We start from the raw sequence: 144,179 nt of genomic DNA, 5'->3' as shown, positions 1-144,179 counted from the left end.
TTGCAATTACTAATTATAGTGATACTATAATTTTTATTTTTGTATTTATGGTTATTTATAATTATTATTTTTCCTATTTTTTGCATTTACAATTATATCGTTCATTAATATTAAATAAATTATTTTATACAAAATGTAAAAAATTTCTTTAAAATTGAAAACACATAACATTAATGATTTCAAATATACAAAGGAAATTTACATGAGCAAAAAGAAATTTGAAACGTGGGGGAGAGAGGTAGAATATTTTTTTAGGGAAGTTGATTTATTAGGAAAGAGAGAGAGTGGAGAAGAGAGAGAAAATTGTTGGGGAGGAGATTTATTAGGAGAAATAAAAGAGAAATTTTATGAATATTAATTTATTAGGAGAGAGAGATATATATAGCAGGTACATAAGAATGTTGGTGAAGAGAGAGAATAAAGAAAAAAATGTGGGACATTTGTTGTATTATATTAATATATACTTTATAATATAATTATTGAAAATCATAATAAAACTGATTTATTTTTGTTACTATTAGTATTACAACTAAATAGTTACAATTATAGTATTTAATTTATTTATTACCAGGAGATTATTATTTTCTTAAAAATACACTATACATGTATGATTCATGTATCAAACAGATAAATTGCTGCAATTAAACAATGAGTGTCACATAAAAAATGAAAATTCGTTTAATGCAAAGATAATGATGTAACATTCGCTCATCTTCATGAAATTTTGTATGGGTCCAAGTATGACAATTAATACATTTTATTAGGGTGTATTTTATCATATATGAGCATAACTTTATTGCACATATTGAAGTACAACTGATAAAAAATTAAAGTTATTTAATTTTTATATTAAATACTACACACTTCTAAGCAAAAGTAATACCTAACAACTCTAATATCCAATGAGCAGCCAAATGAAGGCTCATCTAGGTTATCTCTCAAAGTAGCCAAGGCTGCTGGATATATCTTTTTTGTTTCTTCCATGGTGTATAGTTGGGCTTCATCTATGGATTACTGGAAAAAAAAAGAAAAAAAAAAGAAGATAAATCATCAAATAATATACAATGAGTAATTATCCTATGAGACCCTCCCATACCCATATGTGTAGGACCTCAAAGGATCACTATTAAATTTGGTACAGATCTCTAAAAAAGTTATCACATAGTGTGGAACTTGACTTTTCTAGTTATCTGTGTCAAATTTAATGGTGATCCTTTGGGGTCCTACACACATGGGTGTGGGAGGATCTCACAACATACCTATGTAGAAATAAAAATATGATTGCCTTGTATAACTTCATTGAACATATAGAAGTATAACCGATAAACAATTAAAATTATTTAGTTATTATGTTAAACCAGTGGTTTAAAAAGAGGATCGGTGACCCTAATCGGGCATCTCAAAAACCCATCCGGATCAGTGAATCGATTTTTCGGATCGGGAATCGGCTGAATCGGTCGGATTAAACCTTAAAAAAAAATCCAAAAAAATTATTAAAATTCATTATAAATGTTGTTTTTTAGGAATTTAATAAGAAATGAGAGTACTCCATTAAGAATTTTCATTTCTTTGCAGGAATATGCGAATATTGATATGTTCTTTCTTTGCATGAACTACTATTTACCATTTAATTTACATCACACAAAAGGATAAACATAGAATTATCATGGATTAAGTATATCATTATACATGGACTACAATAAAGCATACAATTCGTAACATACGATCTAAAAGTAAAATGACAGACGATGTCGTTCTTCATCTTGGTCACGCTGGTGCCATTGATTGAATTCGCGTGACAATTCATTGACTCGTTCTAAAAACGAATCATCCAAATTTGTGGGCACCTAAATATACCCAAATCTCTGAGTGTTAGTATTTTGTTGTGGTCCTAATCCAAAATCCCCGAAGCTCGTTCATCCTTCATGCTCACCTACACTATCGTGCTCATCCTTACCCTCTTGTTGTTGGGACTCGATATGTGAATAATATGGCTGGGATTGGGTGGCCTCAGAATCATCATCTCTCTCATTTTTCCTTAGACCCCCTTCCCACTCTCCCTCATTAGGTGGAATATCACTGACATCTTTGACGAATTGTGGATATGTTGGCGGGTTGCTTCCTCTTTCATGCTGCTCATCACCTTTTTCAAGATCTTCCTCACCGATAGCCTCAAGTAACACTATTTTGTGCAATACTGGCTCCTCTTCTTATACTACCCATTGTTCTACTGTGTCTGTGACAAATATTGTATCCAAGTCTATCGGCCCATTATCTTCAAGCTTCCTTCTTATTTGTCGCTCACAGAGGTTTAAGTTGTAATGAATGTAAACTAGTTTATGAAGCTTCTTCGAAACGAGTCGATTCCTCCTAGTAGTGTGCAACCATTGAAACGTACTCCAGTTTCGTTCATAGTCAGTAACAAAACATGTCTGGGAGAGCACCTTGATTGCTATTCTCTTTAGATGAGGTGCATCACTACCAAATATCTCCCACCATTTCAGCTGGATTAAAATGTAAAAAGCATTGTAAGTGCAAGAACAATTCATAAGATTAATTATATGAACGAACAAAATATTAGTTAGGGAATAACCTGGATCCATCTTAGTTCGAGAATTCCTGGCAAGTCTAGTTCCGAAGGATCCTATAACATCCCTATACATGACAAGCTAAAACAAAATATTTCGTTTTAGTGCATTATTTCTCACAAATATAACAACTCAATCAAGTTCTTACCCAAATATTAAATAATACCTCTTGTATTGCTTCTACCTGGTTTTGATGGCTTCTCTCCAACATGGCAATAATTTATCTGACCCCTTCCATAATCTTGTGAGGATGTTATAGAAAAATTTTGGGTTGAAGTAGTAAGCTAGAAAATATATAGATAGAGAAATGTCATTTAAAATTTCATAAAAAAATAATTTAGAATGAAACATTCTAATGATATAAATATATATTTACCTGCATAATGAATTGGATATCCAAATTTGGTGTTCCACCTTCTTTCTATAATCTCGATCACTTTACTAGCAAAACTACACTTCTCCCTAATAACTGATTTGGCCTTTTCGATACCTTTATAAAGGATGCCCATGGTAGCTTTCTTATCAGCATCCACCATTCTTAACACGGAGACCAAAGGGGTAGTGGCCTCTACGATACTGGAACATCGAGACCAGAACCTCCTATTTGAGACTATGTCATCCACTTTTAGCCCGATACTGGACTTTGAGAGGCGATCATTGAACCACTTTTTACTGGTAAACAATCTTTTTATTGCACCTTCAGATTCCCTAATGGAGTCCACATCCAAGTAATCTACCGCAAAGCGGGTTGTGGTAGGCCTGATTATCTCTTTTTTCTTAAACTGTTCTCTGAACAAAAATAAAATTTTATAATGGTTATATATAAATCTTGACACCAACCTCGCTTCCTGTAGAGTCTCCTTCACAATTTTGATCTCACCGATCTCCTCTAATATAAGATCGATGCTGTATGCAGCACAGGGGATCCATATTAGATGCTTCCTCTTATCCATCAACTTGCTGCCCGTAGAAACATATGCACGCGCATTGTCCGTAATAAACTGGACTACATGCTTATCTTCCACCTCCTCCACGATCTAATCATATAGTCGTACGTAGAAGTTTGCATCTTTTTTTGTCCCTGATACGTCTTTGCTAAACAAAAAAGCTGTACATTTTGGGGAATAGGCCAAGAAGTTTACAAACTCCTTTTTGCTAACTTTATTCAACCAACCATCACTCATAAGAGTAATGCCTGTTCTTGGCCAACTCTGTTTATATTTTTCAATCCACTTTTTAACTTCCCCCACCTCTTCATCCAATATTGACCCACTGAGCTCATATGCCGTCGGGGGTTTTACCCTGGGCCTGGCTCTTTGGATTGCGTTGACCATAGGTGAAAAATATGGGCTATTGGCTGCATCAAAGGGGATTCCTTTATCGTAGAACCATTTACCAACATATTTGCCCAACATATTTCTCGTACCTTTCACCATGCCTTTGAGGGTCATCTGTTCTGACTTAGGCTTTGAGAGAAATAGGTCTATACGACCATGACCTGTAATACTGACACTCCTAGATAAGCTAGAAACAATTTCTTCAACGTCTGATTTCTCTTGATACATATTGCCACAAACCCCTCCATACATATTTGAGTTGGGCCCACCATACATGCTCGAGCTGGGCCCGTCATGCATGCCCATGTCATAACCACCAGGCATTCTAAACCCACGTTCCCTCTGGTATGTTTTCTGTAAACTCATTCTTGTGGCCATATCCAAGCCATTATTATATTGCTCTTCTGGATCATTCCGGCTTGATGGCGTATATAAAATAGCTGTCTCCTCGTTTATCCTCTGCTTTGCAATTTTTTTACTTTTAGTAGCCTTGAGAAATGCCGCCATCTGCTTTCTTACATTATTAGGGACACTATTGCAGAAACATCTCCCTTAATTCCTGCCATGTATTGCTTGAACCTATGCACCCCACTACTTATCACTCTTTTGCAGTAATTACAAATAATTTTGTCTTTTTTGTTGGGATCAAGTCTGACCCCATGTTGCCATGCAGGGTCTTCAGCAGATCTTGCCATGGTTCAACTTTAATATGTAAAAGGCTAAAAATTAACCTGACAGGTCAACATGAAAAATAATCACCATGTGTAGTGATAATATGTAGGGGTCGTTCATGAAGTTATATTTGTTGTTAATGCAAAATACTTCTATTGACAAAAATATTTTAATTCCTACTGGGAAAAATAATTTATTTATGCAACATTATAAATAAAAATAGCTTATATCAGCCACTACATATAGAACAAAAAACTAACATTGATATAGTATCAATAAAATATATATTTACAATGGTATAGTAATTCACAATGCCAATACATATAGACTTGTCACAAATCTTCATTTCGACAAACATGAATTAGTTCCTACTGAGTAAAAAGAAATATTTATGCAAGATTATAGATAAAAAAAAGTCTGTATAAGTCACACTTAGAATCAAGAAAAAAATTACATTAATATAGTCATCCGTAATGCCACTATACGCATATTTGACACAAAAAACATTTACAAAGATATAGTCATTCACAATGGCACAAATAAAATTTACAATGATATAATTGGCACAATCCCAACTCGATTGAAATGATCACAAATAGTCGTACATCTCAATTACAAATATGCAAGATAATATAATAAAAAATGCAAGCTCCAAATATGGCTATAACTCAATTATCAAGAACATATATTTTTTGCATTAAAAATTTAATAATAAAATTGAAAAATGCAAGATAATATAATTATCATACATGCCACGATTTTTTTACAAGGATTTTTACTTTAATTCCTCATGATAATACAGTTTAACAACATGAATTTTTTGCATTAAAAATTTAAAAAATTTAAAACACATTTTTAATGCAAAACTGCATTAAAAATATAATACAGTTTAACAACATGTATTTGTTAATGTATTTTTTTGCATTAACAACAGATTAAAAAATGCAGTTTTGCATTAAAAATGTAATAACATATATTTTTTTGCATAAATAATCTATCAACATGCAATTTTTTGAACTAAAAATTTAACAATAAAAATTAAAAATATTGTTTAATTCTTCATGATAATCAAAACCTGGTCACGATTTTCACAATTTTTTTGAAAATCATGATTTTTCAAAAAAATTAATCATGAATTTTTTTATAAAAAAAGGCAGTTCTTTAGAGACCCATCTAACATCAGTCATTCCAATTAAAAAATCCGCCTCAAATCGAATAAATTACATCAAATTGAATACATGCTTCGATAAACAACACTATAAGGAATCAAAGCCCTATAATATTAACACATTATTATTAAAAAATTAAATAAAATCTATTAAATTGAGGGGGAAAAAAAAAAAACGCAGTTCTTCACAGACATCAGTGATTCAATCTAAAAAATTAAGCCCAAATTGAATAAATCAGAACAAACTGAATACATGTGATGATAAATAAGACTATAAGGATTCAAAACCTTATAAATTTAACACACTCTTTGCAAAATATTGAGTAAAATTGATAGAATGGCAGAAAAAAAAAGAAAAACAACAGTCCATTTTTCTTCACAGATATTAGTCTTTTTTTCTAAAAAATCAAGCTCGAATTGAATAAATAAAATCAAATTGAATACATGTGATGATAAACAACACGATAACAAATCAAAACCCTATAAATTTAACACATTCTTTGTAAAATATTGAGTGAATTTGATAGAATGGCGGAAAAAAAAAAAAACATAATTCTTACCTGTTTTTCGTGCACCCGTGCCTTTAAATTCAAAATTGGTATGTAATCCTCCAAAATAATCACAAATTATGAACAAAAACTTCTGAACAACACTCTTACGATCAATCACCCTGAAATTTTACAAAAAAGGATGTCCTCTTTCGCTTGAAATCAGTGAAATGGTGGAAACCCTAAAACTCACTCTTCGATCCAAATTTTTTTGATCAAAATCGGTGATTTTTACTACCTTTTAATGACTGAAATGCTGAAAAATTTGATTAAAGCCTGTAAGATTCGATTATAAGGCTGAAAAAGATGAAAAATGATAAGAAAATGACAAAAAATGATGAAATTCATGAAGAACATTGTGCAGCTCGTGTTCTTGGGCGAGTCAATGGTGAGACTCGACGATTCACTATTGGGAATCACCCGATTCTCTCTTGACATGGGTGATTCCCGATATTGTGGTGGAATCGGCAAGGGGACTACCGATTCTCGAGTCGAATCGGACAAGTCCGGTTGGACTCGTCGAGTTTTCAAACCCTGTGTTAAACACTAGACACATTTCTAAGAAAAAAGTAATACCCAAGAACTCTAATATCTAATGAGCAGCCAAATGAAGACACATCTAGATTCTCTATCAAAGTAGCCAATGCTATTATATACATCTTTCTTGCTTCTTTCATGGCACGTGGATGGGCTTCATCTATGGGTTTCTGAAAAAAAAAACCAAAAATGAAGAAGAAGAGAAAACGAAAATCCAGACAATATATAATATCAAAAGAAAATGGAAATCAACGTACTTATGTAGAGAAAAAAAATATGATTATCTTAAAGAGAATTAGCATAATCACATTTGTTGTGTGTGAAGCACATATTAAAATTTGAGAGAGAGAGAGTTGTGGTGTGCATGTGTGTGAGAGAGAGTAATATGGGTAAGAGAATTGTGAGAGGTAGAGAAAAGTAGGAAGGAGAAAGATGAGAGAGAGATATGTGGGAGAGATAAATGTACGAATGGAAGAGAAATGTGGGAAGGAGTAAGAGTAAATCATGAAGAGAAATAAATTTATTTAAATTGGGGAGAGACAATAATTTACTTTCCTAGAAGATGAGGTGTCATCATACTAAAAGAAGAGTTACCTGTTTTTATGCCTTTGCATGCATGTAGGGGAGAGAGAGAATGAGAATGAAAATATAGAAACATGGGATAGAGGAAAGATGAGTAAATTAAATTTGCTTTAATTGGGAGAGAGAGAAGATGAGGTATTATAACCCAACTAAAGGAGTTACTTATTTATGTGTATTTTCATGTATGTATCATGGAGAGAGAGATAGGGGGAGAGAAAAGTTAGGAAGGAGAAGATGAGAGAGATAAATATGGAAAGAGGAGAAGTGTGAGAGGGTATGAGAGTAAATCTTGAAGAAAGAGATGAATTTATTTAAATTAGGGAGAGAAAAAAAGTTATTTAAATTGGGCAAAGATGGAAGATATGCGTTATCAAATTTAAAAAAAGAGCTATCTAGAAGATGAAGTGTCATCATACTTATGCCTTTGCATGCATCTAGGGAGAGAGAGAGAGAGAGAATGATAATGAAAATATAAAAACCTGGGAGGGAGGAAAAGATGAGTAAATTAAGTTTATTTTAATTGTGAGAGAGAGAAGATGAGGAGTCATCACACAACTAAGGAGTTACCTATTTTTGTTTTTTATAGAAATTCAGCAATATTATTAAAAAGTACCTAGAAGGATATTATAGAATTAGAGACATACATCTATATAAGAAAAGTGTCACCTTTCGCAAGGTTATCTGCCATCACATTGGCCTTCCAGTAAACATGTATGAAAAAAATACTAAAAGACCGTGTTAAGTCAAGAATCTGAAGTAGCACTAATCTCAACTCCCAAGGCACTTTCTTCTCCCCTTTACACCAATTGATGATATTCAAGGAATCACCTTCAACAACATAGAGAGATCTTAAATTCCTAGCCACGAAATTTTTTTTACCTTGAAGTAGAGCTAAGAATTCAGCATGGTTTGTTGTTTTCTCCCCCAGAGGATCATCATAAGTCAGCACAATATTTCCTTCCCAATCCATCACTACTCCTCTAAAAGCCGCAAGATCAGGATTCTCTAAAGAGCTACCATAAAAATTAAGCTTCAAACCTCCCCTCAAAGGCAGTGACTATCTTCCTTTAGGCCTACATCTCCTAAAACCCAACTGAAATAAGTTCAATAAATTTCTCTTAACATCAACTTCCAGGATATCTTTCCCAACTTTTATGATTGATAAATACAACCCTATGGAATGTAGGAATTTCTCCAGAATTATATCAAAAGGCAGACTTATCCCATCAAAAACCCGTCTATTTATTTCCTTCCACACTACCCACAATATCACTCCTATTGCAATTTGCCAAATCACTAATCCTGTTTGTGGTAACATTGATATCGATAAAGTTGTAATAATCCCCTTGACATTGGAGGTAAAACCAAGGGCACCCGAATCTGATAAAAAACCATCGCCAAATTCTAAAAGTAAAAGGACAATGAAGAAACAAATGAGCACCTATTTCACCATCTCCCTTGCAAAGCAGGCATATATTTGAGAGAATCTTCCCTCTCTTGATGAGATTGTCAGTAGTTAAAACCTTATCCTACACAGCCAACCACAAGAAGGCTCGCAGCTTAAGCGTTAGTGGCCATTTCCAAATAATAGCAATTTCAGGCATGGATCACCTCCACCGATCATGGAAAAACAAATGATACATTGATTTAATCGAATATACATCATCTTTATCAATGTCCCAAACCACCTCATCATCCGCATTTTGAGGGATATATACATCATTAAGAGAAGCCATCAACCATGTAAACCCTAATAAAAGGTCATTTGGAATCCTATTGTAAAGTAGAATAACTTTTCATTCCACCTGATTATCCCTCATCTCAAATAAATTAGTAATAAGCGCATTGGGATTATCCATCCTATTAAAGATAAGTGGGAAGACGTATTTCAAGGGAGAAATGCCAATCCATTTATGGTGTCAAAAGGAGATTTTGCTACTAGCACCAATAGTTGAACGGATGTCCCTATGGATCAAAAATTTGCACGGGTTAATAGATCTCCAGCAAGAAGACATCCCCAGAGTGCCATTTCAAATTTCAGCCCACATCTTGTATCTATCGTCTCCATACTTTGAGGCAATAATTTATACCAAAGCTAATCTTTAAAATATAAACTTCTCTACCACCATTTACAAAGTAAGACATGATTTACAAGTTTGATTTTCCTTATCTCCAAGCCACCTTCCCTCCTAGGTGTGCACACCTTACCCCATCTAAGAAGATGAAACTTTTTGGAAGCCCCAGATGAACCGTAGAGGAATTTTCTCATAAGCACTTCGATTATTTTGGCAATCAATGAAGGAATCTAAATGATAGACATTTGGCAAATAGGAAGATTAGATAAATACGCTTTTAACAAGTTAATCCTTTCCCCCAACGAAAGATATATATTTTCTCAAATCAAGTTTAACTTGTATCCTCATAATCACTTTATCCCACATAGCCAAAGGCAACCGACCATCTGAAATAAGCATTCCTAGATACGTAATTGGGAAATGATCCACCTTAGATCCCAACACCTACGCGATCTCAAGGATAACATAATCATCACAATTTATGCTAATCACTGTAGTTTTCTCAAAATTTACCTTCAGACCTAACGCCAATTACCTATTTGTATGTATTTTTATGTATGTATGATGGAGAGAGAGAGAGAGAGAGAGAGAGAGAGAGAGAGAAAAAGAGAGAGAGAGAACTGATATAGAAACATGAGAGAGATGGAGAGAATATGAGGTGTCATTACATAATCAAAGGAATTACCTATTTTTATGTATTTGCATGCATGTAGGATGGAGAGAGCGAAATAATAGAGAAACATATAAGAGTTGGAAAGTAAGAGTATGCGAAATAATGGAGAAACATATAAGAGTTGGAAAGCAAGAGAAAATTAATAAAAATAAAAGAGAGTGAGTGAGTGGAAATGTGGGAGGCAGAGAGGAATAATAATTGAATGAAAAAGACATGTGGCACGATAATAAGAGGGGTGTTGCTCGCACTTAGTATATAATAGATATATTCAATGTACGGATATTTTTTTGAAATTCCGTTGCCGTGTCTGATGTTGTAGATGTATATTAGACATGTTTTATGGTACTCTTGAATAGGTGTTATAGTATCATTAAATTTGTCAGCTTCTAATGCAAATATGAGTGTCAGGAATGTCAATTTTAAAAATTAGCTTTTAAAGTACTATATATACATTCACCAATGTTCGATTACAAGAACCGGCTCAGGACCCAGACATTTGCCAGTCCAAGAAACATAGAACTGGTTCTAGGTAACCCAAAAAAATCGTCTAGGCATGGGACCGGCCAAAACTTATTATAAAATAAAAATATAAAATAAATCCAAAAAACTATGAAAAATATATTTAGAGTAAATTTAAACAAAATAATCTAAATAAAGTTTAAAAAGTAGTTAAAAATGGATTTTGAAAAAGGCTACTTGTAAAGGGGGTATTTTTTAAATAATCTAGGTCTACTTTAGAAATAATCCAAAAAGAAGAAAAATGTAAAAATAAGTATTCATGACGCAAACACTTCCAATCTTTTCTGAATTGATAAAAAACATTAGAAAACATATCACAAATAAGTTTCTTATTTTTTTAGATTTTTGAATTTTTTTCAATATTGTAGAACTTGGCTACAAACACTGGCTAAAACTGGACCGGCCTTTGGCTCGTTCTGGGTAACCCGGGTTCGGGTTCAGCCCAAGTTGTCTAACCCTGGCATTCATCATTTAAAGAACACTAAAGATGGGATTTCAAATAACATTAAGCATTTTTTGTTTAGAAATTTCAAGAAGAAAATCTTGAACTTCGGCGGTAGTTCAAGACCGATGGGGAGATGGCTACCATTGGCTCATCGTTGTGTCAAATTGAACTTTGACAGTAGTTCTTTTAGTAATCCAGATGGCTACCATTGGCTCATGGTTGTGTCAAATTCAACTTTGATAGTAGTTCTTTTAGTAATCCAGGGTTGGCTGGTTTTGAAGGTGGGGTGAGGGATTCCTTTGGTGTAGAGGTATTCTCGTTTTTTGGTCCATACGGAATAACTACCGCAAACTGTGTTGAGTTTTTAGTAATTCTAAATGGCTTGACGTTGTCAAAAGAACGTTGTGCCACTCAGGGTTGGATTGTCGAATGTGATTCATTAAATGTTGTTAATCGGCTTCAAATGATTGCATTTCAACATGTTTGTAGGGAAGCGAAGATGGAGCCGATTCTTTGGCAAAACAAGGAGTCCAGGCAGATCAGTTTTGTGTTACATCGTTGTAATTGTAATTATGCTTTTAAGCATTAGCGATTAATAAAAGTAAATGATATTGTCAAAAAAAAAAAAAAAAATTCAAGAAGAAAAGTTGAAGGGAAAGGAAAAAGGTGTCTAAGTTTCAAACCTATTATCCATAGGTGTCATATCTTTAGGTGAGAAAAATCATTGACACGAGCCCAGGCAGTTTGGCCAAAGTTTGATTGTTTTTGGATGTTAATTTTCCATGCTCGCATTCCTTGCTTGAGTCAACATCTCTCTCCTAAGCACTGACGTTTTTTTTTTTTTTTTAAAATGTATCCAGGTCACATCATGCAAGTTACATCATGTAAGTAAATAAGGTCATATTCAATGGTCAAAATCTATTTTTATTTAAAATATTATATTTATCTTATCGGTGTCGATTTATTTTTATTTGGGGAACAAAATAACAACAATATTAATCAAATAATTTTAATAATAAATGACCAAAATACATTGGACGTTTTTTTTTAAAAAATATTTTTATTATCTTTATTTTGTTCCTTTTGTAAAAATTGATATCTACCCCAAATTGGATAAAATAAATTTTAAATAAAAATAAAAAATAAAGTATTTTATAGCCCTGAGATGAGGCCAGGTTCAATCTGAACCATTGACAAATGTTTGTGCATCCTTAAAGCGTCCACATACCACATTATTTAATCTCTCTCCATTTTAGAAATGAATTTGCTTCTATCGTGACGGTCCACCACACCAACACGCCCATATACAGCTTTTCAAACAGACCAACATGTGTATAGATATTTAGCCTCACTCGGCCAAAATTATATGCTCCCGCATAAGAATACCCTAGATTTAGTTTGAAACCATACCTAGGAGTAATTTTTAGGGAAAATGACCTCTATCTCGTTCCCAAAAATCTCTTGTACCCCCTCAAGTTAAAACTTGGAGGCCGTTAGCCTTCAATTATGATTTTTTTTTTTTTGGTTCTTTAGATTTTGAACTTTTTGTTTTACAAAATGCCAAACGTATATATTAGTCATCTATAGCTTTTTTTTTTGTGACTTGATAAACAAATTTTATTGATGATGATGACACCAATAACAACACCAATATATTAATTGTTAAATAACTAATAATAGCAATAAATATTTTGATTAATCATATTGCAAGTTCAAAAGATATTGATGCAAATGTAAAATAGAGTCATAATATTAAAGAAACATTCAATTTCTTTTCAAGTCTAAATTTGTAGAGTTGGGTCCACAGAGGTGAGATTGGTTTTAGCACCGGAAAAGAAAGGGAAAGGAGTTGGCAAATGGATGAGTTTGGCATTTTATAAAAGATCGAATTTATAAAAAGAACAAATAAAAACATGAATGGACGCTAATGGTCCCAAAATTTTAAATTTGAGAGGGTACAAAGAATTTTGGTGAACTCAAGTGTCTAATAGGGATAGAAATTTCAAAAAAGAGGGTAGAGATCATTTTTCCTAATTTTTCAACCCCAAAATTTCAAATGTACCTCCTCAAGCTAGAGACATCTCCCAAAACAAAAATACGGGCTTGAGTTGTTGCACTTTTTTTGTTTTTGTTTTGTTTTGATTTTTTTGTTTTTGTTTTCAAACATGAGCAAGGGCCATCTTCATTAAAATAAAACGTAATGTAGAAACATATCTGGCTGCTAAATAAAGAGCAGCTAGTTTACTAACTTATAATAGGTTAACAACAACGTTTGAAAACTTGGCCGAGTCACTCGGACTCAACCTTTGCTGAGCCAAGTAAAAAAATTTATACAAAGAAAAAAAAATTGCAATGTAAAACCAACGTATAAATATTTTGTGTGTGTGGTTTCTATACGGTTGCAACCTTAAAAAATCCAATTAAGACGCACCTCCAAAGTTTATCACAATATGTAATTTTGGTATAAAATATTTTTAGGATTATCTCAAAATCTATTTTCATATCTAATTATAAAATTTTAAAGTCCGAAAATAGTTACAACAAAATAGATCTATAAACATATGAAAATAGACTGTCTTGATAATGTGTTGCAAGATGCACTATTTCTAGGACGCAAAATCTTTTCTTTGTTCATATTCATACATCTTGATGTCGAGATGATCAATTAGAGGGTTTTTCAATATTAAAACAACTTTTTTGATGTATTTTTGAGGTGCATCTTTACTTTTACATTTTAAGGTTGCAACCTTATATAAATTTTTTCCATATTTTATATTTAATTTTTAATTTTGATGATGATTATGAGTTTTCTCATATATGCCATATTTTTATAATCTTTCCCCCTTTTCTAGATATTTCTGAAATATTTCCAGTTATAAATCAATCTTTTTAAGACCATCTTTTATATATTTTTCTATCTTATTTTGACCTTAAATGTAGCTTATAGTTTACTTTGATTTTTGATTTTTCTATTTTTAATTAGTTTTTACTTTAACTTTAGCCCTTTTTTTTGGGCCTGTACAATACTCGGGCTACTCCATTCGAACTTGCTTGAGTAGATCAGCTCGAGCAGCAGTCTTGAACCCGAGCTGAGTTTTCGGACGTTGGTCAACAATCAATTGAGTATTTGCACCACTTTGCTGAGCAAAACTCTTTGCTTCTTGGTTGTAATCATTTTATATATGAGAAAACTAGATGTTTTTTCATGTTGGGTTTATGTGGCCTTTAAAGGCCATATGAGTGCTTGTAAAATGAAATAATATAGTGAAATATGAACTCAGTGGGAGTGTGGTCCCTCATGGACCATACTATGCAAACGATATTTGTAGATACCGGACTATGTTGGATGATTTAGGCCAGTCGATTGGAAAAAACCCATATTACCTGGGCATAAAGAACAAACCGAGAAGGGTTCTAATGGGCCATCACTTGATGAGGTCGGAGCATATGCCCAGATGAGTGAGCCGAGGGACTGTGTGACCATTGCGTGTGATGGTGGCTTATAGAGACGGGAGCCAAAGCCTCATGCATATGTCATCACACGGCATGCATATTGATAGATCGTTTGGGCAAGCAAGTAAGCCACTGTCAAGGTGAAGCGTATGCATGTGCGAGAGATACCCATATGCACCATAGGAGCTGTGGTTGCATCAAGCCTAAGTAACCATTACTTATCTCTAGGGGAGGACTTGAAATACACAGACTGGGATTGCGACGTCTTAATTTATCAAACTTTGTTGACCCGCTAATGAGCCCCTGCTTGGATCGTGGGTCATGAGAAACATTGGATCGGTCTGATAAAGTAAGTGTGGCCTATAGTCCGCAGTTGAAGGTGGAGTGCCCCATGATTGTTGATTCATAAGCCATATGGATCATTTTCTCATCATATTAGTTTAATTACGTTTATTTTATGATAAATATTATTTTAGAAATATTATTTGAATTTTTATGAACCCCTGGATATTTTATTTATAATTTTTGGATTTATAAAATTAAAGATATTGATTTGAAAATAGTTTAAATATTCAAATAATATTATAAAATCTTTTTATTAATTTTAAATATATAAAAATATCATGGAGGCCCATTGTGCACATGACCCTACCATATTTCTAGAAGGTGGGCCCATGGGTCACACACGCCACCGTTTATTCTCTTTCTTATTTTTTGGTGATACGATATGTGGCCATATGGTTGGAATATATTGACTAAACATTGACTTGATATATCTTCGAAAGATTTTGTGGAAAGATTGAATAGGCTTGTGCTATTTTATGGTATGCACAATATTTTGATTGGATTTAATTTATTTAATTTCTATCGATGGAAAAATGGTTAAGAAAAATGGATAATGCTTCATGTATCTTCTATAATGTTGATGACCTATCTATGGAATGGATGACTCAAATCTCTCACCCCACAAGTCACTCAAGATCAATGGTTCATATTCAATTTCACAAGAAGAGGCAAGTCAAGGAAAACCCTAAGAAATCCTAATCTTGTTCAAAGCTTATAAAAAATGGATCGTCTCTACCCAAAATCTCTACACCTTATCTCTTGTACCTAATTCCATATTTCTATCTCATATCCTATAAAGGGATACACCCACTTAGAATTTCTCTCTCTCTTTCTTAAGAAAATATTTTCTCTCTCCTCAATATTTTCTCTCTCCTCATGGTTCTCCAAATGAGGGAGGCACCTCTTTCTTCTCTCTCCCGTATCTGTCCTATACCCAGGGCTTAAAAATAAATAGTGAAAGGGGAATTATTAGAGTAATATTTTGAAAGATTGAATCTAAGGGTCTTGTGAGACTGTAAAGGGTTCTTTGAAGGGCTTGGCCGAAATTAACTTTTTCGATTGAGATTGAAGATTGATCATTGATCCCATACCATCGGATGGTGGTGATTCGGTGTGGAGTGTAATAAACCCGGTTGAGTTCTCAAGCATAAGAAGTGACATCAAGATTTTTAAGATATTGGATTTGTTAGTTTTATTTTGTGTGAAGCAAGAATTATTGCAGTAAACCTATTTGTTGTGATCTTTATCAAAAGAAAAAGAAAAGAAAAGGGGTGAAAAGAAGAATATATATATGGGAAAAAGTTTATATAAGGTTGCACCCTTAAAATGTTGAATCATAGATACACCTCAAAAATCTATCGAAAATATTATTTTAATGTTGAATAACCCTCTAAGCGTCATCTCGACATTGAGATGTATGAATATAAAAAAAAAAAAGGTTTTTGAGTCCCAGACTAGTGCATCTTGCAACACATTATCTAGACTGTCCATTTTCAAGATTTTTCATATATTTATAGATCTACTTGATTTTAACCATTTTTGGAATATAAAAATTTCTAATTAGGTATGAAAATAGATTTTAAGATAATACTAAGAAGTTTTTATAACAAAATTACATGTTATGATAAAATTTTAAGGTGGGCCTTAATTGGATTGTTTGAGGTTGCATCCGTATAGATAACCGCACCCTATATATATATATATATATATATATATATATATATATATATATATATATATATATATATATATATATAGTAAAAGCCTTTCCAACTCCTATAAGCGAAAATGAATGGTGATTTCGCTTACCCTCATCATCGTCCAAAGTTCATCGCGCCGTCACGATTGTCCAGTAGTGCTTCATTTTTCATTTTTTTTACAAATCATAATGATTTAAAATTTGGAGCATATGTACGTCTTAGTGATGCGCACCTAATAAAAATATAAAAAAGATAATTTGTAAAAATAAAATTGACCAAAATACCCCTAAAATCTTTTGGGGGTATTTTGATCAATTTATTTCATATAAAATATTTTTTTGATATTTTTCATAGATTTACCTGTTTTTGATAAACACACGCTCCAAATTTATATCATTCTGATTTGTAGAAAAAAATGAAAATAACACACTACCAGACAATCGTGACCGTGCGATGAACTTTTGACGGTGATGAGGGTATGTGAAATTACTTTTCATTTCCGTCTATAAACGTTTTGTTGTATCTTCCTAATATATATATATATATATTATTCGGCAAGATCACATTAGTCTTTCTTTCACTTCCATTGCAAAAAATTTTAATTTTATGATTAAGGCTGTCTTGTTCTAGGGAACCCTTCGCTCCCCTTTACACCAATTGACCGTATTTAGTGAGTCCCCTTTAACAATAACACTTTGATGCTCCCCACCCAATACTTGCAAACCTTGCAGAACAAACTTAACTTCTGCCTCATCAGCAGCTGCATTTCTCATTAGCCAGAGAAATAATGTTCTAAGAATGAACACTGACATTCCAATTTTCAAACCATTAGATGTAGCTATTTAGGAGTGGAAAACCAATTTTACTTTTAACTAATATTTATCTAATGAGTTTAAAGGGGATTATGTTGGGAACTAAAATATTTGCTCGATTACCCCTTGTTGGGGTGAACTCCTGCTACAACAAAATCTAGTACCTCAAACCCAAATTGCTTATTAGCAACAAGTCAATTTCTCGAAACTACACCCAAGAACTGTATATAGTGTGATAGATGTGGGGAAAAAAATAGGAAATCAAGAAGTAAAAATATGAAAATTAAAAGCACAACAATATACTACAAACTACAATCCAAGCATCATCAACACCAATATATGTGGTTCACATCTAGTCGGGCTATGTCCTTAGGTAACCGACAATGATGAATTTGTCAGCAATGGAGGAAATTACAAGTTTTGATGGTTTATCGATATTACCTTAGCAAAGATAAGCTCAAATCAATTTGTCCTTGCTACAAAAATACCATCAACCAACTATTTTCTTTGCTACTGTCGACCAACTCTATCATTGCAAAGTACTGCCAAAAAATCTAGTAGCCATATACAATGGGCTTAACAAAGCTAAGACTTGCCAACCAAAGCTGTTAATCTCTCTTTCCCCAAACCTCTCTTCACTTTTCCTACAAGAGTTCCCCTCGCACACGATCTGCTTTTCTCTCTCTTCAATGACTTACATGACTCACATTAAATATTTTTTTTTGACCAACATACCCTTAAATAATGAGATAAATCTATTTAATTTAATTTTGTATCACCGACCTAATAATATCAACCTTGATACAAAGTCACACTCTTGCCTTACCAACCTTATTTGAGTATGCTTTTGTTGAAAAACCTAGAGAACTTACCCCATGCAGCAACCTCCCTACCCAATTAATCTTCAAGCTCGTGCCTTGCTCATCTTCGTTCATCTTGGGGTTCTCATGCAAACTTCAACTTCTTCAACGCTCTTATCCTTGAGTTATTGAGGGGATCTCACATTCAACATGTTCTAGGTATAATATTTCATGCACACTTGTAAGCACAATTGGTGGTTGATCACTTGTTACCAATATCCCATACATAAGTCCTTCCCACGAAGCCTTGTATATGCTCGAAACTTGGGCAATACGTGCCTATACTTCTTAAAATTCTAAAGTACCAATTTCACTGTTCAAAATTTTCATTCCTTGGCTAATCACAAGCCACTCAACAAAATAACTAGTACGTGAAATGATAAATTTCAACTTTCTAGTCGCATCGGTCATTCATTTACCAAATTTTGGACATTGGCTTGAGAAAATTTATGCATGTTTTTGGCTTCGCATCCTCTTATGAAACTCTTGAAGCCTCACTTTCTCTACCTTACTATCTCTAAGATATTATTTTGTACCATCAAGATCTTCCATTGCCAAGTTATGTACCCCTTATCGAGCTTCTTGTTCCTGTACAACCAAATTTATCATTTTATTTACAATTGTGCTCCTTAAAATTTATATAAGTTCCCTTCTTGGACTCCTTCCATTATTACTAGAGCCCCTTTTGAAACTGAGTACTCCACTTTGCTCGATAAATTTGTAACCTTCCATAACTAGAGAAAAAGTGAAATCAACTCCATCCCGCACATGCCTTGTATTTTCAAGTGTCCAAACCATCCCTCAATACATTTTTATACGAATCGAGCAAATTTCAATTGTTTTACTCATTGAATTATTTCTTATTAGTTTCAAACCACCTTCAGATGGCTCATATGCATCAAACCACAATTTATGTGGGCACATATAATGTGCGCTCTACTAACAAGAATCTAACTTTAATAGTATGTAGTATTGCTTCCCACCATCAACACTTGCTCTTCAATATAACCAGGTGTTGATTCTTGAACTTGATGAGCTTGATTCTTGGCCTCGCCTTACTATTTCATTCCCAAATTGGACCTTTTAAAGTATTTTACCTTTCTTTTTCCAACTATTTTCTTTCGAAAATGTATACAATGAGACCATTTACTTTTGATACAAAGAAGTCGCAATTATCATTTACTGTTAAATTTAAAATTAGGTAGCTGAGGATGTATCATTGTCTAGGCTCCAAGTCTAAAACAAAATTTCTCGAATGTGACAAGCTTTTATCCATTGGATTTTACATCCAATGTTAAAAGTGATTGTGACCTCCTTGTATAAAAATACAGACCATGTGATAATACCATATCTTTTTGCTGCACATATATATAAAATCTAAAAACAAAAAGGAAACTAGGATTTGTAATTTGCTACTTTAGTGGTTACGGTTCATGGCATGAAAATAACATACTAAAACATCCAATCAAATGCCATATTACCTTTTTTGGGCTAAAAAAACAATGGATCATGACAACTAATCTTACACAATATGTGCGTGAAGAATAGGGAGAAAAAATAAAGATAGCAAGAAAAAACTCACTAAATTCTACATAATAGAAAAAAAAAAATGAGGCAAAAAGAAATCGAGAAGAAAAAGAAAGAAAGAAAGTCTTTCATGGAGCCATGTTTTGGATTGAAAATTGGGAAGTTCAGAGAAATATAGGCAAATTTAAAAATAATGCGTAATAGGACATAGAATAAAAGTAGAAACTAGGGAGGGTTTGAGTGTTACGAATTTTTGTTGCTAAAAACTAGGAATTATATTATAAGGAAAATTGATACAATGAGACCATTTACTTTTGATACAAGGAGGTCACACTCATCATTGGTCATTACATTTGAAAGGATGTGTCTTTATTTAGGCACAAAGTCTAAAATAAAATTTTTCGGATATTGTAACATATTTTTATCGATCGAATTTAACATCCAATGATTAAAAGTGATTGGGACCTTGTTTAGCAAAAATTAATACTCTCATAGTATACACTCACTATTATAAGTGTATAGGGTGCTAAGAGAAAAGAAGTAACAAAATGATTGTAACATCAAGCCAAAACTTCAAGAGTGCAATTCAAAGTTTGACTAGTTGGACAGACTTATCCGGTCCAATCTTGATATCACTTCTCATTATCCTATTGTCCCATTCAAAACTTGTCAATATAGATGTGCTGTAGATTTAAATGATATGCATAATTAACTCTAGAGATGATTATTATTTTCCTTCATTTATAACTTCCTTCAAATTCATATGTTCATCTCTTATAAGTTTATGATTTTTCTCATTTTGCTTATTGATGTATCAATTGTTGTAGTGTTCTAGAAAATACTATCCATTATTTCAAAAAAAAAATCCTCTTTTATTCCATGTTGTTTTGAAAGTGCAATATATTGGAAAGTCTTATGTAGATAGAAGCAGTGGGTTAATTATCCCACACGAAAGATGTGGTAAGATACCTTAAATATGTACATATCTTTTTCACTTATGTTCTAAAAACCAAATGGAGAGAAAGCTTATGTAGAGTATATGTATGCACACGTACATGTACGTGTATATGTGCGTGTGCTTGTGTGAGGGTGAAGGCACTTGATTGTGCACTTTACACTTTGCAAACTCGCATCGACACACGAGGCACTCGCATATATGCGGTCTAGAGAATTGCAGCTCACTGATAAAGACATGGGAGTCCAACGGATTGGTGCACTTCAGTACTTGTGTTCCATTGGTGAAGATATGTACATAACGAGTGAGCCATTTTTATAGAACCGAAAGAGACATTATGTGACTCTTGGATCATGCGTGAAAATGTTAGCCCTCGAAACCAGAAAATTACCCAATGACTATTGGATGACATTTTGAGAGACACATTTCTTGATGTGGGACTCCAACGCATTGGTGTAGTATGGTACATGTGTTCCATTGGTGAAGACATGCACGTAAGAAGTGGCAGTCATTTCTATACAAGCAGAAGAGACACCATGTGACTTTTGGATCACTCATAAAAAATGTGAGCCCTTGAAACCTAAAAAGTTACTGCAAGACAATTAGATGAGATTATAAGTATAGATACCCCATTTTAAATTTGGCAAATTCTGTGGTTTCTTAAACCTTTAGGATCATACTTAACTTAAGAAACCCAAATCCATAGCTCAAACAACCTATTTTGTGACCCGGAACTAGTCTGCCTACCCAGAACTTTGCAGAAACCCTATTTTGACCCAGATTTTTGTAAACGCCCTATTTTACCAAAAAAACATTAAAAATAACAAAAACATTAAAAATAACAAAAACATTAAAAATAACAAAAACATTCGTTTTGATCCAAAGTTTTTTGGGTAGCTTCACAAGAGGATGTGGAACACACCTGAAAAGAAAAATTTCAATTTGGAGCATTTTTGGTTTGTGCAACATGGGGCGTGCCGCTCAAGCGACACGACCCGTGCCGCTCAAGCGACATGACCCGTGCCGCTCAAATTCGCCTCCCCAAAATAGTATCTTTAACTAGGGGGAGTTGTTTGTTGCGGGAGGATATCCTTCTCAATGGATTTTGACCCTTTTCGTGGCATTTTTAGGGGGAGAGAGATTAAAACCTGCAGAGAGCGACAAAAACTCAGAGGGAGCTGAGAAGAGAAAATCCGAGAGAAAAACTCAGAGAGAAAAACCTAGCCTAAGCTAAGCTTGAGAACCCTAGTTCTAACCCATTTCCAGGGCACAACCACCCTACTCAATTAAGACTTGCTGGCCGACATCCGAATCAGAGAGGCAAAAGAAGATTGGTTCTGACACGGGTGAGCCCCAGAAGGCTCGGGAGTCCGGCCCGGTTCGGTATCATTTCCTTCATTTTACTTGTTCTACTTTATCATTTTTATTTCATTATGATTTGTTCATTTTTAAAATTGTATTTTATAATATCTTGGATCATGTTGGTGCTGCCATAGATATGAGAGTAGATCTGCTTATTTCTAGGCAAATATGGCCTCATATCTGAATTCTGTTTGTCCCACTTTCTTGAACATTTTATTTCCATTTCATTTCATTAGTTTAAGGTGTCAGATCCGACATATCTTAATTTCCAGATCTATCAGATTTTGTATCATAAACAGTTTGGCGCCCACTGTGGGGCGTTTCGAGCTTGATCCAAGCACCAAAGTATAGTTTTATTTCACTATTTTTCACTGTGATCAGTGACAAAAAGTCTTAGGAATCTATGAGGATCAGGATCCAGGGTTTCGGTGCTCCGAAACCCTGTTAGATTTGGGCGACACCCAAACTTCGAAAGTTTCAGAATTTGCTGAAACTTTGTAAATCTATTCTAGACCCTTTTTTGTGACTTTTCACAAAATTTCAGAGAGAAATAAAATTTTGAAAAATACCAAAAAAAGATTTTACTTGATATAGATCTGTATGCTTTTGTCTGTTTACTCTGTTTTAATTTATTTCATAAAAAATATATTTTTTCATACTTCTTCCAAGTTTAAAGTAGTTGTATTTCATCAAGATCAACAAGATAAAAAAATATATAGATAAAAAAATTGTTTTTGAGCGACCCTGTTTGCCTTGTGCGACACGAGGCGTGCTGCCCAGGTAACATGGGCAGTGCCGCCCAGGTATAGGGCGACACGCCCTCTGGTGCCCCCCGTCACCCATGTCAATTTTTTTTGAAATTTTGCAGGCATGGTCCTGGGACTCTCTTGCGACCGTCGAAAAACGTTTGGAGCAAAATAAAATTTTTAAAAATACCAAAAAAATATTTTGCTTGATACAGGTCTATTCTATCTGTTGTCATTTTGTTTCACTTTGTTTTAATTTTATTTCATCAAAAAGTTTGATTTTTTTGCTTCTGTAAGTTTCTGTACCCTTATTTCTTCGAGATTGAAAAAAAAAAATAAAATAAAAAAATAAAATAAAAAAAAATAAAATAAAAAATAAAATAATAATAATAATAATAATAATAAAATAATAATAATAATAATAATAATAATAATAATAATAATAGTAATAATAATAATAATAATAATAATAATAATAATAATAATAATAATAATAATAATAATAATAATAATAATAATAATAATAATAACAACTTTTTTTGGGCGACACAACCCGTGCCACCCTATCACAGAGGTCCCGAAAAATTCTTGGGACCCCTCAGGCCTATTCTAGAGCCTTTTGGCTTCTTGTCCACCAAAGTTTGGCTTAAAATAATTTTTTTAAAATATAAAAAAAGTATCTTGTTTCAGATAAGTTTGTCCTGCTCCTGACTTTTTCCTTTTTATTTTAGTTTGTTGATTTTGACTGAAACCATGTTTTCTCTGCTTTCACCATGCTTAGTTTAATTGTGTTTCATGAAAGTTAAAAAAAAAAAACATCAAGGGCTGCTCACGTCCTCCCTGAATCGTGTCCCGTTCGAGTCACCCTCGACCTGGGTCGTGCTCGACTTAGCCGGACTGTGCCTGATCTCATTGTTCTTACTTTACCTTCTTAGGGGTTGCTTACCCTTCCATCTATACTGTGCTTCGAGCGAGTTTCGCTTCGAAGCGCGCATCGCTAAGCATGATCAGTGCCGAGTGCTCACCTATTTCCTTTCTTGTTTTGTGTGCATTGTGTGCTTGATTTTATTTTAATTGTGTGCTTCTTTACGCACCCTAGCACACACCGAACCAGGAGTGCCCGAGAAACCAACAAACAAATATTTCGAAAACCCCCAAAATCCACGTTCACGGCGTGAGGGGAACGTAGCTTTGAGAGTCGAGGCGGTTGAGATTTGCGTAACTTTAACTGTGAGTGCCCCTCTGTAATCCTTTGCCTCAAAGTAACTCCGCGTATAGTAGGACCTGATGAACATCCTGTAACAGGAAGCCAGGACCTATATGGGGAACTATATCAGCCTAGCCACATTTTAATAGTTAGGAACCCACTCTCAAGCCAAGCCTACCTATAATAATAGGTCAAAAGGTTTTGTGTGCTTGCTTGCTTATTTCTGGTTGGTTAATCTTAGATCTCAGTATGCTTTTAGTCCAAGCTAAACTCTCTGGGTCCAAGTTCAGGCTTATACCCAGCTTAGCCTAGGTTCGAACTAGGATCACACCCAGGTCCGAATCTAGGCCCCCTCTTGGTCTGAGCCGAAAGCTCGTTCCTAGTACATCATTGATTCAGTCCGGGTCCACATCTGGTTTGATTATCACAACCCTCTTGGTCGAAGCCCTGGCTTGCACCCAACTCAGTCTAGGTCCGAACCAGGCTCACACCAGGTCCAAACCTAAACCCACTCTTAGTCCAAGTCGAGACTCATACCCATCTAGTCTAGGTCTTAGTCTAGGTTATAGCATAGATCTGAGCTTAGAGTTGCCTCTAGAGCATGACTAGGTTTACCCTAGTTTAGGGTTCAAACCAAAACCCATTGAGTCTAACAGGTGTCATCCAGTCTAGTCCTTGCCTAGATCTTAGTTAGGGTTTTTCCCTTAGAGACATAGTAGGTCTACCATGAGGCGCCGAGTCTAGATCTCACCAAGTCTAGGAATTATGTCTCAGGATCAAGGCAGAGCAAAGTACAACCTTATTGCCCCAGCTCAGTCTAGATCAAGAGAACCTAGTCAGTCCAAGAGGCACCATCACAGTGCTCCCTCACAAATCATCAATAACACTCCTGTTAGTGAGCCGACTCTCTACCTGCATAGAACTGAACCTAGCCGTCCGAGCCGCCTTCAAGGCCACCCTTTAGAAGTCACGAGCCAACAAGTTGGTAAGGTCTGTAATACCCTGAATAGTCAAGGGGTCAGGCCAGGGGCAATCCTCAAAGACATAGGCCTCAAATCCAGTTGGCACAACAAGAATAAGGCCCCAGCCCAAATCTCTGAGTCAGCCGATCTCAGCCGAGTGAACCCCGATAGTCAGTTAGCAGACCAACATTCCAATCTTGGTAGTCAGCTAGTTAATGGGTGAGTGGGTTCATACACAACTAAGGAAAGCCTACTTGAGCAACCCATCACCAGTAAAGATCAAGGTTTTGACCTAACTCGATATAAAGACAATCCTAAAGTGCATGCTTACTTTCAAGACCTCCTCAATAGATGATACACCATCCAACATACTCAATCCAGAAAGTCAGGTTAGAAGCTCAAGCCATAGGCCAAGTCCAACATTTTGGCTCAAACCAGAATGATCCTAGGGCTGTTAGCCTGCCAATCCAGCCCACTACGGGCCAAGGGTCTAGTTCTAATCATCACTCGAGCCCAAGACTACCTAGAGGACAGACTCTTTCTAACAGTAGTCATGAAATTCCTTCACTCTTTCAATCCAGTGTTGGGGCATGATAATACCCCAACCATAGGGATAGATCATCCAACCAAGGTCAGGGTCAGGTAGACCTAGCCACCCAAGGTCAGAGGTCTAGTTGTCATAGCAGCTTGAGTCGTCCATCCCCGTTAAGTGGTGATCCTATCCTGCAGGCCTCCTTACATGGCCAAGTTGTGCAATCTATGAGTAATGGGTATGCTCTTACCCAATTCAACTCAAGTGAGTCTACAAGCCGACAACCGACACGTCAAGTTCAACACATTCTTCAAGTTCAGTCCTTGGGGCAACCCGCTACATGGGCCCAACAACCAGTTTATACGAGCCACATACCACAAAATCAGGTTCAACAGACCATACAATTGAGCCAGCTCATAGCTACAACGACGACTCAATTCGCTAGTATGAAATACCTCCAAAACTCTTTAGAGAAAATGGCAATATGAGATTTTTCAACTCCTAAAGCTTATGTACAAGAAATTCTAGGAAATCTAGAAGATCTACCAGTGGGGTTTGTGATGCCACAGTTCATAAACATATTTTCAGGGAAAGAGGATCCTGAGGCATACATCAATGCCTATTGATGGTCCACACATTGCAAGATCGATCCAATCAACTTAAGGTCATGTTCTTGCATAGCTTATAAAAAAAACCCTTGATGTGGTACCGAAGATTCATGAAGGATGACCCTCAAGCAACTCCTGACGAAATGTTCAGGCAATTTTCCTCCCGTTATAGTCGAGGAAGACCAAGACCTGTCACCCTTGGTGACTTAACCTCCACTAAACAGAAGTCGAGTTAGTCTCCTTCCATGTTTATAACCAGATTCAGAGAGACCTCTAAGTGAGTCACTGAAACTCTACTCCCTGAAGCCAGCGAAGGTAAGCATGGCATTCGAGAACATGACTCCAGAATATGTCACGTTCTTTAGTATAGGGGCAGTCCCTTATTCATTTGATGCTATGCTTGAAAGAATATCGCGATATGAGCGAGTCAAGGGAGATGAGACCATAGTCTTTGATGACTTGACTAGTTGAGAGTCCTCTCATGAAGGAGAGGTGAACATGATCAATAAAATTACCCTTCTACAAACCATTCACAAGAAAAGACTAAAATTTATTCTATTACATAGAGAATGCAGACTTCAACACCGAGGAAATTCACTCCCATTGATGAGCCTATGACTGATGTCCTTAAGAAGTTGCTTAACGCAAGGCTCATAGAATTACCTGCAATAGCCAGGATTCCTCCCTTCCATGGAGGCGATACATCTTGATGGTGTGAGTGGCATCAAAACGATGCCCATAACACTGAGGAATGTCGAGCTTTCAGACATAGAGTTCAACATCTCATCGATAACGGCATGATAAGTGTTGAAAAGGAAGATGTTGATGGCAAAGAAGAATAAGATAAATGTCTTAATAAAGAATACTGATGTCAATATGATTAACTCAGAAGAATCACAAGTTGTGCCCACACCCAAAGAATATCCACAAGGGACTTGGAGTACAAGAAGAAATCAACTGAAAAGTCTAGTAGATGAAGAACAAACGAGCATAACTTTACCCAGGAGTTAATGACTAAGGATACTCAAGATCAAAGCAGTGAGGATGATCTTAGCTCCAAGCCCATAATTGAAGAAAGGGGAAAATAAAAGGGTATCACATATGGAATTCCACTCCAAGATACACTCCCAAAAGTGGCACCAGAAATCTCCATCATCAAGAGTCACACTAGGGCATATGAACCCTTCAACTCATATTTTCAAGTTAATACAATAAATGGTTCATGTGTGTGGTAACGAATCAAACTCACAAGAGCAATATGAACTCGAGCATAAGCTCAACCAATGTTTTAAAGCTACGGATTCCCAAGCCCATGACAACAAGAAAAACCTTAATTCTTGGACAACAACTCGTGATGGGCCAAATGAGCAAGTGCTAAAAGGAAGCCCTTCACTTCAAAACCTTGATGACGCACCTAAGTGGGATCAATATGATGAGGACGACATTTCAGAAATTGATGTGATCCAGATCAACGAGAAGGGATCATCTTCTAAACATGGGGTCAACACCTCAAAATCTCCCATTACGCTTCCAAACAAGGGGCCAACACCTCAAATATCAAAAGAAGTCGAACCTTTGGAAATTTTAAGGGGCCCACCAGGGCCACCTTCACTAGACTTTTTCGCCAACCCACCTACATGGGATGAGGAGCCAAGCTCAAAAGATTTAATCAAGTCACATCTCGAGGTGAACCTAGTTATAAATGATGGAAAAGTAAAGAGCCCAGATTTGACTATTCCCAAAGATTTGACATCTTCAATAGAGTTGATAGAGCTTGAACCTTTGAAAATTTTAAGGGGCCCACCTAGGCCACCTTCACACGATTTCTTGAATGATCCACCAATCTGGGATCAAGAATTGGATATTAAAAATCCGACTATGTTACCTCCTTAAGAGACAGGCTCTCTAAAAGTCATTAACGACATGAGCATAACTCCGATAACCGGAGCACCACCACATCAAGAGAATTCATCATGTGAAGAACAAGTTCCTAACAAAACAGAAAGCCCTACAAGGGCAACCCCATCAAAATATTCAATAGGAGCAAACTCCTCTCATGAAAAAGATACAATAGGGACAACTAATGAGATTAAACCCTTGTTTGTTGATTCCCAATACGTCATAAGGCCTTTTAATACAACGGCGACAACTAATGAGATTGAACCTTTCTTTGTTGACTCTCAACATGTCGTAAGACCACCTAGTACCAACTCAACCACTCATCTTGTGCGATACTCTCACCAAAGCTCTAGCATCGAAAAGGAGTTTACTACGAAGTTAACCCCCGAACAGCAATACAAAATTTGTTATGAAAAAGATTGCCAAAAAGGAGTTGGTTGATCACTCACCCCTTGCAAATAAACAAATGAGGCATTCATACCTCACACTTCAAGTACTCTATTAATGTGAAAACCCAGATGAGCCTATCCATCCATACAAAAGATTGAGGGATTAGGAAACTGAAAGTGATTTTCAGTCCCAAAATCAAGGTCCAAGTGGATCAGTTTAAAAGAAAAGTTCAACGAAAATTCAACAACCATTATCAAAGAGATTTTGGATGGCAACCTAAGTAAAGGGAAATTAGAGGAAGACCGATATTAGAGCCACCTTGCTACTTGAAGGAGGGAAAGATGATCGAATTCTTACATGATCTTAAGGCAAATTGCTAAAAAAAAAAAAAGGGGCACCTTCGACTCTTCTTCCTCCTCCTCCTTTTCCTTTGTCATTGTTCTCTTCTTTTTCTTAAAAAAAAAAAAAAATAAATCCGTTGGGCTGAAAATCTGAAAGGAACCCCAAGTGTTGGAAAAAAAGGTTACTGGGCTGAAAACTCAAAAGGGACCTCAGAGCGATGAAAAAAAAAAAAAAAAAAAAAAAAAAAAAAAAAAAAAAATATATATATATATATATATATATATATATATATATATATATTTATATATATAAATTCGCTGGGTTGAAAATCTGAAAAGAACCCCAAGAATTGGAAGAAAGGCTATTGAGTTGAACACCTGAAAGGGACCCCAGAGCGATAAAAAAAAGAAGAAGTTCTCTCCTTCCTTCTAACCTCCGAAGTCTTTTCTCTCTAAACATCTTGTTTTCCTCCCCTGATCCAAAGTAGTGTTAAAAGAGAAATCAATAAGCATTAGCCTGGCAGAACGTTATTAAGGACCTAGATCATTTGAAACTTCAAAAGGTGGGTGGTGGAGGAACAAAATCGGAAATCCAAAGAGATTCTGAACATCCAGGGACAATATTATGTATTTTCAAGACTTTGTTTCGCTTGAAACTCCAGAGAACTCTCATTTAATTGTAATATAAGAAATGAGGTTGGAAGGTAAAGAAATACTTGATGATTCCTCGTCCCGAAGATTCAAGTAAGAACCCGATATGCTCACATAGGGTCACGAATGATTAAACTGTAAGACCTACACTAAAAGAAAACCACCCCCTAACAGCGACATCAAAAAAAAAATATAAATAAAAATAATAAAAACTCCACGGTTGTATGAGTATAACTGCCGACTACACCGTCCATCGCTGCATGACGTTAAACTGCTTCGAGGGCTCCATGGTTGCAGGAGCTAAAACTATTAACCAACATTGTTCATCTTTTCAAAATTTTCACTATATATTTGTGTTTTCAAAAAATTTAATTTCCTTGTTAAAATTGTAGCTTGTCCCTGCTCCGGGTTCTATTTCAAACCTCCCCCTACTTTCAAAATTTCTAAAACGACTTTTAAAAATCGAAGGAGCTTAGACACTCGTATATGATGATTACCGCATTGCCGCGATTATCGTGTTCCTGCCTCGTCTCTCTCTTCGGATTCGGTCAGATAAGTCTCTTCCTATAGAAAGCTTTAGGAAAGTCTGAGGAAATCCAGGAAAATGCAGGTTTGCAAATTTAAAACTGAAGTTAAATGGTATGACCAGAAAATCCAACTCTAGTTTTAAGCTTGTGTAACTCACCAACATCTCACGCCGAAAAATCTTAGGAGGAAAAATGCCCTAGGTGGGTGAGCTCCATGAGCGCAATGACTTAGAGCGATAGTTGGTGTGCTCTCTGACCACGTGACATCCGGAACAAATTTTCAATGTCTACATTATCCTCTCTTTTCTTAAACCTATAGACAGCTTTAGGAAACCCTAAGGACATCAAAGAAGAGGTCAGGGCTAAAAAATTTTTAACTGCCTGAAGATAAGTGGCATGACCAGAAAATCCAACTCGAGTTTCAAGCTTGTGTAACTCATCGACATCTCACACTGAAAACCCTAGGAGGAAAAATGCCCTAGGTGGGTGAGCTCAATGAATGCAATGACTTGGAGGGATAATTGGTGTGCCCTCTAACCACGTGAATTTAGCAAGAAATCTTCAACGTTCACCTGCCCCTCGAAGGATAGGGAACACCAGACTGTCTACTTCTTTGCCACTCACCTATCCCCCAAAGGACAGGGAGTGCCAAAGATGGACAACTGTAGACACCCCATTTTAAATCTAACAAATTATGTAGTTTCTTGAACCTTTAGGGTCATACTTAACTTAGAAAACCCAAATCCATAGTTCACACAACCTATCTTGTGACCCGAAACCAGTCTGCCTGCCCAGAACCCTGCAGAAAACCCTGTTTTGACCCAGATTTATGTAAACACCCTGTTTTACCAAAAAAATCATTAAAAATAGCAAAAAAAAAAATTCGTTTTGACCCAAATGTTTTCTAGTAGGTTCACAAGAGGCTAAGGAACACACCTGAAAAGAAAATTTTCAATTTGGAGAATTTTTGGTTTGCACGTGCAGGCGATACGACCCGTGCTGCTCAGCCTTGGCGGACACAGGGCATGCCGCCCAGGCAACACAACCCGTGCCACTCAAATCTGCCTCCCCAAAATGGTATTTTTGACTGGGAGGATTTGTTTATTGCAGGAGGATATCCTTCCCAACGGATTTTGATCCCTATAAACCCTCTTTTCGTGGCATTTTGAGGGGAAGAGAGATTAAAACCTGAGGAGAGCGAGAAAAACCCTTAATAGAGCTGCAGAAGAGAAAATCCGAGAGAAAAACTCAAAGAGAAAATTCATTTGCTTAAAATTGTGTTTTATAATGTCTTGGATCATGTTGGCACTGCCACAGTGCTGAGAGTAGATCTGCTCGTTTTCTGGTATATCTGGCCTCAGATCTGAATTTGGTTTGTCCCACTTTCTTTACCATTTTATTTCCATGTCATTTTCCTTCGTTTAAGGTGTTAGATCCGATAGATCTTCATTCCCAGTCTGTCAGATTTAGCATCATAAACAATGAGAGACAATTCTTGACTTTGTAGTCACGCGGAGTAGTGAAAAAGCACTTCATATCTATATAGCTAGGACCTTGTTTCCTCTAGTTTTGTATACAACTTTAACAACAAAGTTTTATTTTTTTCAAACTATTTTGCGAGAATTTTCTCTTTATAGAAGGATGCCACTTTGCAGCTCTTGATCTTGCAATACTTATGTACTTGTATTGGTGAGAAATTTTCCTCAATCCTCTACTCCCATGTATCCTGAAGACAAATTTTCCTCATAGCAACTTAGATGCATACTGATTCATATCAGTAAGGGAAAAAATTGTTTTGAGAGGCTGATATATCGCTCTTGGAATAAGAGAGATTGTAACATCCTTTGTTTCTTATTTCTCCCCTTTTCGTACCCTCTCATTTCTAGCAATTCAAGACAATATCTCAAGTGAAACATGACATCTTTCAAAGTTGTGAATACCGACTGCTTTGATAGGTTAAACTTTCAGAGGTGGCAACGAAAGATCTTATTAACTTATGCTTACTAAGACTATATTGCAAGTCGAAGGAGAGACAACGAAACAAGAACAACAATGAGAGAAATCCAAACTTCTTCAAAAGTAGACGGAAGGATAACTTCATATATGTCCTCAATGCCCTCATAGACCCCATCTTCGACATGTATGCGTATTTATCCATAACAAAAGAAGTACGTAAGGAGTTAGAGATCAAATATAAGCACGAAGAATCAAGTTACTAAAGATTCTTTATTTTCAATTACATTGACTTTAAATTTACTAAAAATAGGTCTATACTAAATATATAAGTTACAGGTTATCAATGAGTGACGCTTTCCAAGTGACCCCTATCATGGAGAATACCGAAGGCAAATGAAACACAAGAAAGTTAATGTTGAGCTTGCTCAACTTCAACACTATCTTTGTATTGAGGAAGAGAATAGGCTTTGGAAAATAAAAGAAGTAGCCATAAAAATTAGTTGGTAAGGGACTTTCAATCCAAGACAAGCCTTGTAAAGCACAAGTCCGAGGACAAGGATCCTAACGAGATGCTTTTCTTTTCCAAGCAGCAAAACAACATCTCTAAAGACAAAAAGTCTAAAAAGAAAGGGGTCAGTTACCTATGTGTAAAACCAAGGCACTACATTAAGGAGTGCTAACATTAGAAGAGGGTTGTAAAGACCTTAAACCAAGCGAACTCAAGCACCAAAAAAGTAAGATTTGTGGCTATGATCACTCAGTCAATTTAATTGAGAATAATTTTGATTGGTGCGTAGACACTAGTGCTATCATCCATATTCATAACAACTGGGAATATTTTAAGAATCTACGAGCCTGTGGAGGATGGGAACTCAGTCAAATTGGAAACCCAAGCCTTGGCAAGGATGTTTAGTAAATACACATTGGACTTGAAATTCAGTTCAGGTAAGATTCTCACTTTGGGGAACAAGTTTTGTGTGTCAAAAATGAGGGGGAACCTGGTGTTAGGTTATTTGCTTATTAAGTATAGTTTTCATATGGTCATTGGATCTGATAAGATCATTTTAACCAAGTGAAGTGTTTTTGTTGGCAAAGAGTACACGTTTAATGGGTTGTTCGAACTCTGAGTAATGAAATGAAGAACTCTTATGCTTATATTATGAGTATTTCAAATTTATGACATGCTAGATTAGGTCACTTGAAGTTTGCTTAAATCAAAACCATGGTTAAGTCAGGCTAAATCCTTGAATACGATGATGTATCTGATGATAAATGTGTAATAATAAAGCATTTCCCTTCAATGGAGAGGAATACTGAATTATTAGGGCTTGTACAAAAGTGATATACGTGACCTAAATAATGTCCTAACTAGAGGGTCACATTCATTGATGACTTCTCTCAATATACATATGTTTAGTTGTTAAGGAACAAAGACGAGGCATTTGATAAATTTAAAGTTTACAAAGTCAAAATTTAAAATCAGCTTGAGAGGAAAATTAAATTTTGAGAAATTGGTGGGGAGATGGGGGGTGGGAATATTTACAAAAGAAGTTTTCAAATGTTTGTCAAAACAACATTATTATCCACTAAGTCACTGCTTCATGCACCCCTTGACATAATGGTTTAGCTGAGAAAAAGAACTGGACATTGGTTGAAATGGTAGATATTGTAGTCATCAATTCTAGTCTGCCTTGTGAATGCAGAATAAAATTTACCGGTGAATACCACCCGCAAAAATTAATTGCGTTTAAGAGAGACATAAAAGTCGTGAAGAAATCAGAAAAAAAAAAAAAAAAAACGTGCAGATGTGAGTATTCCGGCAGGAACCAAACTCAAGAGAAGAAGCAACACCCACAAAGGACCTCTCTCTCTCCAAAGAAAACTTTCTTTATTTCATAAAATTCAAAATCTCCTCGTACATGGGGCGTGTCTCTTTCTTTTATACATTTAAATCACCAAGACTCTCAAAAGATAACCCCCAATATTATTGGCTGAGTGTGGCCATTAAAGGCCTTATGAGTACTTGTAATAAATATTTTGATATAATGAAACATGAACTCAATGGGAATGTGGTCCCTCGTGGACCATACTAAGCAAAATAACATTTGTACGGTCACGATTGTCCGGTAGTGTTTCAAATTTCATTGTTTTTTTTTATAAATTAGAATGATATGAAATTTGGGGCGTGTATGCATCTTCGCGAGGCGCACCTAATGAAAATATGAAAAATATATTTCAATCAAAAAATAAATTGATCAAAATACCCCCGTTAATTTTTAGGGGTATTTTGGTCAATTTATATTTTGTGAATTATTTTTTTTATATTTTTATTAGATTCTCATATTTTTTATGAATATGCACTCCAAATTTTAGATCATTCTGATTTATAAAAAGAAAAATTAAAATTAAAACACTACCGGACAACTGTGATCGTGCGAAGAACTTCGGACGGTGATGAGCATAGGAAAAATCACTGTTCATTTTCACCGATAGGAGTTGCGTAGTCTTTTCTATATATATATATATATATACAGTGATTTCTCTTATGCTCATCACCGTCCAAAGTTCATCGCACAATCACAGTTGTTCGGTAGTGTTTTATTTTTCATTGTATTTTCTATAAATCGGAATGATCTAAAATTTGGAGCATGTGTACATCTTAGTGAGGCGCACCTAATAAAAATATTAATAAAATATTTCACAAAATATAAATTGATCAAAATACCCCCATAAATTTTTAGGGGTATTTTGGTTAATTTATATTTTACGATTTTTTTTATTTTATTTTATATTTTTATTAGATTATCTTATTTTTGATGAACACACTCATATTCTCCTATATATATATATATATATATATATATATATATATATATCTTGGAAAATACTACGCCTATAGGTGAAAATGAATAGTGATTTCATCGATGCTCATCACCATCCAAAGTTCATAACACGATTACGATTGTCCGGTAGTGTTTCATTTTTAATTTTTTTATATAAATCGGAATGATCTGAAATTTGAAGAGTATGTGCATCTTAGTGAGGTGCATCTAATAAAAATATAAAAAAAATATTTCGAAAAATATAAATCGATCAAAATACCCCCATAAATTGTCAAGGGTATTTTGATCGATTTATATTTTTTGAATTATTTTTTTATATTTTTATTAGATTCTCCTATTTTTGATGAACATATCATCTAAATTTTAGATTATTTCGATTTATAGAAAAAAGAATTAAAAAATAAAGCACTACTGGACAACTATGACCATGCAATGAACTTTGGACGGTGATGAGCACAGGTGAAATCACTGTTCATTTTCACCTATAGGCATTACGTAGTGTTTTCGTATATATATATATATATATATATATATATATATATATATATATATATATATATATATATATATATATATATTGACAGATCTAGCCATATTGAAGCACGTATAGCTCCATCTAACTATTGACAAAAGATGGAGTGGTAAGTTTAGAATTTGTAAGGTCAAAAGAAAATTTAGCCAATCCCTTGACAAAAGGACTTGCATGGAAAGACATCAATCAGATCTCAAATAGAATGAGACTAAAGTCCATTGAGCAACCATCAATAGTGGAAACCCAATCTATATCTTTTATCACACCAATAGATGGAGATTTAATGTGGTAAAAACAAGTTGTTCATATAGTTAGTTTGATCACTAGATATGAATAATTTATTTGTAAGCACCCATTCCATATAGATCCATACAATGGATAAGCTAGTGATGACTTGCATAAAAGTAGGTTGAGCTATGCTCTTAATGACGTCTATATGCTGGTATCAATAGAGGTGTTTTATGTACAGGGACACCCGTTGATAAATTCACCTATACCAATGTAGAAGTGATACTTTTTCTAATTGGACTTGTACCTAGAGCGTTTATGAAAATTGGGATATAAGCTCAAGGCCCATAATAAGTTGGCACTATAAAGAGTCACGGAGTAGTGTATGTCATTTGTGTGTGTTGCTACCTATATGTTGGATAAGCTTTGGTTCAAAGCTATATACTACTTTGGAGCTTGATGTACTTTGTAGTGCATATACTAAGTGGAGGTTAATAAACACTTGAAAATCTATTTGCAACCTTGTATAAACAAATTTTATAGTAAATGGTAGTAGATTAATAAACATTTGAAAATCTTGAAGATAGTCAATCCATATAACTTCATACAAGTGCATTATTTTTTGGACTTAGAATTCTTTTTTTTCTCTTCATGTCCATACATCTCGAGGTCGAGGTGATCAACTGTAGGGTTCTTTAATGTCGGAACACTCCCTTCTATAGGATTTTTGAGGTGCACCTTATTTACAACCATGTGTAAACTTTTCCTATAAACGGATCATTGCTTGGTGTGACAGTAAAAGGCTTAGGTAGCTAGTGCAAGAGCGAGGTTTCGAATCCTATAAGTGGTCACTTTGTGCATAAAAGCCCAAAGGTTAGGACCATTTCCAGCTCACCCCTCTCTGGACCCTGCGTAGGTAGGACCAGCACCAGGTTACAGCCCTTTTTTATAAATTTTTCCTATAAAAAAAAGGAATTTTAAATACTTTATGCACATACAGTATTTAAAAAAGACAGAGGTGAGATTTCAAATGGCAATAAGCATTTTTTTTTTATGAGATTTCAAGAAGAAAAGTTTTTTTTTTTTTTAAAAAATGGTGTCCAAGTTTCAAAACTATTATGCATGGTGTCACATCTAAAGCGTGACAACAAGAGAGAAAAATCATTGACAGGGTTGCTCATGCAGTTTGGCCGACTTTTGGTTGTTATTTGGCTTGTTCTCTATGTGATGGATGTTAATTTTTGTTTTATTTCTTGCGAAGAAAGACAATTAAAATCCATTGTACAATCAAGACTCGATTTTCAACTTTTTATTCCATAACTTTGTATCTTCTCGCATTCTTTGCTTGTGTTCACCGCTCTCTCTTAAGCACTGACGTTTATATGCATTCATATTTTATATTCCCTCCATACTTAGAGAATTTTGCTCCCGTTATGACACTTCTCCAACGCACAAACACACAAACGATAGATGCGCATATAAATTTAGGGCTGCCAATGGGTTGGGCCTAGGCCGAGTCAACCTTGGCCCTAATCCCTATAGGACTGGCCTTAGCTTGGCCCAGCTTTGAAGGGGCCAAAAAGGCCAGGCTTAGGCCCAGCCCTGACCCTATTTGGGCTGGGCGGGACGGGGCCCAATACACTCAAAAAACATATAGGAAAAAAACTGGGCTAGACATGGCCGACCCTGTTGTGGCCATGGCCCTGGCCGGCCCGGCTCGGTCCTTGCGTCACGATAGTTGGCCTTCGCCTGGCCCACAGGCCACATTTGTAATCTAGGCCCTTTTTTTTTTAAGATCGGGCTGGGCCTGGTTGCCTGGCCTAATGCCAGACCCTATACACAATCTCCCTGAAGATGCACATACGTAGAGATATTTAATATCACTTAGCCATTCTTGTGGGAGTATGCCATGGATATTCTTTCTCAGGTGAAATCTGATTTAGCAGTATTTTTTGGAGTGAAATCTGATTTAGCAGTATTTTTTGGAACCTAAAATTACATAACTCTTCAACCTAGAGATTAAATATCCAAGAAAAAAAAAAAAAGGGCTTGAGAAGTAACCTTTTCTTTAAAAATAAGAAAAAAAATATTCTCAAGGTTTTCAATAAGAAAACTTATAGTACAAAGATCTCTAGCTACTATATAAATATCAACTAGTTTATCAACTTAAAATATCCTAACAATAGCGTTTGAAAACTTAGCCGAGTCCTAAGACTTGGCCGAGTTACTTGGACTTGTCCCTTGCTAAGCTAAGTAAAAGAATTGGTACAAACTTGAGAAAAGAAAAAAGACAAATTTATCAAATTACACATAAGAGATGAGCAATTTAACAACTTACCTATATTATTTAAATTTCAATGCTAAGAAAAAGACTGATCTTGAGTTGGAATACTACTAAATGTGTAGACTGTTATGTATTTCATCTCTTACGGGTAATGTGTAGAGATGAACAATTTTCCACCCATTTATTATCAAATGAGTACATTTTCTGCAAAAATTACTGTGACCCCTCCCTCCCCTTGCCCTTCAGCGGCCCTTTTTTTTCCACAGCTGCCGGCCTGTTCGGCAATTACAGCACCGGGCAGGAGGGAAATACACATGTTTTCAAATATTTTTTATATATTGCATATAGTGTGCTTATGTGGTCACGTTGTGCATCTATTTCCCATGTAAAAATAGCTAACTACATTTATATTTTTAGTCTAAAATTTTGTGAACCATGAAGCAATCACTAGATGATTAGTTTTAGATGAAAAAAATTGAATGTTGAATTCTTTGGTGCTTAGCTCTAGCCATTAAAAAATTGGACGGTCTCTATTTAATCTTGAGGCATTATTTTTTAAGCACATTAGAGAGGCATTATTTTTTTTAGTACATAGAGATTTTATTCCTAAAATTGTTTCTGTGTAAATTATTTTATAGGTTGTAGAGTTTATATCCCCAAAATTTGAGATCTAAAAAGTATCCTTAGCATAGATTTTCGTCGAGAGAGAAAATACATAATATACTCCCACAGGAGTAAATAGTTATAAAAAAACATTCGAAAACATATGTATTTCCCCCATCCGGTGTTGTAATTGCAGGACAGTTGTGTAAAAAGAAAAAGGCGGTGAAAAGAGGGACGGTCATAGTAATTGACCTAGAAAATGTATTCATTAAGCACTGTCCCCATACGTAATTTTCTCTATATTCAAGATGCTTGTTCTCAATTCGAAGTGTTGTAAGAAAAAATGACTCCAAGTATTCCATTCCAACTTTATTTCTCCTGAAAACTTACCCTAAGCAATGACACTTACATTTATAGATTCCCTTCACATATAAGATAGATGTTCGGATGAGTGACTTGACATGATTACTATTGTAATTTGTGAACAAGTGTGACACTTCATGAGCCATAAAAACCACTCCAAGCCTTATAGTCAAGTAAGGAGACTTGACCTTCGAATGTTGAAACAAAGAAGAAAAGATGAAAGACAAAACACGGGAGCATCAAAAATAGAATTAATTTGCAAATGAATATATCGAAGTTTTTTATTTCATTGAAAATAGATTCATGAATTTTTTTATTTACTTGAGAGGGTGGAAACGGTCCAGGCCAACCTTTGCTCAGCCCTGACCCTTGCCCCATAGGAGCAACCTAGGCACGGGCCAAAGACAAGAGAAAAAAATAAAAGAGAACATGACAAAAAGAGGGCAGGGCCGACGCTAGCCCTAACCCGGCCCTCGGGCCGCAGTTTGTAGCCAAGGACCTACTTTTTTAGCGCCCGGGCCCATCACGCCAGGCCAGGCCGAGCTGGGCACTGCCAGCCCTAGAGTAGATCATGGAAAATTAAGGTGCTATCTATACTAGACTTTAATTGTGGCTAATTATAAGGAAACTATTTGGTGGCAGTTAGTGATGAATTAATTTGATTCCACTCTCCTCCCTTCCATAATAAATACACATTGTTGGCCTATGTAAGTTAGAATAGTCAACTACTCTATCCATAATTTGGACCCGCAAAAGAAGATGCCATGGCTAAGAAATAGAGGTTCCACCTAACATAGGATGAGAGAGAGCGATTAAATTGAATTGATGGATAATAATGGAGCTTAGAGAGTGATTAAATTGAATTGAAATGGTTAGACACGCGTGCTTATCCACGTCATGGGAGGGATGCATAAACACGAAGAAGAATAAGCAACTCAATACTAAACTGAACAACAAATTTAGACAACCTTAAAAATGATTCATGATAGGTCTCTCTCTCTTCAAAACATGATTTCTCATTGCTCTCTCTCTCTCTCTCTCTCTCTCTTTCTCCAAAGAAAGATATCTCATAGGCAGGGTGGCAATGGGTCGAGTCAGTCTGGGTCGATCGGCACGCGAACCTGACCCGATTAGTTCCACATGGACCTAGGCTCGGGTCGGGTCCAAGTGAGTTGGACCCGGACCTAAGTCGGGTCCAAGTCATTTGGACCTAGATCCGACCCGACTTGGAACTAGACCTAAGTTCAGAAAATAAAAAAATAAACAAAATATTTTTTATAATGTATTAATATATATTTTATAATTTTATACTACGCTAGGTCGGGTCGGTCAAGTCTACCTCAATCAGACTTAGAGCCAACCCGATAGGGTCCAACCCAGTCCTGGAACCAGACCTAATCTTAGTTGGGTCCACATGACTTGAAAAGGGACCAAACCTGTAGGGTCCACAACATGGACCCAGACCCAGACCAGGACCTATTCTAGTCGACCCGACCGAATTGCGAGCCCTGCTTATTGCGCACTCTCTCTACATGAAGACTTCTCATTGCTCCCTCTCTATAATGAAATGAATGGTGTTACATATGCATCTCCTTGACGTAGGGTAAGGCAATCGAGAGTTTAAAAAGGTGGCCCCCACAATTGAATAAATCAAGTCATGGCTGAATTAACAAATCTTGTTTGTCATGCCTCAAAAGAATCGCAATTCAACTATGCCTTTTATTTTTTTATTTTCTTTTTCCTTTGAGTTGAGCGTCAAAGTTCGGTCACTTCCTGGGGAGGACGGAACTGGGGTTGCATGCTTCTTCCAAGATTTTGACTTCCTCTCTCTCTCTCTCGTATTAGGATCTAGGGCTGGCAATGGGCCGGGCATCTTAGCCCGGGATGCCCCGCCCAATCCGCATAAAAATCGTATAGTCTGGGCTATAAACTGTTGCCTGAAAGTTGACCTGTCAAGATTTGGTAACTTTCGGGGGAGGTCGGAACTGGGGTTCATGCTTCTTCGAAGATTTTGACTTCTTCTCTCTCTCTCGTTTGTACCACGATCACCAAGAGAGAGAGAGAGAGTTTTGTAGACCAGTTTTAGGGCCGAGAATGGGCCGGGCATCCTAACCTAGTCCGATCGGCATTAAAAAAGTAGAGTTTGGGCTATAAACCATAGCCTGAGAGCCTGCTCGTTTTGGCTGGATCCGGCCCTCTTTCTTTTTTTCTTTTTTTTTTTTTAATTTATTTTTAACCTAGTATGATTCTAAAAGGGTTGAGGCTGGGCCTGAGCCAAATCTAAAGGACAAAGGCCAGGCCAAGGTCAAGGCTAACCGGGCCCAGCCTATTGGCACCCTTACTTACGCCCTAAAAGAGTTATTTTAACTCGAAAGGGAGCAAACGGATCCAATAACTTTTTTTTTAATGCTGGATCCACTCGTGTGCATATGAGAGAGAGAAAAGAAAGAGGGTTTTTTTTTTTTTATGTAATTTTATTAGCCAACTTTCGAAAGTAACAAATGGGTCCAATAACTCAGTCCTTATTTTAAATTAATGTACCGATCCAATTGTGTGAATCTTCAACGCTCCCCCCTCTCAACTCTCAAGTAAGCGTCATGCGCACATGAAGCCAAACCCCCCACTCTGCTAGAGTTCCAAGAGAGACCAAGTCATCCATTCATACCACATTTTAAAGTGAGGATGGAGTAAGCTTTTTAGCCATGGTGACATTGTGATTCATGATCATCCATCGATCAAGAAGGTGAAGATAGAGAGAAAGGAGAAGAAGCTTCACCAGAAGGGACATGATCTCAAACACCACCACCACCACCACCCCATCTTACTTTGCACCACCACCACAACACAACCGTGGTGGTGGTGGTGTTAATAATGGAGGAGGTGGCAATCAAAATTGTGCGGGTGCTCCCATGTCTATGGTGGAAGGAGCACCATCTTCCTCTCATATAGGCCTATGTACAGGTTTACCAAGGAGCATTCAGGACCATGGAACTTCATCAGGATTACGGAGGGAACACCAATACCACCACCCTGAGACCCTTCTATTCAACTTAGGCATCTTAAAGGAGAAGGTTCACCAGGTCCAGGCCTTAGTCGACCTCATCTTTTCGCCAGGTGATCAGGAGGCGGCTCCAGTCGTTGCAGTCGGCATGAGCACTGCCATACAGGAACTCATGGCCACCGCATCATCGATGATGTTCGCTTGCCAACAATTTGCCTTGAACACCAACACCATCTTCCAAGTTCCTGCTAATGGTGAATTACAACCCCCTATGTCTAATATGAACCAGGTAGATATGCACATGAACCCAACTCATGGTCCTCCCCCTAGAGAATTCCCTAACCATAATGGAATTATTGGTGAAGAGCTTGATAATAGTGTCAATAGTGGTAAGATAAGTAATTCTAGTAGAAATTATGACAGTGGTGTTTATGGTAGCAATGGTGCAGTTAGTAACAATAAGAACAAGATTAGAGGGTTCAGATCTGAGGGCGATGGAGGGGGTAGATTAGGAGAGATTAGAGATATGTTGTCCTCCTATGCCATTATAGAGTTAGATGCAGATGATTTATTGGCAGAGTACACACACTATTGTCACATATGTGGCAAGGGATTCAAGAGAGATGCCAATTTGAGGATGCATATGAGGGCTCATGGGGATGAATACAAGTCTAATGCTGCCTTAACCAAGCCCTCATCCATGGGGGAGCAAAGGGACCCCTCCCCTTCTCTCATGAACATTCCTAGGAAGTTCTCTTGCCCACAAGAAGGTTGTAGGTGGAACAAGAAGCATGTTAAATTCCAGCCTTTGAAGTCCATGATTTGTGTGAAAAATCACTACAAGAGGAGCCACTGCCCTAAAATGTATGTTTGCAATAGATGTAACAGAAAGAAGTTCTCGGTTCTATCTGATCTGAGGACGCACGAGAAGCATTGTGGTGATCTGAAGTGGCAGTGCTCATGTGGCACCACCTTCTCGAGAAAGGATAAGCTCTTGGGACATGTCGCCCTCTTTGTCGGACATAGCCCCATTACACGGTACTCAACCGAGATCCAAACAAGTGACCAGTAGACGGGGACGACAAATTAAAGAGGTAACTTGTATGGAGGCATCGTCTAGGTTGTAAAAATTCGTCTAGGACATTCAATTGTGAGCTAAAATCTTATCAGTTGATGCATTGCACATGTTGCTAATATGTATTAAAACTCCCTCTGTTGATATTGCTTATGGGAGGAGCAATAAAAGGATAATAACATGTCTCATGAGAATGTTTTTCTGTATATCAGTAAAACAGCACTGGAGATTTCTTTACAACTCACTTCATTAAACTTTGAACTTTTTGAACATTGTGCAGAGGTTAGAGTAGGGATAAACATGTAGTACTTGAAAATATGGTAATGTACTAGGGCCTTCATTTCTGTCATTGAAAATAAAAATTATATCCTTTTATCTTTTTTTCTTGTTTTGCACGACACCCTTAAGTTTTTCCTATGGCTTAGTAGCATGAGGCTTTGAATCTCTGTCTCAGCCCCATAGTTGCTACTGCCCTAATCCTAAAACTACCAAAAAAGGGAAAAGAAAAGGAATGTCTCTTATCAAAAGCACCATCTAAATGATAGATTAGCCATTCTTGTCAATCTTACTCTCTATGACCACTGAGGGCATCCTCCAAGATAAACTTATTTTCTGTTAAAAAAGAACAAATAAATGAAATTGATTCAACAAAATAGATTAGATGGATAAAATCTCTTTTTGCCATTAAAGCCAAGGGTCAGTATACAATACTTCATGTGAAATTGTTAGAAGTACTCAAACTGGCCATACACCGCCTGTACTTATCAAAACTAATGGTAGAAGCTGCTTTACCACTTTTTGGCCCATAAGGACATTGATATGTGTAAATGGTGGATAGACGGTCTAAGTACTCAAAACAACAAACATATACTGTATACTATATAGATTGCAAAGAAAATTACATTTCTAAAAGGGAATACCAAACTTATATTGATTGTGATTGGTTGAAATGGTACTTCAAACCAACTCAAAACTGTTTTAGGGAGTCTTAAGAACTAATTGTGATGGAATGGACTCAAGGATAGGTGATCAGGGTGGTGGGGTACCACAACAAGATATCTTGAGTTGTATTCCATTCCTACTACATATAGGGGACCCCTTGCCTATTGAACTACCCAAAAAAAAAATCTAATTGTGAAGCTCCATTGATTTCTTATGTTTGATCAAACATAAACTTAACCGGAGCCTACCCTATTTTTATGAGTGAATTTGGGACTATTTCAAATTAATTTTAATTTGAAATCTCTGACCGAAATTTATAAGCCGTAGTTAAAAGTCAAACCGCCCTTCACTATTTTCGGACTGCAATTAAATAGAGGAGTCCAAGTTTTTTGAAATTATGCCCTATCAATCTCACTTGCTTTCTTGTTTCAACAATAGATTGATTTTTAAATTCTTGCTTATGAAAACCCCATTTCAGATTGAAAAGTGGATGTCGAAGATCGTAAAGGCAAAACTTTGTGTCTTTTGACCTTAGTATCTAAAAATCACCATGTTCTCATTGTTTTCTCAGCTGTTTGGTCTCAAACTTGTATTGTGAGCGCCACTTGGTAATCCTCGGCCTCAAAGCACCTCACGCATAGTAGGACTTAGTTGATTTTTTTAACGGTCTAAAAATACATTACAAGATGGACTATTTTCAAGACTGGGAATCCGTTTTTTCTCATGTCCATACATCTTGAGGTCAAGATGATCGATTTGAGGATTTTTGGGCATCGAAATAACCTTTTCTATTGGATTTTTGAGGTGCACGTCAAGTTAATTGTTATGGGCATCGCCCTGAAATAAACATTTTCCTTTATGGGTTTTAAGGGATGTGGTTTTTATAAGGCTGAAGCCCTAGACAATCAAAGTAAGGCGCACGATCAAATGGTGTCAAAAGACCTTGTTTCAACACTACAAATCTCTGTGATGGTCTGAAATTTTATTTCTATATCTAATTATAAAATTTAAAGTTTGAAAAATAATTTAGATTGAGCATATTTATGAATACTTGAAAATTAACGGTCTAGAAAATGCCTTACATGACGCACTATTTTCGAGACAAGAAATCCAGTTTTCTCATGTTTATATATCTTGAGGTCGACATGATCGATTTGAGGATTTTTTAGCATCGAAACAACCTTTTCTAGTGAATTTTTGAGTTGTGTCGTAATTTGATTGTTTAGGACCACCCTTATATATATATATATATATATATATATATATATATATATATATATATATATATATTCCTTATTTAAGTATTACAATAAAAGTATGTACTGTTTGTACAGTATGGTCACAATCACCCCTAGCCCATTAAATGCAAATTGGGTGACTAGGAGGCATACTTTTAACTACCCTCAAAGTCAAAGAAAAAATTTCTTTAACATTACGGCTTGCCTACCGATTTCTTATCTAACTGCTAGGAATGATGATAGTATCCTTATATCAAAGGCAGTCGGTCTTTCATACAAACAACATGTGTCAATCATTTTATTAGGTTTATTTTATCAATACAATTGATGGTATCTTCATTCGGGGTTCAATTTCTATTAGTATGCGGCCAAAGTGTGATCATTGTGTTGAAGTTGTCCTACCTTTTTTTTTTGGCTAAATAAATAGGTCAATACATTTTCTTTTTTCTTGGATAGCTCAGCGGTAGGTATCAAGTTTGTGTAATATTATGTAATCTCCTTCAATTACTAGTTCATTGAAAAAGTATTGCTTCAGGTGCTTAAAACTTTTCTCTGAAACCCAATTATGCTTATAATATTTTTTTGCCTCTTATTTTATGTGACAATATAAAAAAACAATACATGTAAATTTTAAACTCCTTTTACAATTATTTTTGGAATTTTTTACCCAAATTACATTTTTTTAGTAAAAATCTTGACACTAATCGGCCGATTTAGTAGGAATCGATCTGACTAATGGGATCAGACCAGGACCGACTAGTCGGCCTGATTCGCTCTTTCGAACATTGGTTCTAATAGTGTGTAACATGGGAGGACATGTTGGGACAACTATCCAGGCGTCAAGGATGCAATTGGACCACTATGGCATATGACTGTTGGAAATTCATCAAAAGACATCCCAAATATCAATTATATGGGGACCTCATCCATGCATCATCGATGTCACTTAACTCAATACCACTCATATAACCTTTCGCCATATGGGGTCTTGATATTGTCAGAATGATCACTCCAAAAAACTCAAATGACCATCGATACATTTTGATAGCCATAAGTACTTCACAAAATCTATAGAAGCCATATCATTTACCAAGATCAAAGGACAATATGTTGCCCGTTTCATAAAGAACAAAATCATATTTAGATTCAGAGTCCTAAAGTTAGTCATTACTGATAGTGAGACCAACTTCAAAAATAAAAAAGTAGCAAGGATGTGCAAAATTTTTGGGATAACTCATAAATTTCTTGGAGTGCTCGCTCATAGAGAAATAATATAAAGGAGAAAGCAAAAGCACGTCGCCTTAAACACTCTCGATGAAAGATGACCATGAGCTACACAAAACATTTTAGCCTACAACTGTAGGATTGTGAGAGTATATCAAAGGAAGGTCATTCCCTAACAGTTTAGAGTTGGGGACTCAGTACTTAAGAAAATCTTTCACTATGTTACAAATCTGCACCCATTAGGAAAATTCAAGCCTAATTAGGAAGGGTATTTATAGTGACTCAAGCGCAAGCAAGTAATTCCTATAAAATCATCCTCAATGCAATGTACCTCTAAAGATATTACCCATAATAAGACCTATATATATAAGATGTCGAATGTGGTGAGAAGTTAAATGATCACCACAAGTTAGAAAGGAGATAACATACTGGTAAAACACTATGGGGCGAAGAATTCATCAAAAATAAAGGCCATAATGGAAACAACCAAGTACAGGAATTATGACCCAAAATCCCAAGGGAAAATCTGGAAAAGAAACGGACACGTGAGGAACATAACGATAAATGTACATGCAGCCTTTAGAAAGTGCATAACACCTTAACAATCATAGACTGAGACAAGAGACCCCCTAAAATTCTCAAAGATTTCTAACTAAACTATCACAGACAGGGACAAGAGACCTCTCAAAATCCTCAAAGATTCCTAACTAAACCATCCTCAGGAAAGATCAAAGGAAACATCATTTGGAAAATCTGAGGAAATTTCCTCGAGCCTAGGGGCAATGTCAGATGCTCTCCAATACGAAACCCGTTGGAATCCAGAGAACTCCTCTAGAACTTTGTGATAACAAGGCATACTTTCAGCTTCCCTCGCGAACTCGCAGGTAAGCCCAATTCATAATCACTAAAACAAGGACAAAACAGATAATAATTAAAATCACCACCAAATATGCAACATGTGGTAAAAATATTTTTGAAATTCTACTAGAATGAAAAAATTACTTTACAAAAGAATTTTTCAAATGACTATTTTTAAAATAGAAAGGGATTCCCTCCACTACTACAATAGGTAAAGTTATTAGTCCGTCTAGCTTTGATTTCCAAAGCCAACCTCCAAAGCCTATCAAGAGGGCGTGAAACTGGTCAGGCACTCCATAGTTGTATTAGTATAATTGTCAACTACCATGCATTGGAGATGGATAAGCCTCACCAATTATGACATTGACTAGTGTGGGAGCTTTCTTTTGCTTGCCTAGATACCTTGAGGCAAAAATGAGGCAAACATGTTTCATTCAAATGCACGCACAAAAATAACTAGACTGTTGCACATCACCCACTCACAATGTGGAAAGAAGAAGTTGTGATCAAGCATAAGTTGAAATGTGGGATGAAACAAAAAGTGAAAAAAAAATGTAGTACCGCAAAAAGACATGATAAAGATGTATACATAAATGTTCACAAGCACAACTTTCATATATGTAAAAGAAAAATAAAAACAAAAGATAAAATATGAAAAAGAAAAAAGAAAAAAGACAATAATAGAGGGTCACATCTGTCGTAACCCTAAATCCTCATGGGCCTCAGAAGCAGCTAAAACATGGCTGCTCAAGTCTCTATGCTCCTCCATCCTCTGACAAATCCTCATGGGCCTCAGAAGCTGCTAAAACACGCCTGTTCAACTCTCTATACTTCTCTACCCTCTGACAAATTCATCTGGAGTCCTCTTCACTCTAACATTTGTGATGGAGCCAAAGTTGGGCATGGCTGCCGCATTCGAGGAATTGCTAACGCATAGGTAGGATCACCTCATGCCTCCTCCAGATAGCCACTAAGAAGGGTCAATCTATGCTCGATATCTGCTATTCTCTCCAGAGCGTCATAGAGTTGCTTCTTATGCAAGTCCTATGGAAAGAATAAGACAACCTAGGAAACGTCCATGTTAGCAAAAGCAGTAAAAAGAAAGTAAGAAGTAAGAAATGAAGTAGAAAGAGCAATTTCCTACTCTTAATGAATGCGGGCAATAGTCTCTCGAAGTCTCTGCAGCTCTCTCTCAGAATCCCCTGCAACAGTTGGTGCTAGCCTAGGAAAACTCGAAATGACTGACAGAGGAACTAGTGTTGATCCTACTTTGTCTAGTTCAGCTCTCATAACATCGCACTCTGACTCTGCCGCGGCTCTCACATTGTGCTTTGTTAGGGGTATCCCCTCTTCAACTGTTAACACCTCCCTCGCCTTTGTGACCTCCTCATATGCCCAGTGCAGGCTCTCAAGCTCTGCTATCATTGTCGCTCTCATCCGTGATGCCTCCTTACACTCGACCTCTGTGAATGTCCTTAGAATGAATCCCCTCCTTGTGGCAAGCTCGGAAAAGAATGACAGTCTTGTGAAATTGTTGATCTTCTCTCTACCTTGATCTAGTAATCCCTAGCTGGCGAGCCACGTCCTCTCCATGAATAGTCAGGGGAGCGATATCCCTCGAGGCAATCTTGCACCTCTCCTCATACTTGGACAGGGGTATCCCCTCTTCATTCTCATCTCCAACAACTTTGGCATCCCTACATTTTCATTGATCTAAGAGTGCATATTAGTCAGGTGAGATGCCCGATCAGTCATGCAAATCCTTGGTGGCTACTAAGTATGCGTAAACTCTAAGATAGACTTGAAGAAGCCAAACTAATGACAAACTCTCCTCCATATGATAGGCCTATACAGTATCCATGTATATCAAATGGGTAGTCATACAGAAGTTCCTCGAAGACTTTGAATAAATTGGGGGAGCATAGTCGACTCTCATGAGAATCCAGTCAATATGAAGAAGGAAGAAGAACAAATAAAAATAGTTAAAAAGACTCTTACCTAGTAGATGACTCGAAGAGAAAGAACATCTCACAAGTCTACAACTCACCTCCCATATGTATAGTGTGCCCTGAAAGAGGGAGTAGAAAGATATTGAATGCACCTTATCAATCTCCCATATACCAAAGGTCCAATTGTATATGGAGGCAAACTATGACTCTAGTCATCCCAGAGTCGGGTGGGGAATTGCAATGTGCTCTCATGCCCATACCTAGAATGAAATGAGAAATAAGTTCCAGGAACAAAGTGAGAACTTGACCTGTCAAAATAAGATGAAAAGGAAAATATGGAACTTAAGCAGAGCGGGTAAGTCCCTAAAGCAGTATCTAACACCCTCCTAGGAAATACGTCTTCTCTAAGGAGACCTAATGAAGGTAGCATTATAGCCATGCAAGGATCATTGGAGCCCATGCTACTCCTACTCTAGATACCCCCGATCCCTTGTTGCCCATAATACCATTGATCGTGCCCATCCTCTCTAGCAGTTTGGGAATAGAAATTGTCCAAACATGTTGCCCAAGATGTCTAATAGACTATGCTCCTCTGTCAATGAAAGGTCCCCAAAATCAGTGGCTAGACCTATCTCCTCCCTGAATATCTTAGGCTCCTCCTCAATCATGGCTTGCTCCCTTAGCATCTCGAGCCCTCTCCATCTTCGTTGCAGCTCTTTCCTCTCGGTTGACCATGTCAACTGCTTCATCATCGTTTGATGTGGTCATCTTTGACTTGTCGATCACCTCCTCCTCTACTAGTACTCTACTGCAGTCTCTGCTGCCTCCGATCCCCTCGAGTCTATGAATACAAGCTCTAATGCCTCTCAACCTCTAGACTCCAAAGCAGACTCCGACAACTCTGATTCCCTAGACTTGGAAACCACTAGCTCAGATGCCTCTGACTCTCTCGACTCAGCTCTACTGCGTGTCCTTGCTCTCCAACAGGTGCATCCTCCTCACCTCTGCTAGCTTTATGAGCCGCTATGGTCATAGGCCGACTAGGCTCTTCATCTCCTTGGCCACTACTCTCTCTCTCAACCCCTTAGGTCGACGTGAAGGTCCAACGACCTTGATTGATCGACCAACGCGGTAATCGACCACTCTCACTTTGCTATACTCTCTACTTTGGAAGTTTCTCTCCACCTCCATGCTTATTTCTAATGTCCTTAGATGAATCATGTCCTTACCCTAATCCCGAATCACAAAGAAGGGCATGTCTACGAGTGTCAGGTAATCGCGTTCATAAGCACCAGAAGGGGCTCACCCCTCACATCCTCTAGGTAGGGAGTGACCTCATCACATGGCAAAGGAATAGAGTTAATCACTAATATGAACCAAAGACATAACTCAGTGATCAAGGCCAAATCTAGACTAATAGGCATGATCTTACATGCGCACCACACATTTCTATCCTAGCTAGAACCAGTCTCGGCCTTGGGAACAACATCGCCCAATGGTGAATAGCAAATAAGTGACATTTAGACTCTATAAAAATCCTTACAAAGAGGAAAAGAGAGACAAAAAACCAAGAAGAAGGGTTCCAAATTGGTCTTAATGATCCCCCTGATGTTTATGGAAACTTTCTTATACCAAAAATGGCAATTTTAATAGTAAATAATTCATATATGCCCTTTAAGAGGCTTGTTTTTCACTGTTCTTGGAAAAATTTTCAAAATTTATCTTGTTTCCTGTCAAAGTTTTGAAATTCATATGCTTTTCTTTGTTGTCATAGTTTTTTGTCGTTTTTCAAAAACTCTGATTCGCTATATAAAATCGTAACCTGGCACTGGCATGTAGTTTGTATGTTTTGAAATTCTCCATGAGTTCAAATTATTTATTCAAAATGATTTTCTAAAATGATGGAGTCGGATTAGCATCTGTCATGATGACTGAATCATGCCAAAGACTAACCGACTCTAGGGGGACGCCTAAGGCTGCAAATCAACCACAAACTCAGACAATCAGCCTAGAGCTTCATACCATCTCGAAATCGATTTTGAACACCACATCCAACTATGTAAGTCCAAACTCTAAACCTTATAGACTCAACCTTAGGTAGAAGGGGATTGATATCCAGTTAGCCAGAAATTCTTTCCCTTCTTTCTTAGATCATTTTCAAACTCTTTTTTGCACTAAACTTTGTTACTTTGAAAACTGACACCATGATCAAAGGTGCATCAACCATGGAACTCTCAACGATCAACCCAAAGCCTGGGCTAAGTTGAAGTCTTCCAGGTCCCAAAGATGGGCCTCTCTGACCGGGCTCCTCTAACCAATTGTTGTTAATCGTTCGAGTGATTACTCTAATTCAAAACTATTTTCAAACTCACTTTTCTTTAAATCTGTACCTCATATTTCTACTTCTTTGCTACCTACCTCACCCCAAATTATACAGCACAAGTAACAAAGAGGGCAATTGTAGACACTTTTTTTAACAATAAGAATTCTAGGAAACTAGAATCCCTAAAAAGTATAACCCGACTAGAACCCCTCTCAGAACAATCCCAGACCAAAACCCCACTTTTGCCTCACCAAAAGCCACATTCCTAGCCCAAATCACTCTAGGGATTGCACCACACTAGGGCACCCAAGTCCACTCCATATTCCCAACCATACTCCATAATTAATCTAAATCTATTTAATTAAACTCAACTAAACACCTAAACCCACTTAGTTAAAGCCTAAACTCCCTTAGGAGCCTTACAAATTCCCTACCCATTAAACCTACCTAAAAGAGTTAAAACCTACTTAATTAGATTAGAGACCTGCCTAATCAGCCCATGCTTACCCATAACACTTTGTCAATTGGACTTAAGCCTAAATTAGGGACCCTAAGCCTGGATTTGGAACTAATCACCCTTAACCAACCTTATTTAGGCCTAGACCTCAAAATGGACCCATTTTATTAAGATAGTAACTAAAAACTCTAGTGAGCGGTCCATTTAACAATAAAAACTACTATAAAAGCCCCTCCAACAGTCTAGAAATTTTTCAACAAGCAAGTGGGGACAAGTGATAGGAAACCGCCGTCTCGAGCCCACCTCTCTACATGAGCCTACCTAGGCTGTGGGCGAGCCACTTAGTCTCACATGTGGCCGAAGCATCCATGCGCAAAGATGGACGGTCCAGATTTGGCCGTCACCTCAATGGAGACCTTATTGACCATTTTTGCCTATAATCAACCCATGTGCTTCATGTTTTAGAGGTTTTTTTTTAATATTTTTGGCAAAACACTATCTCTTTGAATACTCGACTGATGGGCCTTATCTACCTCTAAACCCTAACCCTAATTCCTACTCTCGCAGGCCTTAGATCACCCCAAGGGTCCATTAGGCCTGACCCAAGCTTCAACCCTAAACTAATACATATTGAAATAGCGAATCATGTTTAACCGGAGGTGCCCTAGATTATCACGTCTAACTGTAGACCCTCACCTCCTTTGGCAAAATATAACTCAAAACTATGTCCAATTCAACTGAGTCTCAGCTAGTGGATTCCCAAAGAATAGTGGAAGTCAATGCATTAGTCCAAGATCTAACTAGGTCTTGACTCCGGGTACTAAACTTGTGGACCCGGCTTCCTAAGTAGGCCACTATAAGTTTTTCTTTGGGAAAATTGTTGAAAACCCCTTAAAATATACTTTCTAGACACTCTACCCCCGCCCTAAACTTTCCTCACTTCTTTTTCTCAAAAACCATATTTTCTAACTAATACCCCCCCAACTCAAAAAGTGATATCTTTTTTAATGAAAATACCCCTTCCCGTACCTTCATCGTACAAACAAATCATTTCAACGGACCCCAATAATACTTTCACCAGACCGTGGTTGTTATTTGCCAGACTTACGACATATGCCATATTGCATTTCTACAATACCGGACTGCTTATTTAGACAGTGATACACCGGACCGTAGACTACTAACACTGGACCGCCCTACTCATGTATCTAAAATACCGGACCGAGACCATGAAATGCCAGACTTATATCTCCAATAGTAAAATCACCAGAGCGAAGTTTTGTAACACCAGACTGCGAGTAAGATATTACCAGATTGCATCATCCTAGTGCCGGATAGATCGACCATAACGCCGGAGTGAAGCTATGAAACGTCGGACTTAACATCATTCCGAAAACACATGCCGAACCGCACATTGCAAACGCCGGACTGACCCCATTCCAGTAAGTTGCCAGAGCACTACTTCAAATCGCCAAACTGCCCACATTACAGTAAACATATTGCCGGACCTCACACATACATTGTCGGACAACTGTATCAAAACATCAAAGTGATTTTATTACAGTACGTAAAACACCAAACCGCGCCCATAAAATGCCGGATTGCCTACGCAAACGCCAGATCGACGGTCACAAAATGTCGGACTGCTACTGGACTGCCTACGCAAATGCCCTTTTTAACATAAAAGTTAAAAAGAGGGGGCAATTTTGTCTTTATTTATATTTTTTTTAGGTTGGAGGGTATTAGTTAGAAAATATAGTTTTTGAGAAAAAGAAGTGACGAAAGTTTAGGGTGGGGATAGAGTGTCTAGAAAGTATATTTTAGGGGGTTTTCAGCAATTTTCTCTCTTTTTTTACTTCTTTTTTTTTTATTTTGCACTCTTAGCTAAATATAGTTTGGATTTTTTTCCCAAAACCTTTTGCAAATCTCTCCCCATCTTGCTCGAAATCGATTTTCCAGTGCGCTTTCGTCCGTATTTTCAGTTCTAATGGACCGCGAGCTAGCGAGGCCAGTAGTCCATAAAAGAGGGGCCATTTTACAATCAACCCTCTTACAGACTATAATTCAATAGGAACCATCTCTATTTCTAATCGACGTAGCTTAGGAGCAAAGCCAGGCAAAGTGGTCGACCAGCCATTCGCCCAAATTTTGCAGCATAAACACTTTTAATCAATATGCAGGACGATGGGTGATGCCCATGGAGCTGTTGGCATTCATGCAATAGAAAATTGCGTTCATAGTCCTCATCTGCCAGCAGAAACAGTCATACTTGGAAATGGTTTAAAAGGTGCTTAATCTCTTAGCATGCTAAGAAATTGGTGGAGTGCCGTTGTAAGGTTTTCGAAATATGTTGCGAAATGGGTGTAGCTTGAAGAAATCACAAGAAAGAACTCGAAGAGGCCACATATCCAAAGTCAAGATCCAAAGCTCAAAGCTGAGTTTGGATTCACTGAGCAGGTGTATAGCATTAAATGCTACTCAAGGAAAAAGAAACAATTTTCGTTGAGGCTAAATGAATTTATCATCTGAAGAGTAAAGGGGTGGGGTTTAAATAAAGACATTCGAATTGCATAATAGTTCCTGCAACAGTGTCTTACAAAACTAGCATTAATTGCGGGGATTGTATGCAAAGAAACCATTTATCTTTAGGACATGGAGGTCACAATCATTCATACTCATTTCATATCAAATTGGATGGCTTGGAGTGGGTCACGAAGTCTGAGAAATTTTTTTTTTTTTTTAGAACTTTGTATCTATTCAATGAGGGGAAAGTTTATATAGAGCTGAGGCTCTAAACAATCAAATTCGAACCTACCTCAATAATTTCACTAGAAGAGATTGTTTTGATGCCCAAATATCTTCAAATTTATCATCTCGACATCAAGATGCATGGACATGAGAAAAAAAATGGATTTCAAGTTTTGAAAATAGTGTATTTTGTAACACACTTTTGGACCATCAATTTTCAAGATTTTCAAGTTTTCATAGATCTCTCGATCTACACTATTTTTTAAATTTTAAACTTTATAAATAAAGATGGAAATATATTTTAAGGCTATCAAAAAGATTTCCAGTATTGAAGCCATATTTCTCGATACTATTTGAAGGTACGCTCTAATTTGATTGTTTAGAGCCTAGGCTCTATACAAACCGCACCCTTCAATGACATTCTTACAACCATCCATTTTGAATTTTAAGAGACAAAAATGATTGTGACATCCATTTACAAAAGATAAATGGCCTATTTGTAGACAATCCCTTAATTGTATTTATTGGTTAAACCAAAAAGAGCTGTAAAGAGAGTCACCGTTGGCACATACTTGTGCAAATCCTGCGTGGAAATTATATGCATGGGAGAATGGTGGAAGATAGATAAAATTGGTCAATTGCTATTCCTACTAGGTGAGGGGGGTAGTAGGCTTGAGAATTTCTTGGATTGGATTGGATCAGATCTGGATCCATCCAAATCTGGATTGGATATAGAATATTCAGAACTAGATCGGGATTTAAAACTATGGGATCCATATTTGAATCCAGATCTGGATTAGTTTCAATTTTGTTTATTATAAAGTTAAAATAATTATATATACATATGTGTGTGTGTGTGTGTTTATAGATATAATAATATATATTATTTTAAAAACTAGGTAGGATCCAAATCGGATCCACCTATACCCAAATCCGACCCGAATACTACTCATATCTACATTTTAGATCTAGATCTGAATTTTGGATCCATAACAGAATCCAGATAGGATCTAAATTTCGGGCTTTGGATCCTGATCAGGTAAATTATCAGGTGTTGGGACCTTTATTTTTCCTTTTATGCCCTTTTAGCTTGTTTTGTCCACACTCTTGTTTGAGTTTATTGTAAATTATAGTACTACATAGTATAGTGAGGTATCGGACCAGCTCACCTTCTGTAGTTAGCAATGGACGGTCGGCATTACCAGTTCTGCTGACGAACAAGGCAGGCTTAAAAGTCGGGAACATGGCTCAACTCAGCTATCGCCGATAAGTAACAATGGTGGATGAGGGATTTCAGTACCTAACACAATATTCTCCTTTCATTTATTTACACGGATCTTAGATCCATACTCAAGTAGTCTTCACTCAGTACGTGGGCATTATTAGCAGCACAAACGGCTGGGCCAACACAGAACTTGGCCCACCTGTTAAGCCAATGGGCCTTAAAATCCGGCCCCAACTGACCTATGAAGTGGCCTGAACTTGTCCCCTGTCAGACGGAACCTTCTAGGTCAGTTGGGCCGGCCCAGCCCCATGTGCACCATGGCAAACTATAATTCGCATAACGGCCCATTAGGCCTCATTGCCAAGGCCCATGCCTGGCCCATTAATGCAAAGGGTCTTAATTAAGGCCATCCCAGCATGACGGGCACGAACCCGGCCCATGTTGGGCAAAAGGCCAGCACAGCCCATTTGAACCCCTCGTTATTACTAGCTTGTCCTAAAATTAACAAATCTTGCATCCGCTAAGGAACATTGGAAAGCTTGAAAGTTCTTCCTAAGTGACCCAAAGGTGCTTTTGCAGGTAGGTGCAGGATGATCAACGAGATATTTAACTCCATGGATTGTGGAAGGTCCAAATTACATTTTTCCAAATTGGTCACCCATAAGTAGTAGAAGAGAAATGGATCATAAACTTTCCTCACGTGATAACTCACTGGTTTGGTCCATCTTAACAAAATTGTAAAGGACTCTCAAAAAAACAAAAGCTGGGTTTCCGTTTTAGGATTATCGGCTCTGAGACAATAAATTTTTTTTTTTTGGGGCAATTCAGTGGGGTACACAGGCCCTACTCATTTTTTAAAATAATTTAAAAATTAGTTTTTTTTAAGCTATTAGTTAAGTAGTGTCAGTGGGAATGTAAACTACAACATGATGATTAAGGTATGTGGGTGCTTCTACCACGACCCTAGCCCCTTTCCCAAAACAATAATTATTAGACCATGTAAGTTTGTCAAGTTATTTAAACTTGAAGATTTTAAAATTGTTGAGTCTTTAAATCGAGTTTCTATTTTTTCTTCTTCCTTTTAACATATAAGAATGGATACGTCAAGTAGAACTTAAATTTTGGAGAATAGACACTAGTTTTTCAACAAAGTTGCCACCACGTCTTGAGACGACATCTCCATTGGAACCCCGGCAATATATATGCAACTAAGCTGTAGCATTGCTATTAAATATGGCAATTACTGGTATGACACTTACAATGACACACAATAAAGAATCATGCTGAACGGGAATCATCACAGAATCATTCACAACTATAACTAATTTCAAGTGAGATTGCATTTATCTCAAAAGTTGTCTAAATCAGAAGCCACTATAAGGCAAATCATTTCCCTGCTATTTCAATCCATACACCTCAGATATGACCAAATTCAAATTCAATCCAAAATAAAGAATACTACACGGAATTTTTGGAGACAATTAACACTAACATTAGAAAGTTACATTTGCTAAGAACCCAACTGCATGGCCTCTCGCAACAAACAGTACATGTACTTCTCACTCAAGTGAAACCAACCCACCCTGGACCAAAATTGCCTATCCGATGGTCCCTGCCTAAACAGGAATTCCTCTTTGGTCAAGTCATAAGCTCCCACTTGCTTTTAACCTGCTCAACTCAAATTTTCCAGCCTTCTAAAGAAGGCCAAACATCGGTATCTCATTTGAAAAATGGCAGTAATTTGAGATTAAAGGTGTTTGATCAGACCCAGCATTTAGGAGGAACTTCCAAACTTGAACAGGGTGAAGGAATTTCGAAAATGACAACTACAAAGATAAAAATGAAAGGCCATGCAGCCCAAACATTAAATCATCACCTCTCAGAGACAGATGCAACCCTCTGTTGGATCATAGCCTCAGCAGTATGGATCGCTTCTGATGAACCTGTGATAGTAACTTTCCTGTGACAAATAGAATTGGGCATGAGGAGAAAGCAGTGTGTGTGTATGTGTGCGTGTGTGTGTGTGTGTGTGTGTGTGTGTGAGAGAGAGAGAGAGAGAGAGAGAGAGAGAGAGACAGTTAAATTTCAGACCTGTCTGATGTACCAGAAATGAAATCACCCCGATCTGATATCTTTATTCTAGCACCACTCACCTAGAAAGGGGCGCAAGCCTGATTAGCCAAGATGGCGTAACATGGACAAATTTTAAGCTAGCAAAAATATAGCAATGAATATAAACCTGCATGATCTCCATGACGCTCCTTCCACCTCGACCCACAACTGCACCGATATGCTCATCCCCGACACCAAGGGTGATAGAGTTCGGAACTGAATTGCTTGGCCCATCTTGAGGCCCACTTGACTGCCTCAGAGCCATAACTGGGGGTATCAGTCCCTACAGAAATGAGATTGGACAAACTAAGCATCCTTGATGCACAGTAGAACCACGATTAAAAGGCAATGAAAGATAACAAATATGACACTTCAAGGTGTACTTTGAATATCACTAAAAAAGTGATTACTAAATGCATGTTTGGTTCTCTTTTTTACCAGAAATTTACTTTTTGTTTGGTTCGAAAATGAATAAACCTATCAGATTATTACACCTACAAGTAAAAGTCCCTCCCATCCTAGATGCAGCTGGGGCTAGACCACACACTTCTCATGATAAGATTTAAGGGTCATTAACCAAGAAGAAATAGCTTTCCTTTTAGATGAATATCTATCTGTCTGTGTTTATATATATATATATATATATATATATATATATATATATATATATATATATATATGTATTGATATTTATTTACAAGTAGGGGTTTGTGTGACTACCCACCCATCGTATAGGATTGCATAACAATTTATGATACGTGAGATCGCCTTGTGTGAAACAATATTTATTACTTACAAAGATCCGCATTACAAGTGTCTCTCAATCTTTCTACATGCATTAAGACCTCACTACGTGTGCTCTATCTCACTCGATGTCAATTGGGAATTGTATTTCCCAACTTTCATATATTACTCTCTTTCATTTCAGGTACTATTTTGTTTTCTGGGACACCATTCTAGATTTTCCATATCATCTCCCTTAATTCCCCTAAACCTTCCATCTGTTTGTGTTAATGATTGAAAATGTACAGTTTTCCATGTATAAATAATAAAGCATTTATGGTTTATCTATTTGTATAGAACATATGGGAACAGAACTTTGCTCCTCCAGGAAGGTAGTAATGAGTGATCAAGGGATTGGAACTCGAGACGCCCACATTGGCCTCCCTCCACAAGTGTGTGGATGAGCAACTATCAAAAATCTGATCGAACTTATCGTCCAGTCTCCAAGGACAAGAAGCGTTCCCTCTTCAGCTCAGTTGATAACATTTTGGATGTTGCCTTTAATTAATAAGGCTAAACTCAACTACAATCAAACATTTGGAATCTGACAAGATATGCTAGGGCCACCATAAGTATTGCGTCTGCTATGCCCGCTGGACCGGAGTAAGTAGAGTCTCGCCCAGTGGTTTCTGAAAAGGCCTCTGATGCAGGCACGGCCCGGATTTCCAATAGTAATGCTGCCAAAATTTAGCTTAATTACTCTTTTTTCTGGAGGTATCCTATGGGAATATCTTCAGATTGTGTGTGATGTTTATCATATGATGTGCTTCCACTGATTATCGAGGTCCATGGATGAGTACGCCACAAGCTCTTTGCGGGCTGGTGCCCAAAGATTACAGTCGCTTAGATGACAAGTGCCAAAGTAATAATACCAAGGCTAAGTAGGGAGGTCGAGAACTAAGATCAGAACAAGTGTTCGACTCATGCCACATGGATCCATGGTCAATCCACCAAGTATGAAGCACAAGACTCGGGAGTGCACCTTGCAATGGACAAATAAATGGTCGATGGTCTCCTCTTCTTCTTTACACATGCTACATCTGTTCAATAGCGGGTTACCTTTCTGAATATGGTCTAAAGCCTTGTTGGAGACTGCTAACTAGTTGAAGGCCTGAACTTTGGGGAGTGCAGGGGTCAGCCATGCCCTTTTAGTGATTGCAGGGTTTTCATTTGATAGAGTGAGGGCTTTATAGAATACCCAAACAGTTTATCCGCTGACCACTTCGATTGACTGAGATAGTAACTTCCTGATCTGAAGCAATGAGAAAAAGACTTGGGAATGCATGTTCCAAAGTATTTAGACCCATCCATAGATCCCTCCAGAATCTAATGCGATCCCAAGCTTTCAATATAATGAAAGTGCATCATCTGACAACCCATGCGCTTAAATCAAGTACTTGTTATGACTTTCTTCAGTTGAATGAAATTCTTTATTTCCTTTCAATGAAAACGTCGGTTTCTCACCCCTAGAGAAGAATTCAACGTTTGACTGTCCAAGTTTGTACCAAGCAACTCACAATTCAAGTACTGGAGTTGAATGACATTCTTTATTTCCTTTCAATGAACACTGTGGTTTCCTGACCCCAAGAGAAGAATTTAGCGTTTGGCTGTCCAAGTTAATAGTACCAAGCAACTCACAATTCAAATTATTTCAGTATCACTCTTCCCATTCAGTTGATTTTGGTTGCAATCAAATATACATTAATGGATTCCAAACTATATACATTTATTAGCATTTAGCATGAATGCATTGTATATGTAACAAATGCATGTCTGTTGCATGATAAAAGTTTAGAGAACGAAATCTCATGCCTTTGTGCCTCAATGACAGCCACAGTTTGTCCTTTTTTGAACTACTAATCATAGTTAGCAAGTTGGGGATCGGTTCACCATAAAATCGGAAACAAATCATTTTTATTTTAAAAAGTCGGATGAAAAAATTGGGTCAAAAATACAGATTGGCAAAAATACTTCATGTAAAGATATCATCAATATATCGGACTAGGCGCAAAAAATCGGAGTCAAAAAATTAGATAAGTTTAAAATAGTAGAAACTTTAAGAAACATTACACCTACTTGGTACATACCAAAAAAATATATACCATATAAATTTAGTCATTAAATACTTTAAGAAACATGACACCTACTTAGTACATACCAAAAACAAATATACCATAAAAATTTACTCATTAAATACTTTAACAAACATCACACCTACTTAGTAGGTACCAAAAAAAAATACACGATTTTGTTTTTCTCATTAAAATGCTTTAACTATGGAATGGTGACTATGGTCACTCTATAACTATGGTTAAAGTTTTTATACATTTCTTTGATTGAAAACAGGGCTGGTTAAATACACCATTTGGGTTCGAGTTCTCTGTTCATGGAGAGAAAAAAGAAAGAGAATCATCCATTTGGGTTCACAGTTCTTTGTTTCTAGAGAGATAAAAGGATGAGCGTCGTCAATTTGGGTTCACAGTTCTTTGTTTCTAGAGAGATAAAAGGAAGAGGGTCATCGATTTGGGTTCACAGTTCTCTGTTTCTAGAGAGATAAAATGATGAGGGTCATCCATTTGGGTTCACAATTCTCTGTTTCTAGAGAGAGAAAACGAAGAGGGTCATTCGGGTTCTCTGTTAGAGGCATGATTTGGGTGCTCTGTTTTTAGAGAGAGAAAAGGAAGATTTGGGAAGATTTGAATGCTCTGATTTTAGAGAGGCACGATTTGGGGCTTGGGCAAGATTTGGGATGCTGATTTTTTGCTTGGGGATGCTGATTTTTAGAGAGAGAAAAGGAAGATGGTTTTTCATTTTCTTGGGGAAACAGCAGAAAAGCAGTGCTGAAGGATTACGTTGGGGGACTAATCCTATATGTACAATAGCTTGCTCCAGTAAGTTTACAATTTACACAGTTTACAGTATCATGTTACCTCTGTTATCACATAATCAAAAACATAATATTGATCACTTGGTCATGTAGTCACACTCTCTGCTTCTCATTCATCAGTAAAAGAGTATGTTTTGAGCTCTAATTTGTCCCATAAACAATATTTTCATAAAACCAGTTATCACAAATAATCACATATTTCATCATAAACCCTACGTTAATAACCTTAACAATACATAAATACATTGAGGATAAAAATTTCTATTTTAGGTTTTTTTTTTTGGAAATAATATTTTTTTTAGAAAGTATGAAAATAGCAATGGCTGCAATACACAAAACAGGAAAAAAAAAAATCTTTCAAAATAAAAATTTACAGGTACAGGTAAAAAAAGGGTACAATTTTTTGAACTGGTTTAGATTGTTTTATGAAAAAATCGTGTTTTAAACGTTTTTATGAAAAATACGCGATTTTTTGCCGAACTTTTCAAAAAGTCGTAGCTTTAAACAGATTCCATAGAGGCACCGATTTTTTAAAAAAATCGTCGTTTAATCGGTGATTTGCTAACACTATGGTACTAATGCAGCCCTCCAACCCAGTAAAAGGACCAATCTCAAACGCAAGAAGCAGAACTTAGACAATCGAATACCTTATTGATCCATTCTTTAATGTTAGCATTCAGCCCATAGTTGTTGGAGACAGGAGCAGAATTGGTTCGGGAATCGCCGAACTGCTCTATTGCGGAAAGTCCCTAGGTTTGGGATCGGAGTCCGTACAATGAACGAGAGGGAACGAGATCCTTAGGTTTATGGGAGCAAGATCCCATATCGATGGGTTCAAGGTTTTGGCTGGTCAGAATCTAAGCTCCATTACACATTAAACGAGGTTGCCAAGTAGAGCTAGTATGGGTTCCCTTGGTTAAAAGATCGTGGTTTCCGTTTGTCATATAACGGCGTTCCTCTTGTTCTAATATCGAGATTCTTCAAGTATAGGAATCAAGGTCCTCAGTTGAATGGCCCCAAGGTCTGCAACTACCATTAGTTAAGGGAACGAGTCCAATATGTACACTATCCTCTAGTTAAATAAATCTATAGTGCCCCATTTCTATACATCACATGCTTGCATGCTACTTGATAAATGCTAAATACTACTGAACACTTTACTGTATATGTCTATAGTCCATGCTTCAAAATCCAATATGTACATATGATTGTATGACAACCTCTAATTAAATAAATCCATAGTGCCCTATTTCTAGGCATAGATGCTACTTGATGAAATATTAAACACTTTTAGGCACATTACTATATAGTATAAGGTCCATAGTCCAAAATGTAATACGTATGACATCCTATGTTTAAATAAGTCCATCAAACCATATTTTTATGCAACACATGCCTATATGCTTGATAAATCTAAAGAGTATGGATTATTTTGCTTCTTAGTCCATGGTCCTTAGTCCAAAAACTAATGTGTATGACATACCCTATTTAATTAAATGCACAAAACTAAAATTTGATACATCCGGTGCCTATATACTACTTGATAAATGCTAAATGTATAGATCACTCTATTAGATAGTCCAAAGTATACTACTTGATAAATGCTAAATGTATAGATCACTCTATTAGATAGTCCAAAGTATACTACTTGATAAATGCTAAATGTATAGATCACTCTATTAGATAGTCCAAAGTATACTTATGTATTCCATTTTTCTTATATATTCTCCAAATCCCATTAGAGGTATAACTTTAATAACATAGTCCCTCGGACCACCAAGATATTCCTTACACATAAATCCAAAAAATAATCTACAAGTATACAAATTGGATTTTTTCTATTATTTTAATCAACTAAATACTTAGATCACCAACACGTACCCCCACCTTCCCTCTTCCCCGCCCAATTCCCCCTCCCTCTATATTAACCCTTGGACCCAAAACCAGCCCACACAGCTCCTTCGCCATTAGCTTGTGGTGATCATTCTAGTGAATCGGGTCGCTCCTCCCAACTCTCCCACGCTACAGGTATGTGCGCTTGTGCTCTTTCCCTGTGTATTTCTATGACTCTTGTGCATGTATAAGAGAGAGAGAGAGAGAGAGAGAGAGAGAGAGTTGAGTGTGTATGTGTGTGCAGTAGAGAGAGAGGTGTGTGTGTGCGCAATAGCGAGAGAGGTGCATGTGTGTGCAGTAGAGAGAGGTGTTTGTGTGCGCAGTAGAGAGAGAGTTGTGTGCAGTAGAGAGAGGTGTGCGCAGGGAGGAGTGAGTGAGGGAGAGAGTGCGAGTGGAGAGATTGTGACGAGATGTATGCTTTTTTTGTTGCTTTACGTATACATTTTGTGATTTATGCCATAATCAGGTATTTGGATTGAAACACGAATGTTACATGGGTTTCGATGCATTGAATTTCTAAGATTTATGTGATAAATCAGGATTTAGGATCAGAATATGAATGTTGTGTTGGTTACTTTGTCTTGATTGGACATTTTATTGGATAATCTAGTATTTGATCAGAGCATGAATACTGAATTTGTTGCTCTATTATAAAACTTGCCATTTGCATGAATACTGAATTTGTTGCTCGGTTATAAAACTTTCCACTAATATAAAAGGGGGAGAGAGAGAGAGAGGTGTAGGACTTATGTGGAACTGGATTCATCTGGTTTTGAAAGTAGATTCCACATATATGGAACCCATGATGATAATGTACCAAACCTTGGACCATGTTTGATGTGAGCGGGAATCTATTTCTAAATAGTACTGGAATCCACTAATGCTTGGAACGTGATCCACTTTATTTGGGAGCGACATCCCAAAATTTTGGAAGCGAGATCCCAAACTTGAAAAACCGAGGTCCCTACGAGATCCCTAGGAGGAACCATGGAATCGAGGTTCCAGAGCGGGAACGCCACCCTACCCCCACGGTTCCCTTAACTATGATTCGGACAGATTTTGTTGATAGAGACAACAGAAAGAAGAAATTTAAAAGCAGGTGCTTTATCAACTGAGGTGAACTTATTAGAAAATAGCATGTCAAGCAGGACAAAGGTTCAACAAAAGATTGCCATTACACGATTTTGTAATATTTTGAGTTTAAATCAAACCAGAAAATACTCATTAATATGCTTTTTCTTTTTGGCCACATTTTACTCATACATATGCTGAAGTTTACTTCCTTTAGAAATAAAAATAACATTATATCAATAAGGTCTCTTCTACAGCCAGTCATCTAAATAAATACTCATGCAACTCATAATAATATAGTAGCAGTGTCTTGGATTCTTGTTTTTCAACCCAAATCTCAAGTCTCTCTCCTCTCTTTTATAAATCATCTGAGATTTCATTTTCCAAAAACTCGAAATTCTATTCTCTAGTCTCCTTTTGTTGGAACCCTTAAAGAAACACCTAAAGTAATATTTCTTTTAGGTTTTCTAATAGAAACCTCATGTAGGGCCAACTTACAAAACTGTTCTTTTGACATTACTTTATATCTCTAAGAAGTAAAAAAGAAGTTCATAACAAGTAGTTAGTTTTAAGATCCTTTATGCCAACTCACATGTACATCTTTCTAGTATTAGAGCCCATAGGTTCAATCCTTTGGTTCCCTCTTTCTTTCTCTATTCTCTCTTGCAGAAAAGCACGGTGGGAAAAGATCTGCCCTATCAAAAAATGGCTTGTGCATTTCTTTATGATAATATCTATTACCCAGAAAAACAAAAACAATTGATTTCGAAGATAGACCGATACTTGAAATCAAGTTTTTACACCAATGGAATAAATATTCCTCTGTAAGAGAGAGATTTAATTATTCCACGGATGGTGCATGATCATCCAGTCTTCAACCCAAAGAAAAAGGTAGAAAGAAAAGAATGGGTATGTATTGAAGCTTATCTCATACCTATAATTGAATCTTGGGAAAGTGTGTATAATAGTAATGATGAAAGAAAATTTTATGCTCTTTCAGAACTATAATTAGCCTCAAAACAAAATTTTGCCCATTCAGTATTTGTTGAGATTTCAGAAAGAGAGTTTTTTAGAGATGTCATAAAAACCAAATTGGTTGTGCAATGGAGACCTTGAGAAGTTTTAGACTCTGTCCCTACTACTCCTACTCCAAAAGATGTAGGTACAATGATGAAAATGAAGAAATTGAGGGACAAAGCAAGATGATTACTTGGAAGGAAGCAGCCTCTAGAGAAAAGAGCAAACATAAAGAAGAATGCTCAACATCTTACCCTTACCAGACAATCGAAGAGAACTCTGTAAGTTTCTCTATCCGGTGTTGATGAATCTGATGATTTACTAGTCTATTCTAATAAAGAGTCTCAGATTGAAAAAATCAAACAGAGTTTTCAAAGTGATTACAAGGGGGACTTTAGGAAATTGTTTGAAAAATCATTCAAAGAGGAAGAGATTTCCAAAAAAAAAAGTATCAAATTAGAAAAATGCTGCATACTCAAAATTTTTTACCAGTGCCAGCAAAAATTGATATAGATGGAGGCAAAAATTGGAAAAGATAATTATTTCTGGTACTGGTGCTAATTTCAATTTTTGCACCAAAGAACTATGAAAAAATTTGGTAAAATACTCACAAGGCCAATAAGTTGATAGCATGAATGATAGAAGAAAATTCATAGAATTTGCCATCAATGTTTCTGTTAATATTGGAGACAAAGTGATTTTGGTAAGTTTGTTAATATTGAGGATGGAGGATACCAAGCAAGAAAAGGTTATGTGACTCTAGATGAAATAAACCCTTACACAATGTCAAGAAACTTGATAATTTTTACTACAGAAAAAGAAAAAGAAATTGTACCTCGAATTCCACCAACTTTCAGAATAAGGGCAAACAAAATTCACAACAATCCTTCTATAATAAAAACTATGAAAGATGTTCAAAAGTTTGGAAAAGAACATAAAAAATATGAAATTATCTGACAAATAAAGGGCATGAGCTTAGAAGCCAGTTCAAATAGTTATTCCACTCCAAAAGCAAAAGAAATTAGTATAATCATTTCAAAAATCAAAACTATTTGTAAAAAGTAAAACCACTCTCTTAAAGTAATACCACTAAAAAGAAAACCATGGGCTGCTTTTGTCCAAAATATTGTGGAATGACTCAAGTAGTTATTTAAGGATTTCTGCAATTTCTCTTATATCAAGCAATTTTAAACTGGCTTCTAAGCTCATGCCCTTCATTTGTCTGATAATTTTATATTTTTCATATTCTTTTCCAACTTTTGAACATTTTTCATATTTTTAATATAGAATGATTGTTTTGGATTTTGTTTGTCCTCATTCTAAAAGTTAGTGGAATTTGAGGTACAATTTATTTTTCTCCTTCTATAGTAAAAATTATAAAGTCTCATGACACTGTCAAGGGCTTCTTTCATCTAGAGTCATAGAGCCTATTATTTTTGAAGAAATAGAGTCACAGTGCCCATTCCTACTTGGTATCCTCCATCCTCAATATTAACAAACTTTACCAAAATCACTTTGTCTCCAATTTTAACAGGAACATTGATGGCAAATTCTGATAATTTTATTCCACCATTCATGATATCAACTTCTTATCCTTGTGCGCATTTTACCCAGTTTTTCCATAGTTCTTTGGTGCAAAAATTTATATTAGCGCTAGTTTCCAGAAATAACTCTATCTTTTTTCCAATCTTCAGCTCCATCTCTTGCACCCTAGTAAAAGATTTTGAGAATGCTCCATTTTTCGAATTTAATACATATTTTCGTTTTAATCGCATCCTCTTTGAATGGTTTTTCGAACACTTTCCTAAAGTTCCCCTTGTAATCACTTTGAAAACTTTGTTTGATTTTTTTCAATATGAGACTCTTCACTAAAAACGACTAGTCAATCATTAGATTCATCACTGGATAGAGAACTTACAGAATTTTGTAAGTAAGTACGTAGGCAAATACTAGGTAGGCAAAATTTGTTTTGGGGCTAAATATAGTTCTAAAAGAGCATAAAATAGTCCTCCATCATCACTATAATACACCCCAAAATTCAATTATAGCTATGGGAGAAGCTTCAGTACATACCAATTCTTTTCTTTCTGCCATTTTCTTTGGGTGAATGACTAGAAAGATCATGCACCATCTATGGAATAATTAAATCACTTTCTCTTAAAGGGGAATATTTATTCCAATGGTGTAAAAACTTGATTTCAAGTAAAGGTCTATCTTCAAAATCAGTTGTTGGTTTTTCTGGGTAAGAGATGTTATCATAAAAAAATGCACAAGCCATTTTTGATAGGGCAAATCTTTTCCCACCACACTTTGTTGCAAGAGAGAACAGAGAAAGAAAGAGGGAACTATAGGATTAAACCTATGGACTCTGATACCAGAAAGAGGATTGAACCTATAGGCTCTGAAATAAATTTATTCTTTTGACTTATAAACTAAATCTATTCCTTTGACTTAATTTTTTTTTATGTATATATATAATCACATGTTTGACTTCTTTGAAAGCACAAAATAATCCTCATCAAGGCCTTTAAAGATAATTTGGGTGAGGGCAAAAATCATCTTACAATTAAAAAACTTTCCACATAACCCACTTGATACCATTGTTTTATAGTTATTTAAGATATTCCAAACCCTTCAACATTTTGTTTTGATAGTTTTTTAAATTTTTAGAATTATTTAAATAGAACAGACGTTTTTCTATCAAACGCCTCAACTAATTTAAAAAATTTCTCCCTACAATATTTATTTCATCACCTACCTCGGAAATGCATTCCCAAATATTTGATTTGTTGTTTTAGTACTTTTTACATAATCACTTGGTTATCACATCTTTCAAGGACCTTGCAATATCTTTAATAAGGTGATTATGTATAAATTTTAACAGAATATTTCATAGCTATCAAACCCAAATACCAAAGTACTCCATGAATAACCTAGTCTAACAATGTTTGTGTTGAAGCTTCCATTTTATTTTTAACTCAATGTTCACATCTTTCACAACTATAGGCCTCCTTGCATGCTGGAGCTTATCATCAAGAAAAAGTTCATGCCCAATTTTATATTTTAATATGCTGCTTTGAAATTACTTCTGGTCCAACAAATAGTCACAATATGAATAAACTTCTTGATTGTCTAAGAAGGGTGAGACCCTTAAACTTTCCCTTAACCTATCCTATGCCGGGTAAAGGGCTGGGTTGTGCTAGGTAGGCAGCCAACGTAAACGTTTGCCAAAACATATCATAAATCCTAAACCTACAATATCTGCTTATGCTAGGGCGTTTCCCAAAAGCGGCGCGTTGTACCGGTTGGGAAAAGGTTTTGACGATGATGATGATGATGATGATGATGAATAAACTTCTCAAGCTCATATCTCATCTAAAAATATGGTTCTCAAAGGGGCACAAAGAAAACCATTATACTCTATTAAAAGAAAAGTAGGTAATAGGAACATGAAGACTGCCTGTGATGCCATATGGGAACCATGAAATGTAGTTGAACTTGAACTTCTTTTTTTCCAAAATGGGTACCTATATTAAGAGGAAAATTAATACAAGCATGGTCATTAACAAGGAAAGTCTTTTAAACTCTGGAGGGGTAAAAACTCCCAGGAGAATTATAGTGATGCTAGAGCCTATAGGTGAGGAGACCTTGATAGGGGCAACACTACATCATAAATAGCCATTTGGCAGGCATCTTTGTACTTTTTGATACCAAAGAATATGGAATAAACAAGTCATTTCGTAATATGGAAGGAACAACCAATGGCTTCCCAAAAATCATCCTTGGCAGATCAAGTGGCTTAGGAGAAACGCCATGCTAAATATCTTCAAATCAAATTTAACAAGGGACTCAAGGGAATCACATGTAGTTTGAGTTTTATAACATATATCATAATAATTACTTCACAATAAAAACCTAAACTAACAAAATTGCATAGTCAAGAGACTAAACAGAAAAAATTTAAAAAGCAGCTTCATAAGGAAAACAGTTCCAAAAGATTAAATTAATTTGGTAAATACCCATATATGTACTTACATTGTGACACTTTAATTAGAGAAAAAAAGGGGGGCCTTTTTCTTTTTTCAGTTGCAACGTCAGGAAGATGTAAATCACCTCAAGCAAGAATGTGCCAAACTGCTTACATGCATCATAATAGAGTTGATCAGTAATTTGGTCAAGTTTCATTCCCCACGATCCCCTTTAGAGCAAGGGCGTACAAAGAGAGAGGAAACATTCAAAGATGGGCTCCATTGGAATATGCCTTTAATCTTCAGAATGAATACATTCCCCATTTGTTAGATAGTTTATAACTTGAAATTAACATATCACAGAAAGAAACTGTGCTTACAGACTAGAGAGTAGGTATATAATTAAAGTCATTACAAATTATTCCTGGTTTAGGGTTCTCAATTTTGGCTAAAATATCAGTTTCAAAAAATGTCTAAAATGGCAAAAGACCAATATTAAAAATCCATGCCTTGCAGGTTACATAGCATTAAGATGTTTCAAATCCAATCCAGCTAGTCTTATTAAGTCTGGAATATAAATCAAAAAGATATTGCCATCGATCCCATCAATTGAGAAGCAACCTTCATATTTCCGAAATTATAATTTTCTGTAAGTTGAATATATTATTCTGACATGTATACAGCTCCAAATAGTAACATGATTGTAGCATGTTAGTCCTTAACCTTGCGAAGTATGATTCCAAAGGAAAAGAATCACAGCATGTACAATATTCCTGCATCTAAATAGACAATTAGGATTATTAATTTGAGAAATAAATCTCCAAATATAAGAGTAGAAGTAGTTTCCACCACGAACTGACCAAAATATTTTTTAACTTCCTTTCAAATAAACAGAGAAAAAAGTAAGGTACGCATGTGTTCCGGTGCACACATACACAACAAAACTCGAACAAACACTTCAGTTTTGTGATGGATAACTTAAATAAACACTTTATCATCATCCAAGTATTGACACATCATAATCATCCAAGGTTCATCATAATCATCCAAGGTTCACAGCTTATCATCCAAGTATTGACACATCATAATCATCCAAGGATCACACCTTTGGTGATCATTATATATCGTGGTAAGGAGCAAGAGCCAACCCACTATATAATACAGCTAACTGTGACAAGCTCCCAAACATCATGTACAAAAGCTAAAGCCAAAGAATGTCAGGAAACCTTAAATTTTCAAGAACATAATGTTTGAAAAGCATTCCATAATATTTTTACAATCATTCTTTATTTAATATTTTTTTTAAAATCATTATTAATAAATCGAATAATTTTACTTTCTTTATTTAATCTAGAATCTCCAGTAAACCACAATTGCAGTACCTAGGAAACTCTAGTTAAGGCCACTCAATGACCTTGATTCCAATACGATGGGGAACTGTGATTAAGGGCACTCAATACATCGATTCCAATGCCACAGGAACCTTTGTTTAGAAAGTCAAGGACCTCGGTTCTAATACTAGAGAAGCCGGGCTAAGCGTACTGACTACTCAATACATTGATTCTAGTACAAAGGGATTCTTGGTAAGGATACTTTAGAGCAACAAACCTTTTGCCTTATGGAACTCGTTCCTTGATAATTACTTGAGCAATTACAAGTGGTAGGGAGTACGATTCTCAAAAGAAGGAATCTCGATTCCTGAGATATGCATTGTACTGACGATGCTTCCTACCATAGGAAGCTTCTAGCCTCTCGTAATTCGCCACTTTTGATTCTTAAAACGCTCCTTCTTCCAACAACTATGAGACAAACCAAAACATGTCCATCTGCTAGAGTACTAAATGTGATAAGACTTCAAGAATTCTCTTTCACCATGTTTTTGTCATTTAACACAAAATCCTAACGGGAAATTCGAGTAAAATACCCAATATGCTTTCAAAATTGAGAAAGAAAATAGTGGATTCTTCTAAATCTTGGCAACCAGGTCATTTAATGTTAAGGAAACCAAGCAGTAGATTTCGATCCAACACCAAAGTGGTACATGTAAAGGGAATATGCGATCACTTTTGAGGACCAAAGATGAACTGCATGTAGTCAAACATTTTAAGGATTGAGAAAACAAACATTAGCCCTATGCCATGTGGTCCCCATATAAGGAAACCTGAAACATTTAATGTTTTGCAATAGCATCAAGCTATAGCGGAAACTGAAAAATGCAAGCAAAAAAGTTTAGAGTTCCACCACAAATGTTAAGAAAATTATGCAAGTACACTGAGCTCCTACAAATTAACCCTGAGCTTCGACAAAATGAGGGAGGAAAGAAACTGATCTTTAAAAAGTATACAAATCACCGAAAAAGCATTCTTCATTGAAAACTGAGTGTTTTAGTATTGCCATATAGAAGACACATTATGAAATCAAAGTTTAGGGACAGGCACACAACAAAACAATCAAAATTTACCAAGAGTCGAAACTAGACCATGTCATAAAAACCATAAAAATGAAAAAGAAGTACCTTGTTATTTTTATATTTTCCTCCAACACCATTTGATCCATAATTGATCAGATTGTAAGCAACAGGTCCAACAGGAGGAAGCACATAACCAACCGGTACACCATGAAGACCAGAAAAGTTAACACCTGCAGATCCCCAACAAACTGTAAACAGTGAAGCTCCAATATTCACCAAATAAAACACAAATGTAGATCATCAGAGCAAGGAACAAATTCTTGTTCTTTACTTTCACGTCTAAAGGGTAACAGCAACCACTAGACTGTAGAAATTTTGTAGCAAGCCCCCATTGAATAATAAATGGGGCCATCAACTGGATAAAGAGCTTTCCAAAAAACAGATGAAAAATCTTTTGTAGGGGGGTGGGGGTGCAGAAGGAACCTTCCAATTCTATCAAATTATATTTAATCAATGAAAAGCCAAAAAGTAAGGCCCTGTAAGGATGAATAAACTATGTTTGGTAGAATCCCAATACAGTAACCACATCCCCTTAGCTCCCATGCTTGCCAATATCACCTAAAAAGGTAGTCTATATTTACACGAGAATGACATATATATTTTGAATCTAAAAGCCAAGATTAATGAAGTCCCCAAGGGACCATTCAATCTTTCTAAATCCAACTCATAGTTATGAATCTCTCCCTTTGACACAGTAGAAAGTAAAAATCCGGTAGTGCCTCTTTGCCCATGACTAATAATAGCTCTTCAGACTAGTTAAAACCAAGAGACTTGAGAAGCAGCTAAAGACCTCACTATTTAAATATAAATCAACAAAGAAACAAACAAATGAATAACAATTATTCTATTGTTTTTGTTTTTCTCTTGTTTCTTTAATTTCTTCAAATCTTTTGACAGCCTATATCCACCCTTTGGCCATGACCGAAGATTTCAACCTTCCATGAGGGGCAATCTATGAACAGTCACCCAGCTAATGACCACTCACCACTCCTCTGGTCTACTCTCCATGACCTCAGGCAGATTGCACTGTTCTCCCCCTTAATTTTCCTGGTGTTTTCCATGTATGTTCTCTTGAAAATGACAAAGAACTATGATTGAGAACATCACTAAGACTCAGAACCGGGTAGGGCCTGAGCTTAAGGCAGCGGGATCTGCTTGGCCGAGTCCAAAAAGGGCTCAGCCAAATAAGATGCTAACCTCAGTAACTGGTGAGACTCAACCAGTTCCCAAAGTTTTCAACAGGACCTGGCACCCTACAGGTTCTGGGCAACTCGGGTGAGTCAGAGCCCGAGTAGGCACATTTTCAAACACTAGCATGGAAAATAGCCCAACAAAACGCAGACCCATGATGTTCCAAAAAGCCACCTTCCACTCTATAACATCCAATGTTTATGACTCAGGCTTGGCTCTGGACTTGATTAAGCCTTGAGTCCAGGCAAATCAGTAAACTCAGTAAGTCACGAGGTGACTCACCGAGTCTTGATAGACAAAACTCAGATGATATAGAGAATATTTGCTGTTTTCAATAGGATCCGGATAGGAGTCAGGACTAGGCGAAGTTCTAAATAAGTCAGCAAGTTTTTCCAGAACTGCATGTGCATGACAAGTTGAGTAGCTTTAGACATGTGCACCTACATGAGCTGAGTTGACATAGGTGAGTCCTGATTAATTACAGAATAGAGGTACTAACAAACATAGTGTGGAGGTAAAAAAGAAATGACATGTGCTGACATTCTTCAAAAACAAATTTGCACAAGCCTAAGATGTCCCCAATCTTTTAAGGTGAAACGGCATTGAGGGGGGAGTGGTCAATGTTTCATTTCTTTCTGTTTTTTGCTTTCTGTATATTCCATTTTTTCTCTTGCATATGTGCAAAGGATGCTAAGATATTGAAAGCCTACACTTTAACTGTCATTTGAAACATCCAAAAGTACGCTGAAATCTTAAAGAGGAATATTTTCTTCCAGACCCAACAGACCAGCGAAATAAGGATTACTAATGCCCACCATCTTATAATACACAGACTTAATAGAATTTCAAAGACTAATGAGACAATGCCACTCCATTCGACCTATCTTGCTGGCTCATGTAGACCATAGAAACCACAACAAGAACTTCAATTAGTTCTCCCATATTGACCCCATAAGTTCGCACATAATGGAAAAATCCAATAGACCAATCATTATTCTACAAGTAACATTACATCACCTTAACCCTTTTCCACCTTATTTGGCCCCTTAAGAAGCAGCTCTCCATAATCTCCTTCTCATACCATTTTCCAACTTCACTTTCAAATTCTAGGTCCCAAGCTTTGATTCTATTTCATATACTAAAGCATAAGCCAAAAAACCTCTAACTATTCTCTATAATGTCAATTACACCTATGACGTACTTTGCCTATAAAACTCGTTCCACATATTGCCATCTATTTAAATACCTCCACATGCACTAATGGAGAAGGAGCCACTTACCAGCATTAAACAGAAATCTCATCATTGATTTCAGATTTGTAGCTCTCAAACCAATGGTATAACTGAGATTCCTGTATTCATTTGTTTCATAGGAAGTTTCTTTAAAGCCTTCTCAAGTTTCTTGAAGTCGTTGATGAGTACTCAAAACAGGAAAATTTTAAGTAGAATCATGGATTTACTAGGATATCCATCATGAGAGTAATGGTGTCATTCTTCTTTTCAGGCCACCAAAGGACAGATTCTCAGTGACTCCTTTGCTTGGCCAATACACAAGTGGAAACTGAAGTACCTGGCAGCTAAATTCTCTGATGCACCCTTTGTTGGCCAATACACAAATAGAAACTGAAGTACCTGACGACTAAATTCTCTGATGCACCCCTTTTTGGCTTGAATATTTGAAACTTCATTAACTTATTACAGCCTAGCATATGCTCGACTAAAGATCATCTAGGTTGGTCTACATACTATGACAAACTTGGACCTGGTTTTCTGTCTAGGACATTGTTCTTAAAGTCAATCTCTTGCACGTGTCAAATTTTTTGTATGAAATATATATTAAAGCATCTAACAAATTCAGCATACAGCATTGATTCAAGAAATTTTGCTAAGATCCATTCAAGAAGAAAATGTTCAATTTCAGGAAACGGTAATGAATCCCCAAGCTTTATTCTTCAACAGGCTAAAAATCGTGCACTGTTGTAATGGCAACAAGCTACATCTTGGAATCTATCTTGCACAAGAAAATAATTGAGATCTACGAGTTAAATCAGAGACAAAACCCAGTACGGGCTCACGAGTACGTGGATACATGCCCCACAAAACAAGGATCATATAATATGAATCAAAACTACACATTAATGAGCAATATATCCAAGGTCGAAAAAGCCTCCATACTGATGGAAGGTAACTTTAGAGGAGTCCGCACCTGTATATGAAAGAGGAGAATTTGCCCATTGTGAGTAATGCGGATCTTCTATTAACTTGGAAATAATCAAGGAGACAGCCTGCAACTGCTCCTCAAGGGAACCTGTGATTGTCACAAGCCTATCACTCATTCCGACATAGCCATGATCTTGAGGAGAAATCTTGATGCCAGCATGGGAATTTTCTATGAATGACCTGGTTACATGCATGTCTAAATGAGATCAAGAAGAAACTTTTCATTCATCAAACAATTGCTCTCAACTAATCAAAAAGAGGTAGATAGCACATAAATTCTTTCCAACATGAATATCAAAAGTTGAGGCATATTAGATCTGTCAGAAACAAAAATCCAATAAAAAAATATTCAACCAAAAATGTTCATTCCATTACGCATCATGATTGACCAACATTTGATAGTTCATGCAAAAAACAAAAGATACAAACCATAAGAGGCTTTAAGAGGTCCTTCTTTTACTTCTTCAAATAACCAACCAGATAAGAAGTTTTGGGCATGTAGAGCAAAGGAAAAGATCATCGCTTACTGAGATCACAGCTCCAGAGAAATCTAATGAACAAGACAACAAAAGGGAATCTGAGAGAGTTCATCGAGGTAATGTAGATACGAGAAGAAAATAGTCGGTGGAAGAAATCTTCAAGTCTGTGACTTCAAAAGGAGAATTGAAATACTAAATACTTTTACATGTATGCTAATTGTCTCCAGGAGGAAAAACACCATATCTAGGAATGGGGAAGGAGAAAGACACTTTGATGAACATGGGATCACGGGGGCAATGGATTCTTTCTTTAGGGGCTTGTACTGGAAAGAAACTAGATTCCAGGACAGATTTGACATGGAGGCATTTAGAAGATTACCTACAGATAGGGCCAATAGCCTGAAAACAGGAAAGTATTTACAGATTCAATTGAAAGGTTCTTTCTAGAGGACAAAGACTTATGCGCACGTTTGACAATGGGGATCTAGAAAAACACTAGGATTGGAAAAACCCGGGTCTAAGGACTTGGGCTTCTGGAGAGCTGAACTTGCAAATATGATGCAAATCTCCTCCAAGAGCCGGCTGAACCAAATTTTATTTCATGGGCGTGATTGGTAAAAGGTGGACTATGTGACCGGGCAAGTCAATACCAATTAAAATTTTTCTATCTTTTCTTTTGTATTGCCACCCGAATCACTCACAAGTATCCAAATACAATATGTGAAACAAATAAAACACCAAAAACACTCGCTTGCTATTAAAATAAAATTACATTCACAACATAGATCTGAAAATTAAATAAATGGTGCAATTAAATCAAAAGAGCATAAACCAAAAAATTACCGTATACCTTGCCTCAAGTTACTCCTAAGGACTTAACATACCCCACACCAAGTCTCCTCCACCAATGGCACAGATCTAGGTTCAAGAACTTGTCTCACAATTTGGGAAGCCAAGGCAAAACTCGCTAAGAACATGACATTCATAGGATAATCTAGACCAAATTCCAACACATGAGCATAAGGCCAAAACTAGAAGGCTAGGGTGTTGTGGCTTGGGCGTGCCACCCCTTAGGGTTTCTTTGTGCTTCCTAAACCCTAATTTAGAGAGAGATTAGAGAGGGGTGTGCCACCTGTTTGGCTTAGAGAGAGCGAGAGATCAAGTGTCTTTAGAATGAGCCCCCATAGCTAGTTTTTATTAAATAAAGGCTAGGGTTTCTAGGGTTAGGGATTTTTCATCTTTGTAAATTTAATATTAAACTTTGATCTTGGAGACCTGTGGGGTGAAAAGATCTCATCCATTTATTCTTTAGATCAACCATCATGACTAAAGGAATAAGGTGGAACCATTTTCCATCAGTTCCATAACTCTGTTCCCATCAAAATATAAAATAAAGAAAGTACAAAATCAAAATCAATTAAATCTTATACTTTCCCCTTTTGAAATCAATTAAAATCTCTACATCACACTTTCCTAAAATTCTCAAGTCACCATGTGGCTTAATTAGAACCAACCAATTTAGGAAAGAATAAGAGGTGGGACACCCCACCTCATGGGTGGCCATGTGGGCCCCACGCCACACTAATCGGTGGGGCCAATAAATCCAATGGGACCCCAATATATAAAAATTTAATTTTCAAAAGATCAAATAAATTTTATATTGTCATTAAATAATTTATTTTATCTCTGATTAAAATAAATTCAATTTTTTATTCTCTCATTAAAAATCATTTTTTAATAAAATAAAATATCTAGAGAGGTCCAAAAAATAATTTTTAATTATCTAAAAATAATTAAAACATATAAAAATATATTCAAAGATATTTGATGGGAATAAGATCTATAGAATTATGATTATAACAAATATACTGAGGACTCCATCCTTTCTAGAGACCGTATCTCACTGCACCTCCTCAAACTGACTCAATAGTTTCTATGACCCACAGCCCTTCGCAGGGGTTCATGATTGAACTATCAAAGTCATTCAATAAGTGAAGGAGACACGATTATAATCCATGGATTACAGGTCCCTCCCTGAGGACAACTCTAGACCCCATTTGAACACTATGTTTTAAGGATCCTTCCAACACAGTCCAGTATTGTGGGGAGTCATCTCTTCCGAACATGTACAAGTCGTACAACTTTATCCAAAACTGCCACTTCCCAGACGACTATCTAGTGTACATGTTGTGTGACGGTAATGATGAGGATTATGACCCTTATCCTCTTCAGCCATCCATCACATACAGGGGTCTCATGGAGTCCCCTGACCAAACTATTCTCGGCACAACTCCGACTTCATTAAGGGATAACCCTCCATCGAAACTATCATCAGTTGTGCTTACACAATGCCCAAGACTATGGGTTTTGAACATCACCTATGAGCCATAGCCAGTCAAAGCTCAAATGAGTCTTGGCACTAGCAGTGCCTCATTGTCCAAAGTCGACCATATTCCCACTGGAGCGAACATTTTACTATAATGTTTTTAGTACATGCTCTCATAAGGTCTTTAATAGCCACAAAACCTCAACAATTGGCATTAACTGACAAAGTTGTATGGACTTGCTTGAAATTATCTTGTTTATTGGGTGTTTTCAAGATATGTACCTAATTGGGGTAATTGGGTTTTAAAATAATGTTAAGAGTAAAGAATGGCTTGGAATCCATGTAGCAAGTGTAGCCCATGTTTCCCATCTAGTCAATGTAGTTAAGGTTCTAATTAGTAAATGATCGATGAGGACAACCTTAGAGTCAACATTTTGACAACCTTAGAGTCAACATCTTGTGGGTCTTAAGGTGGACGTTGGTGAGTAGCAACATAGGGAGGCTTGGACTCATGGCGACTTGCATGCATGAGGACTCAGAGAGAATGAGCAGTCTAGAAGTTCGTCTACTTTTTTGGGGGGGATGAAGGTTTTCTTGAATCATCTTAGTCATTGTTCAAATTAGGTTGTGCACGGAATGTTATACAAATACTTCTTTTTTGTTTTGCATGAAAGGGTGTTGATTGATTAACGAGATGAAATTATTTTTCTCTTACTTGGTGTACTTTACATTTGCCCAACATGTGTTGGAAGATCTCTACTTGGTATAGTGGTGCAGCCCTATTTGGTGTAGTGACTCGGTTAGGGCCGAAAAGACCCTTATTCCTTTCCTTTCTTGACAATGAAAAAGAAAAATTACTCCTTGATCAATCGACCAACATGATCAATGGGTTGTGTTTAATTGGTCTCGAATAATCCCAATCCATGTTCCCGATTTGACACTAGGACGACAATCTTATGCATGGAGCATGCTCTCCTCTCCGACAGAAACATCTACCTTACATTTCATTCCAAGGTAAACGAGATCTAGACCCTATCTTTATTTATATCCACAGAAAAACTTATACGATGGAAAGAGCCCATGAACTAGAATATTGTCCATCTGAATATTGAGAACTCCGCCTATCATTTCTTAAAAGTTTTGGCCATGTCCATTTCTACTCTAGAGAGGAAATTTCGGGTTTTGCAATCTTATATCCTGAGGTATGTGACCTATGTTACATCCATAAGATACCACAACTTCTGTGTTCTATGATTAGCCTGAGAATGATGATTAGGTAGTTTGCTCCTTTTGATTCTTATCTTCCTTGTAAACAAATAGGGGATCCAGAGCAATAGGTCTAATTACTCACTACAACATCGAGAACACAAAACAAGAAGATTGAAGGCCAATTTAGCAACAACAACCAATCCATCGCGCTAGTCAGCAAAACAAGGAAAAGACTTTATTGTTCACTGTCAAGAAGGGAAAAACAAAGGTCTTTCTAGCTCTAATTGTGCCGCTACACCAAGTAGGTTGCACCATTATACCAAATAGAGATATTCCAACATGCACGTTTTAGCAAATCTCAACTACAACAAGTAGGAAAAGATAATTTCATCTCATCAATCAAGCAACCACCTTTCATGTATAGCAAAGGAAATAAAACAATATTTATAGAACACTCCACATACACCCCTAATTTGAACATTGACTATACGATACACCCCCAAACGTAGAGTAGCTTTTAGACTTGCCCTAGCTCTCCAAATCGCCATGGATTCGAGTCCTTATGCATGCAAGCCCCATGTGTTGTTACTCACCAACCTTGACCTTGAAACCCACAATATGTTGATTCATATACCACCTTGGAACTTATCAACTTTAGAACCCTAAACATTGACTCATTTACCATTGATTACATTGGAACCGTCATTACATTGGCTACATGGGAAGCATGGACCATACTTATTATATCGACTCCATGTCACTTTCCAACACCCTCAACATTGTGTGAAAACTTAATTTACCCGCATTTACTACAAAATCCCAAAAACAACAACAAACTAGACAATTCCAAACAAGTCCATTCAGCTCAGCCCAGATAATTTGAATCACGTCCATGAAATAAAATTCGGTTCAGCCAGCTATTTGATGTCCTTCGCATCAAGACCCCTTGTTTGATACCCTATCTAGATCCCTCGAGATTGTACAATCTGCTGTTTGATAGAACCTAATATCTGGGAACATAGGATTCTAGAAATTAGCTAGTTATGATGAGATGTTAGGATCTGTTCAATAAACGAGATTTTTGCCCATCCATAGTAGGACTAATGAGTTAGATAGTTCAGATCACCAAAAAATGGTTGACATTTTGCATTATATTTGCCTTTGAATCGTTTTTGTTCTTTATTGATAAATCGAGACTTGATTGCTACAATCTCATATCATGCAAGCCTATTGACACTGACACACGAAAACATATAGCTTCTCAAGATAACATGGAAGTCTACTTCATCATCCTGCAGATTCATCCTAAAATGTGATCTCTAGACTATCCTCTATGCCTCTCCTCTTGAAAAAGGCCTTGACCTAGAGCAAGTGCAGAAGGGCAAGGAAACTAATCCTGCAAGGATTACAAACCATACATGAGCAACAATGAGCCTTGCGGCGGAGTAGATATGACTCATAGAAAACATTGACCCTAACCCCTATCACTCGGCAAATATTACCCCAAATGGGTATTGCAGAGCCCTTAAAGCTTGGAAAATTCCCTACATTTTTTATTACTCAATTCATTTAGGGGCCGTTTGGGAATGTGGAAATCTATTACGTGACAATAGATTACAAAGAAATATGACATTTACACTGTTTGGGTACACTTTAATAGTAAGAAAATGGAAAGACATTACTCGACATTACCCGAGATTTTCCAAAAAATCACGAAATCCACTACGCGAGGTGAAGGATGAAAAATCTATTACGAGGTTGACAGGTAATCTTTGAAAATCTTTCACGTGCATCTCTCTGCCCTACCCCCGCTTAAAAAAACATTTCCCTATACGCTGTATTGTATAATTATTAAGGTAAGTAGAAAGTGAAAGTAGGGGATATGAAAAGGGAAATCTAAATTGATTTGAACAGATATACGAGGACAATTTTCTACCGCAATCATAATAAAAAATTTCTACATCCCTCTATCCCCAATTTGGGTTGTAGCCCTCATCTGACTCTCATATAAAGACAAAATTTTTAATAATTGGTAATTTTAATAATTGGTAAGTGAAAGTAAGGGAAAATCTAAATTGATTTGAACAGTTGTAGAACTTGATGAGGAACAATTTTCTACTGCAATCATAATAAAAAAATTTCTACATCCCTCTATCCCCAATTTGGGTTGTAGCCTGCCATCAGCTCTCGTATAAAAACAAAAATAATAAAAATAATAATTGGTAATCGATGAGAAACTACACAACACAATCATAATAAAAAATTTCATACAACATAATCCTCGTAAGAGACTAGTAAAAGCTAAATTGAAATAAGATACCTCTTTAGTCTCCTCCAATGCATAAAAATTTTCTACTGCAAATACCAAACCTTCTAGTTTACTAATCAAACTTCTTCCCAAACCTTCTAGTTTACTAATCAAACTTCTTCCGATTTTTTAACTTGTACCATAAAGATTTTGATTTTGGTATCATAAATTTATTGCTTATTTGAAATTATATATAGAGAGATGGACATTTGAAATACTTCTATAAAAAATAAATAAAAATAAGATTTATCACAATAAAATCATGTTATTCCAATCATATTATTCCAATGACTTATTATGTTGAAACCAAAGTTTAATCATGTTTGCCAAACATAGCCATATTTTTCATATTTGGATGGTAATGCATTTTTCATATGTCTTCCAGACATAGCCAAATAGTAGCAATGTATTTCCCAAGTTGCACCTAAACACTACCCAAACAGTGACAATCCATTTGCACGTAATGCATTACGCAATAATGTATTACGCCTGTAATATATTTCACATACAATATATTTCCAGGTATCCAAACGACCCTTTAATGTAAAGTAGATCTTCTCACAATGCAAATTCATGAACTGAGTTATTCACCTCAATCAAACTATAGCTTAGAGTCTTTTCCATCTATACCTCTCTCATCCTTGTTCTCAAAAAACTCAAATCATCCCACATCCCAGTGGCTGCATAAATATTCGATTAAAGAATATAATTGACATGAATCTTACAAGACCAAAGTAAAGTGCCCAGTAGCAGAGTTAGGCTTCATAGGCTTTTTATGAATGCCTATACGAATGACCTCTATCACTTCTTACAACAATCCAGCATGCCCAATAGATTAACCATTTAGCATAATGATAAATCCTCAGCTTCAATTTGAATTGCATTCTTCGAAACACTAGTTCTACATCCTTGATGTCACTACAATAATGTACAAGTCCGTTAGTGTATTGCTGGTTGCTAAATTTAATTTGAAATCTCTCTCTTCCTATTATGTATTGATCAATCAACCAAGGCCACTGACTAGATGGGCACAGGCAAGAAGAACAGCTAGAAATGAGATCTCATCAGGTTCAAGTCTAGTATTTAGCATCTCTCCAAAGGTTTTCAAAGTATGATCATAACAAGAGTTCCTAACATAAGCAGCTACTATCACATTCCAAGATACCAAGTTCTCGAAAGGCATTCAATTCCCACCTTAAGAGATGATAGTTTCTTGGGGATGGCATTGAAGAGCTTTCTTGCATTTTTAATCTCTCCAATAGCAATTGGTAAATAAACCATGGAGTTCCAAGAAACTGCATGTTCAAAGAATTTAGTTGCAGAAGTCATTTCACCACATTTCATAATCCATCACAAACAATTCCCATAAAGTTTGGAATCGAACAATCATTTAGCAAGCAGAATGCTTCATAGACAGCAGTTACCCACCAAAGCAAAATTCAATTACAATTTTTTAAAGATAAACTAGTCCTTTCCTCCAAAAAAGAAAATGGAGACCATGTTGGAATCATGGCCTTTCAAGGCTGTAAATTGTGACATTTTCAATGGCTTTTAACTTCAATGGGAGTAAAAGAGCGACATGACTCTATGATCTTGACGCACTAGGACTAAGAGTCATGGAATCCCGATTAAGTCATGAGGAGGATTTGTATGCACGGGAGGTACCAAGACAGTTGAGAGGGTTACCTCTTAGTCAAAGCCGGCTGTTATGTTTGTGCGTCTTGACTGAGTGATGTGTCAGGGCAATACAATTTATGTATAATCTTGATGACAAAAAGCCCTGTACAGGAAGGTTAGGGCCAATAGAGGACATTGACCTAAATCCTTGATTCTTAGAACCTTCTCGTAGCATGTGCATATACAGTCGCAATGCATGGGAAGCCGCTCTTCCAAGGATCCACTTGTTAGAGCTATGCACATGTGCCGAGAGAAGAACCCCCACACCATGTGTGTGCTTGTCCTCTAGGGGGTGCACTTAAAATCCACTTAAACGTGGGGATTCAGAATCGCACATCGTTTTGACTTTGATAGGCTGAAATCATGAGCCCCTGGTTATATATTGTGGGTCATGAGTCTGATGGGTCATATCGAGAAGATGGCTTTGAATTCCGGGTCTAGCAGAGTGAAGTGCTCCATTTTGTAATTAAACTCCAAGAATTCTAATTTCTTTTGTAAATATTTTAAAACAATACCAAAATAATTTATTTTGATGAAAAATCATTAAAATGACTTTTATGGATTTATGAAAAATTTTAGGATTTTTTTGAGCAAGAAAATCTATGTTCCGGAATTATTTGAAAAAAATAACAAACAAGGACAGTCCCCCAAGACCCACACAAGACACCCAAATGGCCAATGGGTGTCCACGTGTTGGCTTGAGGGGTCCCACATCCCCCCCATATGGAGATGATGTGGGGGTAATGTCAACCCACTAGGGAACCCCCATGTCATTTCATAGTTGGTGGTTTTAACTTAAGGGTGTTGAATTTTGGCATTTATGAAATATTAAGTGTTTTGGAAAATTTATTTTTCCACAAGTTTAATGCCTAAAGCAAGTGGTTTGTGCACATGTATGTTTAATGCCTAAAGCAAGTGGTTTGTGCACATCTATGATGAATTTTGGCATTTTATGAAATATTAAGTTTTTTGGAAAATTTATTATGGCACATGTTTAATGCCTAAAGCAAGTGGTTTGTGCACATGTGTGGAGGATTCTAGAAGAGGTATAGGGTTCGTATACAAGCATAACCCTAAGGGTATATGGTAAATATGCAATTAACTACGTAGCTTAGGAAGCATGATTTCAATAGCCCCACATGCTCTTATAAAATAGAGGGAATTTTTAAGATTTACTTTTTGCTGAAAATTTTGACAAATGACCATAAGGGCATACCCTCCATCATGGTTTTAGCTTTATTAAATGTAAGGAGCATAGGCTTTTTGATAACTGGGGGAAATTGGGGTGAATTAAAAGAGGGTAAAAGTGTTCAAATCCATACCACACATCTTAATGGCATGATGGTGGATGGTGGCTAGGATCATGCATGTCTTTATAGGCATTGGTAGATGACATGAAAAGCCCAGATTCATCCATCTAGAAGCATCTCCACACTTGAGTGTTAGAAGCTTATAAATACCCCCTTGAAGCTTCATTCCATACACATGAATTCACAAATTTCCCTCCAAAGTGGCATGCGCCAGCTAGTCTCCCTCCTCCTTTCTCTCTCTTAAAATCCTCCATGTTAATGTGAGAGAAGAACTCCATCAAAGGTCATATACTATTCGATGAATGGTGATTCAAAGCTCATTTTCAAGACATGCATGATCTCGTCTTCAAGCCTTCAACAATTGAGTAAGATCTTTCTATTTTCATTGATTTCTTAAGTTTCTCCTTGCTGTAAATTCTCAATACAACAACATTTCTTCAGCTTTTGACAATTAGATCTCTGATCCTTTGAATCATCATTGATCTCTCTTGATCTATAAAGTGTTTTTTTTTTTTTTTTATTTATATATATATATATTGTTAACTGTTTTTTTCTTTTCTTGATCCATATAGTTTAAAGGCTTCATCTATGCACATTTTGACATAGTTTTCCATGAGCTTTCTTTCTTGAATTTTGAAGCATTTTTGCCAATATTTTTCTGAGCTTTTCATGATCAAATCAGCCACTCCTATCTTCTTCTTGACCTCTTGAATTATTGATTTCATAAGAGGAGATTATGCCGAAATTTTTGTGAACCGAATTGTGAACTCAATCAAACCGATTTTGTGTTTGAAAGCCCGGTTTTCTCCCATGATTTTCATTCTTGTTTTGATCTTTAAATCTCTACAAATCCTTTCATGTTTTAAGTGTGTATCAATAGATGCTTGGCTTCCCACTTATTAAATGATGAATTGACCCAATCTTGAGGTATGCCATCACATGTCACCCAATGGCACATAGTTAAGGCCCAAAGCCGTAAATCGAGCACTTGAGAGCTTTGCTTGGCTTCCCATGGTCATGATGCATTGCACACTTGAGCATATGTATGTTGATGTAATGGAGATCACATTGTGATGAGTTTCATGAAGTCTATTGATGTATAGTTTTGCTTCGTAAGTTTAAGTGGTGCTGAACTTTCAAAAGCACAGTATACATGTGTAGTTTGATGATCTCTTTTTGTAACTTGTTTTAATCGAGTGTAAGGGACCCTAATTGAGTTGTATCCTCTCATTTAAGTGTATTTAGAAGTCAATAGCTCATTGTAGTCAAAGTGACATTGCTGTAATTTGATTGTGGAAGTTGTAATTTCAAGTTTATTGAAAAATTTCAAGTTGTATTGGCTTTTAGTTTGTCGACATTGTAGTCCAAGTCAAGAGAATTGGTTTCTATACACTCACAAACCCAACAACACAAACCGTATATTGAATGTGAAATAAGAAAATTCCCAACAAAGCCAATATAACAAGCAAAGGCACATGTTTCTAGTACTTGACTTGTCTCTACACCTAAACCTAGATATTTTCAGTTGAGTGTTAGTTAAATGCTGCACCAAATTTTGTAAAATGAAACAATATGCAAACAAGGCAGATAAATTGCATTACCAGATGAATGTGGAGAAACAAAGAATAATAACAAAACCCCATCGTTTTGAATTAAAGACACATATTCAGGAAGGGCAAGCATATTCCACTCCCTAAAGATCGTCACATTAATAAATAAACAAATCACGAAATGCAACAGAGTGCAACAGAGTGCAACCATTTAAATTTCACCAAATTCATTTATTAAAGCTCCCCAAAACAAGGAATTTTTCATGAGCTCAGAAAAGAAGATAACCAAAATGAGAAAGTTAGGAAAGGAAATAGTCATCAAAACTAGATTTGAGGAAGAGAGATATCCTTGGTTAGAGACAATAACAGAGATGTCACATGAAATCAAACAAAAAGCTGTGTTTCAAAACTCCGCTGAGTTGACTAGAACTCGACTGAGTCACTTGACCTCGTCAACCTACTAAGGCGAGTTTCGTAGACAAACCCAGCTTTTTTAAATTTATTTAAAAAATCAAAGACTTTATTATGATTTGTAAATTTTTCTTCTTATATACTCTAATGTTCTATATTCCTGCTAGCATTTTTCGAAATTTTTCAAGCTATAAAACAATTTTTCTTAATCCATATTCGATATATTTTTTCTACCATTTATAGACTTTTGATAACTTTATAACTTATTTCTTTTTATTAATTTTTAATTATTTTTCACAAACATTTTTGGCAACCTTTTAGCCCTTTTTGGGCTGGTGCAGGACTTACAAAAATGCAGTTGAACTCGCCTGAGTTACTTAGCTCAAGCAGGGAGTCGAGTCCCAAGCCCGAGCCGAGTTTGTAACATTGAACAAAGTATTGCAGGAATGGGGAAAGGAAAATCAATGTATCATATATTATACACAGGGAAACTCACCAAGGAAAGCATGCAAGAGGAACCAAAGACTTGACAAAGATGAGCTAGAGAGAGAGAGAGAGAGAGAGAGAGAGAGAGAGAGAGAGAGAGCGAGAGAGAGAGACAGAAGAGGCATCACTTACAATGAAAAGGAAAAATTTTAGGGTTCCATAAAACCTCAAACTCCCCTCCCCATCCAAAAAAAATAAAACCACATGAATTCCCCATCCCCAATTTAGAGGGACCGCGGAAGTCCATTTCCTAATTTAGTGTAGCCAGACCTACATTTCCAGGGTTGGGCAAAATTTTGGGGTTCCACCACAGCTCAAATTTCAAGGATGGGGGAATTCCACCCCGGAACCCACCTCCCACCCCAAAAAAAAAAAACTATGAATTCCCCATCCTCAAATTTGGGGGTCTAATTCCAATTCAGCGTAACCCAACCTTCCACATTTTCATGAATGGGCTATCTGGGTTATCAAACATGCCCTAATAATTTCCCCTTATCAAGGGGATTGAAAAATACAGAAAAAGAGAGAAAAGATGCACACACTATTCTACCATGAAAACAAACACCATGGAACAGCCCTAATTCTTGTAATATAATGTATAATGTCATATCTTGAGTAAGGACAAATTGTCCTTATACATTACAGCAAACTAATTTACAATATAAACCACAAAAATACACACAAATCATATAACTGCCCTTCATTGCATTCTAACACTCCCTCAAGTTGTACATAATGCTTGAACATGTACAACTTCTTCTTTATGAACTCATGTCTATATTTTGCAAGCCCTTTTGTGATAGATATCAGCTACTTGATTTTCGGTCCCAATAAAGCAAGCATCTATTTCCTCGGGTTCAATTTTCTCATGAACAAAATGGCAATCTATCGTAATGTGTTTAGTTATCATGAAATACTGGATTTGCTGAAATTGTCAGAGCACTCTTGTTGTCACAGTAAACTGTTGACTTGAATATTTCCGTTCCAAAAAAAGAAACAATACTTTGTTACATGAAATCTCAGAAATTATACCTCCAAGTGTTCGATACTCGGCCGCAGTACTAGACCTCGCAACAATTTTTTGTTTCTTGCTTCTCCATGAAACTAGATTCCTACCAAGAAAGACACCATAACCTGAGACTAGTATTCTAAAATCTGAATCTCCAGATCGCTCTGAATCAGAGTACCAAACTATAGAAGCAATATTCAATTTATTCATGTTGTTTCTTTCATAGAGCAGCCCATGATCCACTGTTCCTTTTAACATATTTGACTATTATCTTCAACATTTCCATGACAAAGCCAATGGGAGCACGCGTAAATTGACACACATGGTTAACAATGTATGATATATCAGACCTGGTGAGAGTGGGACACTATAATGCCCCTGCTAACTTTTGTCTCTCTGGATTATCTAAAGGTTGTCCTTCAAATATCCTTAACCTTTTGTTTGGAGCAGTTGGTGTACGATATGGCCTACAATCAGTCGTATTTGCTTTTTCAAGAAGGTCTAGAGCGTACTTCTGTTGAAACAACCAAATTTGATTCTCATTTCCATCTTCTTCAATTCCCAGGAAGTATCTCAACTTACCTAAGTCTTTATCATAAATCTATCATACAAAATTTCTTGACACCATCAATCAGGAGTATAGAACTCCCAGTAATTATAATGTTATCAACATAAAGCATAATGACAATAACAGTTTCCTTGTTGTGACAAATTAATAATGAATGATCTGATACTACCCTAACAAAATCCCTTCCTTTTAACGAATTATGAAAACACTGAGACCACATTCTTGGAGTTTGTGTTGTTCCATGTAGACCTCTTCAACCAACTTTCCATGCACAAAGGCATTCTTAACATCCAACTGAAAAGAGACCAATCATAGGCTAAAGCAATGGATATAACCACTCCAATTGTCACTATTTTAACCACAAGACTAAATGTTTCATCGTAATCAAGTCCATGATGTTGATCAAACTATTTTGCAACCATCATTGCTTTAAACTTTTCCACACTGCCATCTGACTAGTACTTCGCATTATAAACCCACTTGTAGCCCACTACATCTTTATCTGCAGGTGTAGGAAGTATCTCCCAAATCTTATTGATGTACGTACCCTTAATTTCTTCTGCCATAGCCCCGATCCAATGCCTATCTTCACTTGCCTCAAGATAAGTTCTAGACTCCCTATTTTGAAAAGTGCACATAAAAAAATTTGAAAACTATGAGTGAAGTTGTTATAACTTACTCATTGATCAATTTTGTGCTTAGTTCCGGTAGACCTCCGTGGGTTTTAAGTGTTCTCTTGAATTTCAATTGGCCTATCTTCTTGCTGCCCTTCACGCCTTCTTCTTAGATATACTATAATATCCTTAGCTGATGTTTGGGATAGTCTTCATCTGGACCATGAGAGTCCTCATTTGGACAATCACCTTGCTGCCCTTCACACCTTCTTATTTACTGTACAAATATCTTTGGCCGATCTATGAGGGACTTCAATTTTATGAGAACCTTCATTTAAACCCTGGTCCACATACTCCGCGAACTCTTTCCCAGATATTAGAGGAGTTTCCTCAATCATCTCCCGCTCATGATTGTGTTGCTCATCACCGCTACCTACACCTTTATACACCAAAAATGGTGTCTCATCTACAACTTCATTCATGGGTCGACCAAGATTTCTTGCTGCAATGGCACCTCCAAGTTTACCTGAATCATCTACATCCATAAAACAAGGAGGCATATAAATCCTACTTTCATCAGAGGTTACATGGCTCGATATAAGCACTCTTTTCAATCTACGACTGCAACACCTGTACCCCTTGTATTCATCAGTATACACTGTAAAAACGCAAATGTCTGCCTTTGGGGACAACTTATTTCTCTGGCACTAGTCAATATAGACATAGGCATAACACTCAAAAGAGCGTAATGTGGATCAGGGTCCTTACAAAGCAGAACTTAGCAAGGTGACTTTCTATGTCGAACATTTGTAAGCAACATATTGATGAGATAAACTGTTGAACGAAATGCTTCTGTCCATAAATACTTAAGAACTCCACTCATAAACATCATGAACAATGCAATTTCATTGATATGCCTATGTTTTCTCTCTGCTACTCCATTTTGCTCAAGTGTGTCTGCACATGATATTTGTTGTTTTACCCCATTATCCTCCAGATAGGTTCTAAATTTATGGGATGGAAACTCTCCCCCTCGAGCATTACGAAAGTAGAATATATAGGCTTTCGGAAGTGTTTTTCAACAAGGATTTTGAATTTCATAAAAACATGAGAGACAGTGGATTTCTTATTAAGAAGGAATATTCAAGTTGAATGAGAGAAATCATCTGAAAATGACATAATATTAAAGAACCAAATAAAGAAAATTACGTAGGACCCCAAACAACAAAATGAATTAATTGAAAGGGAGTAGAAGCGCTTTTATTATAAATCATAAAGGGAAATTTCACATGTTTACCCAACTAACATCCATGACACACAAAGGAAGATTGAATCTCAAGATTAGAGGGAATCAAGCTCTCTTTGCATAATTTATTCATAGACTCAGAACTGCAATGACCTAAACGATGATGCTAAACATTGGCATCTTAATTTATACGAAGTGAAGAAAAAAACAATGAGAATTTCTCCTTGAGAGGGTCATTTATAATATAAAGCTCCCCGACGAGACACTTTAGCACATGTTATCCCAATTGTTGTTCCTTAAAAAAGAAAAAATCAGGGGTAACTACACATGAAAATAGAATTTTCTTGGGCTAACTGAGAAATTGAAATAAAATTTTGGCACATCTTAGGAACAAAGACAACATTAGATACGTAGATATGACCATATGAGGAGTGAACTATGACACTTCCTGAATATTCAGAGAGGTTCCATCACCAATCACAATAAAGCCATTATGAAAGTAAGGAATTAGGGATAAGAACAAACCACACACCCTAAACATGATTTACAACACCACTATCCATAACCCGACATGTCTTTATAGGTGATAAGATAGCTAACTCCTCTAGAAAATGATTAAGGGCATAAACTTTACTTTCCACTAGCTGGAAGGATTTAGGGCGGCAACTTTACTTTCAACTGGCTGGGTTTAATAACAATAGCACTTAATGGCTATAAGATTCTTGCTTCCACATATCTAGCAAACAACACCACCAACTAAAAAGACAAATGATATTGCTGAAGGAGTAGGTAGCAAACCACCTGATTAGGATGAAAATTAGTTCTTCCACCTCAACCTCCAAGTCCTCTACCTCTGTATCCTCTACCTCTTCCACTACAATTTGAATTCTAGCCCGTATTAATATCTCAATTACTCTTTAACAAACAAAAATGATGAGAATCGGTCGAAGAAAACTTTTCCAGTGAGGGCAAGAGGGCGAATAACGCTTCATGTTGCAACAATAACGGCTGCAATTCACGAAACGAGGGAAATGAAGTCTTCATCATCACAAAGGAAACAAAGACTTTATAATCATCCCCAAAATATCTCAAAACATGACGGATCTTGTCCTTTTCACTGAGAGGATCTTGCATCTCGGCCCTGCATCAAAAAGCTTGCAGATTCCCATGGTTATAAAGTGGAGCAAGTTGCAGGTTTTGATAGGTTTAAAATTTGTTTCACAGTAACCAAGGATGGGGTTACCAAGATTTCCACTTTTCATAGAAAATGTTAACATTGTTTAATGATCTAATGGGCCAGACTGATAAGTCCATAAACATTTGTATGTGCTTTGTAGACAAAGAGTGGAATCAATAGACATTGCAACTTTATTTGCAACATTTGGCCAAATTTGTTAACTATAGTAAATGCTGATCAAGCCATGCCCTTAGTGGCAAGAACTCTGTACAAAGGGAGGCACTACCATTCTGGAATTTCACTAATCAGGAAAGGAAAAGATTCTTGCAGTCTCATAATTTCCTTTTCTTTCGTTGCTTAAAGTAAAATTGGAGTGGAAACACCATTTCTGGTCTAGGTATGCTTCAGACTAAGTTCTTCCAAAACAAGCAGACTATTTCTGGTCTAGGTATGCTTAAGGCTAAATTCTTCCAAAACAAGCAGACTTCACAGTTATTTGACTGAATTGATTCCTTTCTCGCTACAGAAGCCGAAATTTAACCAAGATGTAACAAAAAATGTCAGCCTTTTAATTGTGATAATTTGCATCCCAAAATGTCAATCAAAATGTTAAGGAATATCGCTTGTATCCACGATGTAATATTCAACCATCCCAATAAGTGGCGCACTCACCAAATAAGTATCAACCTGCCAAGTGAGTAATCACATTCATATAAATCCTACACATCTCTTGATAGAGCAAAACAACGGAACCGGATTTGTGTAGCCAACTTCAAATAGTTGGGCTAAGGCTAGGATGATAATGATGATATGAATTATACACATGGATAGAGATATAACTGATTATAGCATAAAATGTATGAAACATTCAAACTCCACCTATTGAATCTCATTTAGAGCACATTCACAGCCACTATAATTACAAATAACTTTAATCTCATTATAATTCACATGGATAAAAAGAAACATCAAAACAGGAAAATAATTAAAATAAAAAACAAAATGAAAATAAAAAATAATGTCATGTAAAAGCAAAATGAAGATAGGAAAACAATGATCGTAAATTCAAGTCGTTTTCTTCAGATATTGCAGAGACAAAACAAGACTTAGGCCAGCTATGAAAAACGTGAAGCAAATCATACTTAATTGTGGATCCAGCCTTGCCAATGATGCCACCACAACCGCTATTTGGGACAATGAGTCTCAGCTTTAGTCTAGGGTCCACATCATCACCATCTTCATTGTGTAACTATCCGATAAGAGAAACCAACTTACATAAGAATGAAGAAGGTCCATACAAAAAAGATATTAAGATTGATAGACAACAAAACATAATACATACCTCACTCTGCAACTTTGAAAGGATAAAGTCCATGGCTGTAAGTATCTCGTCAACAGTTCCAGATATCATAATTATCCTATCAGTTGTTCCTGGAAAATATTCATGATTACGAGACAATTGAATGCGAGCTCCTGATTGTGACTGGAACTCTGTTATTGTTGAACCACCCTTTCCAATGACAGATCCAGCAGCTGCATTTGATACGAGGAACCTAACAGATGCTGGCTTCTCCTTATTGTCTAACAAGTGGCCATGACCAATGACAAAAAAATTCACTTAGCACATAAACAAGGTATACATGTGTGTGCATATTGGGAAAGATATAACATGAGATTCAAAAGGAATATAAGACTAAAATATGATATGGGGATATTTTGTCAGCACTGATAAGAAAAGGAAAAATAAAATTATTTCATATAGACATAAGCAACACCAACTGCATGGACTTGAAATGACCGACCATTTGAATGATCCCAATTTCTAAAAAGGAAAAATGAAAATGAAAAAAGGATGGAGAACTTGGAAGTAAAATACAGATTACCATCTGTCTAAGAATATTATCCATTGCAGATATAACCCTCCTCAAATTTATTTGCAAAAGCATGTTGTATATTATAGTCAATGCAGTGCGAACATTGACATAAGGATAGAACTAAAATTGAACAAGTATACGGGAACCAAGTACCAATCGTTCGACTTTTAAAATCGACAAGAATGAGTAAAAGAAATATCCATTCCAAGAAGTAACTACAGTTGAGGAGTATATGTCATCTACCGGCCTGGTTATTTTTTTATTTTATGCCTTTTAGGCCACTAGCAGTTATTAATCTAGAAGCATTCTCTTCTTAATGTATTCTTATACACCATTGGAAGATATTGATTAATGAGAAAACACTTTACAACATCATTGTTCCTTCCAAAGAAACACTATTTCTTAATGTCTTTTACAAACATCAGGAAGCCCAGAAGTTAGGGAAAACACTATACAACATCATTGTTCCTTTATCTCCAAAGAAACTCTCTTTCTTATTGTCTTTTACAAACATCAGGAACCCCAGAAGTTAGGGAAAAACCCCCAATGCTATTGTTCCCCTCTCACTAAAAAGTCAATCATCCAAATTCTCCTTCTAGGGAGACATCCCATTTTCAAGAGGACTGCTCTCAATTCCATTCTTATGTGTTCTAAGCCTAGTTTCAGGGAGAAAACTGGCACTCTTTTCTTTGTTTCTTTCTATCTCCTATGACTCAATTACTGTCAAGGAGAAATAGTGCAATTTGCATGAAAGTAACACAGAGAATAACTTACCATCTTTCATTGGTAACAGAGGGCACATATCTATGTCAAAGAAAAAACAAAAGGAATTCCCTTCTCTAGCTAAAAAGTGTAACAATCCTACAGTACATGGAATTGAATCCAATAATCAAAGAGATAGCAACGCACAAAAACAGATGCACATACGCTCAGCACCATAGTCCCAACAACCCAATGACTACTAAATTGATCCCAATCCCCCATGCTTTCACCAAAAACCAGACCCAACAATACAGTAAACATGAGCCTTATGCAGCACTCTAACCACATTCTCTGCAACAAATGCATCAATAAATAGCCCAAAGCCGGTATATCCAATATGCACATATATATCTATCTACTGACCCATGTCACCAATAAAGCAAGTTCTTCGCAGTCAATCAAAATTAACAAATCTACTTTCAAGAATATCAGAAACCCAACACTGTTATCACTCCCAATCTAAAAATACAATTGCAAACAATCAAATAAATTTGTACAAGAAAATAAATGGCCTTGCACATACAAAATGTCAACCCAAACAAACCAGCATTGCTCTCCTCTAGCCAAAGGCACATTCGAACTACAATGCATTATCCATTATCCATCCAATAAGGAATAAGTTTCTCAAAATAACAAGAAACGCAACATCTGAAGAATACAGAAAACAGATAGGCATAGATCTGTTCTGTAATTTATAACAATCAAACCAGTAAAATCCATTGACCCATAATAAAAAGCACCAAATTTCACAATGCATAAAACCCAAGGTAGAAGATCAATTGACAAAGCAAATGGCAAAGAATAAGACCCAAATACTGAACTTTGACCAGAAAAAAATTCGCAGAGAAAAGAGATGGCCTTTTTTTTTACCAGGGCTAGTTGGGTTGGGGTTAGTGGATCTCTTGTGAGAGACATCGGGTGAGGAGACATATGATGGAGAATCAGGGGACTCAGGGTGATGATCCATTGTCGAAAATTCCACCACCATCACACGCTTTAGAGAGAGAAACCCGAACTGAAACAGGCCCTGCTTGCCGGATTTACTACAACTTGGACAAAAGAAACAACCCCAAAAAACGGGATCTATCGTACCAGAATCCCACTCTCTCTCTATACTCTTTCTCTCCTCTTTTCTCTCTCTCCTCCCGCTTCTTTGTTCTCTCTCCTCGCCTCTTTTCTCTCTCTTCTTTTTTTTGTTCTCTCTCCTACTTACTTTCGAGTTTACATCAAACCAGTACGTTGTTTTTTAGACGGTTTCTATCTGTCCATGTAGAAATGAGTCGCCTTTTAAAATCTATTTTTGTGATAAATTTGTGGGCCTCTTTTTACATGGAGATCATGAAAAAATAAATGAATTCTAAAACTTAAAAATAATAATTATATTAAAAAAATATTTGGACCATAGGTTTCAATTCTTTTTAGATGGACCACCAATTTGCATCCATATTTAAGATGGATACTTTTTACCTAGGGGACCGTAAATGTAGAAATGCATGACCTTATAACATGAAACAATTCTCCTTTTTTTTTTTTAGGGCACATTAGGCTGGCATAAAAATCCTTTTCCGCAAATATTTTTTCATTGAAAATTTCTCTTATACGAATGGGTAAGGGAATATTTTCAAACTAATTATCTGAAAAGATGCATTGGGACCAATTGGTGTGAAAATATTCCCATGCATAACTACATGAATAAATTCTTTCATGACAAGTATGCCCTTAATTAGGGTGTGGTTTTGCATAAGGCTGCAACCTTGAACAATCAAAATAAGATATACCTCCAAACATTACCATAATATGCAATTCAGGTATCAAAAATTCTTAGAATGGCACTGTAATCTATTTTTATCTCTAGTTATAAAATTTTGAACTCTAATAAAAAAAAAGGAAAAGCTTTTTATGTTCCCCTACAACATAGAAGTCATGTCCATCCCCTTAGCAAACCGTCCATTTTTTAATGGAGAACTAAGATTGCCCCAATCACAATGTCACGTCTCTACACTATTTTATTTTTAATTTTTTTTATAAACTATTTTGATACTAAATTTTGGATGCCTATTCCTCTATTAAGCTTGTAATAACGAAAAAAAAAAAAAAAAAATTCAATAAAATAAAATGACCAAAATATCCCTTAAAGTTTAAAGGGGTATTTTGGTCATTATTTTTATCAAAAAATTATTGTTAATATTTTTTATAGGTGCGCCTCGATGAAAATATGACACGTACCAAATTTCATATTCAGCAATTTTTTATTAAAGAACTAAAAATAAAATACTTTGAGACGTCAGGTCTAAAATCAAACTGTGAGTGGCTCTCTTGATAAAAAATGGACGGCTCGATGGTAGGGGGAGGATAGAACTTCTATGTTGTAGGGAAGACATAGACAGCTTTCCCAAAAGAAAAAAGGTTCAAATCAAGCAGATCCAGAAACACATGAAAAGCTTGAAAATAGACAGTCTATATAATATATTACAAAATATACTAATTTTGGGATTCAAAATGTACTATTTTGGACACACTCTTTATTTTCTCTATATCCATACGTCTCGATATCAAGATGATCAATTATATGTTGTCCAACATAAAAATAACTTTTTTCGAGGGACTTTTGAGGTATCTTAATTCTACACTTTAAGGTGTCAACCTTATATAAACGGTTTCTTTTATTTATGACTTTATGTTGCATTTTATTTAAGTAAATGTACCTTTTTGCCACTGTCACTGGAAACTTCATGATGATTTTGGTAATTTTTTGGGTGAGATTTTGAAAGTTTTAAGTGGGAATTGCAATATCTAAATATAAAGATTACAAATGCATTCTTATTCAATGAGCATGTATACTATGCTCCCTGGGGAGGGAGCATAGTTTTGCCTCTACTTCTTCCGTCAGAAGACCTGAGAGGATTTTGTTTATCTGAAATTTTAGATACCACTTAAGAATTAATAAATGATTATTCTAAAAAAAACTGAAATCTGAGTTTTTTAACATTTAGATCTCGCCAATCTAAAAATTGATGGTCTCTATTAAATCTTAATAGATTATTTTTTCAAGTGCATAGAGATTACAATTAGGAGTTTGTTGTTTATTTGGGTTAATATATAGGTTGAAGAGGTTACATCTTTTAAATTTGTGATCCTAAAATTAATTCTAAGTTGGGTTTTACCTGAGGAGTAAATGGACTGTCCACTCGTGGGCAAGTAGAATATATTTTTGGTTTATTTAATTAAGGAAGTAGTTTCTATAAGACCTAAGCCTTATGTAAAAAAGTAAAGCTTTATCTCGAAACCTCATCCGAAAAATACTTTAGGCACAAAAAATCTTTATAATGGCTCTAAAATCAATTTTCACTACCGCTTAAAAATTTGTAGCACAAAAAAAGTATAGCTCTATGTGGATTTGAGAACACTTGAAAAATGGATGGTCTACAAGATGTGATGTATTATATACTATTCGTTGGGCTTGAAATCCTTTTGTTTTTTCATAACCATAATGGTCAAGGTCGAGATGATCGATTTGAAGGTTTTTTTATCCCGGTACTACAATTTTCAATGAGTTTTGAGATGAGGCTTCACTTTTTTCCATAAGACCTAAGCCTTATTTTAACCTTAGCCCTTTAATGAAGGTATCACTTCCTTTTTCAAGTGGCAATAAAAAAAACATTTGTTATTGTCTTCAAAAAGGGCAAGAAAAGATTCTTGCATGAGAGCAACAAAATTGTCCCTGCTTCAGTTTAAATTTGGAAAAGAAAAATATATGTCCACAGTCTTTTAAATTGACTCCACTCAAAACTCTCCTTCTTTTACTTTTGACACAAAATCTCTCTCTCTCTCTCTCTCTCTCTCTCTCTCTCTCTCTCTCTCTTTCTTGTACACATCTCCCTTTCTAGTCCGGTGCTGCCTGTCTACTTTTTTGGTATTTTCAAAACTGCTCCAAATTTAATTACTGGATTGCGATCTGGGTGATTCACATTTGGAAGAACTGAAAAATCACCCCAATTGTTGTGGATTTACCTTTTTCTTAACTTCCTTTCTAATTTAAGGCCTGATCTGTCTTGGGAATCACCCGTTAAACTAGCGAATGGAAAATAAGACACTTGGCATTTTAGGATAGCACTCTGATTTTAAATTATTGTACTCGACACATCTCTCACTTTCTAACCCAAGTGTGCACCCAATATGGGAATGTGTCATTAATTGGAAAACACATGAAAACTCATTCTTATGCATGTTCAGTCATGCTTGCAGATTTCAATTGTTGTTGCATACCTATATATATATATATATATATATATATATATATATATATATATATATATATATATATATATATATATATATATATATATATATATATATATATATATATATATATATATATATATATATTTATATATATATATATAGGGAGTTGATTATATCACCCCACGGGTTGACAGCTACAGTATCAGTCAATGGCCCAGATTCAATCTGGGCTGATCTGACGGTTACAATCTCATTTCGTATTTGAATTTTTCATTTTTTCTAAAAAATCCAAATCACTTGAAATTTAAAGCATTCATTCTTCTCATCAAGGTGCACCTAATAAAAATATTAAAAAAAATCAAAAAATATAAATTGACCAAAATACCCCCAAAATTTTTTGGGGGTATTTTGGTCAATTTATATTTTGTGAATTATTATTATTATTATTTGATTCTTCTAATTTTATAGAATAGACGTTCTAAATTTCAAATGATTTAGATATATAGAAAAAAAATGAAAATTCAAATACAAAATGAAGTCGTGACCATCACATCGGCCCAGATTCAATGTGAACAATTGGCTGATAATGTAGCTATCAGCATGTGGGCAGACATGATCTTTTCATCAATTTAATCGTTTACCCTTTTTAAATTATTCCAGCTTGTGATGAGTATTTTGAAGTTAAATCAAAAGATATTAGAAACCAATTGATCTCTTATATGTATTTTGATAAATTTCTTATATAGGTGCAGTTTGCATAGGGATGCATCCGTAGGTGTAGAGGTAAGGTGCACCTTCAAATTCTTAGGATTATCTCAAAGTCTATTTTTATATCTAATTATAAAATTTTAAATTTAAAAAATGGTTAAAATCAAATAGACCTATAAACACATGAAAATTTTGAAAATGGACGGTGTAGATAATATGTTGTAAAATGCCGACAATTTCTGAGACTTAAAATCTTTGTATTTTGCATAGTCATACATCTCGATGTCGAGATGATCAACCAAAGGGTTTTTCAACATTAAAACTACCTTTTCCGATGGATTTTTGAGGGGCATCGTAGTTCTATGTTACAAGGTAACATCTTTATATAAACTTTTTCCTTCTTATATATATACATGTATATCTACAAATCACTTGCATGTATTCATGATCTGGGCCATGTGTATCTTGATTGATTTCGTATTATGTGCATATGTATGTGAATAGTCCGGCACATCCACAATTCACATAGAATGAAAGGGAGGGAGATGCATGTGCAAAAATGCGTTGGTATTATGCATGTTGAACAATCAAAGTGAGGGTGGCAACAAGTCGGGCGTGGCCCGGTCAGGCCCAGCCCAGGCCCTTGTCCCAATGGCCAGCCCATCATCAGCCCTACAATAGAGAAAGACATGGACAACCTTCATGCTTTTAGGTTATAGCTATACCACATTTTCCATGTGGAAACAGCCGTACATGTACTTGTGGGTTGCTTAGTTTAATACCCCAAGATTAAGGCTCTTAGTTTTTTTCATTAAATAAATCTAAACCTTTTCTTTTTCCTAAAAGTCACAAATAGTGGCCTAACTATTGTGGTGAAAGTCAAATCTTTGTTTTTCAAAGTCGAATTATCAAATGTCTAAAAAAAACTTGCAAAGGTTTGGTGGAAGTGGAAGGATGATACACATGATAGCCGTGGTCAAAAACTAATTTACTAGGTCAAAACCTAACCGATTTTAATCACCTCCCACCACCAACCCTAATTAAAGTTTAATAATGTTTGAAACAAGCCTCCTAACAACTTAGACAAGGAAGGTAATAATATATTGGAAAGTATATGAGAATATTTATTTTTAGTAAAAATTACATATATATCCGTTATGCTTTGCGTTATTACGGATGTACCAAATAGTTTATGTTATTACATGTATGTCTGTTTTTTACCTTTTATAACGTAATTTTTTTAAAAAGACGACTTTACCCTTTTTCGGATGTTGAATAACTTAATTGGAGGGTTTTTCGGATGTTCAACATCCGAAAATAGGTCAAAAGTTTAACGCTAACATTATCATTTTTTAGTGTTCAACATCCGAATTGAAGGGTTTTTCGGATGTTGGACATCTGAAAATGGTTTCGAATGTTGGACATCTGAAAATGTCATATTTTCGGATGTTCAACATCTGAAAATGGTTTCGAATGTTGGACATCTGAAAATGTCATATTTTCTGATGTTCAACATCTGAAATTGGTTTCGAATGTTGGACATCTGAAAATGTCATATTTTCGGATGTTCAACATCCGAAAATATGACTTTCAATTTCCAGAAAGTCTCTGGAATTTCACAGTCATTTTCAGATGATGAACATCTGAAAATATGACATTTTTGGATGTTCAACATCCGAGAATGTGATATTTTCGAATGTCCAACATCCAAAACCATTTTTACAAGGAATACAATGTATCAACATAACTCTTCAATTTGGATATTCAACACCTGAAAATGGGAATGCGAACGTTAAACTTTCCGCCTATTTTCGGATGTTGAACATCTGAAAAACCTTCCAATTCGATTGTTCAACATCTGAAAAACGGTAAAGTCGTATCTTTTAAAAATTAAGTTATAAAAGATAAAAAACGGACATACATATAATAACGGATACTATTTAGTACATCTATAATAACGTAAAGTATAACGGATATTTATGTAATTTCTCTTATTTTTAGTACAAGGTGGTCATAATTAATCTTGACCATTGGATGTTAAATTGGGTGGCAGTGTTGATCTTATTGACCAAGCTCAAAGTTCAAATGAAATTTTCTCGAACTTTGTGACACACTCAAGTTCTCAGATTTCACCTCGAATGGTTAGAAATAATTGTGACCTCCTTGCACCAAAGGTAATGGTCTCATTGTATACAATCTGATAATTTATTATTAGGGCAAATCATGGTTTTAAGAATTGTGTCGAGAATCATCGATTTTGGATTGAATTTGGCAACTCACCAAGTTGATTCTCTTTGAGAAAAAGAAAAGACACTACTCTCTCTAAAATGCATTATTCCCATTTTGTTGTATATTTCGTTGATGATGCAAATAATCAAACAAAGATATTATAGATGGAGAAGGTGTTCTATGCAAATTTTTTTATTTTTCTTTATTCCTTGTTTTTTAAAAATATTTAGTTGAATCGCCGGTTCAGCGAATCTAGATCACTAAAACTCAACCGATATGGAACAATATGGTGGAGGCATATCCAATTAGATAGTCCATTTTCTAAAAAAATGGGTGACAATAAAAAGTTACATATTTACTATGGTTGATGGATGATGTGAATTGGGCTTTACAGGGAAATGTGGTTTCATCTAGACCCCATGGATTTCATATGTTTCTTAAGCCACCTATCTCTATAAGGTATCTATAAGGTGTATATACATTTGCTAATATTAATTTGTAAGCTAGGGTCATATCTTATGCATAAGAATTTAGCAGCAAGTAAATTATATGGCTCGTTTTCAAAAGTTTGAGCTCAGAGGAAATATTTAAAAAAGAGAGGCATCCATGAAAAAGAAATTGATGTAATGGAAAAGATATATCTTGGAAAGACTGGTCCAGTAAAAAAAATAGAAAAAAAGGAGAAATCTAACTAAATATTTATATTTATGGGATTGTATACAATGAAATCATTTACGTTTGAAACAAGGTGGTCACAATTACTCACAACCATCCAATGTGAAATTTGATAGCTTGGATGTGTCACAAAGTTCGAAAAAAATTATTTTAAAGTTTGAACTTGGTCGATGGAATAATTAAAACCACCCAATTTCACATCCAATGGTCAAGATTAATGTGACCATCTTGCGCCAAAGGTAAATGGTCTAATTCTATACTTTCCCTATATTTATTATTCACGTCATAAAATTACTTCTCAAAAAATGATCGACAAAACTAAAACCCCCAGTGTCTGTTTGTCAAAATGCATATGTACCTATTGGAAATGCTCAAATATTCAATAAATATATCTACTATAAATTTTTTTTTGAATGGTAACGTATGACTTATCAATAATTTATATGTAAAATACAAGATGTTCAAGAAAAGACACAATATTAAATAAATGAAGTAACCAACAGAGAGGGAGTAAGGACTCCTCGTTTGAGAAGAACATCGGCATTTTTATTCGCCTCTCTATAACAATGTTGGACAGTTGCCATAAAGGTTGGCAAAATATCCTAAATTTGATTAAAAATAGTCAATAATCTCCAAGGAACATGAGCATTTCTCTTACTACAGGCAATGACATTTGCCGAGTCTCCTTCGATAATCCTACCCCCTTCCAAAGTGCATAGCAATTTCAAACGTTCTAATAAACCTCGTGTTTCTGCCTCATTTGCTATTGTGATACCACAAGGACCCGAGTAAGAAAATATAATGTGACCCAAATTATTTCTGATGAGTCCACCATAGCCAGCTAGCCCTGGAGTGCCAAGTGAACTTCCATCATAATGAAGTTTGAAGGAATTCACTAGTGGTGGTATCCAAACAACCTCACTACGAGTGTTGGTGGTAACACCCATCGTCGTTATTGTCAAGGGATTGCTAATGATAACACTTTTAGAAATAAATCCATTATTCTTATGTGTAAGGAACCAATAAGCTACAACTGCCAAAATATTTGATTTTAATGTAGACAGATCTATACTTATATTATCAAAGACTCTTCTATTTCTTTCTTTCCACACATTCTAAAGAAGGTTAACCCAAATAGATTTCCAAATAATAGTTTCCATCTTTAAAATATCGGGTGTGATCCATTGGTTAAGAAGAGTTCTGACATTTTGGGATAAAGGTAATGACAGATTGAGGCACTACCGAGCCCAATCTCAAATATATGTAACAAAAGGGTATGAAAGGAAAATATGTTGCGAAGTTTCATCACTGTCTTTGCATAGGATACATACATTGGTGATAATAGACATCATCTTTCTCAAGTTGTCAACAGTTGCTAATTTATCTTGACACATAATCCATAAGAATAGCTGCACTTTAAGAGGCACATGTAATTTCTTAATCTTAAATAAACTAGCATCCAAGTCTCTCCAATGATCAGAAAATAATAGATTATAGGTTGACTTAACCGAAAAATGTCCCAAAGGTGTAAGATCCCAAATAGAGCTATCATTCATATTTGGAGTTAAATATGTGTCATTCAATAATTCCAACAACATCTGATACTCCTAAATGAACATGTCTGTACCTCTCTTGTACCTGCAAGGAATGGACCAAATAATATTAGTATAAACACCCCCACTAGCCTTCTTGACAGATGCTAGCAGGTTTAAAGCTTTTGAGAATACCTCAGGTAAAAGGTATTTCAACGGGTCATTTCCAATCCATTTGTCAAACCATAAGAGAGTGGATTCTCCATTCCCCATTGTATTTCAGAATTGCCATAGATACACAGATCTCCAAACATGGGACAAACTTATCTCGTTTATTGGACTTTTAATAAGGCCAAAGTTCAAATCTATTACATATTTATCTCTCAGAACAAGCACCCAGAAAGACTCGAGTTGTGTATGGATCATCTGCTACTATTTTTACTAAAAGTATCGAGTTTATATGTCTCCTAACACGCAATCCCCCCTCATTCATTGGTCAACAAACTTTTTCCCATCTTACGAGATGAAATATTTTCCTTCTTATATCATCTCCCCACAAGAAAGTTTTCATAATTCTCTCCAGTTGTTTTTCAAGACATCTTAAATAAGGACATAAAATATAATGGGAGGTTAGACAAAATGGATTTAATCAACGTATATTTCCCCCCAATAGAAAGAGTTTTAGCTTTTCAAGTGTCAAGTTTCTTGTCAAATCTCTCCACCACCGGATCCCAAATTGATCTTGAAGGCCTTGAATCCACTAAGGGAATTCTCAAATAAGTACAGGGTAAGGACTCAACACCACAGCCTAATAAATGTGTCATTCTTGATACTACCATTTGTGGACAGCCAATGCCAATAAGCTTGGTTTTATTCAAATTAACTTTAAGGCCAATTGAGAGTTCCACACTTTTCAAGAAAATCCTTAGGCGACCTTAACCGTGGGATCACATAATATAATGGCATTGACAAGATACTGTAAATGTGATACTATAATACCATTATTACCAATATTAACACCTAATATGATCATTTGCACTGTCAATCCATTAAGCATGATACTAAAGCTCTCAGCTACCGAAGTATATAAAATGGTGAAAAAAAGTCCCCTTGTCTCAATCATCTTGATCCTTTAAAAAAACCAATTGCTTTGTTATTAAGAAGAACTGAAAAATGGGTAGAAGACAAACAATCATCAATCCACATTCTCCACCTTGAAAGAAAACTCATTTTAGCCATGATACTTTGTAGTACCCCCCAATCAACCTTATCATATGCCTTCTCAAAGTCCCCCCCAATCAACCTTATCATATGCCTTCTCAAAGTCTAGCTTACAAATAAGACCCGGTTTGTCATCCTTGATTCTTGAGTGGATACATTCTTGTCCGACCAAAATACTATCCATAATTTGCTTATCCTTCAAGAATGTTGATTGTGGTCATTTACTAACCATGTGAATCACCTGTTGCAGTCTATTATCTAAAATCTTTGTTATGATTTTATAAAGACTACCAATAAGACTAATAAGCCGAATATATTTGATCTTCGTAGTGACTTTTTTCTTTGGAATTGAAGCAATAAAAATGGAATTCATGGCAATATTAATTTTACCATTCCAATAAAATTCTTCAAATAATTGAACAATATCATCTTTCAAAATATCCCAAAAAGATTGAAAAAATGCCATTGGGTATCCATCTAGGTCAGGAGCCTTATCTCTGCCCCTCCCAAAGACTGCATCTCTGATTCTTTGCTCTTCAAATTTTCTTTCCAACCATTGAGCTTGTTCTAACCACAACCTAGTAAAAAGTAGATCTTGAATGGATAGTTGAATCCTACTATCGGCCTCATAAGATTTGTTGAAATTATCAACCAGGGCCCTATCAACCTCTTACATGTTGTCACAGACTTTTCCTTCAATACAGAGGCTTTGAATTGAGTTATCCATTTTCCTTGTATTAGCAATAGTATGAAAGAATCTCGTGTTTTTATCGCCCACCTTGATCCATTTCACACAAGATCTTTGTCTCTAATGAATTTCCTCCAAATTAACCAACTGTTTATACGTAGCCACCCATAAGCTTCTGTCTCTGGATTGATCTGGTGTTAGAGCACATCCCATAAACTGAATACTATCTAATTCCTCTATATGGGACTTTGCTGCCCCGATTTTAGATTGTAAATCTCCCCAAACATTCTTCTTCCATATAATAATCATTTGTTTCAATAATTGGAGTTTTTTTTAAAATTTGAAAACCTTTTCAACCATCAATGGTAGTATTTTTCAAGAAATCTTCAATCAGGTTGAGTAAATACCTCTCTAATAACCATGCCAATTCAAATATAAATAGGGATAGTCCAGACAAGAAACCGTTAGAGTTAAGGAGCAGAGGGACATGATCAGAAGAAATTTTTGGTAGAGCTTTCACACTTATTTTTGGGAAACGAGTAACAAACTCAGAAGAGACAAAAAACATGTCTAACTTTGTCAAAATAAGATCTTGTAAATTATGATTGGACCAGGTATAATTAGCTACAATAGAAGGAAGATCAATAAATTCATGGTGTTATATAGAACCTTTAAACAATCTTATACAAGAAGACATAGAAGGAAAAAATGTAGATTCACTTGGCCATCTAATAATATTAAAGTCACCACAAACCAACCAAGGTACATTCAAATTTAACCGAATATTTGCTAGTTTGTAAAAAAAAGCAGATCTATCAGTAGCTTTGTTAGGCCCATAGACCACAGATAAACACCAAGAAAAATTATTTAAAGGCCCCTGAAAAATAATGGAATTGTGTTTACTTGAAAGAAAGTTTTGTGAAGCACTCAAAACCAAAGGATCCCAAAGGACCCAAATACCACCTGAAGAGCCAGAAGCATCTACTCCTAAAAAATCCATGGAGCTATTTCTCCAAACCAATCTGGCAGTATGAAGAGTCGGGGCCTCCAATTTAGTTTCCTGGAGAAGCAAGAGATCAGGCATTTCCTTTCTGCAAAAGGAAATAACATCTATCTTACGTTGAGCACTATTGAGGCCTCTGACATTCCAACATAACACTTTCATATAGACTGGTAACCATGTCTATGTTTGGTGACCCTTGAAGGACCAGTAAACATAGGCAACAAAGCTTTAGAGTGAGCACGAGGACAAACACTTACCTTACCGTGATCATAGTAACTATGGTATACCAAATTATCAAGTTCTTTTTGAAGCTTTCATTTCTTCTTGGATTTCTGAATTTTGCTCTTAACAAGTCTTTCTCTAGTTCCTTTCTATGCTCTTCCTTTAGGGTATCTGTAATGGCGTCAAGAGAGTCACCATAACACACATTAATTGCATCCAAAACTGTATCAACTTCAAAAGGTCAAATCACTAAAGACTTGCCATCATTGACATTGTCATAGTCATCATATCCCTCAAATTTATGTACTACAGGAACTTCGTCATCAGCATCATTACTCGGTGTTTTCATAACAATCAGATGAACTATAAGAGGATCTTCCAGCTCATGTTTTTTGAGGCTTTGACGATTGTTATCAATAACAACACTTTCAAGATTTTTCCAAAGTTTATCGCTATAATTAGAAAGAGCATATCTTCTTTCCCTATCTACTTCGTTACTCTTGACATTATAAACCAACACTAGTTTTTCAACAAACTTATCATTCTTTTGCGTTTTTCACTGCATGGAAGTAACCCTCTCAAATAGAATCCTCTGCTGCATCTTTTCTTTTTCAGATTTGCTCTCTTTAGTCACATCAGAGAAAGAGTCAGCGTGAAGCTCAACAATGATGTTCTTTTGGGTTACTTGTGGGATGAGAGCTTCTTTTTGAAGCTGCAAAATTTTATTATCTTTGATGGAAGTTTGTGAAAGGGAATTAATTGGCCACTCGTCTAAATATCCAAAGGGAAACTTTCTAAAAGTTTCAAACTAGTTATGGTAGGAAATAACATTGCTTTCCAAAACAGATGATTTTTGGCAAGGAATTTCCATAGCAGATGTTTTTGAAATGTTTCCATCAAATTTAACAACCCATTTTTTAATGACACGTTTCCCTTTGAGAGATGACGTTGCAGTATAAGAATGGCTTGAATTTGCCCTCCCACAAAATTTATGGCGATGATATCGGTTGTCAATTTTTGAAACTCCATTGTTGCAACTTGAGAGCAACAATAATGGCTTCTGGGAACCATCATCCTTATTAATATTCTGCTTACCGTTCAGGCTATGTTTCACATCTTTGGAAGAGGCTTCAACGAAACTTCCCTTTTGAATTCAAATATCTTAAAATATGAGTCTAAAAATCAAAGCCTCCCATCTTTAGGATACCCTCTTTAGGATGATTTATACTTTTAGTTTTTACAAGGAAAACAAGGGCATGATAGCTGGTTAAATTTCAATCAATCTTGATCAGCTGACCACATAGATTTGCTACCTCTTTAAAGACTTCAGAGGACTAAGCAATGATTAGAATTCTAGAAACAGCAAACCAGGATGATTTTGGTTTGATCACGGGGGCTTCTAAGGTGGGGATCCATCTTTCAATGACCAAATCAACCCCTTGGAAGTGCCAAAATCTCTGATTGATTACTTTAATAGCTTCCTCGCAAGAACCCAAAAAACAAATAAATTTACCTTATGGGATAGAACGACACAGGCTAGGGGTCTTAGTCCAAGTCTTATCAACCCATTCTTGGAACATCTGTACTTCCAAATATCTCTCCCTGAAAGTCACAATCACTGCTAATTGAATTCTCTTTTCTTGTTCTTTAATGATATCATCTCGAGCCAAAAAAATGAGGTTCCTATGGAGATGAGAATTCGAAGAACATAAAGCCGCAACATAGGAAACACCGCCTTTCTCCATCTTCTTCTCAGAATGCACATTTCTCAACTCTTCATCATTCTACCTCCAAATTGCCACCATCACCACATTACCACTTTCTAGCCACTATTATTGTATCACCCACTTGTTCTCTCTGTATCGCCCACCAACACCACACCACAAACCTGAATCACCTATAAAAAAAAAATTCTCTCTCTAGATTTCTACAGGAAACTCTCTTTGTGAAAACCTTCTTCCCATTGCACGCCAAAGCAAATCTCTACAACATCAAAACCTTACACGCTAAAACATTACACAAGCAACAAACCCCTGGCACAAGTGTGATGCATTGGGGGCTTTTCCAGCATCAAAACCTTGCACAAACCCTTGCATCAAACCCTTACACAAGCAAATCTGTACAAATGTCTCATGTCATTCCTCATAATGTTTCTTACCCAATGACCCTTTCTCCATCAATGACATAAGTAAAATCAATCCCACCATTAATCTCATCTTTCACTTTCACTATCCCTCTCTCTCTATAGGGCCCTACCTATCTCTCTTTCTCCCCCAATCTCTCCCTCTCTCTCTTGAACTTCCTCTCACTCCCTCCCTAGCTTCCCCTCTTTTTCTCTCTTGCAGGGCAACATGGTCCAACCCTTCTCTCTCCCTGTCTCTCTCTAGTATCCTCTCAGGGATCTATTACAATATGCGTAGGGTGAAATTACACAATAGAGAATAGAGAGAGAAAATTGAGGGAGAATAATGGGAGAGAAAGAATGGGGTGTACGTTGGATGGGAAAGAAGATGCAGAGAGCTTGAAAATGGAAAGCAACCTAGCAATCGGACCGGACAAATTGAGATAGGGCATAAAGTCACATTTCGAATCAATTTATTCACAAAGAAACCCTGCGCTCACTCATATCTATCCCCCTCTCGCTCTTGCCCTATCCCCAACCCTCATCTCCCTCTTTGTCCCTCTCTCTGCTCTACTCATAAACCACCGAGGTCTTCTCAAATCCTTGTACTGACTCCCTCGCTGCTATGCAACTCTACCTCCATTGCAGCTATTCACATGCCCATCTCCCTTGACACCAAATCTTCCTCATTTCGCTTTTCCTTAATCTCGTTACTTTAGTCAGATTCTTCACATATTGTGGATTTCGCTGTCAAGCACACCTTCCCTTCTTCCCCTTGACCTCTGCTATCAAAAGTAAATAGCCTTTCCTTTTTACATCCTTGACGATAGGTGAATACTACTTGAGTAGCATATGCAAACAACTTAGAAGATATATTTCCACTATTTGGCTTGTTTGAAATATACTTTCATCATAGGTATCATTTTATTATGCGCAAGTGTCACATTTTTTTTACTAGCAATTCTCTAGGAACTTGGGAAAGTAGTTTTTCATACTTTTTAATTAAATTATTCTAGAGAGAAACTTGTCTTGATTGAAACAAAATACAGAGCCTAGAGACTAAAAGTAGTAACCATTAGGGCCCATTTGGTTCTCTAGAAATGGGACTTTGGGAGATCCATTTCCATAGAAACAGCCTGTAAATATTATTCAGATGCCCTCCTAGGGAAGGATTCTCAATTTCTACATGGACATTGATTTCCACATTTGAAGTTTTTTTTTTTTGGAAATATTAATTCCACCAAAATAGGTGAAATTAACATTTTCAGGAGATTGGAAGAGGGCCATGGACCCCAAAAACTTACAGTAAGGTATGTATTTTATAGAGTGAGATGAGGTAAGACAAAAAAAGGGATCTCAAACCCCAAAGTTGTAATAATTATAATAATTAATATAATAATTAACATATATAAATAATAATTAACATATTTAACATTAATTAATGTATATAATAAATCTAATCAACACATTAATTATATGTTTTATATATTATAATAGAAATATTATTTTCTATTATAATATAATTTTTGTTATAATATTATTAGTTGTTATATATAATATATAAGTAAAAAGTTTATATAGAGCCAAAGCTCTAAATAATCAAATTAGAGCCCACATCAAAAATTTCACTAGAAGATTTGATGCCCATCCTTAAATTGATCATCTCCACATCAAGGTGCATGGACATGAGAAAAAATGGATTTCAAGTTATGGAAATAGTGCATCTTGTACCGCATTTTCTTATCATCAATTTTCAAGATTTTTAAGTTTTCATAGATATGCTCGATATACACTATTTTTGAAGTTTTAAAGTTATAATTAAAGATGAAATATATTTTAAGGCTATCACAAAGATTTCCAATATTAAAACCATATTTGTCGATACTATTTGAAGGTGGGCTTTACTTTGATTGTTTAGAGCCTCGACTCTATACAAACCATAACCAATATATAATATATCGAATATTACACTATAATTTAATTTCTTATTATTATATAATTTTATTATACTACATGATGTTTGTAAATACTTATTTTTTTATTTAAAAATACTTAGAAAGCCCTTGGGACCACACTATCCCAAAACACCGTAAACTACAAACACCAGGGTCCATAGTCCCCAGTTCATGGTCCCATATCCCATTAAATCCTCATTTAAATTTGAAAATAATCTAAATGCAGGATAGATATCGCGTTTAAATTAGACAGTAAGATAATAATAATCCAAAAACATGTGAGTGATAACGAGAATAACAAATCTCGTGATCTGGCAGTCTGCGACCAAAAAGACATGATTTGTGTCATCAGAGAAAACTTAATAAAATGACACATACTGTGCCGTCTAGGCCATTTGGTGCCGGTCTTTTGTGTTTAATCGACACTGAGCCTAGACGACACAATACGTGTTGTTTGGACTCTGATGACCAGACAACACAGATTGTGTCGTTTGGGCCATTTGGTGCTAGTCTTTTGTGTTTGGGAGACACTAAGCTTGGATGACATATTATGTGTCGTCTAGACCTGATGACCCAGATGGCACATACTATGTCATCTGGGCCATTTGGTGTCTGTCTTCTGTGTCTAGGTAACATTGAGCTTGGACAACATAGTACGTGTTGTCTGAAACCTGATGATTGTGTCGTCTAGGCTATTTGGGTGCCGGTCTCTTTTGTTTGGTTGACGCTAAGCTTGGACAATACAGTACATGTCATATGTACCCTGACGACCTAGACGACACACATTGTGTCATCTATGGTGTCAGTATTTTGTGTTCGGTTGACCTTGAGCATATATGACACAATTTGCGTCGTTTGGACCCCGATGACCCAAACGACATGTCTCGTGTTGTCTAGGCCTTTGACTGCCAAAATTTCAAATTTTAAGTTTAACCAACTAGGTAAACACTCCAAACCTCTTCCCAACCACTCAGACATCTATAAAAGGACCTAAATCTAACTCTTGAGGGTTGGTCACTTAAGTCACCTAGATTAGGCATTAATAAGTGAAGTGAGATACTTGCAACTTTTAGGAGAGAGAATAACAGTAAATCTTATTAACAAAGCCCATATTTCTGCCTCCAAATATGAGAATCAGGAACACCGTAACTTAGAAATCTAAGAAAACCAATTACACCATGCTAAGGCTTGGTCAATCCTGCAGAGAAGGAAAGGGGATAACAGTGTAAGCATAACCCATATCCTAATAGGGGCGAAGCTCTGAGCTTCAGGCTTTCTAGGCCAACCAGCCCATGCAGGTAATTCTCCATCTTTTTATCTACTTTTGGTCATTTGGGTTAAACATACATTTATTTGCATTTATTGTTATTTCGACACATTGGCTATGTCGGCTCTGCCGATGATCTAAGAGATGATCCGCATGGCCCATCCAACTGGATCAACCCTTAGATCATAATTTGACTGGCCTCCACGACGCCTACGAATTTTAATGAACAAGTTTGTAGTGTCAAGTTGGGGTGATTTTCACTCGAAAATCTTCCAAAATTGCATTGTAAACAATGTTATATTATAGTATTTTAATATAGAATTTTATACAATGAGACCAATTACTTTTGATGCAAGAAGGTCACAATTACTTATAACCATTTGATGTGAAATCTAATAGTTTAGATATATATCACAAAGTTCGAGAAAGTTTCTTTTGAAGTTTGAGCTTAGTTAATAGACACGATTAGTTTTGACCACCTTATACAAAAGATAGATGGTCTCATTGCATATATTAATTATGCTTAGCATTATAATAGAAATATCAAAATTTAGAAGAATATAAAAATACTAATAAAATAACAAGTAAGGCTAAACTTAAAGCATATTATAATCTATATAATAAACTGGGACAAGGGTATAAAAAATATATTTTCAAAACTAGCAAAAAAGAGAAAGAAGAATTGTGGGGATCTAAATCATATTAAATGCATTAAAAATGAGGATCCCGATATCCTGATGAAAGATGATGAGGCCGATCGTTGTTGCTCATTATTGTAGGCCTTCAACCATTCTTGACTTCAGTCAATTCCTTGGAATAATAACGCCTACTTGTGGAATTTCTTATGAGTAACGTTTGAATCGCGTAGGATTATGATAATTTTAAATTCAAAGATCACTATAGTTAATCTAAATAAGAGTATTTCCTTCAACACTGATGACACAAACTTTCTTTTCAGAATCATTATAGTTAATCTAAATTACTTTACACGATAATGTAAAAACAAGTTGGATTCTAATCAAAGAAACTAGCCGAACTAGTTATCCAAAGGCCAGAAAGATTCAAAATTTTACATAGTGTGACAATTATCCAACAGTTTTCCAATAAAATTAAATTGCCAACAAATTTTTAGAAGTTCATTTGAAATTCCTGGATTTCCAGTAATCCCTGCTAATTTTACAAGTGATTTATATAAAGTGAGAAACTATTTCCTAAGAATGGCTGAGATAGCACGGGAACTGATAAATAATTACAAGTTGCAGAAGATGTCATCCAACTAATAAATAATTACGCGAAGGGGACTCAAATAATTGTTATAGCAGGAAGCAAAACTACAAGAAATAACAAGATTTAATAGAAATCCAATGCATCTAAATTTCATTCAGTAAAATGCTAGGAGTTCACAAAGACTACAAACCAAAATTGAGAATGTGTGAAATAAATAAATAAGTTATGGGTATCTTATAGCATTTTTCAATGAAAGGCCTGTGTTATCCAACAAGAGTAAGAGAAGATACAATCCAAAAAATGCGTACTTTTGCATATAGCCAAGTATTATGGAAGAAACACAAAAGTTAAGGGTTTAGGGCTTTTCTAGGGTTTAAGGATACCTGTTTTCTAAATGGCAAAGACCTGATCATATGTATGTTGCAAAAAGCCATCTCTCTCTAGGGTTCGCTAGGGTTTTAAGTTACATGTCTACCGAGCGGCAAAAGCCTGTTGCAAAAGTCCAATTTTTTATCCTGATCAGTGTTCGTAAAATTGAACCGAAACGGTTAACCGAACATGGGCATGGGAGTGCTTTGAACCGGAACCGGGGGACCGTTAACTGGACTACTTGATCAAGTAGATTTTTTTTTTTTTTAAAATGAGTCAAAAACCCCAAAAAAACAAAGAAAAAAGAAAAAACTTAAATTAAGTGTATAATATCTTATTACATAATATTTGAATACTATGGTCCTGTACATGATCCAAAGCAGGTCGCATAAATCTTTTTGTTTCCTAGATTAAGATATTCTTTGAAGATATTTTTGTCATGTAACATATTAACATATTCATCCCAATCCTTACATGAAAAACTTCATAGTTTCTTTTGTACAAAAATAGCTCACATTAGGAATGAGAGTTTATGCACTTTTTTTGCAAATAATAAAAGTAGCTTGATGCTATTAAATCAAATAAAAACACCAACTAATTAAGACATGAAACAAAAAGGACCTATTCCATATAGTTAGATAAAGCATAATTCATACAATACTTTTCCGATGAAGTTAAATAAGGCATACTTCACAAAAGGTATATCTCATGATATGCAACAAAACTAAAAATTAATGCACATCACAAAGCAATGTTCTACTGCCTTATATTTTTTATATGTATCTACCATATCCATATCAGTGTGTTGTGCATTGATTTTATCAAAAAATAAGAATAGTAAAACAAATAATTTTATCAAAAAATAATTTTACTAAGCAAAATGGAAAAACACTTCCCATATTCATCATAAAACATAATTTTATTAAAAAACCATAATTTTATCAAAAAATAATTTTGTTAAGCAAAATAGAAAAACACTTCCTATATTAATAGAAAAACATAATTCTTTATTAAAAAACATTAATTTATTAAAAAGATAATTTTAGTAAGCAATATAGAAAAAATTCCCATATTGATAAAAAAAATATAATTTATTTAAGAAAATGATTTTTTTATAGGAAAATCAATTTCTCAAAATTCCTAAAATCGAGTAACATTTCGAGCAAGAAACGACCCTCAATGTTCTGATAATCAAACAAATCAACACACGTGCATTGTAAAAGCTTCGATCGTCTTTCAAATGTACTAAATCTCATAACAAATTATTCGATATTTTGGATTTGTTTGATAAAAATTGCGGACATTTCAAATCTATGCAATTTTCATGACCTTGTGCAAAAAAAAATCATATAAAAAAATTTACTCATTCATAAATAAACATATAAATTTTATTTGAGATAGGAAGCCTCAATGACCAAAATCCAACTCTCAATTTGATAAAAAACGACCAATAAATGGATAAAAAATCTGCGTTTTTGGATCAAATACAGGTTCTCGTTATCTGAGCAGCAGCTCTTTGGGCAAAAATCAACCCTTGATCTTTGGTTTTTTGAACAAATTAAAACTTGAATCTAGTAAATACTTTGAATAGCATTCAAACCCCTAAAATTTCTTTAAGAACCACTAGGTATTGAGGAGATTATTGAAAGAATGGCAGAAATTTTCAAAACCCTAAAAAATCCGCCATTTCAATCCAAGAAACTCTTTTGTTTTGTTTTTTTTTCAATGTTTAAATCCAAATTACTTATTTTGTATTCATTATATAGTGATTTAAAATATTAAAACACAAAAAAAACCAACAAAAGGCCACAAAACGAAAAAAAAAGGTGAAAAAGTTGGATTCACAGTTTTCCTGCCACATATAACGGTCCCTATTTCAAAATAATGCCGTTATTTACTAAAAAACAGTGTTATATTGGTGAACCGGTCCAATTAGCTGAAAACCAGCCGATTTGATAAAAACATGGTCAGTTCGATCCCTAAACAACTAGTTTTGGGCCGAAATTTTTTTGAGGTTATCACCTAGGCTGCTAGACACATGAAACTGACCCTAACCAGACTCGGAACCCTAGCGTTTTTTATCTAACCGGCCGGTTCCGATTCTAATCGACTGATTTTTCTAACATTGATCCAGATATTGGCACCAAATCATGTATCTCTCCTTCTTCTAGACGTTGTAAGGAAATCGTACACTTTCATTATCTCCTAAGCAAATCACTAATTTGCTTATTAATAGGGTTGACAATGGACCTGGACCCGACTTGGGACATGTTGGGTATACCCAACATGGTTATGGGTATGGGTTTAATATTTAGACCAAGTGGGTTGGATTTGGGCCAAAACTTGGACCTGAACATTATTCGGGTTTCGGTCCAGTTGAACCTGAGCCATACCCGACCTGTACTTGTAAACTGTTACAGATAAAATATTTCAAGTTGTATTAGTTTGGGTGCATTAAAGATCATATGCAATAAGAACCTGTAGTGATCTTTGACTATTGAACGACAAATCAGATAGCTTGAAATCTAATGGCGGTTGATTGTGACCTTGTTGCCAATAATATGGGTATATGATGGTAAAAAAAGGCAAAAAAAAAAACAACAAACAAACAAAAGCTCATAGTAAAGGTGGCAATGACCTGACTAGACCCGAGACCCGATGGGATAGACATGGGACCCGAGGGGACGAGTCAGATCCGGGACCCGAATACTATTCTAGTATGGGTCTGGATCCAACCGAACTTGACCCATTGCCACTCCAACAAATCACCCTCTTTCTCTCTCTAGATGTTACATATCTACATGCATGCATGGAAGTGTGGATTTATATAGTGGAGAACTGGAGAGTAATACACCATATAGGAATCGGGCTCAGACTTAATTGATATGCTGTTACATCTCAAGTTCGATTCTTATTAAAAGAAAAGTAAAGGAGAAAAATATTAAGGGAAATTGCCGTTACCTCCTAAAAGTAGACTTTCTAGACAACCTCCCACCCACCAAACTTTTTTTATGCAACTTTGACCCCAAAACCAAGTTTTATAGTAAATAAACCTAAAGTAAAAAAGTCATAATTTGTTTGAACAAAAGTACCCTTTTAAAAAGTCATTTTATAAAGGCGGTCCAACACTTTATAAAGGTGGTCCAGCACTTTATAAAGGCGGATTGGCAATATTGATGGTCCAACACTATTTAAAGGCGGTCTGACACTTTTTAAAGGTGGTCCGGTATTTTTTTAAAGGCGGTTTGATACTTTTTTCTCTCGATCTGATACTATGTTCGTGAGTCTGTGGCCCAACATAATTTCTTTTGTACAGGGGAGGGCATTTTCATAAAAAAATATAACTTTTTGATTTTGGAAGTATTTGCTATAAAAGTTCATTTTGGGGGTTAAAATGACGAAAAAAACTTAGTTGGAGGGAGGTGTCTAGAATGTATATCTTGGGCGCTTTTTGTAATTTTCCCAAATTATTTTGCTGATGTGTTGAGAAGCTCTGACTTTTTCACCTTCCTGTACTAGACACCTAAATGCCTATAGATACCAAAACACGTAATGGTATCCCTATGCAATACTGATATGAGCAATTTAATTTGAGTTTTTTATGTTTGTGCGATACGATACAAGCCTCCTTCGAGAAGGAAGATTTTGAAATTTTTTTTTTAAACTTTTTTTTCTTCTTCTCTCTTTTTGGGCAAGATTATATGCTCTAATTGGAGGAGCATATTACAATTTTTTTTAAAATAAGAGCATTTCTATATTTAGAAAAAGGGATTATATACAATAAGATCATTTATCTTTGGTATGGGGAGGTCACAATTACTTACAACTATCCGATGTGAAATCTAATAGCTTGGGTGTGTTACAAAGATTGAAAAAACAAGCGTACAATTTGCTTCTATGGGGACATAACTAGAGGGAGGGTGCACAAAGAGATGCATGTTGTTTTGACATTGTACATTGTACCTGCTTTTGAAACACAATGCAATAATACTAAATAAATTACAAAAAATATACCTTTTTTTTAGATTATTAAAAATGAACTCCAAATTTTCTAAAACCGTATCCATACCCTTTTTCTCCACTGTTTGTATTTTTTTGACGAAAATACCCTTCGTATTAGTCATAGATTTGTGAAGGCATCACAATTGACTCAAACCATGATTGTTGTTGAGGGTTCAAATGCTCTTGGTGTGGGAATTAAGTTATCCCCGTTCCCTTAGGACCATGATGATGAGGCAACATTAGAACCATCACGGTACTTAAATAAATGTGACTATAATAACGGTTCTTTAAGTGTCATGATGCTTCAAAATTGTAGATTGGCTCAAAACGAGTCGAGCAACATGCCTTCACGGAAAGGTATTTTTGTAAAAAAAATACAAACAGTGAAAAAAAAAGAGTATGGATAAGGATTTAAAAAATTTAAGATTTATATCTAATAATCTAAAAAAGTTATATTTTTGATAAGTTTCCTTTATTTTAATGCAAAAAATGTCTTATTAGCTTTTGTAATTAGGATCAATTTCGTAGCATCCATTCCAAACTCTAAATATCAGCATTACTCATTTCCAAATTATTTCCTCCCACCCCCGTAGTCCCCAACTTCACATGGTTAATTATTTTAATATCTTGTAACTGCCCTAATAAAAAAACCCTTCTCCCATTTTAACCATGTCTCTTTCTACCATTTTTATGTCCCAAACCTTTTTATTACTCCTCTACCTACTCCATCTCATGCCCTAAACCCTGGGAATGCAAGACGAATCACGCTTATTTCAAATATAACAAATACTAAATAAAACAATGAACGGAACAAGGGAGCGTTAAAATCGACCGACAAGGGGAAATACATAAGCAATCAACTATTATCTTTTCCGATTTGCCCGTTCTCTAAAATTTCATTATCACCGTTTATCTCCATGTGTTATCAATCCTCCCCATCGTCTGACTTATCAACAGTGTTAGTGATCTCATAACGTACCATTCTTTTATGAGCTATATCATCTTGTATATCAGAATTACCATAATGCCCAATGTTCATATGTAGTTATAACCATTAAGTAACTCATCCGAAGCAGATCTCAATTTAGGGCAACTGTATTGTTGAACTCCCTTTTTCCATGAAATTAAAACTAAATAATGCTACGTGTTTTTAATGGTACATGAAGCTGTTTCTCATCCGGAGCATGCTTCTCTTTTCTCTCTTTCTCCACTTTTTTATTTTTATTTTTATTTTTATTTTTATTTTTATTTTTATTTTTATGGAGTGTGGCTTAAACAATTTAATGAAGGTGCACCTCTAAATTTTATTTGAAAAAATCCAGAACTTTGTCATAGATTATCGTATAAAAATCTTAGGATTATATGAAAATTTATTTTCATATCTAATTATAAAATTTTAAACTCCAAAAATAGCTAAAATCAAGTAGATCTATAAGCATATAAATATTTTGAAAATGGACAGTCTGGATAATATATTGCAAGATGTACTAATTTTGAGACTCAAAATCTTTTTTTTTACGTTCATACATTAAAGGGTTTTTCAACATTAAAACAACCTTTTCGAGGTGCATCTTTAATTCTACATTTTAAGGTTCAACCTTATATAAACTTTTTTATGCATGTCCCTCTTCTTTCTTTCTTCTCTACTTTCATTTGTTCTTTGCCGGAATTTTCTCTTTCTTCCTTCTTTTATTTTATTTTATGTGTACACCCATCGTTGCATGACCATTTACAATAAAAAAAAAACAAAAATATACAAAGGTTTTGTGTTGTATACTAACTTCAGTTAAAAAAAATAAAATAAATAAATAAAAGAAAAAAAAAAGAAAAAGAAAAAAACAACCCGAATTGAAATCTCTGAAACAACATGTCATGATTGAATAGAGATTGTCCATTTTTTGGAGGGCAAGACTTTTGTGTCAAAATACTCAAAATTCAAATTTTTCTATTTTAAAAAATAATCTAGTAATTCTTAAGTAGTTTCCAAAATCTGCCAAGTAGGGGAGCAATATATACGCGCTATATACTTTATCTCGAGTCCAATATTGAAAATAAGGGATTTGTTTGTACTTTTTTTTTATTTTAGTTTTAAATTATTTTTATGATATTGGCTAATATTATAAAGGGCTTAGTTTTTTATTTTCCCGTCATTTTTATAAATTTTAAAAATTACTCTTGGGCTCAAATTGATTTTTTAAAATTCATTTTTTCACAGCCTTTCAATATCATTTGGAGGTGTTTTGTTTAATCATTGTTTAATGTTCATTAAATTTGTTTGGATTTATTTATTTCTTTTTTATTATTTGTAACACTTTCTGGACCGGTTGGGACTGCCCAATTGTACTGGTTGAAGTAGGAAGTTTACCGGTTGCTCGGATCAGGCCATTGGCCGGTTTTGTTAGATTTTTCGAAGACTGCTCTAGTTTATCTCTCTCTACTACCCAACTTACCCTCTCTCTCAATCAAAACTTTATCTCGCTTTATCTACTATCTATGTTTCTATCTCTCCCTCTACTACTGTTTTGAACTTACCCTCTCTCTCAATCAAAACATTATCTCGCTTTATCTACTATCCATGTTTCAATCTCTCCCTCTACTAATGTTTTGATTTATAGAAAAAATAAGAAACAATTGCACTTATTTCTATCCAAACTTTATCCACACTTTTATCCAAACTTTACGTAATAATTTTTATTGTACTTATCTCTAAACCAAAATTCACAGAGATAAAGTTAGAGGGATTAAGATTTTTTTGGGAAAAAAAAGATAAAATATAGTTTCTATTTCAAAAACGCGATCATTTGAAAAACTTAATGTGGGTTCTAATCCTCATCAAATACAGGGATAGCAAACTCCTATATATATTCCTATCAAAAGAGCGTATGCTTTCTTAGAGAGTCCCTGTTTACCTGCCTCGACTAAACTCGAGAGACGATTCTGAGAGTCAAGGCATAGGCATGGACTCCAAAGTTTCTTCTCTCACTTACTCGTATAGATATTTTATGAGTAGTTTCACGAGACATGGTAAACAATTCAAAAATAGTAGATTAAAAAATAGTAGTTTCAAGAGGCAAGGCAAACAATTAAAAAATTCTCTCCCTTGGTTGCCACAAGAATTGATATTGAAGATCTTGGAGGAGCTTCCGTTGAAATCTATATGTAAATTCAGAACGGTGTCCAAATCATGGAACCAACTTCTTTCGTCTCCCTCTTTCATCCCCTCTTCTCTTTCATTCCCTAAAACTTTCTTTCTCTTTGAGAACTCCTCTCTCTCATCCCCCAAAACTTTCTTAAATTTCTTTCCCTTTAAGAGAAATTGTGAGGAGGATAGGTTGTTTTATGCTGCTGATATTGAGTACAACAAAGCTTCAATCTGCAAAGAAACAACTTTTCAGCATCGAAGCATAGGTATATCATGTTGCAGTAATGGCCTACTGTGTTTCCTCTCACAACCGGAGAAAACAATTTTCATAGGAAACCCACTGACGCAAAAGGAATTCGTCTCCATTCCAACACCCAACACCCAAGTCGATGACTACACCATGGCATTTTCATTCGATCCTATCAGCCGAAACATCATCATCATCGCATTCGAGTGGAACTTGGTCGACCACAAGAAACATAGCTTGTGGATCTACGATTCGGCCATTCAGAACTGGAGGTCACTGGATGTTGGGCTTCCGATTTATGACCGATCAAGCAGCCACCCCTTTTGTACGTCCCACTGCATTATTGGTACCACTTGGTATGCCTTGTGTCATCAAAGTGTAGTATGTTATGACATGAAGAAAAAAGCTTGGGAGAAGATTGATTCCCCATTAAGCCTTGAGCTTGAGCTTATGGATTTGAATGCTTGGTGGTATTCCCAACTCTTAGAGTGGAATGGTCGACTTTCTTGTGTGATAACAAGTGGAATTGGCCTTGATGGAATTGGAAGTCTCAAGGCAGGGGTTTGGGTCTTTTCCTGGGAAGAGAAGAAGTGGGTGCAGGTTTTGCGAGCAGATCTCAAGGAATGGGGGCTCACTGAAAGGTACCGTCATATTGGCTTCTATGATGATATTTTTTTTCTTGTTGCATATAACAAGTGCGTAACATATGACATGAAGAGTCGGCAGCTGAAGAGATTTGAATCAGATGAATCAGAAGGCTGCTTCTTACCTATGCCATTCCGACCCACCCTATTGAGTTGGAAACCAAACTATCAAATTTCACACCAAATCGCTGAAAAGAGGAATTTTGACTCATTATCAAAGATAAATACTCTCATTTTATACAATCAAGAATAAATGGCTTGGTTTCATTGTATACAATCTTGCTTTTAATTCATATTTTTGGGCAAGCTTCTAATTCATATTTTTGGGTAATTCTTAATGTCAATGATTCTCTCTCTTTATTATATATATATATATATATATATATATATATATATATATATATATATATATATATATATATACACACTTTTTTTAAATCAATGTAATTAAGGTGCTATGCCGTGATATGCCTTCCTGTTCTGTTTTAATTCATATTTTTGCGTAATTCTTAATGTCCATTATTTTCTCTCTCCATTATATATATATATATATATATATATATATATATATATATATATATATATATATATATATATATATATATATATATATATATGGATTTGTTTACCGCTACTGTAAACGTCGAACGGCCCATATCGAATCTGGGCCGATATGACGATCACGGATGTTTTGTAGTGTTCTATTTTTCATTTTTTTTTCTATAAATCGAATTGATCTAAAATTTGGAGCATGTGTTCATAAAAAATAAGAGAATCTATGAAACAAAGACTTTATAATCATCCCCAAAACATCTCAAAACATGACAGATCTTGTCCTTTCCACTTAGAGGATCTTGCATCTCGGGCCTGAATCAAAAAGCTTGCAGATTCCCAAGGTTATAAAGTGGAGCTAGTTGCAGGTTTTGATGGGTTTAAAATTTGTTTCACAGTAACCAAGGATGGGGTTACCAAGATTTCCCCTTTTCATAGAAAATGTTAACATTGTTTAATGATCTAATGGGCCAGACTGATAAGCCCATAAACATTTGTATGTGCTTTGTAGACAGAGTGGAATCAATAGACATTGCAACTTTATTTGCAACATTTGGCCAGATTTGTTAACTATAGTAAATGCTGATTGGGCCATGCCCTTAGTTGCAAGAACTCTGTACAAAGGGAGGCACTACCATTCTGGAATTTAACTAATCAGGAAAGGAAAAGGTTCTCGCAGTCTCATAATTTCCTTTTCTTTCGTTGCTTAAAGTAAAATTGGAATGGAAACACCATTTCTGGTCTAGGTATGCTTAAGACTAAGTTCTTCCAAAACAAGCAGACTATTTCTGGTCTAGGTATGCTTAAGGCTAAATTCTTCCAAAACAAGCAGACTTCACAGTCATCTGACTGAATTGATTTCTTTCTTGCTACAGAAGCTGCAATTTAACCAAGATGTAACAGAAAATGTCAGCCATTTAATTGTGATAATTTGCATCCCAAAATGTCAATCAAAATGTTAAGGAATATAGCTTGTATCCACGATGTAATATTCAACCATCCCAATAAGTGGCGCACTCACCAAATAAGTATCAACCTGCCAAGTGAGTAATCACATTCATATAAATCCTACACATCTCTTGATAGAGCAAAACAACGGAACATGATTTGTGTAGCTAACTCCAAATAGTTAGAATAAGGCTCAAAGGATAATGATGATATGAATTCTACACATGGATAGAGATATAACTGATTATAGCATAAAATGTATGAAACATTCAAATTCCACCTATTGAATCTGATTTAGAGCACATTCACAGCCACTATAATTACAAATAACTTTAATCTCATTATAATTTACATGGATAAAAAGAAACATCAAAACAGGAAAATAATTAAAATAAAAAACAAAATGAAAATATAAACAATGTCACGTAAAAACAAAATGAAAATAGAAAAACAATGTTCGTAAATTCATGTCGTTTTCTTCAGATATTGCAGGGACAAAACAAGACTTAGGCCAGCTATGAAAAACGTGAAGCAAATCATACTTAATTGTGGATCCAGCCTTGCCAATGATGCCACCACAACTGCTATTTGGGACAATGAGTCTCAGCTTTAGTCTAGGGTCCACATCATCACCATCTTCAATATGTAACTATCCAATAAGAGAAACCAACTTACATAAGAATGAAGAAGGTCCATACAAAAAAGATATTATGATTGATAGACAACAAAACATAATACATACCTCACTCTGCAACTTTGAAAGGATAAAGTCCATGGCTGTAAGTATTTCGTCAACAGTTCCAGATATCATAATTATCCTATCAGTTGTTCCTGGAAAATATTCATGATTACGAGACAATTGAAAGCGAGCTCCTGATTGTGACTGGAACTCTGTTATTGTTGAACCACCCTTTCCAATGACAGATCCAGCAGCTGCATTTGATACGAGGAACCTAACAGATGCTGGCTTCTCCTTGTTGTCTAACAAGTGGCCATAACCAATGACAAAAAAATTTACTTAGCACATAAACAAGGTATACATGTGTGTGCATATTGGGAAAGATATAACATGAGATTCAAAAGGAATATAGGACTAAAATATGATATGGGGATATTTTGTCAGCACTGCTAAGAAAAGGAAAAATAAAATTATTTCATATAGACATAAGCAACACCAACTTCATGGACTTGAAATGACCGACCATTTGAATGATCCCAATTTCTAAAAAGGAAAAATGAAAATGAAAAAAGGATGGAGAACTTGGAAGTAAAATACAGATTACCATCTGTCTAAGAATATTATCCATTGCAGATATAACCCTCCTCAAATTTATTTGCAAAAGCATGTTGCATATTATAGTCAGTGCAGTGCGAACATTGACATAAGGATAGAAATAAAATTGAACAAGTATACGGGAACGAAAACCCAATCGTTCGACTTTTAAAATCGACAAGAATGAGTAAAAGAAATATCCATTTCAAGAAGTAACTACAGTTGAGGAGTATATGTCATCTACCTGCCAGGTTATTTTTTTATTTATGCCTTTTAGGCCACTAGCAGTTATTAATCTAGAAGCATTCTCTAATGTAATGTATTCTTATACACCATTGGAAGATATTGATTAATGAGAAAACACTTTACAGCATCATTGTTCCTTCCAAAGAAACTCTATTTCTTAATGTCTTTTACAAACATCAGGAACCCCAGAAGTTAGGGAAAACACTATACAACATCATTGTTCCTTTATCTCCAAAGAAACTCTCTTTCTTATTGTCTTTTACAAACATCAGGTATCCCAGAAGTTAGGGGAAAACCCCCAATGCTACTGCTCCCCTCTCACTAAAAAGTCAATCATCCAAATTCTCCTTGTAGGGAGACATCCCATTTTCAAGAGGACTGGTCTCAATTCCATTCTTATGTGTTCTAAGCCTAGATTCAGGGAGAAAAGTGGCACTCTTTTCTTTGTTTCTTTCTATCTCCTATGACTCAATAACTGTCAAGGAGAAACAGTGCATTATGCATAAAAGTAACACAGAGAATAACTTACCATCTTTCATTGGTAACAGAGGGCACATATCTATGTCAAAGAAAAAACAAAAGGCATTCCCTTCTCTAGCTAAAAAGTGTAACAATCATACAGTACATGGAATTGAATCCAATAATCAAAGAGATAGCAACGGACCAAAACAGATGCATATACACTCAGCACCATAGTCCCAACACCCCAATGACTACTAAATTGATCCCAATCCCCATGTTTTCACCAAAAACCAGAGCCATCAATACAGTAAGCATGAGCCTTATGCAGCACTCTAACCACATTCTCCGCAACAAATGCATCAATATATAGCCCAAAGCCGGTATCCAATATGCACATATATACCTATCTACTGACCCATGTCACCAATAAAGCAAGTTCTTCCCAGTCAATCAAAATTAACAAATCTACTTTCAAGAATATCAGAAACCCAACACTGTTATCACTCCCAATCTAAAAATACAATTGCCAACAATCAAAAAAATTTGTACAAGAAAATAAATGGCCTTGCACATACAAAATGTCAACCCAAACAAACCAGTCATTGCTCTTGTCTAACCAAAAGCACATTCAAACTTCAATGCATTATCCATTATCCATCCAATAAGGAAGTAAGTTTCTCAAAATAACAAGAAACGCAACATCTGATGAATACAGAAAACAGATAGGCATAGATCTGTTCAGTAATTTATAACAATCAAACCAGTAAAATGCATTGACCCATAATAAAAAGCACCCAATTTCACCATGCATAAAACCCAATGTAGAACATCAATTGACAAAGCAAATGGCAAAGAATAAGACCCAAATACTGAACTTTGACCAGAAAAAAATTTGCAGAGAAAAGAGATGGCCTTTTTTTTTTACCAGGGCTAGTTGGCTTGGTGGTAGTGGATCTCTTGTGAGAGACATCGGGTGAGGAGACATATGATGGAGAATCAGGGGACTCAGGGTGATGATCCATTGTCGAAAATTCCACCACCATCACACGCTTTAGAGAGAGAAAGAGCAGAGAGAGAAACCCGAACAGAAACAGGCCCTCTTAGCCGGATTTACTACAACTTGGACAAAAGAAACAACCGCAAAAAGCGGGATCGATCATACCAGCATCCCACTCTCTCTCTATACTCTTTCTCTCCTCTTTTCTCTCTCTCCTCCCGCTTCTCTGTTCTCTCTCTCCTCCCCTCTTTCCTCTCTCTTTTTTTTTCTGTTCTCTCTCCTGCTTACTTTCGAGTTTACATCAAACCGGTACATTATTTAGAGTCTTTAGGCGGTTTCTATCAGTCCATGTAGAAATGAGTCGCCTTTTAAAGTCTATTTTTGAGATGAATTTCATTTTTAAGCGCATGTAATATGGAGATCATGAAAAAATAAATGAATTTTAAAAATTAAAAATAATAATTACATTAAAAAAATATTTGGACCATCAGTTTCAATTGGTTTTAGATGGACCATCTATTTGCATCCATATTTAAGATGGATACTTGTTACCTCGGGGACTGCAAATGTTGAAATGCAGGTCCCTTTAGCATGAAACAATTCTCCTTTTTTTTTAGGGCACATTAGGCTAGCATAAAAATCCTTTTCGACAAATATTTTTTCATTGAAAAATTCTCTTATACGAATGGGTGTGAGAATATTTTCAAACTAATTATCTGAAAAGATATATTGGGACCAATTGGTGTGAAAATATTCTCATGCGTAACTACATGAGGGAATTCTTTCATGACAAGTATGCCCTTAATTAGGGTGTGGTTTTGCATAAGGCTCCAACCTTGAAGAATCAAAATAAGATGTACCTCCAAACTTACCATAATATGCAATTCAAGTATAAAAAATTCTTAGAATGGCACTGTAATATATTTTTATCTCTAATTATAAAATTTTGAACTCTAAGAAAAAAAGGAAAAGCTTTTTATATTGCCCTACAACATAAAAGTTATATCCTTCCCCTTATCCAACCGTCCATTTTTGAATGGAGGGCTAAGATTGCCCCAATCACAATGTCAGGTCTCTACACTATTTTATTTTTAATTTTTTTTATAAACTATTTTGATACCAAATTTTTGACGCCTATTCCTCTATTAAGCTTGCACTAACGAAAAATATAAAAAGATATTTTCAATAAAATAAAATGATCAAAATATCCCTGAAAGTTTAAAGGGGTATTTTGATCATTATTTTTTATCAAAAAATTATTGTTAATATTTTTTATAGGTGCGCCCCAATGAAAAGATGACACGTACCAAATTTCATATTTAGAAATTTTGTATTAAAAAACTAAAAATAAAATACTTTGAGACGTCGGATCTAAGATCAAACAGTGAGTGGCTCTCTTGATAAAAAATGGACAGCTGGATGGTAGGGAGAGGATAGAACTTCTATGTTGTAGGGCGGATATAGAAAGCTTTCCCAAAAGAAAAATAGTTCAAATCAAGCAGATCCAGAAACACGTGAAAAGCTTGAAAATAGACACTCTAGTTGATATATTACAAAAATGTACTAATTTTGGGACTCAAAATGTACTATTTTTGAGACTCAAACTCTTTATTTTCTCTATATCCATACATCTCGATATCGAGCTGATCAATTATATGTTTTCCAACGTAAAAATAACTTTTTTTGAGGGACTTTTGAGGTATCTTAATTCTACAATTTAAGTTGTCAACCTTAGATAAACGGATTCTTTTATTTACGACTTTATGTTGCATTTTATTTAAATAAATGCTAACTTTTTGCTACTGTCATTGGAAACTTCATGATGATTTTGGTAATTTTTTGGGTGAGATTTTGAAAGTTTTAAGTGGGAATTGCAATATCTAAATATAAATATTACAAATGCATTCATATTTAATGAGCATGTATACTATGCTCCCTTGAGAGGGAGCATAGTTTTGCCTCTACTTCCTCAGTCAGAAGACTTTTAACTCGGAGGATTTTATATATCTGAAATTTTAGATACCACTTAAGAATTACTACATGATTATTTTAAAAAACTGAAATTTGAGTTTTTCAACATTTAGATCTCGCCAATCTAAAAATTGATGGTCTCTATTAAATCTTAATAGATTATTTTTTCAAGTGCATAGATATTACAATTAGGAGTTTGTTTTTTATTTAGGTTAATATATAGGTTGAAGAGGTTACATCTTTAAAATTTGTGATCCTAAAATTAATTCTAAGTGGGGTTTTATCTGAGAGAGTAAATGGACATTCCACTCCTGGGCAAGTAGAATATATTTTTGGCTTATTTAATTAAGGATGTAGTTTCTATAAGACCTAAGCCTTATGTAAAAAAGTAAAGCTTTATCTCGAAACCTCATCAGAAAAATACTTTAGGCATAGAAAATGCTTATAATGTTTCTAAAATCAATTTTCACTACCACTTAAAAATTTATAGCTCAAAAAACGTATAGCTCTCTGCGGATTTGAAAACACTTGAAAATGGATGGTCTACAAGATGTGATGTATTATATACTGTTCGTTGGGTTTGAAATCCTTTTGTTTTTTTATAACCATAATGGTCAAGGTTGAGATGATCGATTTGAAGGTCTTCTGATACCGATATTACAATTTTCAGTGAGTTTTGAGATGAGGCTTCACTTTTTTCCATAAGACCTAAGCCTCATTTTAACCTTAACCCTTTAATGAAGGCTATCACTTCCTTTTTCACTTCCTTTTTCAAGTGGCAATAAAAAACAATTTGTTATTGCCTTCAAAAAGGGCAAGAAAAGATTCTTGCATGAGAGTAACAAAATTGTCCCTGCTTCAGTTTAAATTTGGAAAAGAAAAATATATGTCCACAATATTTCAAACTGACTCCAACCAAAACTCTCCCTCTTTTATTTTTGACACAAAATCTTTTTCTCTCTCTCGCCTAACTTGCCCTCTACCACAACAAGAATTGCCACAATAGGAATTACCTCCTTGTACGACACCATGCTTCCCTTAAATGTCACTTTTAATACATGTCAAAAGTTGGAAGAGATGAGAAAACAAAATCTCTCACTCTCCATGCACCCATGTCCATGATTATTTGATTTATACACAAACATGTCTCTCCCTCATTGTCATGCTTTATTATGTGTACAACACCTCTCTCTCTTTTTCTCTCTCTCGTACACATCTCCCTTTCTTGTCCGGTGCTACTTGTCTAGTTTTTTGGTATTTTCAAAACTACTCGAAATTTAATTACTGGATTGGAATCTGGGTGATTTGCATTTGGAAGAACAGAAAGATCACCCCAATTGCTGTGGATTTACGAAAAATATGAAAAAAAATATTTTACTTGAAATGAATTAACCAAAATACCTATATAATGCTTTGGGGGTATTTTGATCAAATTTTTTTTTGGGATTTTTTTTTTATATATTTTTATTAGATGCACATCACTAAGATGTACACACGCTCCAAATTTCAGATCATTTCGACTTGTAGAAAAAAAAAAATTAAAGTTCAAACACTCTCAAATAAACGTGACTGTAAGATCGGCCCAGATTTGATCTGGACCATTGGAAGTTTACTGTAGCGGTACGCACATGGGCGTATAAGAAATTTTTCATATATATATATATATATATATATATATATATATATATATATATATATCAACACCTCGTTAGTGCATCCATGGTAACTGATACTATGGTAAGAATAACATTAAAGTTTCGGAATAAATAAGAATATCATCAATGTATACAATTATAAATTTGGTATAAAGATTAAATATGTCATTCATGATGTTTTGAAATTCAGAAGGAGTATTTTTAAACAAAAAAAGTATAACATTCCATTCATAATGTCCGAAGGGAACCTTGAAGGCGGTTTTATATCTGTCATTTTCTGGCTTGACTGTGATCTTTGGGTCACAACAACTTTAGGTTTTTGACAAAAATCTAAATAAGCAAAGTTTTTCAGTTCACCACTGAATATAACTTGGCTCTAAATTTGGTATAAGGATATAAAACCGCCTTCAATGTTCCCTTCAGACAATATGAATGGAATATTATGTCTTTTTCGTTTAAAAAATAATCTTTCTGAATTTCAAAATATCATGAATGACATATTTAATCCTTATACCAAATTTATGATTGTATACATTGATAATATTCTTATTTATTCCGAAACTATAGATCAGCACTGGAAACATCTAAACACATTTTTTAAAGCTGTTAAAAATGTTAGGTTAGTTGTATTAGTGAAAAAGATAAATCTTTTTAAAACAAAAATAAGGTTTCTTGGACAAAATATTTATCAAAGAAGAATAATTCCTATTGATAGGGCAATTGAATTTACATCAAAATTCCCAGATATTATTAAAGATAAAATCAAACTTCAACGATATCTCGGTTGCCTGAATATATCACTGATTTTTATAAAAACCTAGTTTTAGACGCTAAACCTTTGTTTCAAAGGTTAAAAAAGAACCCCCTTGATTGGACTAATGAGCATACCATGGCAGTCAAAAAATTAAAATTGAAAGCTAAAGAATTGTCTTGCTTAGCATTATCTAATCCTACAACGTTTAAAATTGTTGAAATTGATGCTTCAGAACAAGGACTAGGTGGCATACTTAAACAAAAATTTCAGAAGCAAGAGCAATTAGTGTGTTTTACTTTCAAAACCTAGAATCCTTTCCAATAGAACTATTTCGCAGTTAAAAAAGAAATATTGTCTATCGTTCATTGTGTGGCTAAATTCCAAAGTGACTTACTAAAGCAAAATGTTCTTTTTTTGTACTTATTGTAAGGCAGCCAAAGATATTCTTTAGAAAGACATAAAAAATCTCGTCTCAAAATAAATATTTGCTCGATGACAGCGTATCCTTTCCTCGTTTGAATTTACAATTGAACACATCAATGGTAAAAATAACCATCTCACTGACTTTTTGACCCGAGAATTTTTACAGGGAAGATAAGAAAAGGCAAAATCATCTGATGAATATAGTTCCCAGTCCGGATAAAAGCTTGGCTTCACCATCAATTCCAAAAGCTTTAATAAGAAAGCAAGTTCAAGACATTGATAGATCTCTGCAACAATCCCCTTTAAGCACTAATAACTCGAGTTCTAATAAAACTTTGTTTCTGGAAACAACATCTATACCACTCATAATTGTTCAGAATGATCACAGGGGAAAAGACCCTACCGAAATAGCAATAATATATTTACGAAATCACCTTCATCCCAATATGGGAGAAAACTGTAGAGAATGGTATAAAGCCATACTCATGGAAACATGATCTGTGACTATAATATACCACTATAGAAATAATGACGCAGAGATTGCATATTCAAAATTCCAAATTCATAAAATCGTTTCCTATAGAGATTGGGGATTAGATCCTTTAAAGCCAATGATGTTAAATACTAGAGGATTTAAATGAGATCCTACCATTATTTTGAATATATCAAGGCTTGGGATGAAATCTTTGCCTACCAAAATACTAAAACTTCACATAGTTGGTAAGTACAATTTAAAATAACTGAACTCATGAAATTCCCTAACTGGTTAAAAAGTTGGTTCCGATTATAGGGATCATGCAGCCAAATACTTCCTAAAAAAATGCAGATAGCACAGAGAAAATTCTCTGACTACAATAAACATTGTTTAAAAAAAGACTATCATTTATACTTCATGGCGTTATATTAGGTCTTTCGGATACTAATGGACATATCAACTCTCCGAAGATGATATGGACCGATGGGATTATATCCTGAAATTACGTCGACAAATATCAGTAAAATGGTGGGACAGTTACAAAAATAACTCCCTGGATCCATAGAAAATTTATCTGAAGATAATACCATCCTCCTCGCTAAGTTCAAACATGAATATAACATACTATGTCACAATAATGCACCAAAATAATCCCAAATTATCAAAAGTAGAGCTTAAAAGAACGTTGCTTTTAGCATTAGAAGAAGATGTTGATATACAGACCACCCCAAAAAAAGAAGAAGAAGAAACCGAAGATTACAGTCCACTCAATGGTGATGATTGTGCAGGGATTAATTTTTCCTTGATGAAGTAAAAGGAAAATTAATAGGGATGGTATGACTCCAATTCACCCAGGACACGTGTCCCTAAAGCTAGTAGCAAAAGATAAGAGCTTTATTACTACTCACGAATTTCCAGCAAAAAGAATAGCATTATTGCTACTGACAAAACTGTTTACTGTAGGAAATCTTGCTTTTCCCAAAAGGTGTCAGGGTCACTGTAGGGAATCTTGCTTTTCCCAAAAGATGTCGGTGCCTAAAAGATGTTGATGCGAACTTAAAACATTTTGAAGTCCAACTCTTTCCCCTATATAAGAGAAGTAGAGAAGAAGAGGAAGACATCCAAAAACAGGCGGAGAGTTTACAATATTTGGCCAGCTATAATGAATAGTATAAAGGTGGAATGGGAGCCGTCGGATCTTCATCATGCGGTTCAGAATGTACATCACTATTTAAATTTTAGTTTATTTTATATAAATCTGATTTATAAGAAATTTTGGATGTATATACCTAACACTATTTTCCAACATATAAAAATATAAAATAAATATTTTTAATAATTTAAAATGACCAAAATACCCCCATCATTTTTTAGGGGTATTTTGGTCATTTTATATTTTGAGAAATATTTTTTATTTATGCAAACTAATTTTTAATACACATATCTAAAGTCGTCAAATCTTCATCATGCAGTTTAAAATTCATATCACTGTTTTAATTTTATTTATTTTTCTATAAATCAGATCATAATGAAATTTAATAGGAGCCGTCAAATCTTCATCATGCGATTCAAAATTCATGTCACTGTTTTAATTTTAGTTATTTTTCTATAAATCGGATCATAATGAAATTTTAGATAAGTGTACTAAAACTTAGGTCGTACAAATAAAAAATATATTTCTCAAAACATAAAATGATCGAAATACCTCTGAAAAATGATGGGGGTATTTTGATCATTTTAAATTATTGCAAAATACTTTTTATATTTTTATATGGTAGGAAATAGTGTTCGGTATATACACTCAAAATTTTATACTAATCAGATTTATATAAAAAAATTAAAATTAAAATAGTAATGTGTATTTTGAACCGCATGATAAAGATCTAACGACTCTCATTCCACCTATTTACTATTCATTATAGCTGGTCAGCTGTTGTAAGTTATATATATATATATATATATATATATATATATATATATATATATATATATATATAATCAATGTAATTAAGGTGCTATGCATTCATGTTCTCTACCAAGCATATGCTTTTTAGTAAAATTTAACCAAAAAGACCTAAAAAAAAGAAAATAAAAGAAAAAATATTAAGGTTTTGCTTGCTCCTTATCATCAAGATCTACTTTTAATGATGATATAAAGGATTGTGCAACTAACCTCTAGAGCACCAGATCTCACAAACTGGGCCATTCAAACTAGTAGCGGGCATTGGCCGATCCGGTTTTATGATGTAAAGGATTGTGCAACTAACATCTAGAGCAACAGACCTCGCAAACTGGGCTGGTCAAACCGGAAGGGGGCATTGGCTGATCCAGTTTTGGTAGTCCGGTTGGGTATTAAAAAAAACTAAAAAAAAATAAAAAATCCAGTTTTGTAATATGTTTTTCATTGTTTTTATCATTTTAGCAAATATTGAAAAGTGCTTTGGTTGTGAATACTTGTTTTTACATTTTCCCTATCATTTTTAGAAATTTTAAAAAATACTCTTGTGAACAAATCGATTTTTTAAAATCTATTTTTTATGGGTGTCGAGTTCCCTCGCCACGACCCCAGATGTGAAGATGATGCCGATTACCTGGCGGAGCTTCAGTGGCCCGCCTCTATTAATTTTTTGGTAGACTCTTCAGAATGCAGAGAGATCACCCATCGGGGTTCGGGCCGAAAATCTCTGCTTCTCCAATTTGCACATAAAAATGCCGCTGATTCAAGGTCCTTCTATATTCTTGTAAGTCAAATGGCATGAAGAGGGATTTCGATGCATAGGGGAGACCGGTTTTTTTCGGGCTACTATAGCTGGACACGAGAAGTATGGGGCTGCTATAGAGATACCCTCCTTACTGGTAGGCTCCTAGGTGCGTATGAGTGTTCCGCCTATCCCTACGATAGGTGCTTGTGAGTGTTCCACCTATCCAGTTGGTAAAAATCTAAGTCTATCTAACATAATATTAAAACTTTTTGTTATCTTGTATCTTTCTACACAATGAAAAGATACCTAAAATTGGCTTGTGAGACTGATACGCAATTTAATCCAAATCTTTTAATTTCATGCAATTTCTTTTTCCCTTTTGTTGATAATTGTTTAAAATTGCTACACTAAAACTAACTGGTACAAATACAAGTTGTATTCTAATAGGAAAAATAGTAAAGCAAGATTTAGATTCCTGATTTGACATAATTGAAAATTTATATAATATCTAATTTATGCATATTCGTAAATTTAATTAAAAATTTATATGTCAATATCCTATTTATTCATATTCATATATTTATTAGAGAAATCCCTTAGATAAATCTTAGGGTGCGGTTTCTATAAGGTTGCTATCTTAAACGATCCAATTAAGGTGCACCACCAAATTTTATTGTAACATCTAATTTTGTTGTAGAAAATTCTTAGGATTATCTTAAAATCTATTTTCATATCTGATTAAAAAATTTTAAATTTCAAAAATGCTTAAAATCAAGTAGATCTATAAATATACGAAAATCTTGAAAATAGACAATCTAGATAATGTGTTGCAAGATATACTATTTTTGGGATTCAATTTTTTTTTTTTTTTTTTTTTTTCATCTTCATACATCTTGATGTTGAGATGATCAATTAGAGGGATTTCCAAAATTAAAATAACATTTCCGATAGATTTTTGAGGTGCATCTGTGATTCTATATTTTAAGGTTGCAACCTTATATAAACTTTTCCCTAAATCTTATTATGACTCTATTAAGCATTAAACCTTAGGACTCCATTTCATAACCAACTTAGATGTCCTGTAACAAAAGAGATTGACGCATAGAATCCATCTCTTCCTTTTCATCATTTAAAGGCTCTTCAACTCCTTTGCAATTCATTCAATATTATACTCTTCCTCCTCTCCCTCCCCCCTCTCTCTCTCTTTTAGCTTCGTCTCCATAGACAAAAGCTTTTGATTTTTTGGTTTCATGGTTGTGTTCTAACCCACGTGGCATACAAGGTTCGCATTTTGACACTACTCCTTGATTTACATCTCGAAGCGAATTTATTGGCGTTCATCAATTTTTTTGTTGGATTACTACTGCTCTTTGATTTTCTTTTCTTGTTTGAATTATTGTGATATATGAGCTCATCAATTTGTGGAGCTCAATTAGTCGAGAAAAGGCCCGGTGAAATTATCCATTTTTTTTTAATTTCATTTTTTGGTCAATTTTATGTGATGTATGTTTTCTAGGGTATTAATATTATGTTCAAGTCAATTAAGGAGACGGCCCGAATAATTTTTTTTAATTAGGAAAATTGTTTGGTGCCCAAGCGCGCACTTGTTACCCTTAAATAATAGGCCTCAAAAAAAGAAGAAGTAAAATCAACGGTTCACCTTTTTCTCCAAAACATATAATTTCTAATTTTTTAAATTTATATATATTTATAAATTAATACTATCCATGTTAAAGATTATATGATCTCTTACAATTAGGATCAAATTTTATTTCAAAAATAAATTAAAGAGCCCACAATTTTTACATGCGAGTCCGTGGACTCTAGAAATCGTGTCGTAATTTTTATTTGATTTTAGTCAATTTGGGTTAATAAGTGGAAGGGGATTAAAGTGGGTTTAAATTATTGTTATGGGAGTTAAGGTAGAATTTTTTGTTATGTTATGGGTAGGGTAGTGCGCCCCATTTATCCTAATTTATAGCATGGATTCTTTCCTATATTTAAGGCTATCAATCAGTATAAGTTATTGGTGTTATTTTGTGTGACGTGGGCTTTCCACGACTTCTTATTCTAACAAGGTGGGTTTAATTTCTTGGACATTAAAAAAAAAAAAAGTTTTAATTTCTTGAACCCTTTTTGCATTATATTTTTCTTCTTTTAGATTTGATGTGCGTGCATCAATTCTTATGTGGATCTATTAGAACTCACGGATATTTTTTGTCCACTTTTTCTGATTTATGTGCATTCTATTGTATGCATTGTTGCTGCTACTCTATTTTGTTCTATTGGTGCTCATGATTTGTTTGTGGGTTTATTAATGCTCAGAAATATTTTCTGTCAAATTGTAGTCTCTAAGGTATGAATTTTGATGCTACGCTTTTTAATTATACTGGTGCTCATCATTTTTTTGGGATTATTAGTGTTCATGAAAATTTTTTTTCCAAATTATCTTAAAATGCCGATTTGAAGATCGCTAAAAAAAAGAAAAAAAAAAAAATCAATATGCCAGCCCGATTTTCAAAACAAATGTTTAAAGAACGTTAAAAAAATTTCCAAAATGTTTTTCTTAAGATACTGTCGATTGTCTAAGTCTTTTGTATTTTGATTGTGGACCTCTCTTAGGTGTCCTTTAGGTGATTTCAAGAAGGGCATATAGAGGTGGGTACTAGGTCGGGTCTAAATGTGGACTTGGTGGGCTGACTTCATTATGTAAGGATTTAGGCCCGTATTTTGAACCTGAGGGGTTTGGTCTGCGTCCATTTCACCTTGAGTGACCTGGCAAGTCTGGGTCCAGATGAGATCTTGTCGGGTTGGGTTAGTGTCAACCCGGCCAACTGTTATATATTAGTATAGATTACTAATATTAAGTAGGGTTTTGTTAGGCTACAACATTTGATGGTGTTTATGTTACGTGTCTTGAATAAGGCTCACATGGATGAGTATGGAGTCATATTAAGAGTCTTTTGTGGGTTGTTGGTTTGAGCTGATTTAGTAGGCTGTTAGTTTGTTTTAGTGGGTTGTTAGTTGTTAATGGGAGCTAATTTTTTGGCTCATATCTTGTATGTGGGTTATTCTATTTAATGAATGATATTCCAGTTAGGAGAGGATTTTTGAACCAACAACACCTATGTGTTAACGAGGCCAGGTTTCCTTAATTAAACCTGCTCTTTTCTTCTTTGTACAACTTCTTTTGTGGTCAGCACCATAGGTACGTCCAAGAACAAGAAGGTTTCTCCTTAGTACGTACCATTGTGGTATCAAAGCAAAGGCATGGATCAACGAGTGGAGAAGTTGGACGATGTGAGCTCTCTCAACGTTGGCTAGCAGCAAATCATAGACAAGCTTAACGAGTTGTTTGAAAAGCTTAGTTTGTATTCTTGTACTACTGAACCCGAGTAAGGAGTAAACTCTAGAGCTCCACGTCTGAACCATGGTGAACGATTTGGGCACACCAATGGAAACCGTCAACACGGAACGCAGCAGTCCTTCGTTCCAATGCTTGTTAAGCTCGACTTTCCCCTCCTTAATGGCAACGAGGACACAATGAGATGGACTTACAGGGCGGAACAATTTTTTCAATTCCATCTAACACTGGAAGAAGAGCGTGTTGCTGTTGCATCCTTCCATATGGAGGGTGATGCCCAGTTGTGGTACCAAATCTTCGAACAAGAAGTAGGTGAGATGTCTTGGCAAAAGTTTTGTGATGGGGTGTATACCAAGTGTGCACCCACTCAACTCCAAGACTTCTTTAGAGAATTGACTAAGTTGTGACAAGCTGGGAACGTTCGAGACTACCAAACCCAATTTGAGAAGCTTTTAACTAAGGTGGGGTATCTCCCGCCCGATTGCCAGGTTAGCCACTTCATCAGTGGGTTAAAGGATAAAATCAAAGCAGACGTTTTGGCAGGGCGTCCTACGACCCTCTCTAGTGCTATTGGGTTAGCCTGCCTTTTGGAAGCCTGCAACTTTTCTCAACGGGGAGCTGGCGCATTGACCGACTTGAAGAAAACTCCTATAACCAGCAAGGAAACAACCAACAATGGCCTTGTACTTCCGGTTCGATGATTGTCAATTGCGAACAACAATGGCCTTGTACTTCCGGTTCGATGATTGTCAATTGCAAAGATGCACGAGAGGCGATGTACCGACCCAAGGTTTTTCCCAAGTCAGAGAAAAGGAAATGACAAGTCGGCAGTGAAGAGAGAGAGAGAGCTACTGCCGACTGTGAGAAGAGAGAAAGAGCTAGCACCGACTGCAAAGAGAGAGAGAGCTAGTGGCGGCTGTGAAGAGAGAGAAAGAGCTAGCACCGACAGTGAGAGAGAGAGAGCTAGCAGACTGTGAAGAGAGAGAAAGAGCTAGCTCCGATTGTAAAGAGAGAGAGAGAGAGCTAGCCGACTGTGAAGAGAGAGAAAGAGCTATCGTCGACTGCAAAGAGAGAGAGAGAGTTAACACCAGCTGTGAAGAGAGAGAAAGAGCTAACGCTGGTTGTGAAGAGAGAGAAAGAGCTAGCTTCGACTATGAAGAGAGAGAGCTAGTGTTGACTGTGAAGAAAGAGAGAGAGAGCTAGCGCCAGCTGTGAAGAGAGAGAGAGATAGCGTCAACTGTGAAGAGAGAGAGAGCTAGCGCTAGCTATGAAGAGAGAGAAAGAGTTAGCGTCGGCTGTGAAGAAAGAGAGAGAGGCAACGCTGGCTGTGAAGAGAGAGATGTACAACGTCGTGTGTAACATCGCCACGCATGGCAACACCGTGTGTAGCACTGTTGTGCATCGTAAGTGCCTGCCACTTGTCTGGCTGCATGGGGGTTGTTTGCCACCTATCAACTTTAGGCTGCCACCTGCCACCTGCCACCTGCCACCTAAGGGAGTATTTAAGCCCTCTTCCTCTCCCTAATGCCATTCCACTCACACTCTCTCACTAGAACTAACTCTCAAGTCCCTTACCCATTGTTACCCCATTGCTACTCACCATGGGAAGTTTGAGGAGACTGTGCAAGAAGGAGTTAGGAGCACCATTTTCTCATCAAATAAGTGGATTTAGAAACTATGTATCATTAATTTATTCAAGCATGAAGTATAGATTAGGAAAATATAGAAATATATGTGTATGGTTGTGCAAGAGTAAGCTTGAAGTCTTGGAATTTATGTGCTTGAAGTCATCTCTGTTTAGTCTATGCAAATGGTGAAAATGTTTGCAAATCCTCCTATGAATCTAGCTTAACTGAAGAATATTTTGACTGAATATTAAATTATAGCTTGAAAGAAATTGTTTATATTTGTGTATGTAGTAAAAATGTGACAAAGGAACGGGGAAATGAAATTTTCAAGAGTTGTAGGTGTTTTTGTATCGAATCATTCAGTGACCAAATGGTATCCAAATGGGCCTAAATCGGTCTTGAATGAAGGACATGCTTGTATTTTACAACTTTGCTTCTTGTATAATCTTGAAATCCTTCATATTTTAGGATTTACACTTCAAAATATATGACTATACCACTGTTAACAGACATCAGAAACTCCAGCCACTGTCATCTACTTTGTACTGAACTTTTGACCAACCAATAAATGTCCAAATACCTCCAAATTGCCGTCATTTGAAAGATTTATGGGAGTATTTAAAGTTGCATGTAAAGATCATCTTGAAAAACCCCTTAGATTGAAAGTTATGCCTATTTTAAGGGGAGTGTGTTACTGTTGACAAAACTTCCCAAAAATGGTGCTTGATAAGTGTGACTGTTATTTTGTGAGTGCCATGTGATATTCAAGTAATGAATGTGAATGCTATATAATGAGTGCCATATGATATTCATGTGATAAGTGTGAATGCTATTAGTGAGTGCCATGTAATATTCAAGTAATGAATGTGAACACTATATAATGAGTGCCATATGATATTCATGTGATCAATGTGAATGCTATTTAGTGAGTGCTATGCGATATTCAAGTAATGAATGTGAATGCTATATAATGAGTGCCATATGATATCCATGTGATAAGTGTTAATGCTATTTAGTGAGTGCCATGTGATAGTCAAGTAATGAATGTGAATGCTATATAATGAGTGCCATATTCATGTGATAAGTGTGAATGCTAGTTAGTGAGTGCCATGTGATATTCAAGTAATGAATGTGAATGCTATATAATGAATGCCATGTTATATTCATGTGATAAGTGTGAATGCTATACAATGAGAGACAATGGTGAATTTCATAAGTTAATCATGTAATAGGCGGCAATGCCTTGTGATGGATGTCAAGTCGAGTGTGACCTGATGTTATGCTTCAAGCATCACCCTTATGTGTTTGATAATTGTAAAAGTGATTTAAGTGACGCTACACTGGGTCACCCGTTGTAGTATGATAGTGAGGCTGGCAGTGTTCTCAAACTTCCTATGATAGGAGGGGAGTTAGGTTGGAAGTGTAATGGGTGGGTCCCCCCCTCCCCCCCCCCCCCGAATTTCAGTGTATTATAAAAAGAAAATAGTGGACCGTGTCTTGCAAAGCAAGTGCCTATCAAAAGCCCCAAAGCGCGCTAGGTACTAGGTGAGTGAGTGAAAGGGCATCACTGAATGAATAAATCATTGTCATTGCCCTCCCTCCTGAGTGATAGTAGAAGTCCTAAACAGTAGGGTTGGCTTGGCCTAAAGAATAGGGCTTCTACTTCGGGAGTAGGTGATTTAAGAAATGCGTGATTGAAACTCGATGTATGTATTTGAATTTTAATAGTCATGCTGACTAAATGATAGTTATGATATGGGTTACGTCACCTGCAATTGATATGTTGATAAGACTGTTGTATTGACTGCCATTTTTTTTTTCTACTGTGATTGCTTATAAATTTTCTAGATGGATATATCGTTGATGCATAGCAACTAGATCCTCTTACTGGGCTTTATAGCTCACATTTTTTGTTTGTCCTTGCAGAGTCGAAGTTGCAGGTCAATAACAGCCAGTTGAGAGATCGATCTGGTCGACGAAGGCTTGTACCTGTCGATGAGATCTTTCGTTTGTATGTGTCTCATGGCCATGGGCGATGTTTTTGTTTGTATTGAAGTTAGATGTTTATGTACTCAGGCCTTCGGTGCCTTGAACAATTGTATTACTCTAAGTTGGTTCTATAATAATATAAGTTTCAGTTATACTTTTATCCAGATCTTGTGCATTTTTCTGCGTAGAGTTTCTTTACTTCTTGTGGTTTGCTTTGATTCCGCATTTATAACACGTGTTGATGCCACTTCTACTTGAGTGACATACGCGACCTCCGGTCGCGATCTCGCATTCTGTCCCCCTCCGGATTGGGACGGCTGGGGTCAAGGGGCAAGGTCGTGACAGGCGAGCTAAGGGTTTGTGCTTTAATTGTAATGAGAAGTTTGTACATGGACATCGTTGTAAGAAGTTGTTCTTGATCGAGGGCTACTATGACGAGAAAGATGACTACGATAAGTTAGGCCTGGAGGAAGACGTTCCAAAAGAGTTTCGTGAGCTTCCTGAGATCTCTCTTCTTGCAATATGCGGAATACGAGCTCTCGAAACCATGCATGTAAAAGGCAGCTTAGGCCATATTGCGGTCATGGTTTTGATAGATTCGGGAAGCACTCATAATTTTATGAGTGAAACGCTTGCAAAAAAGGTGGGTTTGCAACCAATCAATGGTAGCAGTTTTGAGGTGATGGTGGCGTTCGGGGAGAAACTTCTTAGCCCCGGTAAGTGCCTAGACATTAAGTTAATTTTGCAAGGTGTCTCAATTAATGTAAATTTTTATTTACTTACATTGGAAGGCTGTGAAGTTGTCTTGGGTGCCCAGTCGTTAAGAATACTTCACCCCATTATGTGGGACTTTGCAAGGTTATTGATGACCTTCAAGGTGGCTAAGAAATAAGTAACTCTTAAGGGAGTCATCTCAATCAATGATAAGGTAATTGGAGATCACGAGTTCAATCGTGGCAAGGAGAAATAAGGAGGTGGATTTCTTGGGAAGAGTATTGCTACAACACCAGTTGGGATTCAACAATAAAAACATGTAACAATCTTAAAATTTCAAAAAAAAAAAAAAAAAAAGGAGAAAAGATGCTTTTAAATAGATGATGGTCTGTTTGAGTATGATGGTCCTTAGGGACCATCACTATTTTCAAAAAATTTTACTTGGTTTAAACTTTTGCTTGCTGCTGCTTTTGCCTGCTGCTGCTTGCTGCTTGCCACGTCCTTTAGTGGACGTGGTTTTCGTATGTTAAAAGCAGACTCTTAACGCGACACCTCAGGTATGAGGTAGAGCGTAATAAAATAATATAATAATACGTTATAAGAATTTAAATAGGGGAGGTGAGCACTCCCACCCTAGAAAATTTTAAGATCTCTCTCTCTCTCTGGTCGAAACACAGTGAACTCCTCTCTCGAACCAAATTTTTATCGGAAGCTCCCTCTCAAATATTTGTGAGTAAGTGACATCATCTTCCTGAAAAATAGTCTGTTTTTAATAAATAGTGATATTTCTGTCCAGGATCTTTATTTTATAAGTTTTGTTTGTAAGTGACCTCATTGTCTCGAAAAATAATCCATTCTTTTTAAAAATGAAATGAAATAATTATTTCTGCTTATTATCATGAATTTTAAGCGTGATATATTTAATGCGCACGTGACCTCATTATCTTGAAAAATAATCTTTTTAATAAAAATTGTGATATTTTATCTATGTTAGAAATTTTGAATGCTGTAAATTAGAAAAATAAATTTATTTATTTTTCTTGTCTATTGTTAGAAATAAACGTGATATTTCTGCTTTTAGTAAAATTGTGATATTTCTTTCTACTGTTTTGAATATTTAGACATTGAAAAATTCATGTGCAAATGACTGCCTTATTATTTAAAAATTGACATTTTTGCAATTGATTATAGTATTATTGTGAAATGTTTATTTGTGGATTGATATCTCATAAATTGTGATAATTCTGTATTCTTGAATTTCTATAAGAGTTTTTCTATACATATTAAATTGGCAATTATGCTAGAATGCCTTTACAAACTGCTACCTTTCTAAATTTGAGCCCAAAATATTTGATTGGTTATTTTTGAAATGTTATAGAGAGTGACTGTTATTAATGGTTTAAGTGAAATTCATATTAATGATTTCAGTGATATGTTGAGTACATGATATTGCTGCTTTCGAATGTTTAAAGAGATTTAGAAATAATTTAAGTATGCAAGTAGACTCATCCGGTTCGCCGGTGAGGTATAAGTGGACCTATCTGGGACGTCGGTAGGGATTAAGTGGACTCATCCGGTACGTCGGTGAGGTATAAGTGGACCTGCAAGGATTAAGTGGACCTATCTGGGACGTCGATAGGGATTAAGTGGACCCATCAGGACGCTGATGGGGTATATAGGTGATCTACTTGGGACGCCAGTAGGGTATTTTGTGAAATCTTTTGAATTATGCACTACCGTTAAAGTGTTATATGCATTTCAATTATTCGGATTATACTTAATTATGCATTTATTGAAAGTGAAACTGTTGATGCAGTTCTGTTAATAGATCTCATTTTGGAAAATATTGATATCTTTCAATCATGATTATTTTTAGGATTATGATGATCACTTACTGAGTAGCCAAACTCATCAAACTATGGTAAACATCTTTCAGGATAACTGCGGATTCATTTTGAGTGCTAATCAAGATCAACCTTGGAAGATACTGTTGTTGTGCTAGCTTTCTTTATTTACTTTGTAAGACCTCGCCACTGTAAATTTG

At 35.6% G+C, this 144,179-nt stretch overlaps 4 protein-coding genes across 10 annotated transcripts; 2 read left to right on the top strand and 2 right to left on the bottom strand.

Annotated features, from left to right (window-relative positions):
* The first annotated feature begins 41,366 nt into the window (after positions 1 to 41,366).
* On the top strand, positions 41,367 to 43,094 carry LOC18432941 (C2H2 and C2HC zinc fingers superfamily protein). Its single transcript, XM_006843040.3, has one exon. It carries the CDS (start codon positions 41,617 to 41,619, stop codon positions 42,901 to 42,903), a length of 1,287 nt encoding a protein of 428 aa, XP_006843103.1. The 5' UTR covers positions 41,367 to 41,616; the 3' UTR covers positions 42,904 to 43,094.
* A 14,098-nt stretch (positions 43,095 to 57,192) lies between these two features.
* BTR1L (binding to TOMV RNA 1L (long form)) lies at positions 57,193 to 95,543 on the bottom strand. 4 transcript variants are annotated; one of them, XM_006843038.4, is made up of 9 exons: positions 95,358 to 95,543; positions 93,194 to 93,432; positions 92,994 to 93,100; positions 75,468 to 75,661; positions 72,117 to 72,241; positions 58,110 to 58,265; positions 57,962 to 58,023; positions 57,747 to 57,830; positions 57,193 to 57,564 (listed from the first exon to the last, which is right to left on the bottom strand). In XM_006843038.4, the coding sequence occupies exons 1-9, from the start codon at positions 95,473 to 95,475 to the stop codon at positions 57,543 to 57,545; spliced, it is 1,107 nt and encodes a 368-aa protein (XP_006843101.2). In that variant the 5' UTR covers positions 95,476 to 95,543; the 3' UTR covers positions 57,193 to 57,542. The 4 variants fall into 4 exon arrangements, with proteins under 4 accessions (XP_006843101.2, XP_011622887.1, XP_088728705.1 ...); XM_011624585.3 differs by having other exon boundaries at positions 57,193 to 57,561; XM_088872579.1 differs by lacking the exon at positions 57,193 to 57,564 and having other exon boundaries at positions 57,644 to 57,830.
* A 23,623-nt stretch (positions 95,544 to 119,166) lies between these two features.
* LOC110007151 (putative F-box protein At3g16210) lies at positions 119,167 to 122,121 on the top strand (the record flags this gene model as incomplete). The annotated part of the gene is made up of 1 exon (XM_020666472.2): positions 119,167 to 122,121. A coding segment is annotated over exon 1 (1,215 nt), but the record flags the coding sequence as incomplete, so codon positions are not given.
* Positions 120,975 to 126,611, bottom strand: LOC18432938 (protein BTR1). Of its 4 annotated transcripts, none has more exons than XM_088872578.1 (4): positions 126,389 to 126,611; positions 124,225 to 124,463; positions 124,025 to 124,131; positions 120,975 to 122,170 (listed from the first exon to the last, which is right to left on the bottom strand). In XM_088872578.1, exons 1-4 carry the CDS (start codon positions 126,504 to 126,506, stop codon positions 122,158 to 122,160), a joined length of 477 nt encoding a protein of 158 aa, XP_088728704.1. In that variant the 5' UTR covers positions 126,507 to 126,611; the 3' UTR covers positions 120,975 to 122,157. The 4 variants fall into 4 exon arrangements, with proteins under 4 accessions (XP_088728704.1, XP_020522132.1, XP_011622886.1 ...); XM_020666473.2 differs by lacking the exon at positions 120,975 to 122,170 and adding an exon at positions 122,687 to 123,570; XM_011624584.3 differs by lacking the exon at positions 120,975 to 122,170 and adding an exon at positions 122,687 to 123,412.
* Positions 126,612 to 144,179: the final 17,568 nt, after the last annotated feature.

This window comes from Amborella trichopoda, chromosome 7, assembly GCF_054954075.1.
Source record: "Amborella trichopoda isolate Santa Cruz 75 chromosome 7, AtrichopodaSantaCruz75HAP2 v2.0, whole genome shotgun sequence".
Classification (NCBI taxonomy): domain Eukaryota; kingdom Viridiplantae; phylum Streptophyta; class Magnoliopsida; order Amborellales; family Amborellaceae; genus Amborella; species Amborella trichopoda.
The sequence above is the reverse complement of the archived record's forward strand: the minus strand, read 5'-3'. Positions and strand labels throughout refer to the sequence as shown.

What these genes read in the sequence shown, in the direction of transcription:
- LOC18432941 (XM_006843040.3), top strand. Translation starts at nt 41,617, where the DNA reads ATGATCTCAAACACCACCACCACCACCACCCCATCTTACTTTGCACCA.
- BTR1L (XM_006843038.4), bottom strand. Translation starts at nt 95,475, where the DNA reads ATGGTGGTGGAATTTTCGACAATGGATCATCACCCTGAGTCCCCTGAT. An exon ending in TTTCAAAGTTGCAGAGTGAG is followed by an intron (nt 93,101 to 93,193) that starts GTATGTATTATG and finishes CTTATCGGATAG; the next exon opens with TTACACAATGAAGATGGTGA. An exon ending in ATTTCTGGTACATCAGACAG is followed by an intron (nt 57,831 to 57,961) that starts GTCTGAAATTTA and finishes TATTTGTCACAG; the next exon opens with GAAAGTTACTATCACAGGTT.
- LOC18432938 (XM_006843037.4), bottom strand. Translation starts at nt 126,506, where the DNA reads ATGGTGGTGGAATTTTCGACAATGGATCATCACCCTGAGTCCCCTGAT. An exon ending in CACCAAGCCAACTAGCCCTG is followed by an intron (nt 124,464 to 126,388) that starts GTAAAAAAAAAA and finishes GCCACTTGTTAG; the next exon opens with ACAACAAGGAGAAGCCAGCA. An exon ending in TTTCAAAGTTGCAGAGTGAG is followed by an intron (nt 124,132 to 124,224) that starts GTATGTATTATG and finishes CTTATTGGATAG; the next exon opens with TTACATATTGAAGATGGTGA.